This window comes from Gorilla gorilla, chromosome 11 (genome assembly GCF_029281585.2).
Source record: "Gorilla gorilla gorilla isolate KB3781 chromosome 11, NHGRI_mGorGor1-v2.1_pri, whole genome shotgun sequence".
Taxonomy (NCBI): Eukaryota; Metazoa; Chordata; class Mammalia; order Primates; family Hominidae; genus Gorilla; species Gorilla gorilla.
The window spans coordinates 108,591,758-108,713,653 of NC_073235.2; the positions used below are offsets into that span (position 1 = coordinate 108,591,758).

General features: G+C 41.5%; 2 protein-coding genes across 8 annotated transcripts; one reads left to right on the forward strand and one right to left on the reverse strand.

The window, feature by feature from the left end:
* Positions 1 to 20,655: 20,655 nt before the first annotated feature.
* INO80D (INO80 complex subunit D) lies at positions 20,656 to 113,099 on the reverse strand. 7 transcript variants are annotated; one of them, XM_055380396.2, is made up of 11 exons: positions 112,973 to 113,099; positions 90,183 to 90,276; positions 89,830 to 89,985; positions 83,211 to 83,956; positions 73,529 to 73,637; positions 55,086 to 55,310; positions 46,709 to 46,818; positions 44,648 to 44,781; positions 36,532 to 36,749; positions 34,223 to 34,380; positions 20,656 to 32,468 (listed from the first exon to the last, which is right to left on the reverse strand). In XM_055380396.2, the coding sequence occupies exons 4-11, from the start codon at positions 83,857 to 83,859 to the stop codon at positions 31,303 to 31,305; spliced, it is 2,769 nt and encodes a 922-aa protein (XP_055236371.1). In that variant the 5' UTR covers positions 83,860 to 83,956; positions 89,830 to 89,985; positions 90,183 to 90,276; positions 112,973 to 113,099; the 3' UTR covers positions 20,656 to 31,302. The 7 variants fall into 7 exon arrangements, with proteins under 7 accessions (XP_055236371.1, XP_018878223.1, XP_055236370.1 ...); XM_019022678.3 differs by having other exon boundaries at positions 89,830 to 90,076; positions 112,973 to 113,074; XM_055380395.2 differs by lacking the exon at positions 112,973 to 113,099 and adding an exon at positions 112,823 to 112,887 and having other exon boundaries at positions 89,830 to 90,076.
* On the forward strand, positions 67,448 to 67,783 carry LOC101134771 (large ribosomal subunit protein eL27-like). Its single transcript, XM_055380397.1, has one exon. It carries the CDS (start codon positions 67,448 to 67,450, stop codon positions 67,781 to 67,783), a length of 336 nt encoding a protein of 111 aa, XP_055236372.1.
* Positions 113,100 to 121,896: the final 8,797 nt, after the last annotated feature.

Genomic DNA, 121,896 nt, shown 5'->3' on the forward strand with positions numbered 1-121,896 from the left:
TCCCAGGAGTTCAAGTAAGTCTCCTGCCTCAGCCTCCCTAGCAGCCTGGACTAGAAGCACCCACCACCATGCCCAGCTAATTTGTGTATTTTTAGTAGAGACGGGGTTTCACCATGTTGGCCAGGCTGGTCTCAAACTCCTGACCTCAGGTGATCCGCCCACCTCAGCCTCCCAAAGTTCTGAGATTACAGGCGTGAGCCACTGCGCCTGGCCCTACAAATAATAACTTTAAAAAAATTAGTCAAATGTTGTGTCATGCACCTGTGGTCCCAGCTACTCCGCCTTTAGCCCAGGCAGTCAAGGCTGCAGTGAGCCACGATCACATCACTGCTCCCCAGGCTGGGCAGCAGAGTGAGACCCTATCTCAAAATAAAATAAAACAAGATAGCCTGGGCACAGTGACTCACACCTGTAATCCCAGCAGTTTGGGAGGCTGAGGTGGGCGGATCACCTGAGGCCAGGAGTTTGAGGCCAGCCTGGCTAACATGGTGAAACCCTGTCTCTACTAAAAATACAAAAAAATCAGCTGGGTGTGGTGGCACATGCCTGTAGGTCTAGCTGCTTGGGAGACTGAGGCAGGAGAATCACTTGAATTCATGAGAGGGAGGTTGCAGTGAGCCGAGATCATGCCACTACACTCCAGCCTGGGCAACAGAGTCACAGTCCGTCTCAAAAATAAAATAAAACAGCTTTTTTTTTTTTTTTTTTTTGTGACAGGGTCTCGCTCTGCCACCTAGGCTGGAGTGCAGTGGAACAATCCTGGTTCACCACAACCTCCACCTCCCGGGCTCAAGCAATCCTCCTGCCTCTGCTCCCTGAGTAGCTGGGACTGCTGGTGCATGCCACCACGCTTGGCTAATTTTTAAATATTTTGTAGAGACAAGGTCTCACTATATTGCCCAAGCTGGTCTCAAACTCCAAAGCTCAAGCAATCCTCCCACCTCGGCCTCCCGGAAGTGCTGGAATTACAGGTGTGAGCCACTGTGCCCCACCAAAATTGCTTATTTCTATGTTTTTCATTGAAAATTAAGGTTACTAAGAGTTAAAATTGTAATTAATATATGAAATTAAAACTACTAGATATAAAACGCACAATTCCTGCATACGGAATGTGTAAGAAGGCCAGGCACAGTGGCTCACACCTGTAATCCAAGCACTTTGGGAGACTGAGGTGGAAGAATTGCTTGAGCCCAGGAGTTTGAGACTGGACTGGGTAACACAGGGAAACCTTGTCTGTACTATATATATATATATATATTTTTTTTTTTTTTAAAGTAGCTGGGGTGGTAGCACACACCTGTAGTCCTAGCTACTCAGGAGGCTGAGTTGGGAGGAGCACCTTGAGCCCAGGAGTTCCAGACCAGCCTGGGCGAAGGAGCGAGATCACATCTCAAAAAAAAAAATTGAATGTGATTTTGGTTAAAGAAAAGTTTATAGCCAGGCGCGGTGGCTCACGCCTGTAATCCCAGCACTTTGGGAGGCCGAGGCGGGCAGATCACGAGATCAGGAGATCGAGACCATCCTGGCTAACACGGTGAAACCCCGTCTCTACTAAAAACACAAAAAATTAGCCGGGCGTGGTCTCAGGCGCCTGTAGTCCCAGCTACTCGGGAGGCTGAGGCAGGAGAATGGCATGAACCCGGGGGGCAGAGCCTGCAGTGAGCCGAGATCGCGCCACTGCACTCCAGCCTGGGTGACAGAGGGAAACTCCGTCTCAAAAAAAAAAAAAAAAAAGAAAAGAAAAGTTTATAAAGAAGACATAAAGATGTGGTTTCTGCAAAGGAAAAGTAATTTTGTCCAGTTTAGAGGTTATTTAAAGTTTGTTTCAAAATGAAGGTATAAAGGAATAAATTATACACAGCAACACATCTATTACAGTTTACTTCAAAGAGAGATACGGAATGTGGGAGGACATCTCATTAGCTGGAAAATTCTCTGGGAAAATATTTTCTTGCTCTGAAAGAATTTTGAAAAAGGGCATTTCAGTTGTGATTGAATCACATTGTAAGTCAAAAACAGTTAAACATCCACAATTTCATATGATTCAATCTGATCCAAGAGGACTGAGAAAAGTGTCATTACTTTTCTACTTGTTTATAATAAAAATTCTGTTATAAATTGTGCACTTAAAATGAGTGAATTTTATGGCATGTAAGCTATAGCTCAATAGTGCTATTAAACATTCTACTTGAGTCATTTATTCATTCCCGTTTTCAAAACACAAATTCCTAATTCAGAGGTGGGATATCTCAGTGAGGTTTCATGTGGCTAAATGACTTGTTTATTCATCCAGAGCAGAGCAGAAAACCAGACCACAAATGAAAAGCCCAGACCTTACTCTACTTGGCTCAGTCCCCTAGTTCACGAGACTTGGGTATAAAATGGCGCAATGTATTCCCAACAGCTGCAATTCTTCAAGACAGGAGGATAATCAAACTAAGTCCACATATTTTTTCAGAAAATGAACCAGAAACTAAAGTCCACTCTCTCAACCACTTCTTTCTCCAAGGTAAAGTTAAACATTAACTGGAGTGCACAAACAAGGACTTTGGCTTGTTCTCTGTACTTCCTTCTCTCCTGTGACACACCCTGTTTCTCCCCACCCCCATCTCCCAACCCAATGTGTTCAATGTTATCAAACACCAGTCTCTCTATGGAAGTTCAACTTGACCCAAACAGTCCATACTGGGAGACAGGAAAACAATAACAGTTTCAGCAGCAATATATTGACAGCCTTGTACGTGCTGCTTAGCATGCCACAGTACAGTAGCCATTCTAGAATGCATTCCTGGTAGCAGATGGATATGCTAAACCTACAAGAAGGCCTCTATGGTGGCAGAGGCAGAGGCACTTCTCAAACTTGCATTGCACCTGAAACCCTGGGCACCTGGGCATCTGGTTAAAATGCAGATTTTGATCCTTTAGGTCTGGGGTGGGCACTGACACCCTGCATTTCTAACAAGCTGTCAGGAAATGCTGCTGCTACTGCTGCTGCCGCTGCTGGTGGTACAGGGACCACACTTTAAAGTAGCAAGATATTAAGGCATCACTGTTCAACAGAAACATAAAGCAAGGCAAAAATGCAAGCCCCTGTACATAATTTTAACTATTCCGGTAGCTGCACTAAAAAGTTAAGAAACAGGTAAAATTAATTTTAATAATATATTATTTAACTTAGTAACTTAAAATGTTATTGCAATATGAAACCAATAGAAAATTTTATTTATGAGGTGTTTTACATTCTTTTTTTCATACTAAGTATTCGAAAGCTGGCAGGTATTTACCTTTAAGGAACCTCTTATTCCAGCTAACCAGGCTTCAAGGGCTCAGTAGTCCCACAAGGGCAGTGGCTATGTACAAGACAGCATGGCCCCTGGGGCTCCTCAGTGGTTCTGGACTCCCTAAGCAGCCATGCCGCGAAGCAGCCAACACTACGGGGAATTATTCTACTCTATTGGCTCCTATTGAGAGTCTTCTAAGAGGTCATAGAGACTCAGAAACGGAGTCTCAGAAACGGAGAAGAGAAACATCATGTCTTTTGAGGTCTACTTATCAAAAACAAGAAGGGCCATGGTTCCAGGAGGGGAAGGAGGGCTTTTGCAGTTCGGAGCCCTCCAACAGAGAATCTAGCAAGCACGTTGCGAAGTAAGGTGGCCAAGACTGGTGGGTGGGAGGCAGCCCAAAGGAGAAGCCCTAGAGCTCCTCAACTACTTCCCACGCCTGCCTCCTCACCGCCCTTCCTTGACTGGGTGCTGCTGAGATCCAGGTTCCGGACCCTCAGGCCACAGCCAAGCTCACCAATCCTGTGGCCTGAATTTAGTATCAAAAATGAAGTCGTGGAGCATGGTGGCTCACGCCTGTAATCACAGCACTTTGGGAGGCCGAGGCGGGCAGATCACCTGAGGTCCGGAGTTTGAGACCAGCCTGACCAACATGGAGAAACCCGGTGTCTACTAAAAATACAAAATTAGCAGGGCGTGGTGGCGCGTGCCTGTAATCCCAGCTACTCGGGAGGCTGAGACAGGTGAATCGCTGGAACCCGGGAGGTGGAGGTTGCAGTGAGCTGAGATTGTGCCATTGCACTCCAGCCTGGGCAACAAGGGTGAAACTCCGACTCGGGAAAAAAAAAAAAGAAGAAGTCAAAGAGGGAAAGAGAGAGGTGACAGCGTGCTGGCAGCCCTCGCACGCTCTCGGCGCCTCCTCGGCCTTGGCGCTCACTCTGGCCGTGCTTGAGGAGCCCTTCAGTCTGCCGCTGCACTGTGGGAGCCCCTTTCTGGGCTGGCCAAGGCCGGAGCCGGCTCCCTCAGCTTGCTGGGAGGTGTGGAGGGAGAGGCGCGGGCGGGAACCAGGGCTGCGTGCAGCGCTTGCAGGCCAGCGTGAGTTCTGGGTGGGCATGGGCTCGGCGAGCCCCACACTCGGAGCCGGCAGGCCCGCAAGCCCTGGGCAGTGAGGGGCTTAGCACCTGGGCCAGCAGCTGCTGTGCTCGATTTCTGGCTGGGCCTTAGCTGCCTCCCTGCAGGGCAGGGCTGGGGACCTGCAGCCCACCATGCCTGAGCCTCCCCCGACCTGCCGTGGGCTCCTGCACAGCCCAAGCCTAACGACGAGCACTGCTCCCTGCTCCACGGCGCCCAGTCCCATCCACCACCCAAGGGCTGAGGAGTGCTGGCGTATGGTGTGGGACTGGCAGGCAGCTTCACCTGTGGCCCCTGTGCCGGATCCACTGGGTGAAGCCAGCTGGGCTCCTGAGTCTGGCAGGGACTTGGAGAACCTTTATGTCTAGCTAAGGGATTGTGAATGCACCAATCGGCACTCTATCTAGTTAGTCTGGTGGGGACTTGGAGAATCTTTATGTCTAGCTAAAGGTTTGTAAATGCACCAATCAGCACTCTGTGTCTAGCTCAGGGTTTGTAAATACACCAATCGACACTCTGTATCTAGCTAACCTAGTGGGGACATGGAGAACTTTTGTGTCTCGCTCAGGGATTGTAAATGCACCAATCAGCACCCTGTCAAAATGGACCAATCAGCTCTCTGTAAAATGGACCAATTAGCAGGATGTGGGTGGGGCCAGATAAGAGAATAAAAGCAGGCTGCCCGAGCTAGCAGTGGCAACCCACTCAGTCCCGTTCCACGCGGTGGAAGCTTTGTTCTTTCGCTCTTTGCAATAAATGTTGCTACTGCTCACTCTGGGTCCACGCTGCCTTTATGAACTGTGACACTCACTGTGACGGTCTGCAGCTTCACACCTGAAGCCAGCTAGACCACGAACCCACCGGAGGAACGAACAACTCCAGGCACGTAGCCTTAAGAGCTGTAACACTCACCGCGAAGGTCTGCAGCTTCACTCCTGAGCCAGCGAGGCCATGAACCCACTAAAAGGAAGAAACTCCGAACACATCCAAACATCAGAAGGAGCAAACTCCGGACATGCCACCTTTAAGAACTGTAACACTCACCGTGAGGGTCTGTGGCTTCGTTCTTGAAGTCAGTGAGATCAAGAACCCACCAATTCTGGACACAAAAGGAAGAAAATAAAGGAGAAAATAAGAAGGAAAAAGGAAAGTAAGTAAATATAAAGAGAAAAAAGGAAAGAGTTCTAAGCTCTTAACCTCTATTTGCCTTCTTGCTTCTTTACTCTTGGTTCCCAGGTTATACACAAGAAGATGAATTCTGGAGTTTAATGTCCCTGCCTTAGCTTAGAGATAGGAGCAGGCTTGAAACCACAGTCTTTACTCAGGTAAAGCCAGCATGAGAGGATCACTTCTGACTTGCCCACAGGATTTGTTCATGGAAGTCATAGATCTATAGGACTTCACCCCGATGATATGGTTTGGCTGTGTCCCCACCCAAATCTCATCTTGAATTCCCATGTGTTGTGGGAGGAACCCAGTGGGAGGCAATTGAATCATGAGGGCAGGTCTTTCCCATGCTGTTCTCATGATAGTGAATAAGTCTGATGAGATCTGATGGTTTTATAAGAGGGAGTTTCCTTACACAAGCTCTTTCTTTTTTTGCCTGCTGCCATCCATGTAAGATGTGACTTGCCCCTCCTTGCCTTCTGCCATGATTGTGAGGCCTCCCCAGCCACATAGAACTGTGAGTCCATTAAACCTCTTTTTCTTCCTAGTCTTGGGTATGTCTTTATCAGCAGCGTGAAAACGGACTAATACACTTATCAAAGCAGGAATTCCTCTGAAACAAGGACAGCCAGACTTTCCTTGAAAATTTCCAGAAAGAATTCACTACCCGAATAAGACATCCTCCCCAATTTTTAAGAAATATTACAAAGTTATTGCTATGAAGTTGAAATTTACCTTCATCTAATGTTCAGCCACTAATCCATGTACTATTTTCCAGAACTTCATGAAATACATGTAATCCCTATTCTTTAAATACTTGAAGACAGTTGTCCTGGGTACCTGTCCTAGATCCCTTCCTGTCCAAATCTGCCAACACCTTTCTATCAATATGTATATATATGTTTCAAGTTGATATATATACACATATATGTATGTGTGTGTGTGTATATATATATATACACACTGTGTTATTGGTTTTAGTCTTAAAATGTGAAACATAATAATAGCATGTTTGTATGTAAATGGAAATGATCCTTTAGATAGGGAAACACAATAGAGGAGAGAAGGGAGAATTACTAGAGCAGCATGTCTTAGTCCATTTGGACTATTATAACAAATTCCATAACTGGGGGCTTAGAAACAAAAGAAGTTTATTTCTCACAACTCTGGAGGCTAAAAGTCCAAGATCAGGAAGCTGGAAAATCCAGCCTGGGAAGGGCCCACTTTCTGGTTCATAGTTGGGACCTTCTTGCCCTAGCCTTACCTGGTGGAAGGAGTACAGGAGCTCCCTTGCACTTCTTCCATAAGGGCACCTATCCTATCAGGAGGGCTCCACCCTCATGACCTAATCATCTCCCAAAGCCCCACCTCCTGATATCACCACCCTGGGGGTTAGGGGTTCAACATAGGAATTTGGGGAGGACATCGCCGTTCAGGCCATAGCAAGGTGTCTTTGATGAATGAAAGGGTGTGGGATCCATGTCCGAGTGGAAGGGCAGGCCCTTGCTAGGAGCACAGACCCATCATCCATGGAAACAAGAAGGCGGAGTGAACAGGAACAGATGTCTCTTCCAGTGTGTAGTGGGAGAATGTAGAACTTTTCTTTGATTTCTTAAATTTTCTGAGTGAAATAGGAAACAACGATATCTGCTAAAGGTGAGGACAAGGTATAAGTTGAGGTCCGAGAAAAGAGGAAAAAGTATGAATGTATCGTCTAGGAGAGGGAGAAGAGTGAAGGGACACTTTCACTTTGCCAGACAGCATTAAGGGTACACTCGAATTTAGTGACCATAAAATCATCTCTCAGACCATATCTCAGACCCTTTATAATTCTTTTTTTTTTTTTTTTTGAGACAGGTTCTTGCTCTGTTGCCCAGGCTGGAGTGCAGTGGTACTATCTCAGGTAACTGCAACCTCTGCCTCCCAAGCTCAAGCAATCCTCCCACCTCAGCCTCCTGAATAGCTGGGACTACAGGGTGCATGTCACCATGCCTACTAATTTTTGTACTTTTTGTAGAGATGAGGTTTCGCCATGTTGCCCTGGCTGGCCTCAAACTCAGGCTCAAGCAATCCTCCTGCCTCAGCCTCCCAAAGTGCTGAAATCACAGCCATGAGCCACTGTGTTCAGCCTATAATTCAATTTTTAAGGAATAACGTGAAATCAATAAATGGAAACACTGACTTGACTATACTAAAATCTAAGGACCCTGGACTTTTAGAACTAGAAGATACTGGGCCAGGCACGGTGGCTCACGCCTGTAATGCCAGCACTTTGGGAGGCCAATGCAGGTGGATCACCTGAGGTCAGGAGTTTGAGACCAGCCTGGCCAACATGGTGAAACCCCGTCTCTACTAAAAATACAAAAATTAGCCAAGTGTGGTGGCACACACCTGTAATCCCAGCTACTCAGGAGGCTGAGGCAGGAGAACCGCTTGAACCCAGGAGGTGGAGGTTGCAGTGAGCCAAGATCACATCATTGCACTCCAGCATGGGCGACAATGAAACTCCATCTCAAAAAAAAAAAAAAAAAAAAAAAAAAAAAAAAAAAACTACAAGATACTTTAAATACTATTATTCAACTTCTTTCTTTCACAGAGAAAGAAATGGAAGGCCGGAGAAGTTAAAACATTTGTTAAACAAGTCTGCGGCAGAACCCAGATCTTTATTGTGGGGAAGAAAAGTAATACTTGATATGTGACTCCCAAATGCAGAATGGCTGGAATTTCTAGATTTCATCTAAGTATAATATGTTCTTAATAGAGATATCCAATAATGGGATGGGCTACTTGAGAGGGAGTAAAGATAGAAGACTTAGCCAGGTGCAGTGGCTCATGCCTGTAATTCCAGCACTTTGGGAGGCCAAGGCAGGAGGATCACAAGGTCTGGAGTTCGAGACCAGCCTGGCTAATATGGTGAAACCCTGTCTCTACTAAAAATACAAAAATTAGCCGGGTGTGGTGGCACTGGGACTACAAGCCTGTAGTCCCAGCTACTCAGGAGGGTGAGGCAGGAGAATCGCTTGAACCCGGGTGGTGGAGGTTGCAGTGAGCCGAAATCACACCACTGCACTCTGGCCTGGGTGTCAGAGTGAGACTCCATCTAAAAAAAAAAAAAAAATTAGAAAACTTCACACGTGAAGGATGGTTCTTGCATTACGGGAGTTAGTCTGAATTAACCTTCCAGCTCTGATATTCCACACTTCAAATAGAGACAAACATGTTTAAGAATATTGTGCACTGTTTATTAATACCGAGGCAACGTTAGGACTACTTGAATAACTAAATCCCATTAGTTCCTTAAAAAGCCTCCCAGGGGGTGGGGATGTAAAAAAAAAAGAAAAAAAAAAGATTTTTTAAATAAAAAGCCTCCTACCCCTAAATTATTCAATTACAACTTTGGAAGCATCAGTACTGACTGAAGTTCCTTATTTCCCCTACTCACATGTGCTTATACAGCATAAAATGTCTATAAGACAAGCAGTCAGCGGAGTAGTTAGGAGAGCAGAGAAGCTAGGGTAATAAACAGAACAGATAATTAGTCCTTGAATAACTGATGAACTTAGGCTCCAAGGTCATTATTCCACAACATTCTTTTTTTTTTTTTTTTGAGACGGAGTCTCGCTCTGTTGCCCAGGCTGGAGTGCAGTGGCGCAATCTCAGCTCACTACGAGCTCCGCCTCCCTGGTTCACGCCATTCTCCTGCCTCAGCCTCCTGAGTAGCTGGGACTACAGGTGCCCGCCACCACGCCCGGCTAATTTTTCTGTATTTTTAATATAGACGGGGTTTCACCATGTTAGCCAGGATGGTCTCGATCTCCTGACCTCCTGATCCGCCCACCTCGGCCTCCCGAAGTGCTGGGATTACAGGCGTGAGCCACCGCGCCCGGCCCCAAACATTCTTAATGATACTAAAACTACTACAAACATTTTCCTGACGCCAACCAGTGACTGGGTTACAAGTTTGCTCCAGAGGAAACACTTTTCAGAAAGGATGAGTAAGTTGCTTCCAATAATGAGGAAGGGCCACAGCTGAGAAGATGCCTTTAAAATACAATCTGGAAAAGTACTCTCCAATCTAATTTGTTTCATAGCATGTTAGTACTTTTAAAATTTTTCTGCAGCATACTTGGAAAAAAATTGGAAGAGTGGCAGGGACAGATATAACATGTCCACTGATAACTGCCATGTGTCCAGCAAGGCTGGCAGATTTGTCCAGTAGAGAAACAACAAGCCTTATACCCTGTTGAACTTAGTTTATCGCTTAGGCATCAAACAACAACAACAACCCCAAAAACAAAAAACAAAGAGGCCAGTTCCTCATGTCCTTTGTCCCATAAGGCAACACTGAAACAAAAGTGGCCAGATGACAGCATGGATGATAGCACACTCTAGCTGAGAAGCCTGTGGCATGCTGCAACTAAGCAATTTTATAGCCTGCAGCTATTCCCTAAGGGTAAAGACAAGGCCTCCTCATACCTCAATCAGAATCCAAGAAGCAATGAGAGTGTCCCATGACGGCCTCCATGGAAGATGGGGAGGTGAGTGGGAAATGGCCTTAGGGCATCTCCTCATGTTCTGGGACAATCACAGGGCACTATTCCAAGACTTAGATCAGTTGTGGTTAAGCTTTGCCTATGTGGCCTGTGTGGAGACTTGCTCAGATGACGAGGACATCATGGTGGAGTCATTACCCTAGGCCATGGTGGAATTAAAGAGTCTCTTGGGAAAGATTATGAAAGAGAGGGAAGAGTGACATGCAGACGTCCGTAAAAATAGTCAAAAGGGCTCTGATTAGCAAGCTGAGTCCTTACAAGGGAAAGAGGTCACATGGGCAGTATTGGTTCATTAAGACGGGAATCTACCATGGGCAAAGGGCTAGTGAAAGCCCATTGGACACAGCATAACAGGACACTTTAGACCATTCCTAACACAGGGATCTGGAAATGCTACTTGACATTGTGAGAAACAAACTCACCTGTCCACACCCAAAGAATGGACTCAAGAGACCGGGAGAACCGTGAAAGTGAGACTTTTAATGATGGTCTTGTAAGATTGGGTGTCTGATGAGTGGGAACACCCAGCACAGTTTCAACAAGCAATTTGTCCCCTAGTGCGCAGGTCCCTTCCCCAGTTCCTCATAGGCTGAGGACGATGGGGTCACAATCTTCCCAGACATCGCCTATGATTGTTGGGTAGGGGATTTAGATGGTTTCTTTAGGGTTGTCTTGCTGCATTTTTTTTTTGCAGCCCACAATGCATTGCAATCCTAGTTAGCTCAGGGGCTCTTCAGGTATTTGACTTAGGACCTAAGTAGCTGGGCAGGCTGATAAGAATAGACAAAGCGAGCTATCTTGCAGACTAGTAAACTCTCATCTTAGACTAAACTTTGGTTCGGGTGAAGGCAACTAAGGGGGTTGGAGGGGGAGGGGGGAGGCCGACAAGCAGGTGTTGGCTATCCAAGCAGAGGCCTAGTATATCCTGTTTCTTCTGTAGTTTGCTGACCTAAGCTGATTCAAGGCACTTTGTCTTGGAAATAGACCACTGTATATATCATTTCCTTTAACAGCAAAAAAACCACATGGGCCGGGCACAGTGGCTAACGCCTATGATCCCAGCACTTTGGAAGGCCGAGGTGGGTGGATCACTTGAGGTCAGGAGTTCGAGACCAGCCTGGCCAACATGGCAAAACTCCGTCTCTACTAAAAATACAAAAAAATTAGCCGGGCCTGGCGATGCGTACCTGTAATCCCAGCTACTCAGGAGGCTGAGGCAGGAGAATCGCTTGAACCCGGGAGGCGGAGGTTGTAGTGAGCCGAGATCCTACCACTGCACTCCAGCCTGGGCAACACAGGGACGGACACTCTGTCTCAAAAAAAAAAAAAAAAGAAAAAGAAAGAAAGAAAAAAGAAACTACTAATCTGGCCTAATTCTCTTAGTTTACAGATGAGGAACCGAAGGTCCAGAAAGGTGAGATGATTTTCCAAGGTTACACTTCTACTTTGGAGAAACAGCTTGAGCTCAACCATTTCCTCATGGTCCAAGGCTGCTTCTAGTGGACTACTCACTTCTAAATTGCGACGCAAGTTTTCGCTTTTACCAAAACAAAACTGCACCAGTTAGAAATTGTTCCAAAGCAAAACTGAAACTTCTACTGAGAATGCTACTATTCTGAAGCTGAAATTATGCCTTTAAAAAAACACTTTTTTTTTTTTTACCAGACTAGTTCAATGGCATCAAGAATTGCTACAATCTTAGTAATTTATTTTTTAAAGCATTGTTTTATCCAGATACTTAAGAAGATGTGATTTTAATACTTCATTATTCCATTGCATTTTAAAGCAAGGTTTTAATTTAGTCTTACAACCAAAACACTTTCCAAAAAAAGCATCTCTAATTTGGTAATTTGTGTCAATAAGAAAATATGACTAATTAATATAAATCAGATTTACTGCCAACTTTTCAGGAATACATCTATTTTGTCAAGTAGCCTGTTAATTAAACAGGAGTATGATAAGAGAAACAAGTGATAATAATACAAGTAAATAGAGCTTCAAGCTTATCATTTTCAGAGGGAAATGTAGGTAATATCCACAAACAGAACATCACATTATACTTTTGATACCAAAATTCAAATACAATTTTGGCACTGCTATTCTATCTGTATATAAAAATTAAATAAAACAAAAAAGGCGCTAGATGCATGTTCTTAATGATTAATATTCTGTGCATACTTTTTTCTGCACACAATTTTTAGGGGAGACAGAACACAGATTAATGAAATGCTGACAATCTAACATATTCTGTGACAAATTGGAGTTATAGAAAAAAATTGCCAATTTTGAATACCAAGATATATTTGAAGGTTCCTTATTCTCCCTCACTCAAAAAAAAAATCAAATATATTATTTGGCGTCTTCTAGCATCATAATGGGCAACAATTTATCCAGGTTCTGCTATATGCATTGAACCATTATCTCCAGCAATAAGGATTTTTATTTTTATTATTTTTATTTTCTTTGAGACAAGGTCTTGCTCTGTCTCCCAGGCTGGAGTGCAGTGGTGTGATCTCGGCTCACTGCAGCCTCCGGAGGGTTATCTGTTAGGAAATGATTGCATGAGTTTGGTCAGCAAGTGAGGAAAACCTGCAACACTGGGAGAAATCAAGATGACCACGGATACTGGTGTGAGTTGGGAGTCTTCATATTTGTTCAAAGAATGAATAATTAAAAGAGCAAGTGAATAAAGGCAAAAGTTCACAGTGAGAGCTGGTCAGAAAGGAAAAGATGTTAACTTTGGATTTAGACAAGCTAAATTTAGAATGATGGCTGGATATCAAGGTGGGAGTCCTCAGGAAGCAGCAGGAGATGTGAGGCTAAAGTCTGAGAGTAATCAGAGCAGTAGGTACAGTTTTCAAGTTAATCTCCAGGGAGGTCAATGTTTAAGCCAGGGCATAGAGGGATCCTAAACTGGGAGCTCATGTACAGAGTAAGAACAAAAGAGAAGGCTGAGGAGTGATAATGAGGAATTGGAACTGACAAAGAGCCCAGAAAAAGCATAATATGGGAATAAAGTGGAGAAAAGAAACAATGCAATGTTATCAGTCTTGACTGGTTCAAGAGAGGGTAAAGAGAATGACATCAAAGGGCATGGATGGCCTCAGAAAGAATAGTTGCAGGAAAATAACAAGGTGAAAGCTAAACTGCAATGGGTTAAGGAGTGACAGTCAGTGGAAAGAGCAGGTATAATGTTGACCAGTACAAAGAAAGGACTGCAATTAAAGGAATAAGGGGAGGGAAGATTTTAGTCTTCAAGAATAGACATTGGTACTGAGAGTAATAAGCATTGTGGGACACTATATTTGGTCTCTATGTACTGTGGAGGTGACATATGGTCTAGCTTCTTAGATTTCTACTTTTTATTTATTTAGTGTTTTTTGAGATAGAGTCTCACTCCGTCATCCAGGCTGGAGTGCAGTGGCGCGATGTCGGCTCAGTACAGCTTCCGCCTCCTGGGTTCAAGCGATTCTCATGCCTCAGCCTCCAGAGTAGCTGGAATTACGGCACCCGCCACCACGCCCAGCTAATTTTTGTAATTTTAGTAGAGATGGGGTTTCACCGTGTTGGCCAGGCTGGTCTCAAACTCCTGACCTCAAGTGATCCACCTGCCTCAGCCTCCAGAAGTGCTGGGATTACAGGTGTGAGCCTCTGCGCCCATCCTCTACTTTTTAGTTTAGCAAAAGTATCTTGAATTTGATGGAGCTTATGTTGAAAAATAGTTTATATTTTTTATCATTTTTTGTTTATTTTTGAGACACAGTCTCACTCCGTCGCCCAGGCTGGAGTGCAGTGGCGCGATCTCGGCTCACCGCAACCTCTGCCTCCCAGGTTCAAGCGATTCTCTTGCCTCAGCCTCCCCAGTAGCTGGGTCTACAGTGGGACATGCACATCTTCTGATAAAGGACCAGAGTCTACTAATTCTTTATACTTATAGTCATATTTTCTTTTCTTTTAGACATGGGGTCTTGCTATGTTTCCCATGTTGGCCTCAAACTCCTGGGCTCAAAGGGTCCTTCTGCTTCTGCCTCTGAGTAGCTGCGAATACAGGTGTGCACCACTGCACCCAGCTCTATATTTTCTTTTCTTTCTTTTTTTCTTGAGACAGAATTGCCCAGGCTGGAGTGGAATGGCACAATCTCGGCTCACTCCAACCTCTGCCTCCTGGGTTCAAGCGATTCTCCTGCCTCTGCCTCCTAAGTAGCTGGGATTACAGGCATGCGCCACCACACCTGGCTAATTTTTTGGATGTAGTAGGGATGGGGTTTCACCATGTTGGTTAGAGTGGTCTCGAACTCCTGACCTGAGGTGATCCACCCACCTTGGCCTCCCAAAGTGCTGAGATTACAGGTGTAAGCCACTGCGCCTGGCCTATATTTTATTTTCTTAAGTAGTTTCTATCCCAAAGTATCTTCTTTAAGTCAGGATACCATGATATATTTTCTTCCATTAAATGATGCTTTGTAGTATGTAAGATAAAATGTAGGAAAATTTTTTGAAGTTCCAAAGCAAAGGCAAATTTATATTTTTCTTTTTTTTTCTTTCTTTTTTTTTTTTTTTGAGACGGAGTTTTGCTCTTGCCCAAGCTGGAGTGCAGTGGCACAATCTCGGCTCACTGCAACCTCCGCCTCCCGGGTTCAAGTGATTCTCCTGCCTCAGCCTCCTGAGTAGCTGGGATTACAGGTGTGCACCACCATGTCTGGCTAATTTTTGCATTTTTATTAGAGACAGGGTTTCACCATGTTAGCTAGGATGGTCTCGATCGCCTGATCTCGTGATCTGCCCACCTCAGCCTCCCAAAGAGCTGGGATTACAGGCATGAGCCACCATGCCCGGCCTTATATTTTCAACTAACAGGATTCCCATAACTGAATGCATCCTCGAATATTTGGAAACTTGGTTGGGTAAGAGTAACCACATATGCTGGTTACCTATATCCTCTTGTATTTAAAAAATCAGCAGCAGACATTCCTTATGATCAGAAATTTCTTCCCAAGCTCTCAGTCTATCTCCATCTTCCTCATTTGCAGCTAACCTCTGTTCTCTTGTTCATTTCCCCAGGACACTTCCTTCTGGAAATAGCCTATGTTGTTTATCTTCAGTCTTTCCCTCTAGTTATAAAAGAAGCCTAACTAAAATTTACTAAGTACTTAGTATATGCCAAGGACTATTCTAAGTGCTTTACGTAGGTTCTGTTCTGCAATCCTCTCAATGCAAAAATGCATTTCACAGATGAGGAAACTGAAGAAGAGAGAGGATAAATGACCTGCCTAAGATCACACAGCTTGGAGTCAAGATTAGAACCTAGGAAGTCTGGCTCCCAAAGCCACAGCCTTAACCAACTGCTATACTGCTTCTCACTAGACCCCCTCAGTCTCTTTGGAGTACTAACTTCATTCAGTAATATTTACTATGTGCTGACACTGGGAAGCAGGCTGTGCTAGGGACTGAGCTTTTTGGAATTAAGGAAGTAGATACGGGAGCATGCCTTCCAGAAGGGGACACAAACAAGTCATTACAATGAGCGTGAGGGGGAGGCAAGTGCACATGCTCAGGCCCTCACAACGCCAGGGTTGGGGAAGGGGCTGACTTTCCCCTTCAGAGAGTGTCGGGGAGGAGAGCTAGCCCGATAGCACTGGAATACCAGCTCCATAATTTGCTAGCTGGGAGACTCTGGAAACATGATTTAAGGTCTCTTTTTTGGGCCTGTAAATAAAATAAAATAAAATAAAATAAAATAAAATAATAAACAGATAACAGCTGTTCCCCCAAATATGTTCTTAGCTTTCTTCCTTGATCATTTACAGCTGGCTTCAACATTCAATTCTATGCCCACAGCCTCCCCATCTGTACCTCCGGCTTGGGCCTCTCTTCTGAGTGCTAGCGGAAGGGGAGCTGGCCATCTCCCCCTGGCCCCTGATCCCAGCTCAAACTATGTGTACTCAGAACCCACTGGCCCTCTCCAAACTGTAGAGTGTTCACAGCCATGCTGCCCACTTCCGTCACTGGCACCACCACTCTTCCAGAAACCCAGGGGTGAAACATCTTTGGCTCTCTCCTCTCCCCTGCCGCTCACATCTTATCACTCTGTTTCCAAGTTGTTTTGATCTCCCCTTTCCTTTCATTTTTACTTCCACAAGTAAGTGCGACTTCATTATCTAGCCTGACTACTGCAGTAGCCCCCTCCCAAATCATCTCACTGCAATCTTACCTCGATCATGAGGAAAGATTAGATTTCCTGAGTCCCCACTGATCATCACTCCCATTCCAGCCTTCCACATTCCTTATGCTCAGTCACCCATTAGCTTCTCTGCTCCTCACCCCTCTCCCTCACGTTAGACTCCAGACAAGCTGAACTGCTCAGTGTCCTTACACAAACTACGAGGTATCCCAACTGCTCATGCTGCTCGCTTCTCCTGGAACACCTTCTCCATTTCTGAATGTCCAAACACCGCCCATCTGTGGATGCTCTGTTCAGATCACTCTACTCAGGGAGGGGCACAGTGGCTCTCGCCTGTAATCCCAGCACTTCGGAGGCTGAGGTGGGTGGATCACTTGACATCAGGAGTTCAAAATCGCTCTCCTCTAGAAAATTTGCTCTATCCTTTGGTTGCAAATTATGTCTTCCTGACTTGAGCTTACACAGCATTTTATCATTCTACTAGGCAGTTGACAGTGTCTTTCTTGTTTGCACAGATGGTTATGCAACACTCTCCTACTAGGTGGCAAAATCCTTTGGGTGTAGAATCCAGTTGTGATTCATTCTCATGTGTCTCACTGTCCCTAACACAAACTGCCCAAAAATATAACTAAGTGTATAAAAATGAATGCAAGGTCAGAAAGACAGAAAACTGGAAAGATGGGAGAAACAGCAATAGCATACTACCATGAGGCTGACTGAAATTTCAGGGTGCTAAGTGATGAGCATCATCTTTCCATCACAGGGATTTGAAGTCGGAAAAATAACTGACAATAGTCACAACATGTTAAAGAGGACTTTTCCAAAAGACATTTCTGTGAAAGGAACAAAATAACATCACTGATATGGTCTGATGTGTCTCAAATTCATGTGCTGGAAATGTAATCCCCAGTGCAAGTGTTGAGAGGTGGGGCATTTTAGGAGATGTTTAGGTCATGAGGGCTGTGCCCTGATCAATGGATTAATGCCACTGTAGAAGAGTTTGATGAGGAAGTTTGTCCCTCTTTGCCCTTCTGCCCTCTACCAGGTGAGAACACAGTATTACCCCTCTATGGAGGACACAGTGTCTCAGGAGCAGCCCTCACCAGATGCTGGTGCCTTGATCTTGGTCTTCCCAGCCTCTGTAACTGTCAGAAATAAACTGTGGTTCTTTATAAATTACTCAGTCTCTGGTATTGTGATAGCAGCACAAAACAGGCTAAGAAAATCACCTTAACGTTTAGACCCACATATTGCTGGAAGGTACAAATTAATGCAAATAAGGTTTTTAAACAATACAGGGTTAAAAAAAAAAAGAGAAACAGGTTTCACTTTGTTGCCCAGGATGGTCTTGAACTCCTGTGCTTAAGCAATTCTCCTGCCTCAGCCTCCCAAATGTGCTAGGATTACAGGTGTGAGCCACCATGCCCAGCCAATACAGGCTTTTTAAAGAACTATTGTTAGGCCGGGCACAGTGGCTCACGCCTGTATTCCCAGCACTTTGGGAGGCCGTGGGCAGATCACCTGAGGTCATGAGTTTGCGACCAGCCTGGCCAACATGGCAAAACCCCATCTCTATGAAAAATACAAAAAAAATTAGCTGGGCATGGTGGCGCATGCCTGTAGTCCCAGCTACTCGGGAGACTAAGGTAGGAGAATTGCTTGAACCCAGGAGGCAGAGGTTACAGTGAGCCGAGATCATGCCAACTGCACTGCACTCTAGCCTGGGCGACAGAGCAAGACTCTGTCTCAAAAAAAAAAATTATCGTTACATCTTAACGAGGCAGAAGAAAGAACAAAGAGGTGGAGGTATACTAAAGGGGAATTAATAAAAATATATTATCTTCTAAACTCCAATTTTTGCTTCCACTCACAATCCACAGGATCTCAGCACTACCGCTTTAAAGATGTTGCCTCAACTCAAATATTACACTAACAGGCTTGTCTCCTAAGGCTACTATTTTTTTCTTAGTCAAGAACTTATCCAGCACAATCTCAAAAGTTTGTGCAGAGACTTAGAAAGGAAGCAACCTTAAGTAGAAAATAACAGAAGAGCTTAAAATCAGCTACCATATAACCGAAGAAACAGAACGATCCTTTTCAAGCATTATCCTCCATACCTTGTCAATCTCCAATGCAGAGAAATGGAAAAAGTTCTGTTATTGTGGCCATTTTACCAGTACTGTGGTCATCTGCTTCTAGCCTCAAAATGTTAAGTTCTTTTAGAGAAACAAAGGACAATTTTAGAATGTACCTTAAACATGCCTGGGTTAGAGACCAATGAAAACAAGTTCAACTGCTCCACAAAAATAAAAAAAAAAATTGGCTGGGCATGGTGGTTCATGCTTGTAATCCCAGAAATTTGGGAGCCCAAGGCAGGCAGATCACTTGAACCTAGTTGTTTGAGACCAGCCTGGGCAACATGGTAAAATTCTGCCTCTACAAAAAAAATACAAAAACTAGCTGGGGATGGTGGCACATACTTATGGTCCCAGCTACTTGGGAGGCTGAGATGGGAGGATCACCTGAGCCCGGGAGGTCGAGGCTGAAGTGAGCCAAGATGGCACCACTGCACTCACCTAGTGACAGAGCGAGATCCTGTCTCCAAAAAAAAATTTTTTTTAAGCGAAACTCTCTAAAGAACATGTGATCATAAGAATAGCTTGAGCCTGGGAGGTGGAGGTTGCAGTGAGCAGTGATCACACTATTGCACTCCATCCTGGGCTACAGAACGAGACTCTGTCTCAAAAAAAAAAAAAAAAGGTTACTAATTTTTGTATGTGAATTTTTGCCTCTATGTGTACAACAAAACCATTTACACTAGAGCTTCCCTCAGCAACAAAAGATAGCATTAGAAAGTTGAAAAACAATTCCAAGTAAATAGTTGTTAGTATCTGCATTAGGCTGTTCTTGCACTGCTATAAAGAAATACCTGAAGCTAGGGGTGGCAGCTTATGCCTATAATCCCAGCACTTTGGGAAGCAGAGGCAGGAGGATTGCTTGAGCCCAGGAGTTCAAGACCAACCTGGGCAACACAGGGAGACTCCGTCTCTACAAAAAAACAAACAAAATTAGTCAGGTATGGTGGCATGCGCCTGTAGTCCCAGCTACTCAGGAGGCTGAGATGGGAGGATTGCTTGAGCCCAAGAGATCAAGGCTGCAGTAAGCCAGGATGATGGCTACTGCACTCCAGCCTGGGCAAGAGAGTGAGACCAGAAGACGGAAGGTAAAGGGGGAGCAGGCACATCACATGGCAGGAGCAAGAGCAAAAGAGAGGGGTGGATGGTGGGGGTGGGGGGATGGTTGGGTGTGCCACACACTCTTAAACAGTCAGATCTCATGAGAACTCAACTATCGGTAGGACAGCACCAAGACATGAGCAATCTGCCCCCATGACCCAAACACTTCCCACCAGGTCTCACCTCCAACACTGTGGATTACATTTCAACTTGAGATTTGGGTGAAAATATTCAAACTATATCAATGCCTTAAAGAACAAAAGTGTCCCAGCACTTTGGGAGGCCAAGGTGGGAGGATTGCTTGAGCCCAAGAGTTCAAGACCAGTCTGGGCAACATGGTGAGACCCCCATCTCTACAAAAAAATAGAAAATTAAGGGCTGGGCATGGTGGCTTATGCCTATAATACCTACACTTTGGGAGGCTGAGGCAGGAGGATCACTTGACCCCAGGAGTTCAAGACCAGCCTGGGCAACATGGCAAGACCCTATCTCTAAAAAACAAATAATTAAAAAAAATATATATCCAGGTGGGGTGGCACATGCCTGCGGTCCCAGCTACTTAGGAGGCTGAGGTGGGAGGATTGCTCAAGCCACGGAGGTTGAGGCTGCAGTGAGCTGTGACTGCACCACTGCACTCCAGCCTGAGAAACAGAACAAGATGCTGTTTCCAAAAAAAAAAAAAAGTTTCTTCGAGTTTTGTATTGTTTTTTTAATTTTGGCTATAAAACATGAAGTTGTTCTTATATTTGTGAAACTATGAAAATGAAGACAGAAGAGGCTTCTGATTTAAAGAAATAGAAATTGGCTTGTAAGACTTCCATTATAGCATATAACAATTTCAAATGCAAATTCTAGTTGAACTTCAAGGCTGGTTACCATATCAAAAATCACTTTGGATAGAATTTGATTGATCCACAGCTATTACAAATATTAATTATTGTTAGTTCAACCATAAAAATCATGAATATAATATATCTGCCTAGAGTTATTGGTGAAACACAAGATATTAAAAAATACTGTATTCAAATAAAGGTAGAAAAATACTTACCCTGGATTAGCAGCTTCCATCAATATCCCAGTATAGAAAATTAAACTAAAAACAAGGCTACTTCACAGCAAGATTTATTAATACATCCAAAAGAAAGAAAGAAAAATGATTTTGTCACACTATATACAGATAATACATACAGTGTTTCATACACATATTACATCAGTTTTTACACAAGAAAAATATACATAAAAATGTAAACTTTTGTATACAAAAACCCTTAAACAAATTAAACAAGGACCAGATAACAAAAGGAGACCAATTCATTATTATTTCATCAAATTTTTAAAACAGTAATACAGTACATTCATTGAGATATATATGGAAAATGTGAGCCATCTCTTCTTGTTTAAAGGGAAATTACAAACCAAAAGTCAATCGCCTCCCAAGACGTGGTCCTCCCAGCAATGCCGCACCCAATGCCACAAGTATGCCTGTCCACCAGAACTGGGGGCTCTTACCAAAACCTGCCCATCTCCTCATCTTGCTCCTACAGTCTGTGCAGAAACAAGTGGCTCCTAACTTTTGTGCATATAATTAAACTCGCAGCCACTATGAACACAAATACAGAGGAGAGATTGTCAGTCTGTAAGTTCCCTTTAAGCGGCTTTTATATTTTTGTATTTATTTTTAATGCATGGCCTGTTAAACATACTTGGGTGCCAAGGTGAATGAGAACACTGAAAAAGAAGGGCTTTGAGAACCGCTAGTCCTTGCTACCGTGCAGTTTCTTTGTTAGAAGAGATTTTAAAACTGTCCAACCTGTCTCATTTGCTGGTTTCAAATAAGCTGCCTCACCTTTGATTTCCCACTGCAACTTGGTTTCAACTTTCACTTCAGTACTCTAGTTGTTAGTACCATACAATTGCCAAGAGGCTTTTTGTTAAAGGCTACTTCTGATATCAGGTTCCAGCTAAGCTACTCAGTAAAATGGCTCAAACCCCAGCCTCTCTATTTTAGTCTTCAGGAGTACTCTTCACTGTTTTTTGTAACATCTTACAATTTAGGATTGTCCATCTACCTTCCTCTCTCTGCAAGTTCTTGAGATGTAATCTGCTGCCAACTCTTCACAAAATAAAATAATATTTAATCGTTCTTCCTTAATAGTCTTGCATTCAGTGTGTCAAATTGATGTACTAATGAAAAATACCTAAACTGTGGGGAATAAGAATTAAATCTATTTCAAGCACATGCAACTTGGAACTCGCAAAAAAAAAAAAAAAAAGAAAGAAAGAAAGAAAGAAAAAAGAGTTTGGGAGGGCCCTTAACTAAAATGTGCTTAAGACAGCTTCATGAGAGAGCTGCCTTCTTTCAAATTTGAATTTTGAACAAGGCAAAATAACAATTAGGTGATATATTTCCCTGCAGCATGGGAGTAGTTAACTTCCCCCAGGCAAAATGATCTCAATAATCATTATTTATTAATGAAAGGAGGAGGCAAATTGGTGAATTAAGTTGATCTAGGAGATGGTGGCTGACATACACTAATGGAAATATTAGGATTGCTTTGTAAGTGAAATAAACAGTCTGGTCTGTGGAACATCTCCACTTCAGAGAGAGGAAAAATGCACAAAGCTCCTCAAGTGAATCTCCAGCTCTTTCTTACTCTCATGGGACAGATGGCATTTTTAAAATGACAGTCTCCCTTTCAGTTAAGAAAAACACAACAATAAAAGGAAAAGGAAGATAAATAAATAGTGTGTGGATGTCTTTAGATGAGACTTTAAATGTTCTTTAAATAACTTTTGATAATGTATTTTAAATCATTACATACAACTGCCACTGCAGTGACAATATTCCAGTAGGGGCAGCATTTTGCTAAATGTAAAAGATTGCCATTTAAAACTCATACATATACATGTGTATATACAGTTATATCAACACTATTTATATACATATATACCTAGAGAGCAATATTGCATTGCCTTTGAATATCTATATATCTACTCCCACAATATATACTAGAGACATACTGTGTGAGTACATACGAAAGCATATGTACACATGCTCTGACATGTATATATACACTTTTGTCTGTGTGTGCATAAGAGCTTTAAAGGCACAATATATAGGGATGCAAGTTTTCTAGAGAGCTGCAGCAAAGTTAATACAGAATGTCACAAACTGAGAAAAGTCAAAAGGAAATATAGCAGAATTCATCACACAGGAATTCATCAAAGCAGTTTCATCATGAGAAAAATGAGTTAGTTACAGAATTCAAGACGCTAACATGTGACCTTGTATGCTTTCCATTAAAATGTAAATGGTGAAGTTATGATTAAACTACAAAGCAAATAAAAATATGTAAATGACAAATTAATGACAGTAAGTGTGGAAATAAACCTAACACTAATATCAATCATAAAATCATAATTATGTTCTTTTGTAATTTAAGTAAAATGTCCCCAAATTATTGAGCTAAAACTTTCAAATTTGTTTTATTTGAAGGTTGGCTTTCTGTTTGTTTTTGAGACAAAGATGAATGCCCAAGTCTCAAAATTCCTATTGATAATATTACCAAAACTTGTATCTTCTGGGAAAATTTCAGAGATAAAGATCTTTAAAAGAAATAACAGAGTTGATGAAATATGCTTAAGCCAGATGCTTCTGGCTAGAAGAGACAGAATTAAGGGGGAAAAAAACCACAATGATGTGTGATTTTTTTTTTTTTTAAAGTGATGAGAGACTGACCAGTAGAAGGTGGTGAAGATGAAGAATAGTGGAACTGGCAAGTAAGAACTGTTCAGACAAGCATTCATTGTGTAATATCCATAAACAAGACTATAATCCAAAGGACTTCCATTTTAGTATGTTCTGATGATGTACTCTAGACTGTCTCCTCCTCTGGCTTACAGAATAATCCAGAACTTTCCATAGACATTAATCTTGCTTAACAAAGGCTGTTTACCTATTATACACACACATTTTTAAGGGAAATATATGTATATAGCTTTATCTATACACACACATATACATACGTGTATATATAGATTTATACAAATGTATAAATAAACATAATACTTTTCAATCTTTCCATTGACAAGGCAAGTTCACATTCAGCAAAGTGCCACCACATCCCATATACACATCTCTGTACAGATATACACATAAGGGTCTGTTTTCACCCTTCAACCGGGAGAATTTTTTCTAGCAAATCCCATTAACCAGCAACTGAAGGGAGAAATGGCACCAGTACAAACTCCCTTCTTTCATTTGCATGCATATGTACAAGAAATATGCAGATTTAAAAAAAAATCCCAAAACAAGAGTGAATGAAACCAGGAGATGCTGCAAAAATACAACTGTAGAAAAGAACAGCATATAGAGCTTTCCTAAATCTTCACTATATCTAAGATGAAGTAAATGATGCTCAAGAGACAACTACAAATTCAGGTATATTATCAGAAGTTGCTTTGACATATTTCAAAGTACATGATTTTTTAAGTATTAAAAATAAATGTCATTGGAACATTTAATACCAACTCTACTTTTGACTATTTCAGACCACCAGATACTCCAGTAATAAATGTATAGCAAAATAACAACTTAAAACTCAAAATAAAGGGATGTATTTTTTTTAATTCCATATGAATTAGGGGTAGCACAATTTTCCTATAGCTAAAATATGGGGATGGGAGCACTCTTAAGTTAATAAATAACAGCAGAACTGAGTAAAAGTTTTTTGAAAAATTTTGGAAATAAATGAAATCACCCCAGCTTTGAAATATGCACGGTGAAATGATCCCACCAACTCCTTAAACAAAGCAGCCCCTTCCAAAAATTCTTTATGAAAGGCCTATACTTTTTCTTAACTTCACCAAGAAAAGATGATCAACAATATTTTCTTACTCGAATATAAAGAAATCTATAATTAACATAAAAAAGGTTCAATAGATCTCTGGTCCCATCACCACAATAGATAAACACAGCTCATGTCTGGGGCTGTCTGTCTCCCTCTCTTATTTTTATGCTCGAAAGTGAGAGGCTGATCTTAGAACCTCCTGTTTCTCATGTCATTTTATGAACATAGCATAATATAAGTTAATCCAAAGGTTAACATAAAATGCACATGATATCAGAGCTAGCCTTTTAACATAAGATAACATAATGATTAATTTGGTGTATTTATACAACAGAGACAATGAGAAAGTAACTCCAATACCCTCAACTAAATAAATCATGTTTCTACAATACATTCGGTTACCTTTATCTATTTTTATATAAGCACACATTCATATCTCTCACACACGTGCCCCCAATGTATATTTTTGCATGTGTGTAAAAAATACAGACATATACATGCACACAAGTAATTTAGTTCTATTTTAAAGTCACAGTGGGAATTCCTTAGTGAGGAGGGATAAAAAGTTCCTGAATAAGACACTGAGAACATCTAGATTTATTATTTTCTCTATTTTACTTCCCAACTTACAGAATAAACTGTAAATTAAAGAATAACTCCATAGGAAATAAAAGAGGTCTTACAAACTTAGTTTACAAATTCCAGCTACAGTAGTTGGAGTTTTACTTGATCTATGTATTTCTATGTACCCTGTAACTAAGCTTCTAGCCATCTTAAGTGTAAACCACAGATCATTTACTAAAGAACATGATTCTCAACAGTTCTAGGAACAGTTATAAATGGTCTAAAGGTGTTCTACATTTTGAGGCCCCAGGATATCCTTTTATTTTATATATCTGCAAGGTAGCAAAGGATAGCTATACACCTTGACACGGCAGAGATCCAGTGTAAAAAGGTGCTTCACTAGTTTGTTTTGTCAAAAAAAAAAAAAAAAAAAAAAAAAGCTCATATATATTTAGCTATTAAACACATAGGCAACATAATTCATTACACTCAATACAGCTTTAGTATAAAACTTATAATTTATGAGGTGATGTTAATAGCATAAATTAATATACCTTTTCTCTTAAAATCTACAATAAGTATTCTGAAAGCTCATTGGGGAAGGAAATTTTTAAATAAAAGTTTTAAAGCTGTGCGTGATGGGAAAGGATTCTGTATTCTGAAGCTGAGATGAGAGCCTGGAGGAGAAAGGAAAAAGTCCTATGCAAGACACTGTGGGCTACAAAACCAAATGTTTCCTCTTTCTTCCGCTCTCTTCAATGATGAGTCACCTTTAGTTTCTTTTAAAACTATTTTCTTATTTTAAAAACTGCCCTAATTTCCACAAGGAATCCCTGAGACATACTCAATACTATACAGTGAAAAGAACTATCACTGTTGAGAGGAACAGATTCAACCCTTCCAAACAGATGAAGACAATGTCAACAAGTGTCAGACTTCCCATCATTTCAGCACTAATCCATTGGAGCCAACTGTACCTTAATGATGCAGGTTGGAGTCATTTTAGGGCAAATCAGTCTATTCCCCCAGGTAGAACCAATGGTGTGGCATTTAGCTGCACTGGAGCCTTCTGCACTGCGTGTTGAAAATTTTTCCAAGGGGAACTTTGGGTGCATATAGAGCTTACTTCAGTGGTCCCCAGCTTAAAAAACAAACAAACAAAAACAAACAAACGAAGAAAAAAGAAACAAGTGAAAGAAGAGGATTCTATGACTCTTCGGGCGGGATGGGTACAGATCATATGTGCGTGTGCATTCTTCAGGACTGTGGTGGGCAGACGCAAGAAGGCGAAAGAGAAGATGGAAAGCTGTGCTGCCCTATGGAGCTCACTGAGAGTTAGATTTTTCTCTTATACGAGTATTGATCTAAACTTTAGATCACTAAAAACTGCTGTTCAAAGTAGCCAAACATCCCTAGTATTGGGGAACACAGGGTAAAGAAGTCATACCCAATTTGCTTTCTCTCTCTCTGAAACGTCACATTTCCTCTTATTAGCTCTGTATCACAGTGCAGAGAAAAACTAACAAAAAAATAAGGGCTGAAGTGAAAACAGAATTTTTGCTATTTAGAAATAAGGCTCCCTAAGTTTGACCCACAACTGCAGCATTAATGACACTGTTTATTAGAAGAGACATAACTATTCATTTATGTTTTATGTTTTCTTTCCTAATTCGTCAGGGAAAAATGCTTAACAGATATCCAAACATGTCCTTCACTGGTATTTTATTACAAATTATTGGAAAGGTAGTATTTAAAATGTTACTTTAATCTACTAAACATGATTCTGGTTTCCTCCAGAATATAGGAAAATGTATAAAGATGTTAAGACATTATTAAACTGTTTTAACTTTTCTACAGAATGCCAGTGAAGATTCAGTTAATGTATTGGGCGGGGGGAAACATCTATGTTCTTTCATATATATATATATATAAAAAACTCTCCACTCTCAAGAAATATATTTTTTGTCAGGAAAAAAATCCTTGGAACAATGTAAATACTGGTAATAAAAGAGATACAAATGAGGACTGTTCAGTATGACGAAATTTTCTTTCAAGGAATCCTCTAAATTGCCTCATTAAACTGGAGAGTTCTGTTGACCATTTAGAAGACCATAATATTAGATTTCTATATGTACCAGATTAAAAACAGTATTTTAAAAGAAGTCTGAAAAGAAAGATGAAGAAACTGAAAACTAATTTTTAATGAATTTCAAACCTCTTAATAAGTTTAGTGTTCATATACTCATCTTTTTGCAATACCAATCCATAGCGACCTTCTGAACTAACCTGGAGAAGAGGAGATTGCCTTACACGTGCACTGCTGACCGATGATGCCCACTGACCATCACCAGCACCCCTAGGATGCCAAGGCACGGCAAAGACGGCGGGCAAGCATCAGCGGACTGACCACACGGCATTTACTAGATGTGCTCAAATTCTAATCCCACTTTATAAAAACAGAATGGTATAGGTCAACAGAAAGGTCAATTCTTTCATGTAAGAAGAAAACCGTATGGACAGGGCACCTCTGTGCATCCCAAACATGGTTTCCTTCCTAATCAAAGAGTTGTCTTTGCCATTGTGGACTGTGATCACAGATTGAGAACAAGCTCTGATAAGGAAGAGCTTTAGTGTCAGTCACAGAAAATGATGATTCTTAACTTTCAGGTGAGAGATTGGGCTTATTTAAAAATAAATCTTATAAATAATTATTTGGCAAAGATAAAGTATCAGCTTTCTTTAGCCTCAAGCCACTAAAGACAGTAACACCAATTTTAAGGAAAAAAAATAATAACCTCACTTTCCAACTTGCTCCCCATGCCTACTATTTGTTTCTGATTAAATTATAGTCTTCTCATAGAGGGGCACTAGACACACCACACTGCCTGCCAACATGAAATTGCTCAGGAAGTCATTTATAAAGCAGTTATATCACACATGGTAGGTCACCAGAGAAAATAATCCTTTGCTGTCTAAGCTATGTGACGATAATTAGAAAATTTTTCCATTGCATAGTCTGTCACTTGGTGGGTTAAGTATAATTGCTACTTACTATTGAGTTGTTTACTAGCTACATAACCTACCCAGATGTGCAAATTGCTAAGCCATTTTTACAGAAGAAAAAACAATGTCTTAAGTACTTTAATTAAAATAATATTAATAATTATGTAGAGAGAGTAAAGGAGAAAAAGCCCATCTTTTCTTCAGATACTACTGATCATAGCCAGTGAATATCACACATTAGAATGGAATTCAGATTCTCAGAGCACAGAATGTATCCATTAACTGCAGCAACTTTGTAAATTAAATCACAGTAACACAATCTAACTGGCCTTTATAAATAGTCCCAAAGAACTGCAGAAACAGAGTGAAACTTCTTTGCCACTATTTCTCCTGGGTTCAACACTAGAATAAAAGCTAGTTTCTACCTATTTAGGACCTTATATAAGATTTGTTTTTCATTCCAGTATTGCCTTGTGATAGCATAAGTGCTATTTTAAAAGATACTAATTTTCATATTTCTGGAGTAAAAGCCACTTCATTCCTTTCTATACATATTAATAGCAAAGTTACTACTAATAGACGAGAATGGCTCTATTAAGTAAAAGAAAAACACAGATCTCTCTGGGCTTATAGATGTTCTCCTCTCTTCCAAAAAGGGACTCATAAGAAACAGCAAGAGCAAAGCAAATTGCAAACTTTGATATCTGTTTTGAACTAGATAAAATAGAGGAAAAGTTTGTTGTTGATAATTCCTCAACCACTTTCCTCAGCTTTCATCATGGGCATCCAAACGAAAATGTATTTACTCAAAGTTTTTGGTGTGAAGCTGTAACTAGCAACATTCCTGATAATTTCATGCCTCCTTACTAGAAAGCAGAGAAGGGCTTTTAAATGCACATAAAACAGAAAATTGCAAACAATAAAATGTGCAACTTACTGCAAACTCAGCTTTGTATCATAACTGAAGAATTTCAAGCAGCTAACATGAGGGGACAAGTAGACAGAAAAAGTTCAAATCGACTACCCACGACTTTCCCTTCCTTGTCAAAGGGCTGATGAGGAAGTCAATGTACTGCTCTGCAACAACCTTTAAATACACAATGGAGACTAAACTGAACTGCTGGGAATGGACAGTTATCTAGTGATGCTTATGATGGTTGTGAAAATAGTTTAACAAACTAAATGACATTTTTGAGCAGAGGTAACTACTCGTGACCACTTCATTACAGTACATTAAAATAAAAAAGCTTACTAATATAGATTCACAGGTGAGAAATATTCAAATTATCTGTTCTCACCATTCAGAATAGAAATTTATGGTGATACCAAATATAATTTTGCTTTATGACATAAGTTATAATTTAGAAATTTTGCACTCTGCAAAAAAGGCAAAGCTATTAAAAATAAATCTTCCAATCAATTACCATGATTTTAAAAAAACTAAATATATTACAAACATATTTTTGGCCCACAAAAAGAAACATCAATAAATACAAAATAGGGCATATAATGATTTCATACAGTCATGTGACATTTCCCCTCCATAACCTCAGGCACGTGGTATCTGCATAATGCCTGCTGATCACCATCATTCCTTTAAAAAGCAGAGAAAGAAAAGCTTTCAAAAGAAGGGACTGGTTAGAACTAGCATGGCATAAAGAGATTACATACAGGAAGTAGGAAAATACATCCAATCACTACCTATTAGAAAGGAATTAAGATCAAATATTCCCTGACAAATGAATTATTGAACCACATCAATAGGTATGTTCTCTCTACTTAACTTTTAAAATATATATATATATATGTGAATTAGACTAGACTCAGGTATAAATAGCCAATGGTATCTCAAGGGACAGTGAAACTACTCAGCAAAAGCAGAGTAGAGATGCCTTTAAAATCTAGTTCCACCCTTCTCTAGGGGGAAAAAAAAGGTAGGCAAGAAACCTCACAAATTCATTTCATAGTCACGAACTTCCTAAACTACCCCATATGATTTTTAACCCCTAAAATCCTGGTATTTTAAAAACATTTCCCAAAACTATTTTCAAATTTACTTAAACCCAAGTACTTGAATTATTTTAAAAGGACCAAAGGGCGAATAAAATTTATATCTAATTTCCATATTCTGCTTTGAAAGAAACTTTAAAATGTGTATCCTTCAGATATTACACATCACTTCACAACTGGTACACTGATTCTACAAGTGTCTTAACATTTTACAAATCTTACCAAAGAATCACTACTGTAAACATGAAAAATTCAAAAGCAAAAGATGGATCAAGGAGTTCACAGATCCCATCTTTTCAAATCTATCTGACCTATCCTGCTTTTTCACATCAAAATATTTTCTTTAATTACATCTTGCAAATGTATTCCATGAGAGAGGGATTTAGAAACAAACAAATGTCTGAAAAGACAAAGTGACCATCAGGCCCCAGAACCCCGGCAGCCTGCAGTCATCCCAGGCAAGCTTTTCAGGACATCCCTACCTCACTGACGGGAATCCAAGCTTTCTATGTTCTGTTTCTTCTTGGGCTAACTTTTAGCAGAAAAAGGTTGTGCTACTCACACGACCAGCCCACCACCCTCCCTATTCAGGAAACTTGAGGAAAAGAAGGACCAACCTTATTAGGACTGTGAGATGTAGGACAGGAGAAAAGTAAGAGTTTTATACTCATTAAGTAGGGGGAAGGGGAGAACAAAAAAAAACCAAACTAATGGGACAGCTGCTTCCTGCACTGCACAAAAACACACGCGTGGGCACACACATACTCACAGGCAGTCAAAAGACACTTTTTTTTTTAGTTAAACATGATCACAATTACGAATGGAATCCTGGCCTCACTGTGGTGTTTAGCAGTTGGTGCTAGGTCAGAGTCTTGACCTGCCACACACCATTTGCTGTCTCTTATACAGGAACTCAATTAATAAGATCATTCTATCTAGAACCACCTATGTAAAAACCTGGCAATAGAATGGAAAGCATTGATCTGAATACTAAGAAATAGTAAAGGGCACTGGTATTCTGAGGTATCTTCCACTTCTAGGACTTGCTGCTAAAAATCAATCCTATCCAGTCACTGTGCTGAACCACTAAGGAAACCACTGGGGCGGAGTGGGCCTGCCAGGAGGGAATGAGCACCAGTGCTAAGGAGCACATGTGAACACTGTAGCGAGGTCCACTGCAGGGCCACTCATTGAACTGGGAAGGGGGGTGCCCCTCTGATCCCCATCTGTTATATCTTCTTTAGGAAAAGGGGAGAGGGGTGCAAAAGAGGAAACAAAGATAGAAAACACTGGGTTCCCCACCTGCCTGCAAACACACAGACACCCTCAGTTAGGGGAGGGAAAGGGAGAAGATGCATTATTGGTACTTGTAGCTGTGGCACCTGTTACTGTGAAGCCTGTAGGAGGGGCTATAGAGCTGTGGCTGGGCTGCAGGTCCTTAGGAATGCCACTGTGAGAACTCAGCTGGTGGCCAAAGGCTGCGCTGAACTGAGGGAGTTGCTGCTTGGGAGAGGTGGAGGCCATTAGTTCAGCAGAAGGCCCCATGCCACTGAAGCTGGTCTGTGGTAACCCCGGAAGCACACTGGAGCTGCTGGGGGTCACGGTGGCGAAGGCAGGCTGTGTGGTCTCTGAGTTCGAAGTGGTGGGTGGCGTGGATAGGGAAGTGGAAAGAAGATGTCCATCTGCGCCGAGAAGGTTGCTAAATGGAGAGGGGTCTCCAAGGTTGACAGGGAGATTGCCCCAGTGAGTTCTGGGGTTTACCACGCCTCCAAGTGGCACCTCAAGTTGGGTTGGGAGCAAGTGCTGCGCCATGATGGGCATCTCTGCTGAAAAGGTAGCTGCCATATTATCACCAGAGTACGATGTTGTGTGGGGAGAGGTGATATGGTCACTGTAGGGAGACGGCACATGCTCACTATCATAATGGCTTCCATGGGGTGAGGAGTGTGAGTGATCACTGCTGTATTGCTGTCGTGAGGTGATTAGGTCATCTGCCTTGCTCAGCAGCTGGGCAGGATGTGGCCTCTGGGAGGCATGGCTGCCGTCATGAAGTCCATGAAACTGTCCTGGGAAGGCTCTCTCCCCAAGTGCACTCTGGCTGATCAGAGTGGCAGAAGTAAGGCCAACGTTGGCTGGGGCAGAGAACTGCCCCTGGATCTGCCCTGCCAGGGGTGTAGGTGGGTTTGACAAGGTAGCAGAACGGAGCAGGTTCTCATCCAGCTCTAGACTAGAAAAATTATCATGTACTATACGCCCATTCAATAGCTCCCCTAGGTCTGTGTTCACCTCTCGGCTCAAGGATTGTATTCCTGAAGCTCCAGTACCTGTGGAGAACACCCCTATTCCTCTATCTGACAACTCCTGGACTGGCACACCATCTGACTGGGCAAGGACCCCAATGGTACTCAGGCACTCGAGAGAAGTTACAGCCTGCAAGGCCCGTTCAAGCTCCTCAGCCTCTTCGGTAGTTGGGAGGAGGTCTCCATTCTTCCCTGAGTCAACAAAAGCCATCGACAATCAGTAGAGCTTTTACCAGTTCTACGTCACAAAAATCATACATTTGAATTATTTTAAACAATATTCTATTTAAAAAGAGTCCCTCTTGAAAAGAAAAGTTTCCAAGATTTTGATTGGAGGGAAACAGTGAAATAATGGTCTGCAGGACAGGGTCTGAAACGTCAGCTATCTAGGAATTTGAATCACCATCTTCAGTTGATTTACTGAAAACCATCTCAAAAACCATCTTATCAAAGTACTAAATTCTTAGGAATTCTAAGGATTACAAATTTAAAACTCATGGTGACTATGTGATTATACGTGTTTTTAACCTAAAATTATATTATCATCATTAACATAGAAAACATATATCAACTTGGATTTGAGAGAAAAGGCTGTGTAGAACAGGTCCACCTTGCCTGTTCTACTCCTGACTCTCCCAGGTGGAGGGCAGCTGTGGAAGGTTAAAACACAGAAATTCATACATCTATTTTAGCACAACACTAAGCTCTCAGTTCATTTCACGGGTTATCTTTCAAAATGCTTTTGCTTTACTCTCTAATCCTTTCCCCTCATCCTTTTCCCATTTCTTACTAATTTTCATAAAATGGAAGCCCATGGACCTACTTTCATTTCATTTCTAATATTTAAAAAATCTATTGTTAGGAACTTGATTAATCACCATGGAAATATTCGATTTTTAATGGTGAAAGAAACATTCTAAAAGTATAAAATATTTCCCCTGAAAGCATGGGGGAATTGGCAGGATTAAGCAAACTTCGTTTTGGAAAAGTGCACTTCAGTTGAAGTACAGGGTGGGGTATAAAACTAGGGCAAGTTCTAAAAGACTTCAAAACTCATGTTCGGCTGGGCGCGGTGGCTCGTGCCTGTAATCCCAGCACGTTGGGAGGCCAAGGCAGGTGGATCACCTGAGGTCAAGAGTTCGAGACCAGCCTGACCAACATGGTGAAACCCCGCCTCTACTAAAAATAGAAAAATTAGCTGGGCATGGTGGCAGACACCTGTAATCCCAGCTACTCGGGAGGCTGAGGCAGGAGAATCGCTGGAACATGGGAGGCAGAGGTTGCAATGAGCCAAAATGGCTCCACTACATTCCAGTCTGAGCGACAGAGCGAGACTCCACCTCAAAAAAAAAAAAAAAAAAAGTCATGTTCCAGATGTCTTTGTTCAAAAATAAAGTAAAAGTATTCACTTTAAAGAAACAACGTTGGGCCAGGTGTGGTGGCTCATGCCTGTAATCCCAGCACTTTGGGAGGCCAAGGCGGGTGGATCACTTGGGGCCAGGAGTTCAAGACCAGCCTGGCCCACACTGCGAAACCCCACCTCTACTAGAAGTACAAAAATTAGCCGGGCATGGTGGCCCATGCCTAAAATCCCAGCTACTCGGGAGGCCAAGGCGAAAGAATCGCTTGAATGCGGAGGCAGAAGCTGCAGTGAGCCAAGATCGTGCCACTGCACTCCAGCCTGGGCGACAGAGTGAGACTCTGTCTCCAAAGAAAAAAGAAACAAGTTATAAACCTAGTCAGCAAATTATGAGATGGTTAAACAAACTGCACATTCCTTATCTTCTGAAAGGGTTAAAATAGCTGCAGTGGTATTATATTTCCTATCTACAGTGAAAGACATTACATGTGAGGAGGAATATGACAAACACATCTCAAAACACTATTTCTTTTCTTATAAACTCATTTTTAAAACCAGTTTCCTTGAGTCAAAATATTGACTATACCTTCAAAAAAATCAAAATCTTGTAAGTCATCAGGTAGCCGTGGCAGGACATCTGAAAAGTCCTCCTGGTTCAATTCCAAGTCATGTGGAATGTCAGTGATCTCATTGGCAATGTCATCCGGCAACTCATCAGCACTCAGCTCTGGCGTGGATGGGCTCCTGGGAAAGAGGACACTGTTGGTCCCATAACTCCCCCACTATCTTCACATCAATACCACCAAGCCAAGTTCATTCAACATGAAAAGAAGCTAACGTCAGGCAGGGCACAGTGGCTCAAACCTGAAATCCCAGCACTTTGGGAGGCCAAGGTGAGAGGATCACTTGAGGCCACGAGTTCGAGATCAGCCTGGTCAACATGGCAAAACCTTGTCTCTACTAAGAATACAAAAATTAGCTGGGCATGGTGGTGCACACCTGTAATCCCAGCTACTCAGAAGGCTAAGGCATGAGAATCACTTGAAACTAGGAGGCGGAGGTTGCAGTGAGCTGAGATCACACTACTGCACTCCAGCCTGGGCAACAGGTCGAGACTCTGTCTCAAAAAAAAAAAAAACCAAAATCAAAAAACAAGCTAATAATGTCTTTTAGGTTTTTTATTTAAAGGTCAGAAAGCCCCGGCAGGTCTTGAACCCAAGCACAGGGATTAGACAGATGGAAAGTAAGGAAGTAACCACCTGAGCTAAAGCCAATCCTAATGTCTTCTACGTTTTTTTTTTTAGACAGAGTTTCACTCTTGTTGCCCAAGTTGGAGTGCAATGGCGCGATCTCGGCTCACTGCAACCTCCACCTCCTGAGTTCAAGAGATTCTCCTTTCTCAGCCTTCAGAGTAGCTGGGATTACAAGTGCCCACCACTATGCCAAGCTAATTTTTGTTTGTTTTTAGTAGAGACGGGGTTTACCCATGCTGGCCAGGCTGGTCTTGAACTCCTGACCTCAGGTGATCCACCCACCTTGGCCTCCCAAAGTGTTGGGATTACAGGCATGAGCCACCATGCCTTGCTTTTTTTTTTTTTTTTTTTTTTTTTTTTGAGATGGAGTCTTGCTCTGTCGCCCAGGCTAGAGTGCAGTGGCATGATCTCGGCTCACTGCAACCTCTACCTCCTGTGTTCCAGCGATTCTTCTGCCTCAGCCTCCTGAGTAGTTGGGATTATTACAGGTGCCCGCCACCACACCCGGCTAATTTTTATATTTTTGGTAGAGATAGGGTTTCACCATCTTGGCCAGGGTGGTCTCGAACTCCTGACATCATGATCCACCCGCCTCGGCCTCCCAAAGTGCTGGGATTACAGGCATGAGCCACCGCACCTGGTCCTAGGTTTTTTATATTCAACAGAAACATGAGAAACCCTAACTTACAGTGTCTCCTCCCCAATTTTAAAAGAAGGAAATCTGAAAGTAGAGTCACTGCAAAAATACATGCCTCACCATATGCAGTCATATTTCTGCAACCTTCACCCATGTATTAAGAGGCAACAACAACTACTAGGTAATACTTTTACTTCAAATTTGTACAGTGAATCACAATTTGGTGTATCAAGTGTGTCTCCATGCTTTTTAGTAGAATTTCAAATCTGGTTGAAATAATAATTTTAGAAATGAAATTAACAACAGGTAAAATTGAAATGCTTAGCTAAAACAAAAGCTTCATTCTTCTGGTCAAAATGTTTAACCCTGCCAAAATAAATAATGCCTCATATTTCTGATAGAATACTTCTGTTGGAACATATATGGAATTTCTGCAAAAGTTTTAAAAGTTAAGAGGCTAGGTATAGTGGTTCATGCCTGTATTCCCAGCACTTTGGGAGGCCGAGGCAGGTGGATCACTTGAGGTCAAGAGTTCCAGACTAGCCTGGCCAACATGATGAAACCCCGTCTCTACTAAAAATACAAAAATCAGCTGGGCGTGATGGCACATGCCTGTAATCCCAGACTAGGGTGGCTGAGGCAGAAGAATCGCTTGAACCCTGGAGGCAGAGGTTGCAGGGAGCCGAGATTGCACCACTGCACTTAGCCTGGGCGACAGAGCAAGACTTGGTCTCAAGAAAAAAAAAATGTTTTTTAAGTTGAGAGTATACAATTAAAGTCAGTTTCAGCATCTGTTCTCTTTATTGTAAGCAAAAGCTTAATTTTAGATCAAATACAGCCAGATACAGGTAAAATTTGCACCAAAAACTATTTTAAAAATCTAGGCTGATATACTAAATGGTTTCTGTAGCCTAGTGACAACTTTACAATAACCACATGAAGCTAGATGTTCTGAGAAGAATCCCAAAATGTAAAGAAAAATTAGGTGCCTGTGGCACCACTGACCGGATCTGAGAGGCCTCCACTGGCAGTGAGACGCTGGCGGGCATGCTGAGGTTCCCTTGGGGGACTGCAGGTGGAATGGGTTTTTGGGGTCGACGAGGTCCACGCCTTCTCTTCTTCTTGTGTTTTTTGGTTAGTGCAGGAGGCTTGGTTTTTTTCCTGGGTTTCCTCTGCTGCTGGTGCTGAACTTTACGGGAGTTATCTCCTCTCAAGAAATTATCCTTTGGAATGAATAAATAGGCTTTTAAATTGAGATTATCTGGGATAAACCTGACAGCTATGTAAAAAATACTTACATCCCTTAATATTCTATATAATGCCTAAAACATACTGGATGCCCAAAACTATGTATAACAATAATGAAGACATCAAACTTCATCAATTCCAAGATCTACATTTTAATATCTCTGCAATTGGGAAGCATTTTAAATTGGTGGCATTTTACCATTGCGGTCAGCCTGCTGATGGTCATTATAGTTGACACTGTCTACACACACACACACACACACACACACACACACGGTTCCAGTTCTTTGTACTGGCATCGTTTCTGAATTAAGGTTTGTACACTGTTGGTACTACGTGTGGAGGAAAATTTTTTGTGAATGTAGAAAGGCACAAAGAGCAGCAGGGCATAAAATTAATATTAGTGGAGCACATATTCATTACTGAAGAACCGACCACAATTCTTTTTTTTTTTCCCTGTAAGGCAACAACCAAGTGAAAAAGGAAAATAACCACAAAGTAGATGAAGTTGTTCTATTGCTGAAGTACGCAGAAAATACCGCCTTTCACATGTCAAGCAGTACAGCCAAAACCAGGAACAGTATATAAAAATCTATGTCTAAATAAGTCTTTTAAAAGCTCTTTAATAAGTTGAAAACAAAAATTCTAAGTGATAAGAAAGTACCGCATCACTGGCAACATTTTTTTCTTTCTTATTGGCAAATAAAACAGTAGGATTTGCAATTGATGTCACCTTTAATTAATTCCCTAATAACTCTTGTAGCTAAATAAAGATTGTAGACCATAGTATTTTAAGACTAATAACTATCACTAGCATCAAAAAATTGAAAACAAGAAAGAATAAAATTAAAGCATAAATTCAGGAAATCTAAAACAGGTTTAATCCTACTCAAATGCTTGAATGTAAACAATTACAGATTAACTCACAAATACATAAATTTAAAACAAACCAAAAAAAAAGAGGCTACCTCTGGCCAGATGCAGTGGCTCACGCCTGTAATCCCAGCACTTTGGGAAGCCGAGGCGGGTGGATCACCTGAGGTCAGGAGTTTGAGACCAGCCTGGCCAACATGGCGAAACTCCATCTCTAATAAAAATACAAAAATTAGCCGGGCCTGGTGACACGTGCATGTAATCCTAGCTATTTGGGAGGCTGAGGCAATGGAATTGCTTGAACCCTGGAGGCAGAGGTTGCAGTGAGCTGAGATTATGCCATTGCACTTCAGCCTGGGCAACAAAAGCGAAACTCAGTCTCAAAAAAAAAAAAAAAAAAAAAAAAGGCTACTTCTCAGACTCTGTAGTTCTTTTTGTCTCAACACTTGAGGTCTACTTGTATTATGTCCACTATTTAACTCAACAAATGGTGAATGCGCAAGGGCCAGTACCCGAACATTGTGCTCAGCATCCATTCCAGGCTTTCCCTCCAGCACCAGTGCTGATCTCAGGAGGAAGTTAGGGAGCTCTCACCCAAGAGAAAATAAGTCCTATCTGTAAGGCTCCCAAGGATCACCTGGGTCAGATTCCTGCCTGATTCTCCTAGGCTTGTGTGCAGTGGCCTTGTGGCACTCTTGGTACTATGCCAGATACTTCACACAGAACAGCCTGTGACTGATACCTGCCTTGCTCACCTCCAGAGAGCTAGAGCCCCCACCCCCTGAGGCTTTCCTAATGCCAGCTGTTCTTTTACCTAGCTTCAGTGCACAGTGAAATACTATTCACTCCCAACTTTTGTCTGATTCTACCTCTATGTCAAGGCAATGCACTCACCATCTGTCATAGGATCTTACAAAGGTGGAATCCCATGTTCTGCCTGACAGCCGGGACTTCCTGCAGCTGGAGTCTCTTACCAATGGCTGTCACATCCTAGTTCTGAATCTTAACCCCTTCCATTGGTATGCCTAACCATTAATGTATTCAACAATTACTTACTGAGCATCTCTGTTCTAAGTGCTAGGGATACAGTGGTAACAAAAAAATGCTCCTGCCCTTGTGAGGTTTACATTCTAGTAGGAGAATACAGAAAATAAACAAACTAATGAATAACTGTTAGGCAGACAAATGTTAGGAAGAAAAATGAGGTAGAGTATGAGGATAAAACCTGACAGGGTAACAGGCAGGTGGAAGACTTGTGTGATGAGACAACACATGGTAACAAACCTGAAGGAAAGGAAGGAGTGAGCAATGCGGAAACTTGGGAAAAGGCCAAGTGTGGTGGCTCATGCCTATAATCCCAACACTTTGGGAGGCAGTGGCAGGAGGATGTGATGGGAAGCCATTAGCAGGTTTTGATTTTATGGAGCTAATATAATCAGATGTATAGTCTAAAGGGCCTGCTCTAAAGGCTACTTACTACAGAATTCCCTTTCTATGACATTCTGGAAAATGCAGAAGTATAGGGGCAGAAAATAGATCAGTGGGGATGGAGTAAAGGGATGACCACAAAGGGAGTAGTGTAAGAGAATCTGGGGAGCTGTTCTGTTACCTTGATTTAGGTGGTGGTTATACAACTGTATGCGTCTACAAAACTCCTAAGAGTGTACACTCAAAAGTGAATTCAATTCAAAGAAAGTAGAACATAGACACACCCAGCCTACTCTGGCTGCTATGTAAACAACATACCCCCTATGGCAGGGGGATATGGCAAGAAGGGAGATCAATTAGGAGACTATTACAATAATCCAGGCAAAGATAATGGTAGCCTCAACTAGAATGGTAGCAGTGAAATTTATAAAATGTGTTTGGATTCAGAATATAATATGAAAATAGAGGCTCGGCGCAGTGGCTCAGGCCTGTAAGATCCCAGCACTTTGGGAGGCCAAGGTGGGCAGATTACTTGAGGTCAGGAGCTCAAGACCAACCTGGCCAACATGGTAAAACCCCATGTCTACCAAAAAATACAAAAATTAACTGGGCATGGTGGCACACACCTGTAGTCCCAGCTACTTGGGAGGCTACTGTGGGAGAATTCCTTGAACCTGAGAGACAGAGGTTGCAGTGAGCCGAGATTGCACCACTGCACTCAAACCTGGGTGACAAAGAGAGACTTGTCTCAAAAAAAAAAAAAAAAAAAAAAACCAGAGCCTAGATTTGCACATACTTTTATACTTTTCATCTCCCAGTGTCAGTCTCTCACAGGAGCACTGATGGGGTGCAAGTGCTTCTTATAGTCTCTTATGTAATTTTTAACCTAAAACAAAAATAGCTCAAACTACTGCCAGATTCTGTCTTCAGAGAGAAAACCATTTTCAAAAATTTGTATTTTAAATACTTAAAAAAAATTTTGATTAGTATAATTGTGATTGTTATATAAAATATATATTATTTTATGACTAATTTACATTATACTAATTCAGTCTTAGGTTTGCCTCATTGAATTTGCCTAAGTAGGAAAGTTTAACTAGCTGAAAAGAATAAAACTGCATTCAATTTCTGTAAAAGCATTCACATAATAATGGTTATAGGAGGCCGGGCGCGGTGGCTTACGCCTGTAATCCCAGCACTTTGGGAGGCCAAGGCAGGCAGATCATGAGGTCAGGAGATTGAGACCTTCCTGGCTAACATGGTGAAACCTCATCTCTACTAAAAATACAAAAATTAGCCAGGTGTGGTGGCAGGCACCTATAGTCCCAGTTACTTGGGAGGCTGAGACAGAAGAATGGCGTGAACCCGGGAGGTGGAGCTTGCAGTGAGCCGAGATCTCACCACTGCACTCCAGCCTGGGTGATAAAGCAAGACTCCATCTCAAAAAAAAAAAAAAAAAATTGTTATAGGAACCAAAAATTCATTCATAATAAGTTCCTAAAGCAGACACTGAAGTACAGTTTTTTCTACTTAACAGTATCTTCCTCAGTATCTTAGAAGTATGCCGGAATGGTGGAACTTTAAAATGAAAATATGCGGCTGGGATCATGTATTTCGTGATTTGAAAGCTACAGGGCCCACATTACCATGGGTCTGTGAAATCATCAATGAAGGTCCACAAAAGTGGTTCAAAAAGCATATAGAAATTATTCCTTAGCTATGACAAAGCCTGAGTAAGCTAAAAAAAAAAAAAAAGCCTATATTCACTGGGCATGGTGGCTCATGCCTGTAATCCCAGCACTTTGGGAGGCCGAGCCGGGTGGATCACCTGAGGTCAGGAGTTCAAGACCAGCCTGGCCAACATGGAAAAACGCTTTCTCTACTAAAAAAAAAACAAAAATTAGGTGGCATGGTGGCATGCGCCTGTAATCCCAGCTACTCAGGAGGTTGAGGTGCAAGAATCACTTGAACCCAGGAGGCGGAGGTTGCAGTGAGCCAAGATTGCACCACTGCACTCCAGCCTGGGTGACAGAGTAAAACTCCATCTCAAAAAAAAAAAAAAAAAAAACCTATATTTTAAATGTTTTTATATTAAAGTGGGAAAATAATTATTCAACATTTGTAATATGTAATTGTAATATGTAGTTTAGTATACAAATTTTTCAAAACATTGTCTGTAAAAGAAACCTAAAAAATAAAACAAGTTCTTGGTGAAGAAGCCAGTTGATCTGGTTTGGTTCTGTGTCCCCACCCAAATTTCATCTTGTAGCTCCCATAATTCCCATGTGTTGTGGGAGGGAGACAGTGGGAGATGACTGAACTATGGGGGCAGGTCTTTCCCCTGTTGTTCTCATAATAGTGAATGGGTCTCACAGATCTGATGGCTTTAAAAATGGGAGTTGCCCTGCACGAGCTCTTTTTGCCTGCCACCATCCATGTCAGATGTGACTTGTCCCTCCTTGCCTTCTGCCGTGATTGTGAGGCCTCCCCAGCCATGTGGAACTGTGAATCCAATTAAACCTCTTTTTTTTTTTTTAAATTGCCCAGTCTCAGGTATGTCTTTATCAGCAGCACAAAAACAGACTAATATAGCAAATTGGTACCAGTAGAGTGGGGTGCTGCTGAAAAGATACCCAAAAATGTGGAACCAACTTTGGAGCTGGGTAACAGGCAGAGGCTGGAACAGTTTGGAGGGCTCAGAAGAAGACAGAAAAATGTGGGAAAGTTTGGAACTCACTGGAGACTTGTTGAATGGCTTTGACAAAACTGCTGATAGTGATATGGACAATGAAATCCAGGCTGAGGTGGTCTCAGAAGGAGATGAGGAACTTGTTGAGAACTGGAGCAAAGGTGACTCTTGTTATGTTTTAGCAAAGAGACTGGCAACATTTTGCCCCTGCCCTAAAGACTTATGGAACTTTGAACTTGAGAGAGATGATCTAGGGTGTCTGGCAGAAGAAATTTCTAAGCAGCAAAGCATTCAAGAGGTGACTTGGGTGCTATTAGAAGCATTCAGTTTTAAAAGGGAAATATAGCATAAAAGTTTGGAAAATTTGCAGCCTGACAATGCAGTAGAAAAGAAAATCCCACTTTCTGAGCAGAAATTCAATCCAGCTGCAGAAATTTGCATAATTAACAAGGAGCTGAATGTTAATCCCCAAGACAATGGGGAAAATGTCTCCAGGGCACATCAGATGTCTTCTCGGCAGCCCCTCCCATCATAGGCCTGGAGGCCTAGGAGGAAAAGATGGTTTCATGGGCCAAACCCAGGGCTCCCGTGCTCTGTGCAGCCTAGGGACTTGGTACCCTGCATTCCAACCACTCCAGCCATGGCTAAAAGGGAGCAAGGTAGAGCTCAGGCTGTTGTTTCAGAGGGTGGAAGCCCCAAGCCTTGGCAGCTTCTACATAGTGTTGAGCCTGCAAGTGCACAGAAGTCAAGAACTGAGGCTTGGGAACCTCCGCCTAGAATACAGAAGATGTATTCTAGAAACAGTCTGTCTGGGCATGGTGGCTCACGCCTGTAATCTCAGCACTATGGGAGGCTGAGGCGGGCAGATCACCTGAGGTCAGGAGTTTGAGACCACCCTGGCCAACATGGTGAAACCCTGTCTCTGCTAAAAATACACACAAATTAGCCAAGCGTGGTGGCACATGCCTGTAATCCCAGCTACTTGGGAGGCTGAGGCACAAGAATTGCTTAAACCTTGAAAGCAGAGGTTGCAGTGAGCCAAGATCAAACCACTGCACTGCAGCCTGGGTGACAGAGTGAGACTCTGTCTCCAAAAAAAAAAAATGTATAGAAATGCCTGGATGCCCAGGCAGAAGTTTGCTGTGGAGTGGGGCCCTCCAGGGGAACCTCTGCTAGAATAGTGCGGAAGGAAAATGTGGGTGGGAGCCTCCACACAGAGTCCCTACTGGGACACCACCTAGTGGAGCTGTGAGAAGAGGGCCACCATCCTCCAGACCCCAGAATGGTAGATCTACTGACAGCTTGCACCATGCACCTGGAAAAGCAGCAGATACTCAATGCCAGCCCATGAAAACAGCCAGGAGAGGGGCTATACCCTGCAAAGTCACAGGGGCAGACCTGCTCAAGATTATGGGAACCTATGTTTTGCATCAGCTTGACCTGGATGTGAGACATGAAGTCAAAGGAGATGATTTTGGAGCTTTTCGATTTGATTGTCCACTGGATTTCGGACTTGCATGGAGCCTGTAGCCCCTTTGTTTTGGCCAATTTCTCCCATTTGGAACAGCTGAATTTACCCATTGGCTGTACCCCCATTGTATCTAGGAAGTAACTAACTTGCTTTTGATTTTACAGGCTCATAGGCAGAAGAGACTTGTCTTGTCTCAGATGAGACTTTGGACTGTGGACTTTTGAGTTAATGCTGAAACTTTTGAGTTAATGCTGAAATGAGTTGAGACTTTGGAGGACTGTTGGGAAGGCATGATTACAATGTGAAGGTATTACAATGTGAAGATATGCTATTTGGGATGTGCCAGGGCAGAATGATATGGTTTGACTCTGTGTCCCCACCCAAATCTCATCTTGTAGCTCCCATAATTCCCACGTGTTGTGGGAGGGACCTGGTGGGAGACGACTGAATTATGGGGCAGGTCTTTCCTGTTGTCTTTCCTGTTGTTCTTGTAATAGTGAATGGGTCTCATGTGATCTGATGGTTTTATAAATGGGAGTTGCCCTACACAAACTCTATTTTTGCCTGCCTCCATCCATGTAAGATATGACTTACTCCTCCTTGCCTTCCACCATGATTTTGAGGCCTCCCCAGCCACATAGAACTGTGAGTCCAATTAAACCTCTTTCTTTTGTAAACTGCCCAGTCTCAGGTATGTCTTTCCCAGGAGTATGAAAACGGACTAATACACCAGTGAATCACACACATTGAGACTGAGGTCCAAAAAGGCTGAATCCTTAGCACCTAGTTATATACCAAGCTGGTGGCAAAGCCAGGATCACAGGTTCCAACTATTAAGTCCTGGTCTAATACCCATTCCCTCACCCTGAGAATCCCTGAAAACTATAACATGTTTATAGAGGGCAGGAAGTATCTCACTTTCCAGTACATAAGGTACCTAGGAAAGTATCTTGCAGTAACTGCTTGATGGATGAAAACAATAAAAAGGAACTTCCTTTAAATGATTATATAATTTAGATATTCCTCAAATTCAAATCTGTCTCTCCTCCAAATTATTCTGAATTAATTAGGATTTATGATAACTAGCATTAACTAAAGCAATAATTACGTTCAATAGATTTCTAGAAAGGCTGGGCCTTCGATTGAAGTTTCATCAACTATTCATGACATTTGTAGAATTGTATATAAGAAAGCAAAAACTTAGAGACATAGGAACAAAGAGAGTATTTAGAAATTCTGCTATGTATAAGATACATATCTTAAGGTAATAAAATGTATCTTAAGGGAATAAAAATCCTGTCTCAAAACTTGTTTCAGTGATTTATATACATACATAGTTTGTGCTAAGTTATAAAATACTTCCTACAGTGGATAGCTACAAAAAGTTTGAAAGCCTCTGTTGCAGAACTTACCATTTTTTTGGCATGTTCTTCACACAGAGGTGTCTGATGTGTAATGTCAAAAACTGGCACAGAGCACTGCTGTCCATCTGCAAACTTGGCTGTGCAACTTGAGAAGAGCTGCTGAGAGTGGTTCAAGAGGATATCTGGGTTTTTTTAAGTTAGGATTAAAATACACTGAAACTCTAATTTTTCAATTTCTATATAAAATTTGCTTGTTCCCTTACATTTCATAAGTACAAACTTTATTATCCATAATATAAATATTACCCATATCAGTACTAGCTCAACTACTGATATGGGAAAATAATAGAATTTATCAGATGACAACTCTGAAGGACTCTATTTTGCTAATGAGACCCTGGGACCAGTCTCCTCAATGACCATTCTGAACCAAATTGTGTTATTTGGAAAAGCAGGGCCATTTCCTTCTTAACGTGAACTCCACTTAAAGTTCCACTTCATGTTTTTTTTGTTTTGTTTTTTGTTTTGAGATGAAGTCACTCTGTTGCCCAGGCTGGAGTGCAATGGCACGATCTCAGCTCACTGCCACCTCGGCCTCCCGGGTTCAAGCAAGTGATTCTCCTGTCTCAGCCTCCCGAGTAGCTGGGATTACAGGCATCTGTCACCACATCCAGATAATTTATTGTATTTTTAGTAGAGACAGGGTTTCACCATATTGGCCAGGCTGGTCTCGAACTCCTGACCTCAAGTGATCCAGCCGCCTCAGCCTCCCAAAGCGTTGAGATTACAGGCGTAAGCCACTGCACCTGGCCAATGGTTTTCTTTTTTTAAACAGCTCTTAAAAGGAAAATTTTCTGCCTATGATACTTACTAAGAATAAAAATTTAAAGATATAGTTATTAAAAACTCATCTTTCCAAATTTGAATATTTTGCTTCACATTTCCAGCAACAAACTCAAACTCACAACTCATGAAAAATTACTTTTAAATCAAAACTTCACTATTGGCCAGGCATAGTGGCTCACACCTATACTCCCAGCACTGTGGAGGCTAAGGTGGGCTGATTTATTGAGCCTCAGAAGTTCAGGATCAGCCTGGGCAACAAAAAAGTACAAAAATTAGTCGGGCATGGTGGTGCATGCCTGTAGTCCCAGGTACTCAGGAGGCTGTGATGCAAAGATCACCTGAGCCCAGGGAGGTCGAGGCTGCAGTGAGCTGTGATCGTGCCACTGCACTTCAGCCTGGGTGACAGAGTGAGATCCTGCCTCTAAACAAACAAACATGAGCTTTACATCATCAATATTTTTAAGCACTCATACTTTTAGCTACTACATTTCCTTAACACTTACCTTACATCTATTAAGTGCCTTTGTGTTTTTCCTTTATGCTTTTTAGGTAAAACTATAAAGCCTTTATTACATAGAAAGTGCTGCTGAACAAGCTGTTCCAAGAACAGAAAGGAGGGCAACAATTAAATAGATGGTAAAGATAAGTAATTGCTGCTATTTTTACATGCTACCTGATTTTAAATACTCAATAAAAGTCACAGCAATAAGATTTCATCACCAACCTAAAGCTCTTTAACATAGGTTTTCTTCAAGTATACTTTAAAAGAGATCTTCTTTCCTAGGCAGTGATGTTTGTTACCTTTCATTCATTTCAAATCAGCACTGTACTCATTAAAAAGAGTAAACTAATCTTACAGGAAAAAGTTCTATAAAAGTGTAAAACTGTGTAACTGTCTTAGAAGACTAAAAACAGATTTTAAATAATGTGATTTGATTTTTTCCATTAATGAGTGTTATAGCTCCTTCTTACAAGCTACTAGGAACCACCTGAGGGACCAGAATTCTATTAACAAAATACAATTAAGTGACAGACACTGGAGGAACCTGCTATTTGCTATCAATTTTGCTTATTTTTTGTGATTTTTGAGTAAAACAAGAAAAATTATTCAGAGGACATCATGAAAATTATGTTCGATAAAATTATTTTAAACATTAAACAGTTATGGTTTCAAAAGTCATTCACTTGATTTAAAAATGAAATATACAGCCCCAAATTAGGTAGTACTTTTTCAATGCACATTCCATTTAGTTGAAAGGATACGTTGGAAACAATGTCTGGTGAATGGAAGGGCTTTGTTAGCGCACTGTTCACCCTTCACGGTTCCACTGCATGCTGCTGGTTCCACCTCCCTCAGCTTGGTCCGGCTTATGCTAAGGAAAGAAAAACACAAAATTAATTTTTTTTTAATGCTTTAAGAATCCAGGGTAATTTTTCAACATGATGTCACAACTCTGTAACACTCTCATTATAATATACATAACATCTACAGTCACTAAATAAAATGCAAATGTGATTTAAAGAAAGACGGTATTACAATTACCAATTGTGTTATTTCCCTAATCTTCTGACATTCAAAGCTGATAATTACATCACAATATGTTTCAAGTATGTCTGTTTTTTTTTTAAGTGATGTTTTATTTCCCTTTTCTTCACAAAGAGACAGTAGAGAAAAGTGATGAAGAACATGAGAGAAGAATCACATGGACCTGGTTTTGAATCTCAGCTCTCCCTCTTACTAGCTGTGTGACTATGGGCATATTGCTCAGCCTCATTTAAGCCCCAATTTTCTCACCTGTAAAGTAGAGACAATAAGGTACCTTGAGCTGGCAGGGTTGTTGGGAGCATAAAAGGATTAAGCACATCTAAACCACTTATATACAGTATATAGTATTACACAGTAAACAGTCAGTGGTTGTTAGTCATGACTATGATTATCACCACCATTAGGAATTGATTGCCTCATGCTACTAAACCCATAAATCTGCAAAAAAATCTTCATCTCATACATGGGGAAGAGGATACTGATACGCAGAAATGGCTGAGTGGCTTTTATCCTCCAAAGTGAACTCACTTTAGATCTATTTTTTAAACTTTCTATTATATGTGCAATCCATGTTTCATTATTTAAATTTTATCTCCACTTTGTACACTTAATGTTTAAATATTTTAACTTATTTAAAATCTTATGAATAAGCAATGCATTCACATGGATCCATAAAAAAATGAAAGAATGCTAGGCAGTGAAGAATCGACTTCTTGCCCTTGCCCCCTAATTTGCCAGCCCCCACTCCCTCTATAATATGTATTCATTTTATTAGTTTGCAGATCCTTCCAGTTTCTTTACACAAACATATAAAAACACAAATAAATAACATTTAAATTCTTAGAAGTGGGCCAGGTGCAGTGGTTCATGACTGTAATCCCAGCACTTTGGGAGGCAGAGGAGGGCTCCCAAAATCAAAAAGGATCACTTGAGCCCAGGAGATTGAGACCAGTCTGGGCAACATAGGGAGATCCCCATCTCTATTAAAAAAAAGAAAAAGAAAAAGAAAAAAGACAATTCTTACAAGTACAAAACCTATCCCATCTACGTGACTCTATAAAGCATCACAAACCATTAGGCCTTTACAAGTCTGAGTATGAGGGAAAAAATCTACTTAACGTACTGAGTTCAAGTCAGATATCACAAACAAAAAATCTTTTGAGTTGTTTGTTTCTAGTATCTTTCTCAGGGTTTCAATGGAATTATTGACACTAATTAGGTAAGGCCACACAGAATCTAAATTACATATGAATTTACACAAAATATAAATACTTCTACCATAGTTATTAATTTCATATAAACTGTAAACACTGTTTATATGTCCATGGTGTTGCCTTAAAACCTGCCTTAACTAAGATGTCTACAAGATTTGTCACGATTATAAGAATAGGGAAGTGGATCATCATAGAACTAAACAGTTTATTCCTAATAGTTTATCCATTGTTTCTTTAAAAAGTTGTTTACATTAAATTTAGCCCTATAAAAGGAATATATAATTTCAAATAAATAAACCTTTACTATTCTGGCAGCTAAGCTCAAATTCTCTTGGTCTAGATTTAAATAGAAAGGTCTCCATATTAAAGGGATACTTCTCTTTTTTTATTTTGAGACGGAGTTTTGCTTGTTGCCCAGGCTGGAGTGCAATGGTGCGATCTCGACTCACTGCAACCCTCACCTCCCAGGTTCAGGTGATTCCCCTGCCTCAGCCTCCCAAATAGATGGGATTACAGGCACCTGCCACCATGCCTTGTTAATTTTTTATATTTTTAGTAGAGACGCGGTTTCACCATGTTGACTGGGCTGGTCTTGAACTCCTGACCTCAGGTGATCCACCTGCCTCAGCCTCCCAAAGGGCTGGGATTACTGGTATGAGCCACCACACCCTGCCTGAACGGATAACTTTCATTAAACACTCTAATAAACCGCTCAGCTATCTTCAAAGACTAGTGTACAATACATTCCCTCATTTTCTTTATTCTAAACTTACAAAATAACTATTGGTTTCATTTTTTAAAATTGCCTTGTTTCAATAACCCCATGGACAAATTAAGGTAAAAATGGCCAGACACAGTGGCTCACCCAGTAATCCCAGCACTTTGGGAGGCTGAGGCGGGCGGATCACAAGGTCAGGAGTTCCAGACCAGCCTGGCCAACACAGTGAAACCCCGTCTCTACTAAAAATACAAAAAAAATTAGCTGGGTGTGGTGGCGGGCACCTGTAATCCCAGCTACTCGGGAGGCTGAGGTAGGAGAATCACTTGAACCCGGGAGGTGGAGGTTGCAGTGAGCCGAGATCACACCATTGCACTCCAGCTTGGGCAACAGAGCAGAACTCTGTCTCAAAAAAAAAAAAAAAAAAAAATTAATGTGAAAATGCTTGATGTAATGTTAGATATATTTTATTATCCAAATAAGCCCAACAAACAAAGGGAATTACCAAAACTTTTTCATGTTTTTCATATTTAAAAAATCTACTACAGGATTCCCTTTGACATGCCCTATTGCATCCCCCATAAATAATGATGTTTCCATACAAACATTAGTCACTGTATGATTGTGGGCTGCAAGATACTTAATTTGGGTTCACATATTTGAAGCTATTTCAATGGCTTATTCCACTTACTCATCAATAAATATGACAAAGTTATTTGATAGGAAAGACTAACATTATTTAGCTTGTATACAAACTATATTTTATTTTATTGAGAAGGAGTCTCCCTCTGTCGCCCAGGCTGGAGTGCAATGGTGCAATCTCAGCTCACTGCAAGTTCTGTCTCCCGGGTTCAAGCAATTCTCCCACAGCAGCCTCCCAAGTAGCTGAGACTACAGGCGCATGCCACCACACCCAGCCACCATGCCTGGCCAACGAACTGTATTTTAAAGGATCCAGGCCGGGCGCAGTGGCTCATGTTTGTAATCCCAGCACTTTGGGAGGCCAAGGCAGGCAGAGTACCTGAGGTCAGGAGATCGAGACCAGCTTGGCCAACATGGTGAAACCCTGTCTCTACAAAAAATACAAAACAATTAGCCAGACGTGGTGAAGGGTGCCTATAATCCCAGCTACTTGGGAGGTTGAGGCAGGAGAACCACTTGAATCCGGGAGGCGGAGCTTGCAGGGGGAGCCAAGACAGCGCCATTGCACTCCAGCCTGGGCAACAAGAGTGACACTCCATCTCAAAAAACTAAAAAATTAATAAAGGGTCCACATTAGAAGGCAGCCATTAAACTTTTAATTTCTAAAATACGTAATGTCAAACTTTTATGTATCTTTTTTTGAAACTAGGACTTTAATACCAAAAATATCAAATAGAGGGCAGCATGCAACTAAAAGTTGACTTTTGTGAACCTAGAATATAATGTAATATAAAAAGCTGCCGGCCGGGCGCAGTGGCTCATGCCTGTAATCCTACCACTTTGGGAGGCCTGGGGAGGCAGATCACGAGGTCAGGAGTTCATGACCAGCCTAGCCAACATAGTGAAACCCCGTCTCCACTAAAAATACAAAAAATTAGCCGGGCAGAGTGGCGCGTGCCTGTAGTCCCAGCTACTTGGGAGGCTGAGGGAGAAGAATTGCTTGAACCCAGGAGGTGGAGGTTGTGGTGAGCCAAGACTGTGTCACCACACTCCAGCCTGGGCAACAGAGTGAGACTCATCTTAAAAAAAAAAAAAAAAAAAAGTTGCCAATCACCAAAGAATGATTATGATACATTGTTACATGATTATCAGCGATGCACTGGGCCATAAACTTTTCATTAATCATGGGTGACACAACTGAATATCATCAAATCAATCTGAAAACTATAACAGGGTCCATCTTGCTGTTTGTTGTTGTGGCAGTTATCATTAATGTTTTTTAAATATCACTGATGTCAGTTAGGAAGATGTTCTGAAAACAACCAGTTAAGAATCGTAGATATATACAGTTTTCCACACAAATACCAAATTTTCCCAAACTCATTGTATAGTCTTTTACATCTTTGACAAGATCAGAATAATATATTGGACTCAGCATATACATTTACATACAAATTGGTTCATGCTGGACAATTCTACTAAAAGTATACACTTGAAAGCATTATATCATATAAATGTTAGTTATCATTATTTTATAACCTGTGTCAAACTGAGTAAATTCCTTCAACAAATAGAGAACAGACCTTCATTTATTCAATTCTGTTCACTCGTTCATCAATACTGGAGATTTAGGAACAAACTTTTTCCTGTTCTCATGGAAATTACTGTCTAGCATGAGAGACAGACTTAATATAGGTATAAAATTGTACAATGAAACAGAGTACAGAGCACAGTAGGCATACACAGTAGAGGGAACCTAACATAGTCCAGGGAATCAGGGAATACATCTCTAAGAACATAAGTCTCTGAGTAAGCTGAGACCTGAAGGATGTTCTAGAACAGATACTAGATCCAGAGGACTGAGAGGTGTAGGAGTCAGGCAAGATGATTTGGGTGTAAGGGAAGAGTAGGCTGCAGCCATTACATATGGTATATTAGATACTTCAAACAACTCTAACCTGTTCTACTTCTAGAAAACTCTTAAGGGCACAGTGCATCCATGTGAGATATGCAACTGAAAATTAGGTCACTTTATTATAACAAATGAAAAGCAAAATACACAACACTAAAATAAAATATCAAAAAACAGGTATATAAGTAATATGACCAACAGCTACAAAATAAAGGTTCTATTTTAACACTTTGTTTTATTTATTTATCTTTTTTTTTGTTTGAGATGGAGTCTCACTCTGTCGCCTAGTCTGGAATGCAGTGGCACAATCTCGGCTCACTGCAACCTCTGCCTCCTGGGTTCAAGCAATTCTCCTGCCTCAGCCTCCCGAGTAGCTGGGACTACAGGTGCCCACCACCGCACCCAGCTAATTTTTGTGTTTTTAGTAGAGACAAGGTTTCACTATGTTGGCCAGGCTGGTCTCGAGCTCCTGACCTCATGATCCGCCCACCTCGGCCTCCCAAATCATGCTGGGATTACAGGCATAAGCCATCGCACCCGGCCAACACTTTGTTTTAAAACCCTTTTTTCCCTCAAGTGACTTATGATCATTACATAAAAATGAGACTGTACAAACTAAGAATTTTTTCATTTTATCAATAATCCCACCACCTAGAGATATTCTGGTACATAAATTCCTAAATTTTTTCTCTATATACATACTAAAAGTTGTCATATGAAAACATAATAACTGGCCACGCATGGTAGCTCACGCCTGTAATCCCAGCACTTTGGGAGGCCGAGGTGGGTGGATCACCTGAGGTCAGGAATTCCAGACCAGGCTGGCCAACATGGCGAAACTCCATTTCTACTAAAAATACAAAAATTAGCCGGGCGTGGTGGCGGGCGCCTGTAGTCCAAGCTACTGAGGAGGCTGAGGCAGGAGAATTGCTTGAACCCGGGTGGCAGAGGTTGTAGTGAGCCGAGATCGCACCATTGCACTCCAGCCTAGACAAGAAGAGTGAAACTCCATCTCAAAAAAAAAATATATATATATATATACATATATATATATATATATATATATATATATATAAAAAATAACTAAAAAGTGTGAAATAGGCTGGTCCATATGCAGTGGTTTTACAAGTAATTTATCACAACCAGTTAGTTACAGATTTCTTTGCTCCTTCTCCACTCCCACTGCTTCACTTGACTAGCCTTAAAGGAAAAGAAATTTTTTAAATGTGTGAAATAATAAATAATAAACTCAATAAAGAAGCTGGCCTTCTATCAGGAGGCTGAGGCTGTAGTGACCCGTGATTACGCCACTGAATTCCAGCCTGGGCGACAGACTGAGACCTTGTCTAAACGACAACAAAAAGAATCAGAATTTAAACTCTATTTCCTTAAAGTAAGATCATGTTTTGAAATTTTTTTTTTTTGGAAGGCAGTCCCACTCTGTCGCCCAGGCTGGAGCACAATGGTGTGATCTCTGCTCACTGCAACCTCCTACTCCCAGGCTAAAGCCATCCTCCCACCTCAGCGTTCCTAGTAGCTAGGACTACAGGTGCACGCCACCACACCTGGCTAATTTTTGTATTTTTTAGTAGAGATGGGGTCTCATCACGTTGTCCAGGCTAATCTCGAATTCGTGACCTCAAGTGATCTACCCACCTCAGCCTACCAAAGTGCTGGGATTACAGGTGTGAGCCACTGCACCCAGCCATGTTTTGAAATTTTAAAATTCAATTTAGTGCTTTAAATGTGTATTTCAGTTAAAAGTAATAACCAGGCAGGGGCAGTGGCTCATGCCTGTGATCCCAGCACTTTGGGAGGCCGAGGTGGGCAGATCACCTGAGGTCAGGAGTTCAAGACCAGCCTGGCCAACATGGTGAAACCCCATCTTTACTAAAAATACAAAACTTGGCTTGGCATGATGGCGGGCGCCTGTAATCCCAGCTACTTGGGAGGCTGAGTCAGAAGAATTGCTTGAACCAGGGAGGCGGAGGTTGCCATGAGCCAAGATCATGCCACTTCACTCCAGCCTGGGTGACAGGGCTAGGCTCCGTCTCAAAAAAAAATTAAAAAAAAGAAAAATAGCCATAATTAAAATATATATAAAAAACAAAATTGTGTTAAATATGTATTTATATATACACAACAGATACTATATATATTTTATATATAACAGATATTTTATATTTATATATATAACAGAATTCCATAATCAGTTTAGAAAATATAACTTTGTATTTTTTAAACATTTTATAGGTATAAACAAAGGTATTACTGTACTAAGGTTTTCACCATTACCACCAAAATGGTAATATGCCAAATTTCTAAAATATCAGATAACTCTACATTTCTGATATACAGATTTTCATGAATGGAATATTATGTAAACATTATAAATCCTGTTTTCAAAAGAATCTTGAAGAACATAGGGAAATGGCTATGGTATACTTTTGAGGGAAAACTAGAAAACTCAAATTATTGTCATGAGAATGTCATTAATTAATAATTAAGAATTAATCTCATGAGAAAGTGGTCATAATTCAGTGATAAAAGGAAAAGAGCATTTATGGAAATAAATGAAAATAATACAGATAACATGATTTCGATTTTGCTTTTTAATATAAACACATGGCTCACTGGAAAATTTATACACGCGCGCACACACACACACACACACAGAGAAAGACTAGAAGGAAACAGAATCAAAATGTTAACACTGCTCATTCTCTCTCTCATGAATGGCAACAGGAAGATTTTTCCCTTCTCATTTGTGTATTTTTTAAATTTTCCACAATAAACAAGTATCTGCATTATAAACAGAAGGAATTTTTTTCTTAAAAAAAATTCAATGTAATAAAATACTTGCACAAATAATCTGTGAGGTAATGTAAATATTAATAGAAAACACACTGAAAAGGCCAGCTACAGTGGCTAACACCTCTAATCCCAACACTTTGGGAGGTAAAGGTGGGAGGATTGCTTCAGGCCAGGAGTTTGAGACCAGCTTGGGCAATACAGCGAGACCCTCACCTCTACAAAAAAAAATTTTTTTAATTAGCTGGGTATGGTTTCACATGCCTATAGTCCCAGCTACTCAGAAGGCTGAGGTGGGAGGGTCATTTGAGCCCAGGAGTTTGAGGCTGCAGTGATCTATGATCACACCACTGCACTCCAACCTAGGCGACAGAGCAAGACCCTGTCTCTAAAAACAAAAAAACAAAAACCAACACTGAAAAGAAACTAAAATAACACAAGTAAATAAACATAAAATACTACTTTTGTAGTTAAAAATCTATAAATGTTACTTTTAAATAACATGAAATTTCTAAGCATTCTATTTTTTTTAAAGCCAGGTAACATTCTCAAATCTTCAATGAATAAATTCTAATCAAACTTCAGCAAAATTTTAGTAATGGTTTAATTTTACTGTTAGCCCATGGCAGTATTATTTTGCCACCTGTAGCACTTTAACAAAGCAAGAAAACCAAAACATAATGCTTAAACGTTTGGGACTTAGTGGTCATCTCCCACTGTGCCTCAACTATCCTCTCACAAAATAAAGAAAGCAAACTGAGATGAGTCCCTTAAGAATAGGTTGCTGTGGCTCTAACCTGGTTCGACTGCATGCAGCTCTCCGCAGTTCTTGTATTAACTGACCAGTGCATTCTGGTTCTTTACTGGCCGCCTGCAGCAAAGCTTTCCTAAACGTATGCCGGCATTTCTTTTGACGAGATTCTGCCCGCTCCAGGCGGCAGAGGTGCTTATATTTCTGCTGAAAGTAAGTGCAAAGTTGGGTCACCCTGGAGCTCCTACTCTCCGCATCATCATCATCTGACCTGGAAAGTGCAGGGAGAGAAAGGAAAAACTGATTACACATTAGGCTCATTTTAGACAGGGTAAACGAGAATTAGGAAGTGTAGCTGAATGCACAGGTTTAAAACTTTTGTGGCATGTGAGCACATACTTCACACAATTAGAGTAAGAGAATTCCAATAGAGCTGAAATAAGTACAGTATTTCAACAGTAAGGACAGAGTTAATCCAGTGTTTTCAGAAACAGCCTTCTTAGCATGGCATCAGTAGACACTTAATATAACAGTGTCTTCTAAATTTTAAGTGACTAGAGACCCTTGAGGAAAAAAATTCATTTCTTTACCTTTACTTACTAAAAAGTCTGAGTAAATGACATGACAGTTATGAGGAAACACACAGCATAATTTCATAAAAGATAGGTCATACCAGAAATAGGGCAGCGAATTCTAACAGTTTATTATCTAAGAGCTGCCCTTTTAACCATTCTGGTTTTTAACCACCTTTTTCTTGCTAACCACCTAAAGAAATTTGGTTGTAGGGATCGCATTAATTCTACCATGTATTTTTGTTTTTGTTTTTTTTTTTGGAGACAGAGTCTCACTCTGTCGCCCAGGCTGGAGTGCAGTGATGCGATCTCGGCTCACTGCAAGCTCCGTCTCCTGGGTTCACGCCATTCTCCTGCCTCAGCCTCCTGAGTAGCTGGGACTACAGGTGTCTGCCACCACACCTTGCTAATTTTTTTGTATTTTTAATAGAGACGGGGTTTCACCATGTTAGCTAGGATGGTCTCGATCTCCTGACCTTGTCATCCACCTGTCTCAGCCTCCCAAAGTGCTGGGATTACAGGCATGAGCCACCGAGCCCGGCCTTCTACCATGTATTTTTTTTAACTATGGAAGTATCCTAAACAGCATTTGATAAGTCAGGGATTACATAAAGGATTTTCCATCACATGCTAATAATGTGATTAATTGGTGTCCTGGCTGAAATGCTATGTGGAAGTGATGCTGAAGGAACATCTAAGCTCAACAAGAAAGAGTGCCTTTTTAGCAATGGCTACCACCAGCAAGGTTTAAAAGGCCACTTTTTTATGGAACAAATGTGATCTTACTTTTTACCGTTAGGAATAATGCACACTGGACTTGAAAACTGACCTGTTATTTTAGCTTCTTTCTCTGCTATCATAAGTAAATACCACACATGTGACACCATGGACTATATATTCTCTTACTAATCTTCTACTATTCATTGCTGGGTTTCTCTTAAGTGATATTATTCTTCTTTCCTTCAGCATAGTCTATAACAGGCTACTCTATAAACTTCTACTTAGTACCTCTCCTAAGAAGCACATTCTCGTCAGTATAGTTTTTACTACAGATCTACAAATTGAAGGACTTTACTTCAATCTTTTCATTTATTCAACATTCAACATTTACTGTGTATCTATTATGCTCAGCACTACAGAAGAGAGACCAACATTTCAAAGAGTTTGCAATGCAATTTGGGCAAGATAAACACTTCCCAAAAGTTAAAACAATTCAAAAAAGAATAAAAACAGTAACAAAAACAGTGGGGCAATGATTCAAATATCTGACCACAAATCAGAAAAATCTGTGAGCACTTAAAAGTTTCAGACTCCTAGGAACTACCCCAAATCTACTGAACCAGAATCTCCGTATAGGGCCCAGGATTCTTCATTTTGAATTTTTCCCTGACCTCTGACAGCAGGTCTACACTTGGGAGTTCTCGTAGAGCTAGCAGGTCTACACTTGGGAGTTCTCGTAGAGCTAGCAAGTGTGATAAATACCTTTCACACAAGACAGAAAACAGTAAAGTACCACAACAGAGGTCAGGGTAAGGTGTTACTGAAGTTCACTGGAAAGACAGCTGGAAGGCCTGGGTACGATGGCTCACATCTGTAATCCCTGCAATTTTGGGAGGCCAAGGTGGGCAGATCACCTGAGGTCAAGAGTTTGACCAACAACGCGAAACTCTGTCTCTAGTAAAAATACAAAAAGTACTCAGGTGTAGTGGTGTATTCCTGTAATCCCAGTCACTCAGGAGACTGAGGCAGGAGAATCATTTGAACCTGGGAGGTGGAGGTTGCAGGACACTGAGACCACAGCAGTGCACTCCATCCTGGGTGACATAGCAAGACTTTGTCTCAAAAAAAAAAAAAAAAAAAAAAGACTGCTGGAAGTAAAGAAAGGCTTTGCAGAGGAGGTGACAGCAGAAATGAACCCTGAAGAAAGAGGACCTCACACAAATACAACACGTAAGCCAAGACACACAAGACACAGAGATAGACAGGATGGTGAACAGCAAGAATGTAAGTAGCTTGGTGTGGCTAAGGTAAGGGGTCTGTAAGGGAATAATGATAGGTAAGGTTAGCTTTCTAGACTTAAATGTCAAATTAAAGAGTTTAACCTTTATTCCACAGGTAAAGCAGAAGACTTGTAATTTTTTAAATTTTGCACTCCTAACTGCTAAGCTTTGTAATTGTTAAGAAAATACAGTAACAGAGGTGTGCCATGACAATGATTACAGTCAGCAGCAGATATAAAATAAACAGAAGAAGAGAGAGAAGAAGGCAGTTAAAAAATTACTGTAAATCTCCAGCAAAGAGATAACAAGGATCCATGCTAGGATGGAAGGAGCAGGACTGGAGAGCATGAGGCAATCTACATGTATAAAGACAAGTTTTGTCAGCTGGCAAGGACCAGAGAAGGGACAATAAGCAGGCAGCAGTTTCCACCAACAAAGAATGGGAAGGACAGTAACACCATGTATAAAACAAGGAACTAAAAATACAAAAAAATTAGCTGGTATAGTGGTGCATCCCTGTAGTCCCAGCTACTTGGGAGGCTGAGGCAGGAGAATCACTTGAACCCAGGAGGCAGAGGTTGCAGTGAGCCAAGATCACGCCACTGCACTCCAGCCTGGGTGACTAAGCAAGACTCCATCTCGAAAAAAAAGAAGAAAAAAAAGACATATAAGGGCCATTATCATAAGTGAACTAACTCACTTTGGTGACTCAATATGAAGGATTAGAAAGTCAATGACTCAATGACTTAGAATATGCATAACTAGGAAAATAGAAGTCTTATTCATAGAAAAAGGAAATGGAGAGGAAAGGCAGATCTTAAAGCGAAGGTAAAGCTTGGGTCGATAATCAGTTGCCAAAACTGTTATTTTAAAAAGATGCACCTGCGCCCCTGCCACCGCTATCACCACCTCAGTGTCCCCTAGCTCCAGTCCCACTCTTAGGACAGCACCGCCACTGCTGCATGGCCCTGCCTGCCTCCTGTGCTGCGCAGCACTTGCGGGTGCCCCAGATGGCACTTTACCCCTAGGACTGGCTTAAAATAGTGGAGTGATCATCATGGCCGATGAGAGGCAGGACTGGATTGCAGCTCCAACTCGGATAGACAGAGCAGAGTGCAGAGGCTTGCACAGTGAATTTTATCTCCAGAACAACTGCAAGAACAAACCAGGAATCCCGAGAGGACCTACAGACCCTCTGAAGGAAGTGGACTGCTCCTGCAGGATCCGGAGACACTCCAAATACCGTGAGTGCCCAAACTGCGGAAGTAGGAAAGGGAGATTCTCCGTTTCGAACACACACCACTGCTGGGGAAACTGAAGGTCTAGTTTGCAGGAGAAGCTTCCGACCTTACCTGGAGCTGAGTCAATTTAGAGAGCTGAGCAAAATAACAGGGGTAGAGAAAGCAGCAGGAAACGCTCTGGGAGCTCACTGGGTCCCCAAGCAGGTCATTCCTGCCTGGCATCACAGAGATCTTTCGGGAGGGCAGCCAGAGGCATGGGGAAAATGCCACAGGGAGAAGGAAATCTCCAGCTGAACTCTGTAACAATTTGAACCTGGCGAGAAGCCTCCTGGCCAGAATGTGGGGAAGGCCACAAATCGTCTGTGCAGACTCCACAGGTGGGGAAAGAACCAAAGCCCCTCTCTTTTGCAGCTGGGAGGCAGGTAGCCTGGGACAAGTTCTCAAGCCCTGCTCACCCACTGCCTGGAAACAGACTGGGGCTATTAGATGGGGCACGGTGGGAGTGAAACCAGCCCCTCAGATTGTGTGGGAGCTGGGTGAGGCCTATGATTGCCGGATTTCCCCCACTTCTCTGACAACCTGTGTGATTCAGCAGCGGCAGCCATAATCCTCCTAAATACACAACTCCATTGATCTGGGAGCCCTTGCCTAGACACATTGTCATTAGGTTATCCAAAGCTAAGACGAAGGAAAGAATCTTAAGAGCTGTGAGACAGAAGCACCAGATAACCTATAAAGAAAACCTATGAGATTAACAGCAGATTTCTCAAGAGAAACCCTACAGGCTAGAAGGGATTGGGGCCCTATCTTTAGCCTCCTTAAACAAAACAATTATCAGCCAAGAATTTTGTATCAAGCAAAACTAACCATCATATATGAAGGAAAGATACAGTCGTTTTTCAGACAAACAAATGCTGAGAGAATTCACCATGACCAAACCATCACTACAAGAACTGCTAAAAGGAGCTCTAAATCTTGAAACAAATCCTGGAAACACATCAAAACAGAATCTTTTTAAAGCATAAATTATACAGGACCTATAAAACAAAAATACAAGTTAGAAAGCGAAACAAAAAACAAAAGTACACAGGCAACAAAGAGCACAATGAAAGCAACGGTACCTCATATTTCAATACTAACATTGAATGTAAATGACCTAAATGATCCACTTAAAAGATACAGAACCACAGAATGGATAAGAACCCACCAACCAACTATCTGCTGCCTTCAGGAGACTCACCTAACATATAAGGACTCACATAAACTTAAAGGCACAGAAAAAGGCATTCCATGCAAACGGACACCAAAAGCAAGTAGGGGTAGCTATTCTTATATCAGACAAAACAAACTTTAAAGTAACAGCAGGTAAAACAGACAAAGAGGGATATTATATAATAGTAAAAGGCCTTGTCCAGCAACCACAGAATAAACAGTCTATTCAACAGTGCATGGAACTTTCTCCAAGATAGACCATATGCTAGACCACAAAATGAGCCTCAATAAATTTAGGAAAATTGAAATTATATCAAGTATCTCTCAGACTACAGTGGAATAAAACTGGGAATCAACTCCAAAACAAACCTTCAAAACCATCCAAATACATGGAAATTAAATAACCTGCCCCTGAAAGAGCTTTGGGTCAAAAACACAATCAAGATGGAAAATTAAAAATTCTTCAAATTGAATGACAATAATGACACAACCTATGAAAACCTCTTGGATACAGCAAAGGCAGTGCTAAGAGGAAAGTTCATAGCCCTAAACACCTACATCAAAAAGACTGAAAAAGCACAAACTGACATTCTAAGGTCACACCTCAAGGAAGTAGAGAAACAAGAACAAACTAAACCCAAACCCAGCAGAAGAAAGGAAATAATCAATATCAGAGTAGAACTAAATGAAATTGAAACAAACAAACAAAAAAATACAAAAGATAAATGAAACAAAAAGCTGGTTCTTTGAAAAGACAAATACAATTGATAGGCCATTAGCAAGATTAACCAAGAAAAGAAGAGAGAAAATCCAGATAACCTCAATAAGAAACAAAACAGGAGATGTTACAACTGATACTACTGAAATACAAAAGATCATTCAAGGCTACTATGAACACCTTTATGTACATAAACTGGAAAACCTAGAAGAGATGGATAAATGGATAAATTCCTGGAAAAATATAACCCTCCTAGCTTAAATCAAGAATTAGATACCCTGAACAGACCAACAACAAGCAGCATGATTGAAATGGTAATTTAAAAATTACCAACAAAAACCAGTCCAGGACCAGACTTATTCACAGCAGAATTCTACCAGACATTCAAAGAAGAATTGATACCAATCCTTTTGACACTATTCCACAAGATAGAGAAAGAAGGAATCCTCCCTACTTCATTCTATGAAGCCAGCATCACCCTAATACCAAAACCAGGACATAACCAAAAAAGAAAACCACAGACCGATATCCCTGATGAACATAGATGGTAAAACCCTTAACAAAATATTAGCTAACCGAATCCAACAACTTGTCAAAAAGATAATTCACCATGATCAAGTGGGTTTCATACCAGGAATGCAGAGATGGTTTAACATAAGCAAGTCAAGAAATGCAATATACCACATAAACAGAATCAAAAATAAAAATCACATGATCATCTCAATAGATGCAGAAAAAGCATTTGACAAAATCCAGCACCTCTTTATGATTAAAACTTTCAGCAAAATTGGCATACAAGGGACATACCTCAATGTAATAAAAGCCATCTATAACAAACCCACAGCCAACATAATACTGAATGGGGAAAAGTTGAAAGCATTCCCTCTGAGAACTGGAACAAGACAAGGATGCCCACTCTCACCACTCCTCTTCAACATAGTACTGGAAGTCCTAGCCAGAGCAATTAGATAAGAGAAAGAAATAAAGGGCATCCAAATCAGTAAAGAGGAAGTCAAACTGTCACTGTTTGCTGATGATCTGATCGTTTACCCTTGAAAACCATTAAGACTCCAGAAAGCTCCTAGAACTGATAAAAGAATTCAGCAAAGTGTCCGGATACAAGATTAATATACACAAATCAGTAGCTCTTTTATACACCAACAGCGACCAAGCGGAGAATCAAATCAAGAACTCAATCCCTTTTACAATAGCTGCAAAAGAAAAATAATAATAATAAAATACTTAGGAATATACCTAACAAAAGAGGCGAAAGACCTCTACAAGGAAAACTACAAAACACTGCTGAAAGAAATCATGGATGACACGAACAAATGGAAACACATCCCATGCTCATGGATGGGTAGAATCAATATTGTGAAAATGACCATACTGCCAAAAGTAATCTACAAGTTCAACATAATCCCCATCAAAATACCACCTCATTCTTCATAAAATTAGAAAAAACAATTCTAAAATTCATAAGGAACCAAAAAGCAGCCCACATAGCCAACACAAGACTAAGCAAAAAGAACAAATCTGGAGGCAACACACTACCTGATTTCAAACTATACTATAAGGCCACAGTCACCAAAAAAAGCATGGTATTGGTATAAAAATGGGCACATAGACCAACGGGACAGAATAGAGAACCCAGAAATAAACTCAAATACTTACATCCAACTAATCTTTGACAAAGCAAACAAAAACAAAGTGGAAAAAGAACACCCTTTCAACAAATGGTGCTGGGATAATTGGCTAGCCACATGTAGGAGAATGAAACTGGATCCTCTCACCTTATACAAAAATCAACTCAAGGTCAATTAAGGACTTAAATCTAACACCTGAAACTATAAAAATTCTAATATTGGAAAAACCCTTCTAGACATTGGCTTAGGCAAGGAGTTCATGACCAAGAACCCAAAAGCAAATGCAGTAAAAACAAAGATAAATAGCTGGGACGTAATTAAACTAAAGAGCTTTTGCACAGCAAAAGGAACAGTCAGCAGAGTAAACAGACAACCCACAGAGTGGGAGAAACTCTTCACAATCTATTCATCTGACAAAGGACTAATATCCAGAATCCACAACGAACCCAGACAAATCAGTAAGAAGAAAACAAACAATCCCAATAAAAAGTGGGCTATGGACATGAATAGACAATTCCCAAAAGAAGATAAACAAATGGGCAACAAACATATGAAAAAATGCTCAACATCACTAATTGCAAATTTGATTTGCAGGGAAATGCAAATCAAAACCACAATGCAATACCATCTTACTCCTGCAAGAATGGCCATAATCAAAAAATCAAAAATCAGTAGATGTTGGCATGGATGTGGTGATCAGGGAACACTTCTACACTGCGGGTGGGAATGTAAACTAGTACAGCCACTATGGAAAACAGTGTGGAGATTCCTTAAAGAACTAAAAGTAGAACTACCATTTGACCCAGCAATCCCACTACCGGGTACCCACCCAGAGGAAAAGAAGTCATTATGCAAAAAAGATACTTGCACACACATTTATAGTAGCACAATTCGCAACTGCAAAATCATGGAACCAACCCAAATGCCCATCAGTCAACGAGTGGATAAAGAAACTGTGGTATATGATGGAATACTACTCAGCCATAAAAAGGAATGAATTAATGGCATTTGCAGTGACCTGGATGAGATTGGAGACTATTATTCTAAGTGAAGTAACTCAGAAATGGAAAACCAAACATCCTATGTTTTCACTGATATGTGGGAGCTAAGCTATGAGGACCCAAAGGCATAAGCAAGATACACTGGACTTTGGGGACCTGGGGGGAAGGGTGGAAGGGGAGCAAGGGATAAAAGACTACAAATAGGGTGCAGTGAATACTGATCAGGTGATGGGTTCACCAAGATCTCACAAATCACCACTGAAGAGCTTACTCATGTAACCAAATACCACCTGTACCCCAATAACCTATGGAAAACTGAAAAAATTAAAAAGATGCTATTACTGCAGAATGGAAGGACTAAATCAGTGCTTCTCAAGTTAAGTGTGGAAAGACGCACTTGGATGCTGAGGCACGTTACATAATTATATGATTTTCTAAAGCTTATTCATAATTTCCATACTTATTTTATCACAGACCAGTAACAAGCAGTTTGCAGACTGACACAGGTCCACAGACCATCCCTTGCAAGGACATAATTTAGAACATCTTCAGGATGCTTCCCACTTCTAAGATCAATGACATTAATATTTCAAACCTGGTTGCTGATGAAGAGTAGAGAATTGAGAAGAGAAAGGCCAGTTTCCCTTCATTTAGCAGTGACAAAACCTGGCACCTAGTGCATTCTCAGTATGTGTTTGTTTCCTTCCTTCTTTCTTTCCATATCTGTGAAATGAGAGATACACCTGGCCTACCTCCCAAGGTTGTTTACAAAAAAGGAAAGAAACGATACCTGTGAAGTAACAATATAAATACAGATATTGTTATTACTAAAATGCTATTAATAACCCAAATACAGAGCAGCAAATTCTACACTTGATATTCTAAGCTTCCAGGCTTGTCCATAATCTCAAGGCATGCCATGAACTTCTCCAAGGGAAATTCATTTTAATTTACTTTATTAAGACAACCAAACAGCAAAATGGTAATACCTCTAATAAAAACAGGAGAATCAGAAAGAGGCATACATATTAAGAAAAATAATGAGTTTAGTTTTAGAAATGATGAATTTAAGGTGTTGACCAAATACGTGATGAGAAATATCCAACGAGCAGTTCAAACTCAAAAGAATCATTAGACATGAGTAAAAGATTTGGGAGTCATTCACAAAAAGATAACAAGTAAACCCAGTTAGAATGGCTATCATTAAAAAGACACTGTTGGTGGGAACGTAATTAGTACAGCCTCTATGGAAAACAGTATAAAGATTTCTCAAAGAAGTAAAAATAGAACTATAGAACTTCCATTCAACCCAGCAATCCCATTACCAGGTATCTACTTAAAGGAAAGTAAGTCAATGTATCAAAATGATACCGGCACTCATATGTTGATAACAGCACTATTCAGAATAACAAAGAATGGAATCAACCTAAGTGTCCATCAGTGGACAAATGGATAAAGAAAATGTGTTGTATGTATACATAATGGAATGCTATTTAGCCAAAATAAAAAAAGAATAAAATCATGTCTTTTGCAGCAACATGTATAGAATTAGGGGCTTATTATAAGTGAAACAAGCCAGGCACAGAAAGACAAGTATCACATGTTCTCACTCATAAGTGGGTACTAAAAAACATGTTCACATAGACGTAGAGAATGGAGTGATAGACGATGAAGACTCAGAAGGGTGAGGGGGTGGAAGAGCGGAGGATAATGAGAAATTGGTTAATAGGTACAATGTATGTCATTCATGTGATTGGTACCCTAAAAGCCCTGACTTGATCACTACACAATCTATGCATAACAAAACTGCATGTGTACCCCATAAATGTGTACAAATAATATGGAAATAAAATTACTAGTCATCTGTTTTATTCTATTTTGATCTGCGTATTAGAATATTTGTGGTATAAAGATGAATAAATTGTGTTCTTTGACCTTGAGGGTAAAAAGAGGTACCTGATAAAACTTTTAAAAGAAACACTTAACAGCATATGGTAGTTTAAATACTCTAACAGAACTTGTTGTCATTCTAAAGCAACAATATACTAGGTAAAATATATGAATGCATTGTTGGTCCCAATAGGAAGTAGAGGAGATCTCTTCCCCTAACTGCTCATCAAAAAGTAAATAAACAATAAATAGAAAAAACTTGGGCCAGGCACAGTGGCTCACGCCTGTAATCCTAACACTTTGGGAGACTCAGGTGGGAGGATAGCTTAAACCCAGGAGTTCGAAAGTGGCCTGGGCAAGATGGTGAAACCCATCTCTACAACAAAATGCAAAAATATAGCCAGGCGTGCTGGTACACGCCTGTAATCCCAGCTACTCGGGAGGCTGAGGTTGCAGGATGGCTTGAGCCTGGAAGGTCACTCCAGCCTGGGTGACAGAGTGAGACCCTGTCTCAGAAAACAAACAAACAAATGAACTCAAAACTGAAGCTAAAGTTAGAAGCAGAGAAAAAAAGAGAGGAGGTAGGCTGATTTCAGAGTACTTGCTGATATAAAGTATCATCCCAACAAGATAATGTAGCTAAATTTGAGTTTCCGGGGTAAGTCCGGAACCTATAAAACCAAAGATTACCATGCAAATGAGTAGGTAAGCCACTTTGTGTGACAAAAAGAAAAAACACATTAAATGATAGACTCATACTTACAAGGACCCCGAAGGTGGGACTTACGACATACAGAATATAAAAGTTGTGTAAGAAAGGTATAAAGGGGCTGGGCGCGGTACCTCACCCCAGTAATCCCAGCACTTTGGGAGGCCAAGGCGGGCAGATCACCTGAGGTCGGGAGTTCAAGACCATCCTGACCAACATGGAAAAACCCCGTCTCTACTAAAAATACGAAATTAGCCAGGCGTGGTGGCACATGCCTGTAATCCCATCTACTCGGGAGGCTGAGGCAAGAGAATCACTTGAACCCAGGAGGCAGACATTGCGGTGAGCCAAGATTGCGCCATTGTACTCCAGCCTGGGCAACAAAAGCGAAACTCCATCTCAAAAACAAAACAAAAAAGAAACATATAAACGATGTTCCTGCTATAGCTTAGGCTCTTGGTTCTGGGCTTAGTGGCATGGTCCCAGAATTTTATTTAATAAATAAACTCTTACAAATAAAAAATTATTTGCTGGGTGCAGTGGCTCACGCCTGTAATCGCAGCACTTTGGGAGGCTGAGGTGGGGGATCACCTGAGGTTGGGAGTTCAAGACCAGCCTGACCAACATGTAGAAAGCCCCTCTCTACTAAAAATACAAAATTAGCTGGGCGTGGTGGCGCATGCCTGTAATCCCAGCTACTCGGGAGGCTGAGGCAGAAGAATCACTTGAACCCAGGAGGTGGAGGTTGCAGTGAGCCGAGATTGCACCACTACACTCCAGCCTGGGCAACAGAGTGAGACTCTGTCTCCAAAAAAAAAAAAAAAGAAAGAAAGAAAGAAAAAATATTATAATGGAATGTTATTTTTAAAAACTGTACGCCAAAAACTTAGATAAAAAATGGACGAGTTCCTAGAGAGGCACAAGCTTCTGAATCTAACTCAAGAAAAAACATGAATAAACATACGACAAAGACTTCCCACAAAAAAAAGCCCAGGCCCAGGCGCGGTGACTCACACCTGTAATCTCAGCACTTTGGGAGGCCAAGGTAGGCAGATTACTTGAGGTCAGGAGTTGAAGACCAGCCTGGCCAACATGGTAAAACCTCATTTCTACTAAAAATACAAAAATTAGCCGGGCGTAGTGGTGCATGCCTGTAATCCCAGCTACTGAGGAAACTGACACAGGAGAATTGCTTGAACTCAGGAGGTTTAGTGAGCCTAAATCTCACCACTGCACTCCAGCCTGGGTGACAGAGTGCGACTCTGTCTCAAAAAAAAAAAAAAAAAAAAAAGCCCAAGACCAGATGGCTTCACTAGTGAATTATACTAAAACATTTAAAGAATAACTAACATGTTAGACATAAATGCAATAATAGCCTTCCTTCCTTTTTGTTGTAGCCCTCAGTGGTTGCTGTCAACAATGGGCAAGTGCATGAAACCTGGGAAAGTGGTGCTGGTCCTGGCCAGCAGTATTCTGGCTGAACACAAAGCTGTCATCGTAAAGAACATTAATGATGGCACCTCAGACTGCCCCTACATCCAAGCTCTCGTGGTTGGAATTGATCACTATCCCCGCAAAGTGACAGCTGCCATGGGCAAAAAGAAGATTACCAGGAGGTCAAAGATCGAGTCTTTTGTGAAGATTTATAACTACAATCATCTTACGCCTACAGCGCACTCTGTGGATATCCTCTTACACAAAACTGTCATCCACAAGGATGTCTTCAGAGATCCTGCTCTTAAACACAAGGCCTAATGGGAGGCCAAGGTCAAGCTCAAAGAGAGATACAAAACGGGCAAGAACAAGCAGTTCTTCCAGAAGCTACGGTTTTAGATGTTTTGTTTCCATCTTAAAAATTAAATAAATAAATGCAGTAATATAAATAATAACATTAAATTCAAATGGTCTAAACACTCCAAATAAAAAGCAGACGCTGTCAGAGTAGATAAATGAAATGAGCAGGAATGAAAGGACACTGCTATAGGTTCTTATGCGTGAAGTGGTTTAACACTTGAAGATAGACTGTGGTAATTAAAGATGTATGATATAAACCCTACAACAGCTACTACAAAAACAAAGCATATGAGTACAGCTAATAAGCTATGAAAAGAGATAAAATACAACCATAATAAAACAGGGAGAAAAGAACAAAGAATAGGTGAGACAAATACAAAAGACAGTAAATTTAAACCCAATAATATCAATAATCATATTAAATTTAAGTTGTCTAAATACTCCAAATAAAAAGCAGAGATTGTCAGAAGAGATAGAAAAGCAAGACCCAGTAATACATTGCCAGTAAGAAACTCACTTTAAATATAAAGATGCAAACAGGTTAGAAGCAAAAGGACTGAAAAAGATACCAAGCTTTCACTAATCAAAAGAACGATGGAGTGGCTATGTTAATGCCACGTAAGGAAAGATCTCAAAGCAAACACTGTTACTGGGATATAGAGGACCATTTTATAATAATAAAAGGCCACTTCATCAAAACAATCTTAAACAATTATGCATCTAATAACAGAAATACAAAGTGTGGGAAATAAACAATGACAGATCCAAAAGGAGAAATAATCAAATTTACAAAGAGATATTTCAAGATCCTTTTCTCAGTAATTGATATAACAAGTTGACAAACATCACCACAGATGTAGAAGACATGAACAACACTATTAACCAACTTGACCTAATTTACATTTATAGAATACTATATTCAAATGTGGTTTGTGATCACAGAATTAAACTAGAAATCAGTATCTGGGAAACCCCAAAACACTCAAAAACTAAGTATCATTTCTAAATAGACCATAGATCAAACAAGAAATCAAAAGAGATATTACAAAGTATTTTGGGGCTGGGCATGGTGGCTCATGTCTGTAATCATAGCATTTTGGGAGGCCAAGGCGGGAGGATCACTTGAGCCCAGGAGTTTGGGACCCCATCTTTACAAGAAAATAAAAAAATTAAAATTAGCCAGGTGTGGTAGCACACGCCTATGATCTCAGTCACTCAGGAGGCTGACATGGGTGGATCTCTTAAGCCAGGAGGTCAAGGCTGCAGTTGAGCCATAATCATGCCACTGCACTCCAGCCGGGATGACAGAGTGAAACCTTGTCTCAAAAAAAAGTATTTTTAACTGAATAAAAATGAAAATGTATTAAAATTTGTGGGACACAGCTACAACCAGTGTTTAGAGGGAAGTGTATAACATGAAGAGTCAATATTAGAAAACAATAAAGATCTCAGTCAACTGACTTAAGCTGTCATCTTAAAAACTACAAAAAGACAAGCAAATTGCATTCAAAACAAGCAGAAGGAAATAATGGGAATTAGAACACAAAGCAATGAAATTAAAAACAATAAAGAGAATCAAAGAAACCAAAAGCAATATTAAAAGGTGGCTCACGCCTGTAATCCCAGCACTTTGGGAGGCGGAGGCAGGTGGATCACCTGAGGTCAGGAGTTTGAGACCAGCCTGGCCAACATGGTGAAACCCTGTCTCTACTAAAAATAGAAAAATTAGCCAGGCGTGGTGGCTGGCACCTGTAATCCTGCTACTCGGGAGGCTGAGGCTGGAGAATCACTTGAACTCGGGGGGTGGAGGTTGCAGTGAGCCAAAATCGTGCCATTGCACTCCAGCTTGTATGACAGAGCGAGACTTAGTCTCAAAAAAAAAAAAAAAAGCCTTTAGGGCTGGGTACAGCAGCTCACGCCTGTAATCCCAATACTTCGGAAGGTCAACGCAGGAAGACTCCTTGAAGCAAGGAGTTTGAGACCAGCATTGGCAACATAGTAAGAGCCTATCTCTACAAAAATTTAAAATGGTGGCCTGCACCTGTTGTCCCAGCTACTCAGGAGGCTGAGGCAGGAGGATCACTTGAGCCCAGGAAGTCAAGGCTGCAGTGAGCTATGATCTCACCACTGCACTCCCGCCTGGGTGATAGGGTAAGACCCTGACTCAAAACAAACAAACAAACAAATTCCTTATGGCAATCCTGCATTAGCAAAAAATTCACAAAAAGATTCTTTAGGCACAAATTTGGTGGCCAGACAACTGTCAGTTTTCTTTTAAAAACTCAATGAACTTATTGAGGCATTTGGCATGGCAACACCCTCTTGAAGATATAATGAACAGCCTAGGTAGGGCCAATTTTCTTTTCTTTTGAGACAGACTCTCACTCTGTAGCCCAGGCTAGGGTGCAGTGGCACAATCTCGGCTCACTGCAACCTCTGCCTCCCGCGTTCAAGCAATTCTTCTGCCTCAGCCTCCTGAGTAGCTGGGATTACAGGTGTGCACCACCACACCCGATTAATTTTTGTGTTTTTAGTAGAGATGGCGTTTCACCATGTTGGTAAGGCTGGTCTCGAACTCCTGACCTCATGATCCACCCACTTCGGCCTCCCAAAGTGCTGGGATTACAGGCGTGAACTACCATGCTCAGCCAGGTAGGGCCAATTTTCATTTCTTTTCCTTTTTTTTTTTTGAGACGGAGTCTCGCTCTGTCATCCAGGCTGGAGTGCAGTGGCGCGATCTCGGCTCACTGCAAGCTCCGCCTCCCGGGTTCACGCCATTCTCCTGCCTCAGCCTCCCAAGTAGCTGGGACTACAGGCACCCGCCATCAGGCCCAGCTAATTTTTTCTATTTTTAGTAGAGACGGGGTTTCACCGTGTTAGCCAGGATGGTCTCAATCTCCTGACCTTGTGATCCGCCTGCCTCGGCCTCCCAAAGTGCTGGGATTACAGGCGTGAGCCACTGTGCCTGGCCGAGGTAGGGCCAATTTTCTACAGCTCTCCATTTTCTACTACACTGAAACACAGCAAGGTACAACAAATGACAGGTAGCTGCAACAAGAAATTGGAATAAAGATTGAAGTTTAAAATACAGGACAGGTCAGGCATGGTGGCTCATGCCTATAATCCTGACACTTTGGGAGGCTAAGGCAGGAAGATCCCTTGAGACCAGGAGTTCCAGACCAGCCTGGGTAAACATAACAGGACCCCATCTCTACAAAAAACTTAAAAATTAGCCAAATGTGGTGGTGCACACCTGTAGTTCCACCTACTCGGGAGGCTGTGGCAGGAGGATTGTTTAAGCCTGGGAGTTCAAGACAGCAGTGAGGTGTGATCATGCCACTGCACTCTACTGTGGGCAACAGCAAGACTCTCGTCTCAAAGAATTAATTAATTAATTAATTAAAATACAGGACACAGATTCCTCTTAGAGGGCAGAGTGGCAGATACAAATGTGGAGTTACAGGAATAGATGGGTGGGTAAACCAACATGTTTGCCCAACATTAAAAATATAGAGTGCTCCATGACTGGAGCATAATAAGAGCCCAAAAAGAAAGTGCTGAATAAGTAAATGAACAAATGAATGAAAAATGAATGACTGAGTGAAGGAAAAGAATGAAGGGGAAAAGATGAAAACAGCAGCTGGGCAAGAAGTAAGGATAAATACCTGTTTAAAAAAAAAAAAAAAAAGATGAAGGAGGAAAACAGAGTAAAGGAAAAGAACCAGGAGAGCAGAGTATCGTAGTAATCAAAGAGGAAGCAAGTTATGAAAGTGGCCAAGAAAGTAACATGCTACAGAGATAAAGAAAAATGAGGATGGCCACAAATCTGAAACAACAAAAGAAGTATTTTGATAACTCTGCAAGAATAGAAGGCAGAATAGAATATACATTGTTCCTAATCAATAGCATATACTCCCTATACTGATGTCAAGGTTACCTTAAGAATTAAATTAAGAATGATAACTACCATTTATTAATAATTTCCCATGTACCAGGTTTTGGCTGGATTTGTAAAATTAACCCAAAATATCACAAGTCAAATTAAGCTGATACGAATTACCATTAGGAAGTATGCCTGATGGTATCTATAACTAAAAAGCTTAAGCTCAATTGACTCTATTGTGCTGTATCTGAAAGAACCTGCTAATGGTAAGGTAAGGAAACAGTCTTGAATGACATATAAAATGGAACCTCAGTGTAAGAAAAAAAGGTATAACATTCTCCAATACTATCTAGGGGGTAAGTGAGGAAAAACTGGGTGGGAGATAAATCCAAAGAGTGGAATAGATACATTATGCTATTATAATTTAAGACAGTGACCACTAATAAAATCCAACTAACCCTACTTGCTCTAATTCCATGTCCAAATAAGCTCTGATGATAATTTGCTTCCTGTGTAGTTTTGTTTAGTGACCATTTGTACTATTTGATGATTGTATTTCTCATTATAAGCTGGCATTTTAGTGTACAGATTAGTCTCTAGTGAATCAGTTCCCTAAGCCTAATCACCTCTAGGTATACTAACAAATCACATTTTTAATCCTATAAATTCAAAAACCATCACAGATAGCTGATCTCCCTCTACATTGCTGAATATCTATTCAAACCACAACATTTTAAATAAATGGTTAGCTGAGTAAGTGAGTCATCTTTTGGCCCCACAGACAAGGATCTAACTTGGTATTGTCAAACTGTACCAAGTGAATCTGTAGAATGCTAAAAGGAGTCTCCTAAAAAAATTCGTTTTCTTACTATCATTGAAGAGGACGTGCATTCAACTTCTACAGATCTTAGACAAACACTTCTTTTCCGAAGACATAACATGGGGAAAAAAACTGAAGAGAGCTGTCAGTATACCCCAACAGCTTTCCAATAAGGAAGGTACAAAGAAAACCCCTCAGGAGATCTATCCTAAAAAAAAAAAAAAAAATTGTAGCACAGTAGAAATAAAGAATGGATCAATGTTGCAGAAGATAGAGGTGAAGTAAAAAAGCACTATTTCTACTACTGTGGAGATGTACAGCCAAGGAAGATACAGAGAGGCAAGATAGTGGGACTCCACGTAGCCCCCCAAGGGACCACGTGCAAGTTCCTCAACCTATATGGGCCTTGCTTTCCTCTTCTGTAAAATGAGGAAATTGGATCAATTAATCTCTAAGGTTCTTTTCAATTCTAGGTTCTATTATAATTAATTCCTTTAATGATGAATGGGAAAGGTACAGAAGCAAATTTACCAAGAAAATTTAAGAGTAGCTTTGCTCAAACAATATAGTACATTTACAAACAATATAGTACATTTACTCCCAAGTGGAATCTATTTTACCACCAATTTCTTGGAGTGAAGTCTTTTTTTACCTTTATTTTACAATAAAACTAGATCTAATAACATAAAAGTATCAGCATATATAGTGGGAAATATCAATCTGCTACAGTGGTCATTCAAGAAGGAAACTAGGGCCGGGCGTGGTAGCTCATGCCTGTAATCCTAGCACTTTGGGAGGCCTAGGCGGAAAGATCACTTGAAATCAGGAGTTCGAAACCAGCCTGGCCAACATGGTGAAACCCCATCTCTACTAAAAATACAAAAAAAATTAGTCAGGCTTGGTGGCAGTAAGCTGAGATCACACCACTGCACTCCAGCCTGGGTGACAGAGCGAGACTCCGTCTCAAAAAAAAAAAAGAATAAAAACAGAACAGAAGACTTACGCATGTCTTTGATATCTGAGGGTTTCCCGGATGGACCATGCAACCTGGTAGGGCGAGGCCTGCTCTGAGTCCTCTGGTTCCTCTCCGCTCTCTTCAGACCAGTCCAAACCTGGGGTAGACAAGAGATATTGCAAATTAGAAAAAATTTACTTTTATTCAAAATTTAAACTAAAAAGCTACACAAAATAACATAACCCAACATACCTATTACAAGTACTATCATGGTGTGAATAAATGTCTCCTGATGAATCTCATTTCTATTCTTACAAAGATAATCGGTTTGTTTTTGTTTTTGTTTGACGGAGTCTCACTCTGCCGCCCAGGCTGGAGTGCAGTGGCACGATCTTGGCTCACTGCAACCTCTGCCTCCCGGGTTCAGCGATTCTCCTCTCTTGGCCTCCCGAGTAGCCAGGACTACAGGCGCCAGCCACCACACCCAGCTAATTTTTGTATTTTTAGTAGAGACAGGGTTTCACCATATTGGCCAGGCTGCTCTTGAACGCCTGACCTCATGATCCACCCACCTCAGCCTCCCAAAGTGTTGGGATTACAGGCGTGAGCCACCGCGCCTGGCCACCCAATCGGGTTTTTAAAATGACATTACAACAAAAAGGCTAAGCTATATTCCACAGATGAACTTCTTTTGTCAGACACTTCACTAATGGGGTAGAAACAACACAAGTAAAGAGAGATTTCAGGTCACAAAAAGGTAGAATTTCTTTTCTTTTTTTTTGAGACAGGGTCTTGCTCTGTCACCTAGGCTGGAGCACAGCGTGGCATGATCTCGGCTCACTGCAACCTCTGCCTTCCAGGTTCAAGTGATTCTCATGCCTCAGCCTCCCAAGTAGCTGGTATTACAGGTGAGCACCACCACGCCCAGCTAATTTTTGTATTTTTAGTAGAGATGGGGTTTCGCCATGTTGGCCAGGCTGGTCTCAATCTCCTGACCTTAAGTGATCCACCCGCCTCGGCCTCCCAAAGTGCTGGGATTATAGGCGTGAGCCACCACGTCTGGCCAGAATTTAAGTATCAAAACTTAAAACACTAAAATGATGTCAGAAAAACATAAAATACAAACAAGAGAGTGAGAAAAGAAGCTCGATATATGTTAAGGCAAGAAAAAGGTCAATACCTGCTTCTGAATGGTTTTATGAAAACAACAAAAAGAAAAACATCAAAAAGTGCAGATAGAGTCACTCTACATTTCAACAAAGAAGGGCCCTACGATAAACTGTCAAAGGTAGAAACACTCCATCCCCCTCTCCCAAACCATTCCCTGGCTCTTACCTTCCATGGGAAGATGGAAGGGTGGGATGGTAATGTTCTACTACTAATGAGGTTTCGGATTTCTTTCAATTATTATTATTATTATTATTATTTTTTTTTTTTGAGACGGAGTCTCGCTCTGTCGCCCAGGCTGGAGTGCAGTGGCATGATCTCCGCTCACTGCAAGCTCCGCCTCCCGGGTTCACGCCATTCTCCTGCCTCAGCCTCCCGAGTAGCTGGGACTACAGGCGCCCGCCACCGCGCTCGGCTAATTTTTTTTTTGTATTTTTAGTAGAGACAGGGTTTCACCGTGCTAGCCAGGATGGTCTCGATCTCCTGACCTCGTGATCCACCCACCTTGGCCTCCCAAAGTGCTGAGATTACAGGCGTGAGCCACCGTACCCAGCCTCTTTCAATTATTTTAAACAAAAAATGTCAGACTTTGTGCTCCATTACGTAAAACAAGGTTAGAAGGAAAAGTGGATAAATACAGTATTTATTAATATTTTGTTAAAGGGTCTCGCTCCGTTGCCCAGGTTGGAGTGTAGTGGTGCAATCTCAGCTCACTACAGCCTTGACCTCCCGGGCTCAAGTGATCCTCCCACCTCAGCCTCCAGAGTAGCTGGCACTACAGACAGCACCACGATGCCCAGCTAATCTTTGTACTTTTTGCAGAGACCGGGTTTTGCCATGTTGACTAGGCTGGTCTCGAACTCCTGAGCTCAAATGATCTACCTGCCTTAGCCTCCCAAAGTGCTGCAATTACATGCATGAGCCACTGTGCCCAGCCAAATGCTATAATTTTTAGCTCCTGACATAAAAGTTTTACCCTTTTAAAAGTCTTGTATCTTGGCCAGGTGCACCGGCTCATGCTTGTAATCCCAGCTGTTTGGGACACTGAGCCAAGCGGATCACTTTAGGCAAGAAGTTAGAGACCAGCCTGGGTAACACACCAAGACCCCGACTCTACAACAAACTTAAAAATTAGCCAGGCTGAGTGGTGCATGCCTGCAGTCCCAACTATTCAGGAGACTGAGGCAGGAGGATTGACTGACCCTTGAGCCCAGGAGGTTGAGGCTGCAGTGAGCCATGATCATGTAACTGCATTTCAGCCTGGTGACAGAGCAAGGCCCTGTCTCTAAAAGTTAAGAAAAAAAGTTTTATATCTTGAAGAGGTCTTGATAAAGACCGATGTTGCACAGCCTAAAGTGTAACAGTATGTGGGACTATGTAAGTTTAATATATCCATACCTCTATGAAACTTACTAGACACCTTGATAACTAGTATTTTATTTATGTCTTCCTTCTTGAGAACCTCAAAAATCAAGAGTATCCTCATTAGACAGTTACATTAAAAAGGACTTCATGGATTGCTTCCATAGTTTAAATGAGTTTACATGTGCCAAATAGGGAAATTAAGAAAAGGTTAATTAAAATGCAAATTATGAATGCTTAAGATTAAATAACACATTGCCATTGGCATAAAGAAACTTCAAATCTAATTCCAAGATGACTATCTAAAATGTCAGGTCACCTTTAAAAATGAGTTACTTTCTCAACTGAAATAATTAATAATTTGTAGGGAGAAAAGGTAAAAAAGCAATTAAATGATCACAACATCAACTTCAGTGTGTTGAAAGGTAAGGTCCTTCAAAGTGACATTTAAGGCACCACTGAAAAACAGAACATGAGTTATCTTTTATTTGTTTCAATAGAATAATTTCTCCTAAGACACCTCTGAGGTGTCTTGACTTTCTCTGAGGAAGTCAAGATCTAAGTCATAAAAACTAAGACGGAAGTGTTTTTCCTGCTGTGAAACTAACTGTCCAATAAAGCAAACCTTTGATCTTGGCTTCATTATCACTAGTTTTAATGTAACTAGCTGATATAACTAGCCCAGACAGGACTATAAAGGCTAATAATAAGACTGAGTTTTTATTTAAATACTCTTTGCTGACATGAATACAGACTACACTCTGTCATAAGATTATAGAGTATATGCATTACTATTTCTGGTTTCCCCAAAGTAACTTTTGCTTTGAAATCTTAGGCCTCTAATATGTTTGCATTTTAAAAAATTTAAAAGGGCGTCCGGGCATGGTGGCTCACGCCTGTAATCCCAGCACTTTGGGAGGCCAAGGCGGGTGGATCACCTGAGGTCAGGAGTTCAAGACCAGCCTGGCCAACGTGGTGAAACCCCATCTCTACTAAAAATACAAAAAATGAGCCAGGCGTGGTGGTATGCACCTGTAATCCTAGCTACTCAGGAGGCTGAGGCAAGAGAATCACTTGAACCTGGGAGGCAGAGGTTGCAATGAGCTGAGATCACACCACGGCACTCCAGCCTGGGCAACACAGCGAGACTCTATCTCAAAAAAAGAAAAAAAAAAATTTAAAAGGCTGAAAACTTTTTCTGTGTGTTTTCATTCTGTTTAAAAATGATTAAAAAATTGCTGGGCACAGTGGCTCATGCCTGTAATCCCAGCACTTTGGGAAGCCGAGGCGGGCAGATCACAAGATCAGGAGTTCAAGACCAGCCTGGCCAATATACTGAAACCCCGTCTCTACTAAAAATGCAAAAAATTAGCTGGATGTGGTAGCATGCGCCTGTAGTCCCAGCTACTCAGGAGGCTGAGGCAGGAGAATCGCTTGAACCCGGGAGGCGGAGGTTGCAGTGAGCCGAGACCTCGCTACTGCACTGCAGCCTGGGTGACAGAGCAGGACTCCGTCTCAAAAGAAAAAAAAAAAAAAAAGATTAAAAAATCAGCCCCTAAGATGACATAATATTTCATCATTTCAAAAGCTAAAAAATTATCAGCATCCAGAAATAAATTCAATTATAAATAAAAATTTAGTAGATGATGCCGGTAAGTGTTGGAATTAGAGGCAAACATTTTTTAAAAATTGTTATATTTCGCCGGGCGCGGTGGCTCGCGCCTGTAATCCCAGCACTTTGGGAGGCCGAGGCGGCGGATCACGAGGTCAGGAGATCGAGACCATCTTGGCTAACACGGTGAAACCCCCGTCTCTACTAAAAACACAAAAAATTAGCTGGGCGTGGTCGCGGGCGCCTGTAGTCCCAACTATTTGGGAGGCTGAAGCAGGAGAATGGCGTGAACCCGGGAGGCGGAGCTTGCAGTGAGCCGAGATCGCGCCACTGCACTACAGCCCTGGTGACAGAGCGAAACTCCGTCTCAAAAAAAAAAAAAAAAAAAAATGTCTTAGATCTCTGCCTCAAAACTAATGTCTAAATGAGTTCCAGCTAGATAAAATGTAAATAATGAAATGATAAAAGGACTAAAAGAAAATATGGGTGAATATGTTCATATATTCTTGGGATGAAGAGAATCCAAATAAGGAAGCAAGCAAACCAAAACCCAGACTCAAAAGAAAGAAATCTTAAAGAAGAGAATACATAAAAATTTTAACTTTTAAATTCCTACAATGGATATTTCTTTTCTTTTCTTTTCTTTTCTTTTTTTTTTCAGAGACGGGGTCTCAGCTCTGTCGCAGTGGCATGATTATAGCTCACTGCTAGTCATAAGCTCTTGGACTTAAGGGATCCTTCCACCTCAGCCTCCCAAGTAGCAGAGATTACAAGTTTGCAACTGTGCCTGGCTATAACAGATACCCGGAAGCAAAAAACAAAGGAGAGGAGGGAGAGACTTTCCAACAAATATAATATACATATAAAAAGCTCTTACCAATCAATAGAAAATAAATATATGGATGGAAGAAGTGAAAGGCGAAATAAACAAAATGTCCAAAAATCATATGAACAAATACTCAACTATATTATTAATCCAAAATAGCAGTTCTGAAAGTATGGTCCACAGATTCCCCAGAAGTCCTTGAAATATTCTTGGAGTATATAGGTCAACCTATATTCTTTCTAAGAAGTTTTTTTTTTTTTAATTTAAATTTTAAAAAAGAGAATCTCACTATGTTTCCCAGGCTGGTCCCGAACTCCTGGGCTCACGTGATCCTCCTGTCTTGGCCTCCCAAAGTGCTAAGATTACTGGCATGAGCCACCTCGCCTGGCCTCAAAACTATTTTCAACAAAATAATATTAAAACATTATGTGCCTTTTTCACTGTGTTGACACACTGATGGTATAAAAGCAATGACGGGTAAAACTACAGGCTCCTTAATTACCATGAATCAAGGCAGTGGCATCAGACTTACTAGGAGTCATTGTATTCCTCACGCCATGCCTCGCAGTTGTAAAGGAGTTTTATTTGAGAATATTCTTGTTTGTTAAAGATTATTTATTTTTATTAAATCGATCCCTGAGCACATGTCTTTATACTATTCTGTGCGAGTAAATGTGAATCTGCTGCAAAGGAAGAAAGTATGACAGCTGTCCTGAGAAGAGGACTTACACAACTGTTTTTATTGCAACCTGACCAAACTGCTTTTTCTCATTCATCATCATTTTTTTGTTTTTGAGATGGAGTCTCACTCTGTAGCCCAGGCTGGAGTCCAGTGGTGCGATCTCGGCTCACTGCAACCTCCGCTTCCTGGGTCCCAGTTCAAGCAATTCTCCTGCCTCAGCCTCCCAAGTCGCTGGGATTACAGGCACGCTCCACCATGCCCAGCTAAGTTTTTGTATTTTTAGTAGAGACGGGGTTTCACCATGTTGGCCAAGCCGGACTTGAACTCCTGATCTCATGATCCACCCACCTCGGCCTCCCAAAGTGTTGGGATTACAGGTGTGAGCCACCACACCCAGCCTTCATCATCATTTTTATTTGAAAGAGAATCTGACAGGCCAGGCACGGTGACTTGTGCCTGTAATCCCAGCACTTTGGGAGGCCAAGACAGGAGGATCAGCCTGGGCAACATAGTGAGACCCCATCTCTATCAAAAAATCTGAAAAAAAAAATGAGCCAGTTGTGGTAGTGTGTGCCTATGGTCCCAGTGACTCGGGAAGCTGAGGTGGGAGGATCACTTGAGCCCAGCAGGTCAAGGCAGCAGTGAGCCATGATCATGCCACTGCACTCTAGCCTGGGCAACAGAGCAAGAACCTGTCTCAAAAAAAAAAAAAATTATATTTTAAATTTATCAGTTTTAGCTTCTAATACGGTATAAATAGATACAACCCATACACAAGAGCTTTATGGTTTCCTTATTAATTTTTAAGTGTAAAGGATCCTAAAACCAAATATTTGAGAAACACTAATCTAAGATATGTAAATTTAAGCAGATTTTCTATCTAATTTGCAAAGGCAATAATAACAATAATAATACTACCCAGGGCTGATAAAGATTTAGAGAAACTGTTATTTTCACACACTGCTTAAAGAAGATAAGCTGACAAAATAATTCTGAAGAAAAATTTGGCAACATATATCAAAACTTTTTTTTTTGTAAAAAGCTAAAGCTTGGAATCAGCAATTCCACTTTTAGTCTGAATTAACAATCTATTTGAAGAAAAAAAGATGTGGCAATAATTGTTTTACTGCAAGGCTATATACATCTACGACAGTTTATAAGGACATAAGCTGGATACAACTTAAATGGAAGACAGAATTCAGCCATGACAAATTACACTGCATATGAAAAATTACCAACTTGAAAATACATTAGTATGAAAAATTTTAAACCAGGTTACAAAACAGCATGTATAGTAAGAGCCCAATTTTATATATTGGAAAGAATATATCAAGGTATTAAAAAATGGGTATTAATATGGCTTGGAGTGTTTTAATTTATTATTTTTGTTTATAAATTTTTTAACTTTTGTATTTTAATCACGAAAAGTCACAGATGGTTTAACAACAGGTGAAACAATAAAAAGCTATAAGAAAAGCCACCACTCCCAACTCCTATAAAATATACCCTCTCCAATTCCATCCTCCCTAGGGTAGCTGATGTTAACAGTCTGGAAGTATATATCCTTTTATACTTTTACCTTTGCTCACATCAATCAGGCCAATAGTCATATACTTAATCAATAAATATACTGATATCCCCTGTTTATTTACTTTATTTTTACCAAAATGGGATAATAATTACCTCTTGATTTTTTTTTCCACTTTTTAATATACCATGGACACATCCGGGTCAAAAGATACAGATTTTTTTTTTTTTTTTTGAGATGGAGTTTCGCTCTTGTTGCCCAAGCTGGAGTACAATGGCACAGTCTCCGCTCACTGCAACCTCCACCTCCTGGGTTCAAGCAATTCTCCTGCCTCAGCATCCAAGTAGCTGGGATTACAGGCGCACACCACCATGCCTAGCTAATTTTTGTATTTTTAGTAGAGACAGGGTTTTGCCATATTGGCCAGGCTGGTCTCGAACTCCTGACCTCAGGTGATTCACCGGCCTCAGCCTCTCAAAGTGCTGGGATTACAGGCGTGAGCCACCACACCCGGCCTCATTCATTCTTTTTAATAGCTATATAATATTTTTTTTTTTTATACAATAGAGACGAGGTCTTACTGTGTCGCCCAAATTGGTCTTGAACTCCTGAGCTCAAGTGATCCTCCCACCTCGGCTTCCCAAAGTGCTAGGATTACAGGTATGAGCCACTGCACCCAGCCCGCTACATAATATTTCATAAAACTTATATGAACAATAATTTAGTCAAGGTTTCCTATCAGTAATTGTTTCTTTGCAGGTTTTTAATGCTGCAAACAATGTTTCAGTGAACATCCTTGCACATATATCCTTACATTTTGATTTTTTTAATCCACAGGATAGTGTCCCAAAAGTGAGTCCGCTGGCTACAAATATATTTTGTTTGTTTGTTTGAGACAGGGTCTCGCTCTGTCACCCAGGCTGGAGTGCAGTGGCACAATCTCGGCTCACTGCAGCCTCCACCTCCCAGGTTCAAGCAATTCTCCCACCTCAGCCTCTCAAATAGCTAGGACTTCAGGTGTGCGCCACCACACCTGGCTATTTTTTGCATTTTTAGTAGGGACAGGGTTTCACCATGTTGGCCAGGCTAGTCTTCAATTCCTGACCTCAGGTGATCTGCCCACCTCAGCCTCCCAAAGTGCTGGGATTACAGGCGTGAGCTACCATACCCGGCCTATTTTTGTTTTTTTAGAGACAGGATCTCACTATGTTGCCTAAGCTGGTCTCAAACCCCTGGCTTCAAGTGATCCTTCTGCATCAGCCTCTCAAAGTACTGAGATTACAGGCATAAGCCACTAAGCCCAGCCTATACATATATTTTAAATTAGTAGATATTGCTAAATTACTCACCAGCAATGTATGAGATACCATATCCTGACCCTGACCAACAATGGATATCATTTTTGACAATCTGGTAATTCACTGTTGCTTTAATTTGTATTTCCTGCCTGCTGAGAGGATTGAGGTATTCATTTGTTTATTGACTATTCATATCTCTTCACGTTCTATCTTTGCTCATATTTCTATTGCTGTCATATTATGCAAATAATTTTTCCTGAAGTGAAAATCATAGCTCATATTGCATTCGACAATAAATTTCAACTGAATTAAAGGTTTAAATGATCAAAACCAATCAAACTATTAATAGAAAACATAGAATATCTGTATAAACTTGGAATCGAGGAAGTTTTCTTAAGCAAAACAGGAAATTCAGAAAGAAAAATAGACATGTGACTACATTAAATTACAAGTTTTCCCTGTATTTTCTCACTCTTAAATCATTAACAGGTATTGCCTTGAGAATTTTTTAAACAGGAAAAAATGTTTTAAAACTGTCAGCAGATATCAACAATGCTATGATCATTCCTAGAATAAGACACGCCAAGAACTTCACTAGATGCACAGGTGTTAAACTCATAAAAGCATACAACCAAACACAACTGCCTTTTAATGCTGCTATCACTACAAATAAAAGCTGCGTGTGGAATTCTAAATTCCCAACTCCTATTTCTGTATCCTATTCACAGCAAGTGTTACACCCTCCAGTGTTGGCCCTCTGTATCCATGGGATCCACATCTGTGGATTCAGCCAATCGCTGATCAGAAATATTTGAGAAAAAAAGATTCCATTTGTACTGAACATATACAGACTTTTTTTCTTGTCATTATTCCCTAAACAATACAGTATAACAACTGTTTTCATAGCATTTACATTATATCAGGTATTATACGTAATCTAGAGATGATTTAAAGAATATGGGAGAATGTACATAGGTTATGTGCAAATACTATGCTGTTTTATATCAGGATCTTGAGTATCCTCAAATTTTAGTGCCTGAGGGAAGACCTGGAACCAATCCACCACACATGTAGAGGGACGACTGTGTTTATTTTAAGGTGGTCTACCTAAATACAGAATCTTTCACTGCACCACTCTGCCTCATTGTGATTCCACCCCCATCACATATGGGGTAATTATGAAAGGGAAGCTCCACACAACCGAACACATTTTGTCATATTATGTGTCTACGATACAATAAAATAGATAACTCACCTAAATGGGGAAACAGATCAGTGTCCAACTGATGTTTCTGGGTGCACAGTTTCACCAGTCTCTGCAGTCGGCTTATACATGAGAAGTGTGGAGAGAAGGCTGTGGCTTTCATGAGGATCCGGTCAGTCCTGGGTGGGTCCACAGTGGGAGCCCTACTGGATGGTAGGAGGGGCAGAGGCCTCTTGTGAGACAACTGCCGTGCTTGTGCTATAGTGTGTGTGGTGGGTGCCACTCCCTGCATTGGTAGGCTGGTGTTCTGAGGTTGAGGTGACTTGCAGACTGAACCCTGCGGTGGCGCTGGAGGTTTTAAAGAAGTGGATAAAGGTGACAGGTGGGAGTGCTGCTGCGGAGGCTGCTGCTGTGAAGGTGCAGGAGGGGGACTAAAGTGCTCTTGTCGAACTTTTAAAATCTCTGTCTCTCTCTGGCGCTGCCGATTCTGGGCCAACTTGCTCTGCAACTTCTTTCTCACAGTTGCCCCTTTCTTTAGGTCATCATCTTCCTCATTGAAAGCAAATGGGTCTTCCAATTCAGTTTCCAGGTAGTGGAGAGGGACCCTTGCCCCAGGTGGAGAGAGGGACATTCCATCCAGTCCGTTGGGCATCTTCAAGGCCAACGTGGGCACTGTCAGGCTAAAGGCCATGGTATCCATCTGGTGCCTGACCTTCACCTCATCTATAGGATCATTCTTTTTCTTCCTCTCTTTTTTCGGGATAAAGCCAAGTACCTGCAAGTGGCTGTTGCAGTACCTTTAAAATACACACATACATGGGAAAACAGTCATGATACATATTTTTTAAAAGCAGAACATAAAACTACATGAGAATCCTAAATATGTTAAAAATTGCGTCACTACAGTGACTCTTGGCAGCCAGCGACTTAACATGCAAACCTCTACTACTTTCAAGCAGTCCTCAAAGTCAGTGTAATTTTGATGAGGCAAATATGTGAATTGTACATGCACAGGGGTGGCCAGACAGAAGCAAGTCATTCAGTTACTGAGCGGCCCTGGATAACTGCTCAGCTACTGCTTCTCACATGGCTTTGTTATTCTCTATTCATAGCATACAAAGTAACTCATCAAGAGTCTAAAAGATCACTTAAAATTCTCTTATGAGAAAAAATATATATATTTTCTAATGCCATTAAAGTATTCGGAGATTCACAAAGCTCTTATGACATAAAACCCTCAAGAATGTCAAGTGTCTACTGTGCTTTAGACACATATACAGAGAGAGACAGAGAAAGAGAGAGAGAATGAAATAAGAAAGTAAAAGATGGTTCGTGGGGTTATAGGTGAAATGCCTTTTTCAATAGCCAGATGTAAGTACATGAATTATCTCCTGTAGTACCTACCTGCAGTAGGCGTTAAAATAATTCCCTTAATGCAGATGAGGAAACTAAGCTTTACAGAAATTGATTAACTTGCCTGAGACTCTTTCCAGCTGGAAAGAGTCAGAGCTAAGACCAACTAAAATCAAAGCTCATGAAGACTCTCATTAGTCTTCAACAATAAGCAAGTATACTGCTTGGGTGATGGTTGCACCAGGATCTCACAGATCACCACTAAAGAACTTGCTCATGTAACCAAATACCACCTGTACCTCAATAACTTTAAAATAAAATAATAAAAACTAATAATTTTAAAAATGCTTTATAGAATTCACCAGTGATGCCATCTGACATGGACTTTTCCTGTGGAAAGTTTAAAAAAAAAAAAAAGAGCAAAATTAAATTCAAAACTGCTATTTTGAATTCTCTGTCTGAAAGATCACATATCTCTGTTTTTCCAGAACTGGTCCTTGGTGCCTTATGTATTTCATTTGTTGATGTCATGTTTTCCTGGATGGTCTTGACGCTTGTGAATTTTCGTCTGTGTGGGCATTGAAAAGTTAGGTATTTATTGTTGTCTTCACACTCTTCATGCTATTTTAAAAACCTATAAAGGCCGGGCACGGTGGCTCACGCCTGTAATCCCAGCACTTTGGGAGGCTGAGGCGGCGGACCACAAGGTCAGGAGATCGAGACTATCCTGGCTAATCCGGTGAAACCCCGTCTCTATTAAAAATACAAAAAATTAGCCAGGCGTGGTGGCAGGAGCCTGTAGTCCCAGCTACTCGGGAGGATGAGGCAGGAGAATGGCGTGAACCTGGGAGGCAGAGCTTGCAGTGAGCCGAGATGGTGCCACTGCACTCCAGCCCAGGTGAGAGTGCCAGACTCTGTCTCAAAAAAAAAAAAAAAAAAAAACCTATAAAAGGGCCGGGCGCAGTGGCTCACGCCTGTAATCCCAGCACTTTGGGAGGCCAAGACAGGTGGATCACCTGAGGCCAGGAGTTCGAGACCAGCTTGGCCAACATGGTGAAACCCCATCTCTACTAAAAATACAAAAATCAGCCAGATATGATGGTAGATGCCTGTAATCCCAGCTACTCAGGAGGCTGAGATACAAGAATCGCTTGAACCCGGGGGCAGAGGTTGCAGTGAGCTGAGACTGCACCACTGCATTCCAGCCTGAGAGACAGAGCAAGACTCGTCTCAAAAAACAAACGAACAACAAAAAAAAACAGTACTCCATGCTTAAATAAATTTGGAAAATGCTGGCTTAAACCAAATTAAAGAATGATTTTGTTGTTTTTTGTTACTGATGTGCAACTACTCAAAGCACTTTGTGTAACATGCATTATGAAGTTCCAAGAGGAAACTGTACCCATCTGGCAGTGTTTCCCAAAGTTATTTGAAAATGAAACCCAGGGCCAAATGTGGTGGCTCATGTCTGTAATCCCAGCACTTCGGGAGGCTGAGGCAGGAGGATCCCTTGAGGCCAGGAGTTCAAGATCAGCCTGAGCAACATAGCAAGACCCTGTCTCTGTTTAAAAAAAAAAAAAAAAAAATCAAAGAAAACAGAACCAGCCGGGCAAAGTGGCTCATGCTTGTAATCCCAGCACTTTGGGAGGCCAAGGTGGGTGGATCACCTGAGGTCAGTAGTTTGAGACCAGCCTGGCCAATGTGGTGAAACCCTGTCTCTACTAAAAATACAAAAATTAGCCGGGTGTGGTGGTGTGCGCCTGTAATTGCAGCTACTTGGGAAGCTGAGGCAGCAAAATCCCTTGAACCCATGAGGTAGAGGCTGCAGTGAGCCGAGACTGTGCCACTGCACTCCAGCCTGAGCAACAGAGTGAGACTCAGCCTCAAAAAACAAAAAAAAACAAAAAAGAACAGAGAACCTATTTTTATTGTAGCATATAGGTGATAGCTCCAAAAAACATAGTTTGGGAAAAGACCACTGAGGTAAAAAATGTCAATCCTCAAATTCCCTGGGCTTCATCATATAAATGTTTTTCTAGTAATTGCTAAAAATACAGATTCACCAAATAATCAGAAAATCTCACGCACACACAGAATATGTGTGTGTGTGTTTTGTTGCTTCGTCTTAGAAATAAATCTATCAGAGGCACTCTTTAACGTAGGCCTCTTAAGAAAAAGCTTTCTTTGTCATGTGCAGTCACTGAAAAAGCGAAAAAGGTTTCTAGCCAGCAAAGAGAATCTACACTGTGTGTGTGTGTGTGTGTGTGTGTCTGTGTGTCTGTGCGCTTCCCTAGCAGGTTTGAGCTAGGTCCCATATATATCTTAAACAGAACAGATTCACAAAGCAATGGCCAGCAACGAAAGAGGCATCTGGGATAATTGCACTAACCAAAAAGTTTCCCAAGAACAAGAAAAAATTTTAATAAAGAATAAATTCGGCCTGGCATGGTGGCTCATGTCTATAATCCCAACACTTTGGGAGGCCAAGGCAGGGGGATTGCTTGAAGCCAGGAGTTCGAAACACGCCTGGGCAACCTAGTAAGGATCCATCTCCACAAAAAGTTTTCAGAACTCGGCCGGCCACGTGGCTTGTGCCTGTAGTCCTAGTTACTCGGGAGACTGAGGCAAGAGGATCATTTGAGGCCCAAAGTTCGACGCTATAGTGAGCTACGATCATGCCACTGCACTCCAGCCTGGGCAGCAGAATGAGACCCCATCTCAAAGAAAAAAAAGAAAAGAAAGACAAATTTATAACTTAGTACTTATGGCCGGGCGCAGTGGCGCATGCCTGTAATCCCAGCACTTTGGGAGGCAGAGGTAGGAGGATCACTTCGGGTCAGGAGTTTGAGACCAGCCTGGCCAACATGGTGAAACCCCATCTCTACTAAAAATACAAAAATTAGCCGAGCGTGGTAGTGTGCACCTGTAATCCCAGCTACTGGGGAGGCTGGTGCAGGAGAATTGCTTGAATCCAGGAGGCAGAGGTTGCAGTGAGCCAAGATCATGCCACTGTACTTCAGCCTAGGCAACAGTTGAGTGAGACTCCGTCAAAAAAAAAAAAAAAAAACCTTAGTACTTTTTTTTTTTTTTTTGAGACGGAGTTTCGCTCTTGTTGCCCAGGCTGGAGTGCAATGGCGCGATCTCCGCTTACTGCAACCTCCGCCTCCTGGGTTCAAGCAATTCTCCTGCCTCAGTCTCCCGAGCAGCTGGGATTACAGGCATGTGCCACCACACCCAGCTAATTTTGTATTTTTAGTAGAGACGGGGTTTCTCCATGTTGGTCAGGGCGGTCTCAAACTCCCAACCTCAGGTGATCCACCCACCTCGGCCTCCCAAAGTGCTGGGATTACAGGCGTCGAGCCACTGTGCCCGGCAACTTAGTACTTATTAAGCACAGCTTCTTGAGATAGAAACATGAAAGTCCTTTCCCTTATCTTGTTCTCAAAAGAGCAAACTATTTCAAAGACAAAGGTGAATACAGATGCTTCAGAGAATATTTTGAAGAGATTCATAAGGACTCTCACTTGAATTCTTGCCTTTTTTTTTAGATATGGGGTCTTGTTCAGTTGCCCAAGCTGGAGTATAGTGGCACAATTACTGTTCACTGCAGCCTCGGCCTCCTGGGCTAAATCAATCCTCCCACCTCAGCCTCCCAAGTAGCTGGGACTCTAGGCGTGTACCACCACACCTGGCTAATTTTTGTCTTTTTTGTAGAGATGGGGTTTTTCATGTTGCTCAGGCTGGTCTTAAACTCCTAGGCTCAAGCAATCCACCGCCTTAGCCTCCAAAAGTGCTGGGATTACAGGCGTGAGCCATCACACCCAGTCCTTGCTGCTATTAAGATAATTCTTGCTTTGGCTCAACTGAAAAAAAATCCAACACTGACAACTGTAACCATGATAAGCTAATTTTAAGACAAAATTTTAGAAATGTGTTTACGATGGGGCTTGATGTAAAAAAAAATTAATCCAAGCTCATCCATTCTTCAAGTTAAAAAAAGGCAGGGGTAAGAAATTATCATTTTCAGTCAGCTAAAAACTAACTAGACAGATATATTTAGCCTAATACATACATCCCTTTCTCACCTGAGATTAAAATTTTATTCCTTGCCTCACTAAGCAGCTGTTTCTAACTTTCAGGTATTGTAATTTGAAGCCTCAGTGCTCATTAGAAATTCTAAGAGAGTATTCCTAAATCCCCATTAAACTATTTGTACTCATTTTGGTGAGATCTCCACCAACACAAATTATTTATTTCATACTGCAAGTGTAAAAAGTATTCATGACATAAAATATCTGATTCCTTTCCAACCAATTTATGCAAGTGACATTTGCTAATGTATAGAAACATGGATGAAGGTTGTGTGTGTGTTTTAAGATAGAAGTGAAAGGTTCAAATTTTCTACCTAGAGATAACAAGTATCTTGAAACTTTTGGAAAACAAGCATGTATCTCTCCATGAAGCCCCACAGTGATCTATATAGTTTCTGGAGAATTGAAGAAAAAGAAGCACAGAGAAGAGATTATATATGAAAGATAGTGTGAATTTTCCTAACAATATGAAAGATGAATAACCAGTATAAGACTCCTTTAAAAACAATTCCACTCTTTTCTAAATTTAGCGAAGCATAAACTCATCATTCTAGTGGCAAAACCGACCCTTAATGTGAAAATAGTGTTTCCAAATTATGGCAAACATACTCTATTTGGAACACTTTTTAACCAAAAAAGGTAAGGTTATAAAACATGCCAAACACTGGTGAGAAGTCTGATAGGAAATAAATCTAACTGATTCAAGTAGTTTTTTAAAATTTTCTTTAGTAAGTATATATCCTTTACTAACTTCTAGGCATAGATTTTAAACTCCAAAATTGCTATCATTAATTATAACACCTAATTAGTTATTTAAATTTCTCTCATTTAGGCAAATGAGAAAACTAGGTAGAGAAGTCAGGAATTACTTTATAAGGCCATAAACCAAACAAATCTGTTTCAAGACTTCAAGCAGCCAACTTTGAGGGAAAAAAAATATTTTAAAAATTCTAGAAGTCCATGAAATCAATTAAAAAGAAGACACTCAAACATACTTTAAGTAATTCCCCAAATTTATTACTCTATTTTAAAAAATTGCCATATTTCATCTTTAAAAGTATTCCATAGATTACTTAGATTACCCCCAGAATTCAACATTTATATAGGTGGAGGAAGGGAGGGAGGGAGAAATGAAGGACAGAAGAAAAGAGAAGAAAAAACAAGAAAAGAAAAAATTCCAAGCCTGTTAATGAAATCAAGGATTGATTCTCATGATTAGCCCTTACCTACGATCCTCTGATTTGGGGATGGGGTTGGTGCAGCGTTGGCTGTTATACTTGGCCACATATTCACATTGCTTGAAGGGGGCAGTCTTGTCCTCCAGAACGTGTCTGATACAGAAGGCGTAGCCGTTGAGTCGCCTCTGCTTGCACAGTTTGGGGCTATATGAGCACAAGGGCTTATTGTCAACCTCAGAGAAGTGTATATGTTTCCCTTCATACATCACGTGACTCTATTCCTTGTGAACATCAGCTAAAAGGCCACCACAAAAAAAAGAAACCCAAATGATAAATCAGAGAGTATAAGGCAGATTTAAGTTGAGAATTTCACTGAGGGACTTCTGGCCCCACAGCCATACCTGATTTTAAATCTTCTGCACCATAGCAATGTTAAGAGAACCCCCAAGGATACCACAGTTTGGAATGCCGCAGAATCAAGATGAAGCAGATTGTCTACAAAAATATCAAAAGGCCTAGTTAACAAACAGAAATAAGCAAAGCTAGCTCACCCAGGAAGCAAAATACTATGATATCACCCTTACTAATGCAATGGATTCTTCACTGTAAATCAACATCCCAATAACAAGGTTAAATAAGAAAATAAGAGACATTATAAAACATTAAGTTGGCCGGGCGCCGTGGCTCACGCCTGTAATCCCAGCACCTTGGAGACGGGTGGATTACCTGAGGTCAGGAGTTTGAGACCAGCCTGGCCAACATGGCGAAACCCCGCCTCTATTAAAAATACAAAAATGAGCCAGGCATGGTGGCGGGCACCTGTAATCCCAGCCACTTGGGAGGCTGAGGCAGGAGAATCACTTGAACCCGGAAGACAGAGGTTGCAGTGAGCTGAGATCACACCCCTGGACTCCAGCCTGGGTGAGAGTGAGGATCTGTCTCAAAAACAAAACAAAAAAAAATTAAGTTACCTTATCCCCCCAAATTGAACTAAATAACATTTGCTCTGGTTAAGTTCTATAAATACCTCAAAGCAGCAAAACTCTTCCACCAGATGAATGTCACAGGTAGCAGGTCTCTTTTTCATTACTGATGTTTGCATGCTATACTCATTTTCAGAACCCACATCCCTTTACAATGCCAGCAGAATAAATGATAGACCTAAAACTTCTCTCAGAAATTCTACTTTTTTTGATACGATGGTAAAATATTTGGCAATTTATAAATTTTTCTATGAAATACAAAATAAATTTTGTATTTAAATTTCTGCCATTAAAAAATGTTCTTTCCCTTATAATATTTCCCCACACCTATCCCATCCAATCACAATAAACTTCTCAGGCCGAAAGACTAGTCACCTGACCACACTTACATCATTCATTTCAAAGTTCTGCACCACATGGTGCTTCCAGTCACACTAAATAGTAAAATAATCATGGCTTATGAGTCTTTTCAGAGTCAGTGAGAAAATGGAAGGAGGGAATTACACAATACTCACTACCAATCTACACGCAAAAGGCCCAGTGGTAGGATTTATATATTACAACACCATCTAGTCTATTATGAAACTGAATCTGTTTTGCCAAGTCAGGATCTTAGTGAGCTGATGGAGTCTCGCCCATCCTCTTCCACACTTCCAGCCATCAAGATGGCTGATGGAACAGCTCAGATATCAGCTACTGAAAAAGTCCAGAAATACTCTCTGTTTTACCAGTAAATGACAAGATACATAAATGCTGGAGGTGTCAGAAGACACGGTTGTTCAAGTCCAAAATCTGCCACTTGCTGTGTTACCTTGAACAAATCATTTAACCTATTTGAATGTCAGTTTTCTCATCTGTAAAACAGGGATAATAATAGTAGCTATGTTATCAGGATACTGGAAGGATCAAATGACACAAAGCATCCAACATACTAAGTATCATCCCTAGTATATGGTAAACACTAGAGAAACAAATTACTATTCACAAGTGTTCATTCTTGTAATACAAGACTACATTCCACCTGCCAGTAATGAAAATAGAGAATTTGTAGTCTTCTCAAGAAATACTTCACTTACTGTAGTAGGAAAAAAAAAAACAACTCAAAATATTAACTTAGTTAATAAAAATCATATTTTCTCTTCTGGAGGGAAAAAAATCACATTCATTACTAAGTAAATTAATCACACATTAATGTAAAAAATAAGAGCTTTCTCTTTTCACCTTATGAGAATGTAAGAAAAAAAAGTTGGACTAGAAATTTAAATGTAGGTGCTAAGAAACTGGATATCCACATGCAGAAGAATGAAACTAGACCCCCACCTTTCACCCCATACGAAAATCAACTTAAAATGGATCAAAGACCTAATTGTAAGACCTGAAACTATAAAACTATCAGAAGAAAACACAGGTGACACTGATGTGGGGAAAGGGTTTATGAGTTAAGATCTGAAAAGTACAGGGTGGGCACGGTGGCTCATGCCTGTAATCCCAGCACTTTCGGAGGCCGAGGCGGACGGATCATGAGGTCAGGAGCTCAAGACCAGCCTGACTAACAAGGTGAAACCCTGTCTCTACTAAAAAATACAAAAATCAGGTAGGCATGGTCATGCATGCCTGTAATCCCAGCTACTGGGGAGGCTGAGGCAGGAGAATCACTTGAACCTGGGGGGCAGAAGTTGCAGTGAGCCGAGATCACGCCACTGCACTCCAGTCTGGGCAACAGAGTGAGACTGTGCCTCAAAAAAAGAAAAGAAAGAAAGAAAAAAGATCTGAAAAGTACAGACAATAAGGTAAAAATAAACAAATGGGATTATATTAAACTAAAAAGCTTCTGCACAGCAAAGGAACAACCAACAGCACAAAAAGACAACCTACGGAATGGGAGAAAATATTTGCAAACTATTGAACCAACAAGGGATTAACATCCAGTATACATATAAGAAACAAACATCTCAAAAGAAAAAAATACAAACAATTCAATTTTTAAATGGGCAAATGATTTGAACAGACATTTCTCAAAAGAAGGCATACAAATGGCTAACAAATATTTGGAAAAAATGCTGAACATCACTAATCATCATGGAAATACAAATCAAAATTGGGGTAAGGTATCCTCTTACCCCACTTAGGATGGCTATTATCAAACAGACAAAAAATAACAAATGCTGGTGAGGAAGCAGCAAAAAGGGAACTCTTGTACGCTGTTTGGGAATGTGAACCAGTATAGCCACTATAAAGAACAGTATGGGCCGGGCGCAGTGGCTCACGCCTGTAATCCCAGCACTTTGGGAGGCCAGGGCAGGTGGATCACTTGAGGTCAGGAGTTCAGGACCAGCCTGGTCAACATGGCAAAATCCTGTTTCTACTAAAAATACAAAAATTAGCTGGGCTTGTTGGCATGCACCTGTAGTCTCAGCTACTCAGGGCTGAGGCAGGAGGATCGCCTGAACCCAGGAGGTCAAGGCTGCAGTGAGCTGAGATCGCACCACTGCACTCCAGCCTGTGACAGAGCGAGACAATGTCTCAAAAAAAAAAATAAATAAATAAAATAACAGTATGAAGGTTCCTCAAAGAGCTACAAATAGAACTACCCACTACTAGGCATTTTTCCAAAGAAAAGGAAATAATACATCAAAGAGATATCTGCACTCCCATGTTTATCAAAGCACTATTGATGATACCCAAGATATGGAATCAAACTAGGTGTCCCACAACAGATGAATGGATAAAGAAAATGTGGTATATATACACAATGGAATACTACTCAGCCATTAAAAAGAATGAAATTCTTGGGCACCAGGCGCGGTGGCTCACACCTGTAATCCTAGCACTTTGGGAGGCCAAGGTGGGCAGATTACCTGAGGTCAGGAGTTCAAGACCAACATGGCCAACATGGCAAAACCCTTCTCTACAAAAAATACAAAAATTAGTTCAGTGTGGTGGCGCACACCTGTAATCCCAGCTACTCGGGAGGCTGAGGCAGGAGAATCACTTGAAGCCAGGAGGCAGTGGTTGCAGTGAGCCGAGATCGCACTACTGCACTCCAGCCTGGGTGACAGAGCAAGACTCCATCACAAAAAAAAAAAAAAAAAAAAGAAATTATCTTATTCACAGCAATATGGATAGAACTAGAAGACATTATCTTAAGTGAAATAAATAAGGTATGGAAAATTAAACACACATGTTTTCACTCATGTAGTCACTTAAAAAAGTTGATCTCATAGAAGCTAAAAGTAGGCTGGGCGCAGTGGTTCATGCCTATAATCCCAGCACTTTGGGAGGCCAAGGCAGGTGGAACATTTGAGCTTAGGAATTCGAGACCAGCCTGGCCAACATGGTGAAATCCTGTCTCTACTAAAAATACAAAAAGTAGCCGGACATGGTGGTGGGGGCCTGTAATCCCAGCTACTTGGGAGGCTAAGGCAGGAGAATCGCTTCAACCCAGGAGGCGGAGGTTGCAGTGAGCCGAGATCGCACCACTGCACTCCAGCCGGGGCAACAGAGTGCAACCGTCTCCAAAAAAAAAAAAAAAAGAAGAAGTAAAAAGTAGAACAGAGGCTAGAGGCTACAAGACAAAGACTGGGAAAGGTAGGGGAAAGAAGAGAATATGGAGAGATTTGTTAAAGGATACAAAATTATGGCTAGATGGGAGGAATAAGCCCTAGTGTTCTATAGCACTGTAGGATGGCTATAGTTAACAATAATTATTATACAGTTTTGAATAGCTAGAAGGAGGATATTGAATGTTTCCAATACACAAAAAAATGATGCTTGAGATGATGGATGTTCTAATTACCCTGCTGATTACTATACATTATATGAATCAAAACATCACTATATACCCCACAAATATGTACAATTATTTTGTGTCCATTAAAATTTTTTAATTTGAAAATTATAAAACATAAACATTTGAATTTGGCTGCCCTGGATGTTTGGGACAGGTAATATTTCAAAGCAAATCCATGCCATTTTTCATTTTTCACCATCTTTGCTCTACTCACCCACAAGCCAAACACACACGTATCTTTCACAAATTAGTTCAAAGAAACCTATACAAACTTCAAAAAAAAAGAGAAATCTACATGTCTGTAGGTATGAGAGCATTTTACAAATCATAGAAAGAAATCTGAGGGCAGGGATGGAAGGATGTGAAGTTGCAGTGTGCCGAGATCGTGCCACTGCACTCCAGCCTGGGCAACAGAGGGAAACCCTGTTTCAAAAAAAAAAATGCAACTCAACTGTGCATTTGGTGATGAATTCAACCTTGTCTTACACAAATATCTGAACTATTGCTTTTTTGGTTTGAATTTATCAACTGAGTCTTTGCCCGTACTTCTGTTCCCAACTTTTGAGGCACTGTGTTGTGTTTTATTTTTATTTATTTTTTATTTTGAGGACAGGGTCTCACTTTGTTGCCAGGCTGGATTGCAGTGGCATGATCATAGCTCACTGCAACCTCAAACTTCTGGGCTCAAGAGATCTTCCTGCCTCAGCCTCCCAAGTAGCTAGGACTACAAGTATGTGCCACCATATCTGGCTAATTTTTTAAATTTTTTGTAGAGACTGGGTCTTGCTGTGCTGCCCAGGCTGGTCTCAAACTCCTGCATGCAAGAGATCCTCCCGCTTTGGCCTTCCAAAGTGCTGGGATTACAGGCATGAGCCACTGTGCCTGGCCACACTATGTTTTAGATCTCAGGTCAGCAAACTAAACTATTTCTTACAGGACAAATGTGGCCCACTGTCTGTTTTTGTAAATAAAGTTTTATTGGAACACAGCCATGCTCATTCATTTACATACTGTCCATGCCTACTTTTGTGCTATAATGGTAAAATTTAATAGCTGCAACAGATACTATATGGCCACAAAAATAAAACTATTTACTAACATGTTATTTGTTGATCCCTTTTAGATGCAACTCTTGTTGGGTTTGACTTTTTGCTCCAATCTGAATCATTTTACTTTTGAGCAATTTTTTTTTTTCTTTTCTTTTTTTTGAGACAGTGTCTCACTCTGTCACCTAGGTTGGAATGTAGTGGCACAATCACCACTCACTGCACCCTCAACCTCCAGGGCTCAAGCAATCCTCCCACCTCAGCCTCCTGAGTAGCTGGGACTAAAGGCACATACCACTACACAGGGCTAATTTTCTGTATTTTTTGTAGAGACAAGGTTTCACCATGTTGCCTAGGCTGGTCTTGAACTTCTGGTCTCAAGTGATCTCCCTGCCTGGGCCTCCCAAAGTGCTGGGATTATAGGCCTGAGTCACCCTGCCTGGTCCAAGTCATTTTCTTTTAATAAATGAGTTTATCCAATTTATAATTTTGTATTTACGACATATTTCATCTTAATTCTATTATATTTTGTATTGCCTTTAGCCTTTAATTTAATCTTTTCATTATACATTTCAAAATATTCAGTACAAAGGTTTGAACTGTGTAGCTCTACTTATACATGGATTTTTTTTCCTCCTCTGCTACCCTGACAGTAAGACCAACCCCTTCTCTTTTTCCTCCATCTACTCAATGTGAAGATTTTTATGATGATCTGCTTCCACTTAATACTAAATATATTTTCCTTATGGTTTTCTTAATAACATTTTCTTTTCTATAGCTTACTGTATTGTAAAAATATAATATATAATACATATACAAAATATGTGTTAATCTGTTTACGTTTTCAGCAAGGCTTCTAGTTAACAGTAGGCTAGTTAACTTTCTTGGGTAGTCAAAAGTTCTAATATGGCCAAGTGTGGTGGCTCATGCCTATAATCCTAGCACTCTGGGAGGCCAAGGCGAGTGGATCACCTGAGGTCAGGAGTTCGAGACCAGCCTGGCCAACATGGTGAAACCCCATCTCTACTAAAAATACAAAAATTAGCCGGGCGCGGTGGCACACGCCTGTAATCCCAGCTACTCTGGAGGCTGAGGAAAGAGAATCACTTGAACCAGGGAGGTGGAGGTTGCAGTGAGCCACTGCACTTCAGCCTGCACAAAGGGAGTGAGACTCCATCTCAAAAAAAAAGTTCTAATGCAGATTCTCAACATGTGGGGTTGGTACCTATACTTTCAAGTTGTTCAAGGGTCAACTGTAGTCTGTTTTCTTAGAAGAACTGTAGTCTATCTCCTTTAGATAACATTTCTTTACTCCACACTAAGAAAATTAGTATACTTATCAGCATTATTGCAATTGATCCCATGTTATAAACGAGAAAAATTTCCAGACTTGCAACTACCTACCCATCCCTAACTCTCAAGGCTTTTTTCTGTTGTTGTTCTTAGTTCTACATTTAAATTTATTCAATGCAAAATGATGCTTTTTTTTAACTTAGTCTTCCATTCACTTCTTGATTCAATAGTTTACAACACAGTCTCCTCTCCTTTCTTTCCCCCACAAGAGCTGATTTGTGGAAACTATAAGCCACGATTTTTCTATTTGAAAACATATGTTGGCCAGGTATGGTGGTGCACGCCTGTAATCCCAGCACTTTGGGAGGCTGAGGCGTGTAGGCTGCTTGAGCTCAGAAGTTCGAAGCCAGCCTGGGCAACAGAGCGAAACCCTATCTCTACAAAGAATACAAAAATTAGGCCAGGTGCAGTGGCTCACGCCTGTAATCCCAGCACTTTGGGAGGCTGAAGTGAGGTGGGCGGATCACTTGAGGTCAGGAGTTCGAGACTTGCCTGGCCAACATGTTGAAACACCATTTCTACTAAAAACAAAAAAACACAAAAATTAGCTGGGTGTGGTGGCACGTGCCTGTAGTCCTGGTTACTTGAGAGGCTGAGGTGAAGGGATTGCTTGAGCCTGAGAGGTCGAGGCTACAGTGTGCCAAAACTGCACCACACTGCACTCCAGCCTGGGCAACAGAATGAGACTCTGTCTCAAAAAAAGAAAAAAGCCAGGCGCGGTGGCTCATGCCTGTAATCCCAGCACTTTGGGAGGCCGAGGTGGGCGTATCATGAGGTCAGGAGATCGAGAACATCCTGACTAACACGGTGAAACCCTGTCTCTACTTAAAATACAAAAAATTAGCCGGGCGTGGTGGCATGTGCCTATAGTCCCAGCTACTCAGGAGGCTGAGGCAGGAGAATCGCTTGAACCCAGGAGGCGGAGGTTGCAGTTAGGCAAGATCACGCCACTGCACTCCAGGCAACAGAGCAAGACTCCGTTTCAAAAAAAAAAAAAAAGAAAGAAAAAAACAAGAAAAGAAAACATGTCAATTGGTGTTATACTTAAACAACAGCTTGTCTGGACATAAAATTCTTGGGTTGTGCTTTTTTTTTTTATCTACTGACTTTGTATATATTGTTTCATGTTGAAAAAGCCTGAAGCCAGTCTCTTGATTATATAGGGGACTTGATTTTTTTTTTTTTTTTTTTTTTGCATGTTGACCTAACGATAAAAGTCTATTTAAAGACTAGAAACTGTTCTAAAATTTTAAATCCTTTTCTTTTCTTTTTCACTCTTGTTGCCCAGGCTGGAGTGCAACGGCACGATCTCGGCTCACTGCAACCTCCACCTCCTGGGTTCAAGCGAATTCTCCTGTCTCAGCCTCCTGAGTAGCTGGGATTACAGGTGCATGCCACCATGCTCAGGTAATTTTAGTATTTTTAGTAGAGATGGGGTTTCATCATATTGGTCAGGCTGGTCTCGAACTTGTGACCTCAGGTGATCTGCCTGCCTCAGCCTCCCAAAGTGCTGGGATTACAGGCATGAGCCACCATGCCCGGCCTTTTTTTCTTTTCTTTTTTTTTTTTAAGAGATGAGGTTGCACTATAATGCCCAAGCTGGATTGAACTCCTGGGCTCAAGCGATCCTCCACCATAGCTGGGACTACAGGTGCATGTCACCACACCTGCCTTCAAATCTTCTTTTATTGTGGGAAACTCTTCCTTAATGTATTGACATTTCTTTCTGCTTGATTTATTCTCCGACAGCTTCAGGGGTATCAATTATTGGCATACTAGATTGACTGTATTCCCTATCTGTCACTCTCTCTCTAGTCTTTCTTCACTTTTATTTGTTCCATTTTGGGTTGCTCAAATTTCTCAAGCTTGCTTCCATTACCCCCAGCTATAGTTGATATTTGCTGCTTTGAATGTTTCTGCAATGTTACTTTTCTCTTATTTTGTACCCTGATTCCATCAGCTCACTCTTACAATACTTCTGTTGTCTTCTTTTATTTCTCGAGCTTTTATATCTCATCTTTAAACTCTAGTTTCAGAGGCGGTATGTCTCACCCCCACCTTCCACCATAGGAACTATTTTTTCACTTTCCCTTGAGGCTTGACTCCATGCTGGACTATGTTCCCTAACTCACAGGAGCCCACATGGCATAGATTTGGGGGTGGGGTGATAATTTAGGCTTTACTTCTCTTCACATGACCAAGATCAGAAGCTGAAAGGCTGCTTGCTGCCAGTTTCTCCTCCACTCTGAACTTCCTACAAAACTGGTAGGACTGCACAGTTTGTAACTCAGCCCCACCTCTCCTGCCACTCAGGGAGCCCAACATACATATATCCAACTTTGCCATCCATGCATGGGGATTACTGGTTTTGTCCTCGGGATGTGTTACTTTCTTGAGAGAAAGCTTCTTCCTTTGCTTTGCCTGGTTCTACAGAGGAAATCATCCTCTCTTGGCATCCTCTCTTGCCCTGGTTCAATGTTCACTGCACTTAATAGCACTAATTTATATATTTTGGGTTTTTTGGGAGGGTTTTGTTTGGTTTTTTTTTTTTGAGACAGAGTCTCACTCTGTCACCCAGGCTGGAGTGAAGTGGTACAATCTCAGCTCAGTGCAACCTCCGCCCCTTGGTTCAAGCCATTTTCCTGCCTCAGCCTCCTGAGTAGCTGGGATTATAGGCGCCCGCCACCACGCCCAGCCAATTTTTTTGTATTTTTAGTAGAGACGGGGTTTCACCATGTTGGCGAGGCTGGTCTCGAATTCCTGTCCTCAGGTGATCCATCCACTTCAGCCTCCCAAAGTGCTAGGATTACAGGCATGAGCCACCGCGCCTGCCGTAATTCATATATTTTGATTACAAGGTTACAGTAATTGTCAAAGTTGCAGTTTAGTTTCTGTTTCTAATTCTCCCTATTTTTAAAGTTGGTTTGGAGAAGGAAGAATAGAGATCTCAGTACTTGCTATCATTAACCACAAATATCTTTTTAAATTTTGAATAGTAAACTATTCCACAATATCAAAACCATAAAGCATACTTACTATAGAATTTTTTTATAACAAATGCATTACTTTTGTAATAATTTTATAAAAATCTAACTTTCTTCTTCTTCTTTTTTTTTTTTAAGAGAGTCTTGCTCTCTTGTCAAGGCTAGAGTGTACAGTGGCACAATCATAGCTAACTGCAGCCTTAAGCTCCTGGGCTCAATTGATCCTTTTACCTTAGCCTTCCAAGTAGCTGGGACTACAGGCATTAATCACTGTGCCCAACTAATTTTTTAATTTATTGTAGAGATGGAGTCTCACTACATTGCCCAGGCTGGTCTTGAACTCCTAGCCTCAAGTGATCCTCCTGCTTCACCTCCCAAAGTGCTGGGATTACAGGCATGAGCCACCACAACCAGCCTGAATTTCTTCTAATTGAGTATTACTGTAGTATCAAAATCACTGTTCTGTAAACTGGAAACAGATCAATATCTGGTCTTCTCTACATTAATAAACTTCTCCTTTTTAAATAAAGAAGAAGTTATGACAAACGCACTGAGGCAGTTCTCAGAAAAAATCCTACATATTTTTCACTCTTTACCCCTAGCCTTCCACAGCTGGCGTTTTTTACCCTGATTTTACTAAAGGTGAAGTTCACATCACTTTCACTCTTTGGCATTGTGTGCAAGATATAAATAAGAATGGAAATATACAATATATAAAGCCCACATAATCTTAATCAAATGTCTTTTAGACCCTGATATATAAATACTATCGCATTTTCTTTCTTCCTTTCTTTCCTTTCCCTCTTTTTTCTGAGACAGGGTCTTGCTCTGTTGCCAGGCTGGGGTGCAGTGGTATGATTACGCCTTACTGAAGCCTTGACCTCCCCAGCTCAAGTGATCCTTCCACCTCAACCTCCCAAGGAGCTGGGGCCACAAGCACATGCCACCACGCCCAGCTAATTTTTCATATTTTTAGTAGATATGGGGTTTCACCGTGTTGCCCAGGCTGGTCTCGAACCTCTAGGCTCAAGCCATCCACCAGCATCAGCCTCCCAAAGTGCTGGGATTACAGGCCTAAGCCACCATGCTCAGCCTATCACATTTCCTAATCCATGCAAACAAAAGGCTAAAACTAAGCACTATCTTTTTTTGTTTTTGTTTTTGTTTTTAGAAAAGGGGGGTGTCTCACTATGTTGCCCAGCTGGTCTCAAACTCCTAGTCTCAGCCTACCAAACTGCTGGGATTACAGGCATGAACCACCATGCCCAGCCAAGCTCTACTTTTTAATACATGATGAATATCACTTTAAAAAGAAAAAAAAACCTTAGCCAAACTAAATTTATTAACAGTTCTAGCAAGTATCATCTTCAGCTGTGGAGACAACTTGCTTAGCATATAAACAGACCTATGCTCCCTTAAAGGAGAGAATGCAGGTAATTAAGCACTTTAGAGCAGCAGCAGAATATACACTGTTATTACCAAAAAATGGAAATAACCATTACTGAGAATAGAAAATACTCAAGTCTCACAGAAAAAATATTTCAACAGCAAACATAACCATATACTAGAATTCAAGAGTAGGAAATAGCCGGGCACGGAGGGTCACGCCTGTAATCCCAGCACTTTGGGAGGCCAAGACAGGCGGATCACCTGAGGTCAGGAGTTCAAGACCAACCTGGCCAACATGTTGAAACCCCACCTCTACAAACACACAAAAATTAGCTGGGCATGATTGCGGGTGCCTGTAATCCTAGCTACTCAGGAGGCTGAGGCAGGAGAAATTGCTTGAACCGGGGAGGTGGAGGTTGCAGTGAGCTGAGATCACACCGTTATACTCCAACCTGTCTAAAAACAAAAACAAAAAACAGTAGGAAATATGATTAGGTTTAGGTTTTTAAAAAATCCTCATTGGGGCTGGGCATGGTGGCTCACGCCTGTAATCGCAGCACTCTGGGAGGCTGAGGTGGGAGGATCAACTGAGGTTAGGAGTTCAAGACCAGCCTGACCAACATGGAGAAACCCAGTCTCTACTAAAAATACAAAATTAGCCAGGTGTGGTGGCACATGCCTGTAATCCCAGCTACTCAGGAGGCTGAGGCAGGAGAATCGCTTAAACCCAGGAGGCGGAAGTTGCTGTGAGCCGAGATCGCTCCATTGCACTCCAGCCTGGATGACAAGAGCGAAACTCCATCTCAAAAAAAAAAAAAAAAAAAAATCCTCTTTGATATTATACACCAAGTTTAATAGGAAAATTGAACAATTCATTTCCATTGTTTCTTACTTCTTACAAATACAGAGGAATAAGACATTAGCAAGGAGAAAACTAAGGAAGATACACTTTTAACAAAAGCAGCCAGCAGCCCTTTCAGTCTTCCAATGATAACCACAAAACGATTTGACAAATATATGAATATTATTCTCTTTGGGACTACCACTTGATCACCTCCATGTGGAATCTCTATGTCACTGCTGTTCTTTTGATTCTCCTGTTTCAGAAACATGTTCATTTCACTGCCACACCATTTTTCTCTAATTGCCATCTGTAATTTTATATCCTACCACTTTTAAAGAGCCTAGATCTACAACATACCTTATAATTTTTTTTTTTTTTTTAAAGACAGAATCTCACTCTGTTGCCCAGGCTGGAGTGCAGTGGCACGATGTTGGCTCACTGCAACCTCTGCTGCCCATTTTCAAGTGATTCTCCTGCCTCAGCTTCCCAAGTGGCTGGATTTACAGGCAAGCACCACCATGCCCCGCTAATTTTTGTATTTTTAGTAGACACAAGGGTTTCACCATGTTGGCCAGGCTGGTCTCAAACTCCTGACGTCAAGTGATCCGCCCACCTCGGCCTCCCAAAGTGCTGGGATTACAGGAATGAGCCACCGTGCCCAGTTCATACCTTACAATTTTTTTAAAACTAGCGTGAGATGCCAGGTGCAGTGGCTCATGCCTGTAATCTCAGCACTTTGGGAGGCTGAGGCAGGCGGATCACTTGAGGTCAGGAGTTCGAGACCAGCCTGGCCAATATGGTGAAACCCAGTCTCTACAAAATACAAATATTAGCTGGGCTTGGTGGTGCACACCTGTAATCCCAGGTACTCTGGAGGCTGAGACAGGAAAACTGCTTGTACCCGGGAGGTAGAGGTTGCAGTAAGCCAAGATAGCACCACTGCACTCCAGCCTGGGCAACAGAGTGAGACTCCATCTCAAAAAAAAAAAAAAAACCTAGTGTGAGGCTGGGCACAGTGGCTCACACCGTAATACCAGAATGTTGGGAGGCCACGACAGAAGGATTACTTGAGCCCAGGAGTTCAACACCAGGCTGGGCAATGTAATGAAACCCTTGACAAAAAATAAAATAAATAAAGCTAACACGAGCCTACTAAATTATCAGAATGTTTGTTTTCCAATATACTTAATGCAAATGAAAAGAATATTTACTTATCCTAGAAAGAGTGGATACTGTTAAAATCATATTTAGAGTATCATAAAGTCTTAAAAACGTTTTTCCATGTTATGTCCTTTTTAAATGAGTTTTAATTCAACTTGATGAAGCATAAGAATGTAATAAGACACTAAACAGATGACTATATTGATTTTAAGAACCAAACATCTATATTACCAATGTAAAAAACAGTAAAATCAGACTGAGGAATGATGAAAATTTATCAACTGATGTGACTGGAAGAGAAAGAAGCAGTGAGAAAACTGCTTATCACTCGAAAATATAAACAACATTCATTATAATCAAGTTCGAACCAGAATATTTTAAAATAATGCTTATTGAATGTCTAGTATGTGCCATATACTATACTCAGACAGCATTGTACAAGTAAGTTTGCATTAGGAATTTCAATGAACTTTACACTAGTTCCTTCCCTGCTATATTAGAAAGGTAAGGATAGTTTATGCAGCAGAAGAGATCACTCACTGGCTCTGATAGGTATCAGAGAGGGGGCTCAAATCTGGTTTTGCTAATTACTAAGTATAAGACCTTGGGCAAGTTATTTAGGCTTCAGTCTTCTCATCTGTAAAGGGAAGATTGTAATTGTATGTACCTCATTGAGTTGCTTAGGATAATTAAATTAGGTATTTCATGAACTGTAACCCCAGCATATAGTAATCACTTAATATTAACTACCATTAGAAGCCGGGCCCGGTGGCTCACGCCTGTAATCCCAGCACTTTGGGAGTCCAAGGCGGGTGGATCACGAGGTCAGGAGATCGAGACCATCCTGGCTAACATGGTGAAACCCCATCTCTACTAAAAATACAAAAAAAAAATTAGCTGGGCATGGTGGTGGGCGCCTGTAGTCCCAGCTACTCAGGAGGCTGAGGGAGGAGAATGGTGTGAACCCGGGAGTCGGGCGCCTGTAGTCCCAGCTACTCGGGAGGCTGAGGCAGGAAAATGGTGTGAACCCGAAAGGTGGAGCTTGCAGTGAGCCGAGATCGCGCCACTGCACTCCAGCCTGGGCGACACAGCGAGACTCTGCCTCAAAAAAAAAAAAAAAAAAAACTACCATTAGAAGCAGTAAGTAGTGGTTTATTTGTATTATCATTTTGATCTAGAATCCGTACGACTAAAATACATTCTCCAGCTGTTAGTGGTTTTCTGAATAGTTTCCTATAATCATTAAAATCTAATATCCAAAATATTTCCTACATTCTATAGAGCACTTAAATACTAATGTTCTTGTGATGGAAAACACTAGCAGAATGAGCACTGTTTGACTGATCTGGGTACAGTATTTATTAGTTCCAGTTAATAATCCTTCACAACAAATGCTTTCTAAGTTCCAATCCACGTCACAGTCATTCTCTGTTGTTACAGAAACCCTGCATTACAGGACAAGAGGAAAGAAGAAAAACTAAGTTGTAGCTCTACTCCTCAAAGTTCTTTTGTTCTAAAAATCTGAAACTAATGGCCTCTTTGTTACTGAATTCCACATACACTTTTCCGCCTTCAGCTAACTGGACCTCTCTGCAGCATCTGACACTGCTGACCACTTTCTCTTTCTTGAAAATCTCTCCTTTCTGACCAGTCAGTGGGTTCTTTTCTCTTGACCCCCTTGCTTCCATGCCAATATACTCCAAGGTTCGTTTAATCTTACTTTACAGGGATGCAAGATGAAATGCCTACATGGGCTGGAAGAGTAGGCCAGGGGCATTCTTTGGCATACTTTGCTCAAATCATTTCCAGCAAGTTGTTGCAATGTTTACAAAAAAAAAAAAAAAAAAAAAAGGTAGACCCAGAACTTCCAGCTCTTCCATGTTATTAAAAGAAGATAGGGCCAAGCACAGTGGCTCAGGCCTGTAATCCCAGCGCTTTGGGAGACCGAGGAAGGTGAATCACCTGAGGTCAGGAGTTCAAGACCAGCCTGGCCAACATGGCAAAACCCTGTCTCTACTAAAAATACAAAAATTAGCCGCATGGTGGCACGCGCCTGTAGTCCCAGCTACTCAGGAGGCTGAGGCAGAAGAATCGCTTGAACCTGGGTGGTGGAGATTGCAGTGAGCTGAGATCGTGCCACTGCACTCCAGCCTGGCAACACAGCGAGACTCCATCTCAAAAAAATAAATAAAAGAAGATAAAAATCCAAATTTCCCCACGAAATACCTTAATTGTTTTCATGTCAGCAGCTCCTTTAAACTTTTGAACATATGAAGGCCGGGGGTGGTGACTCACACCTGTAATCCCAACACTATGGCAGGCTGAGGCAGAAGGATCACTTGAGCCCCTTTGTTCGAGCCCAGCCTGGGGCAACATAGTAAGACCCTGTCTCCATTTAAACAAAAAAAAAAAAAAAGAAAAAGAAAAAGACAGCCAGGCGCGGTGGCTCATGCCTGTAATCCCAGCACTTTGGGAGGCCAAGGCAGGTGGATCACGAGATCAGGAGTTCAAGACTAGCCTGGCCAAGATGGTGAAACCCCATCTCTACTAAAAACACAAAAATTACTGGGTGTGGTGGTGGGCGCCTGTAATCCCAGCTACTCGGGAGGCTGGGGCAGAGAATTGCTTGAACCTGGGAGGCAGAGACTGCAGTGAGCCAATCGCACCACTGCACTCTAGGCTGGGCAACAGAGTGAGACTTTGTCTCAAAAAAGAAAAGAAAAAGACATGTAACCCTAAGTTATTTTATAAATGTTTCCTCATGTATGAAAAGGTACTGATGAAAAATCAGAGACCATCACAAAAAGTGTGGGTCAAACAAAACATTTCTATAGGCTTTATCTTTTTTTTCTTTTTTTTTTTTCTGAGACAAGTTCTCCCTTTGCCACCCAGGCTGAAGTGCAGTGGTGTGATCAAGGTTCACTGCAACCTTGACCTCCTGAGTTCAAGCGATCCTCTCACCTCAGCCTCCTGAGTAGCTGGGACTACAAAAATGCACTACCACACCTGGCTAATTTTTGTATTTTTTTGTAGAGACAGGGTTTCACCACTTTGCCCAGGCTGGTCTCAAACTCCTGAGCTCAAGTGATCCACCCACCTTGGCCTCCCAGAGTGCTGGGACTACAGTTGTGAGCCATGGTACCAAGCCTACCCCAGGTTTCAAACCAAATGTATACAACTGCATATGTGGATTTTTCTGGAGAAGTGTCCAAGACTAAGAACCACTGACTAGCCCAAATTTGTCTACTTCTACCATTTCAGCAGCCATCTGTGAGGATGAGTCCCACATTTACATCCAGTCCACCTATGAGATCGCCTTACCTCCTTAACATGCCTCTGCCACTGCTACCTCCTCTCAATTGCCATTGCCACCACCTTAGTTCAAACCCTCTTCAAATCTCTTGTCAGGAGCTGCCTCACTGGTCTAATTACAGTCTTGTCCTCCTTTTTCCTACTCTGTACAACTCAAATCCTCTAAATCTCAAGTAATTTATGTGGCCAAAGACTTTCAGGGTCTGCTTGTCACGTAAAAGAAATCCAAACTCCTTAGCCTAACACAGAAACTCCTTAGGACCTGGCCAGACTGACCTTTCCCTCTCACTATTTATTCCCCTCCTCCTCCAACTCCTGAGCGGTAGCAGAACCACAATTTGCAACACAGGATACTCTTTTGTCCCTAAACTTTGATTCCTACTTACAGGTCACACCTTATGGAATGCCGAACTCCTCCCATTCGCTTAGGACAGAAACTTCCCCTGCAAAGCCCTCACTTTAAAACCTAGCCTGCCCTTTAGGCCAGAATAGAAGAATATTCCTCCAGGCTAAGCTATCACTTAACATTCACATTGGCATTGTAAATGTCAGCTTATTTTTCTTCTCCAATAGACTAAAAACTCCTCAAGGGCAGAGAACGTGTCTCTATTGCAAAGCTCAGAGCTACAACAGAGAAGCTAATCTGTTAAATGAATGAACCAGCAGCTGCTCCTACCAATCAAGTCAGGTAAACATGCCCAGGACTCTAAAGTGAGCCTATCAGTGCCACAAACTGCTCAGTGCCTTCAAAACCATGCAACACTACCGTCCACGGGGACTCACAAAAACACTTCAAAACCTGAAAGAGCGGAACCAGGAGTAAAGCAAACCCACCTTGTGCTCCTTTGCCCTCGGTGTACTTACTATACCTTTATATTGGCCAATTCCAAATTCAAACAGCAGAGACTATGCTATGAAGCTGCTGAAATGGAATATACTGCACAATTTTTTACTGGCAAAAATATATTTATTTGCCCCATTAAAGTAATTATAATATTCTCTCTGTACTCAAATACTTATTAGTATTATTAATATATACTGAGGCAAGAACTCATTAAAAATTCACATCAAGAATATTAAAAATCAGGCCGGGCGCGGTGGCTCACGCCTGTTATCCCAGCACTTTGGGAGGCCGAGGCGGGCGGATCACGAGGTCAGGAGACCGAGACCATCCTGGCTAACACGGTGAAACCCCGTCTCTACTAAAAATAGAAAAAATTAGCCGGGCGTGCGGGCGCCTGTAGTCCCAGCTACTCGGGAGGCTGAGGCAGGAGAATGGCGTGAACCCGGGAGGTGAAGCTTGCAGTGAGCTGAGATCGCCCCACTGCACTCCAGCCTGGGCGACAGAGTGAGACTCCGTCTCAAAAAAAAAAAAAAAAAAAGAATATTAAAAATCTTTAGAAAAAAATAGAAAAGTTATGCACCAGAAAAAGTTATGCACCAAGAAAATATAAAGGTTATGCTTCAGGAATCATTCTAAAGGCTTTATGTTCAATTCCTCATTTAGTCTTCACAGCAACCCTATGAAGTAGGTACTATTATTACCCCCTTTTACAGACAAAGAAAACTGAGACTTAATCAGATTAAGTAACTGTCATTATCCAAGGTCACACAGTCAGGATGCAAGGCCTATTTGCTCCAGAGCCCAAGCTTTTAACCAATACAAAACTACACAACTACCATTACATGGACAATCCTACCCTTACGTTTTTCCTCTCTGTTTCTGCTGTATGCATACACATAAAAAGTACACTAAAGTGTTAAACAGTGGTTATCCTTTGAGTGGGAAAAACAGGTCTACTCTCCAAATATAGCATAAGCCTACTATAGTATGTATAGTACAGTATTACTTTCAGTTATTTAAAAAAGGAAACAAGAGAAATAGTATTTAGATGTTACTACTAGAAAAGTAAGGTGAAGGCCAGGCCTGGTGGCTCACACCTATAATCCCAGCACTTGGAAAGACTGAGGCAGGCGGATCCCTTGCATCCAGGAGTTTGAGACCAGCCTGGGCAACATGGGGAAACCCTGTCTCTACAAAAAATACAAAAATTAGCCAGGCATGGTGGCACGCACCTGTAGTCCTGGCTGACTACAGGCACACCTGAGGTGGGAGGATCACTGGAGCCCAGGAGGTTGAGGCTGCAGTGAGCTGTAATCATGCCACTGTACTACAGGCTCGACAACAGAGTGAGACCCTGTCTCAAAAAAAAAAAAAAAAAAAAAAAGAAAGAAAGAAAAGTAAAGTGGGCTAGTGGAATTAACATTTAATTAATACTATTATGGGCCAAACACATGGCTATCTCATCTAACCCTTATATCAAAGAATTTTATTCCCATTTTAAGTTAAAGAAACCAAAGACTAAAGAACTTGCCCAGCGGAAGGACTGGGATCAGAACTCAAAGCCCAGTCTAAAGATGTCACTGCAGGAAGTCATGCTACAAATAAAATTTCACCAAAAACTCATCTTTTATTTTTTTTGAGATGGAGTTTTGCTCTGGTTGCCCAGGCTGGAATGCAATGCTGCAATCCTGGCTCACTGCAACCTCCGCCTCCCAGGTTCAAGTGATTCTCCTGCCTCAGCCTCCAGAGTAGCTGGGATTACAGGCATACACCACCACGCCTGGCTAATTTTGTATTTTTAGTAGAGACGGGGTTTCTCCATGTTGGTCAGGCTGGTCTCGAACTCCAGACCTCAGGTGATCCTCCCGCCTCAGCCTCCCAAAGTGCTGGGATTACAGACGTGAGCCACCACGCCCGGCCTAAAAACTCATCTTAAAAACAAATCACATTCTGTGAAAGGATGAGAACCAAGTAGTCTGTCACCTTACGTGCAAGGAGGGAAAAGAGGGAGGCTTAAGGTTTTAAATTGAGTATTTCCTCAGTATCTCAAACTAGCCAGGAGCATTGTCAAAAATCAGCCTCTACAGTCAGGACTTCTGGGACAAACTCTTGCTTGAAGAAGTGAGGAGACTCTACTGCTGTTTGTTTTGCCTAGCACAGAGCTGCGTGTATAAGTTAAACTGACTTAGCACTGGGGACAATTTGCTGCCTCCAACCCAGTCTCACCTATTCAACCATTGTTTTACCAGTTACCAGGTGTGGGGGAGGGGGAAAGAAAAGTGTCTGAGAATATTGCTCTAACTGTATTCAAATATAAATGACTTTTCATTAGCCATAACCATTGTACCAAACCTGGATAGTGAGAGCTGCTAACCCTCAGAGAACATCTCAGGTATGAATAAATAGTTTAGCATTTTTTTGAAATGTCATTAATTTTGGGTGCTCTCAGAAATGTTTAATTCCTTCTAAACTAAAATTTTTATTTCTCTAAAAATAGTAGCAACACGATTTGCTGAGAAAAAGTTGGAATGGGATATACAAATTTCCTCCTAAAAATCTTCCAAAGGAAAGAAAACTTGATTATTTCAGACTTGTAATTATACTAACCATTTACTTTTTAAACTAACACTTAATAGTAAAAAAGCATATTCCCTTAGTAGTTTAAAGTTAATTCAGTATTTGCCCTGAAAATCTTTTATTAATTTCAAATGGAATGTAACTTTTAAAAACATCAAACCTGTCATTCCTTCAGGAAATAAAGTAGCCCATTAGGCGATCAGGTTAGGAAATTAATACATGTTTGAGGTAGGGTGGGAAAAAGTACAAAACTTTTTTGGTATTTGTACACATACAGTTTTGGAAAGCTTAGGAATGTGAAGTCAACAATATACCTTTAAAATATCAAATTATAAGGCAATAACAAGTTTTTTCAAACCTTAAAATGTTCCAAGAAAAATGACTAAGAATGATTTTTTTCCATCCAGTATATGCTCTAAAAATAAGGACAAACTATAATAGAAGTAACGATTTTTGGTACACATGTTTAAAAAATGTCCATGTCAATAAGCAATTTCAATTAATCAAGAAACTTAAAACAACCATTAAATGTAATTTGGATTTTTGTATCAGATCCATACAATCTCAAATATCAAGATTTTCTTAAGCTCAATGCTAAATGACCGGATATCTATCATTGTGGAGAAACAGAGTTTGATCTTAGGCAGACCAAAGGAAAAGAAAGGCACACACCTAGAAGAATCACATGAATCTCACTTCGAAGCCTCACAGAAGTCAGCACTGAAAGTCGTGGGTGACCCATTGCCCTGCAAGTGGCAGCTTTTCACTAACAACAGTGCTGGGGGTACTGAGTGGGCAGAATGTGGGACATCTCCTGCCAGCAACTCCAGCCTGCTACCAAGCAGGACACCGCACATAAACACAACACTCTGCCCTAAGCTCACCAAAAAAAAAAAAAAAAAGGAAAAAACCAACAATTAAACGATGCAAAATAACCTCTCCAAACACGCCCACACTGGGGACTGGCAGTGGGGGGTGGCAGGGTCTATTAACATTTCAATGTCAACACTCAAGAACAACAAGGAGGTAAGCATAGCCACGGGAAACATCCTGTCCCTGAAAAGCAGAAAATCGAGATTTGGAAATTTATGTTTATCACTTTTTTTTTTAACGTTCAGAGCTCAGGGCACCAAAATATAGCTAAAATTGAATCCATTTAAACAGAAAACATACGTGTGTGTGTATGAATATATATGTTTATATATGCATATAAAATATACACATACACATATATACTTTTTTTTCGTTTAAATGTTATACATACACACACACACACACACACACACACACACACACCCCAAAACCAAAGTAGGTTTGCTAGGTTCCGAGGGCTCTTCCACAGACCCTTCTGAGTTGTAGCAATAACAAGTTTAGGTTTCCTTAAAATCTCCATTACTCTATTTCTAGGTCGAATACAAGAATGTCACATAAAACCAAACAGTGATTATCAGAATAAATGAACTACTGATCCTTAAACTGTAGACCTTGTTTCGGGAGCTGCCCTGCCCACTTCCTCTCCCTCCTCCCAATCCCGGAGGCTTCCAAGCCATCTGACAACCACGTCTCCCCCTTGGGATCTGTTCCGGTGTTGGTTTTACCGGACAGTGACCAAAAAGGAGGGGAAACTCCTACATCTGGGGACTGCTCCAGAAACCCTGCCTGATCCTGCCCCTCTCACTGACAGTCTCCTCGCTGCTCCCTACATCTTCCTCTCCGCCGGAGCTGTCCAGAAGGGGGATTTTGGACCCAAAGGAATCGGGATGAAAGGGGGTGGGTACTCAAGCTGAAAATAACACCCCCAGTTGGTGGGGTAAGGGCTAAAAAAGGCAATAGGGAAAGATTGTCCGGCAGAAACACCTCCTGAGTTTACCTCCTGCTTCCCACCCCAAAAACCCAGTCACTAACTAATAAAGCTAAGAAAAGCCCGTTGCAAACTTTTCCAAACCGGAAGAGAAGGCCCTCTCCCCAACCTGGGGGGCTCCAGGGGTAACGGGCTGGAGTTAGCAGCCCCGAACGGGCTCGCGGGGAGTTGGGTGGGGCGCGGGCGAGGGGTACAGGGGCGGAGTACCTTCTTCAATGGACAGGAACTGGCAAAGAGTTTCAAAATAGCCGAGTGCGCTCCCCCACGCCCTGGGGGGTCCCGGGCGCTAGGACCAGGGCTCCCCGGAGAGACAGCGGCCCCCAATTCGGGCCTAAAAGGAAACTTTCTGGGCCGCGGCTGCACCTGACTCCTCACCGCCCCTCCACCCGACCCCACGCCCGCCAGGCCGCCCGCCCCGCCCCGCCCCGGCCTGGCCGTCCGGAGCGCGGAGGAGGGGGATAAATAAATTCAACTCTTACCGGAATCTGGGGGGCGTCTGCGAGAGACCACGGGGAAGGGGAGCCAGGCGCCCATTCCCCACTCCCCACTCCTAGGCCCTGACGCCCCTGTCCCGGCAGCCCGGGCCTGCCGCCCCGCGGGAAAGCCTCCGGGCCGGCGCGGGATTCGGCCCAGCAGCGCCGCCGTCCCACCCGGAGGCCCCGGGGGACTCGAGGGGGCGCGCGGAGGCCCGGGGTGCGGGGGCAGGGCGCGGCTGCCGTGGGGCCTACCGGCCCGAGGCCTACCGGCGCCCCCTCCTCCCGCCGCACACCCCCACCTGGCCCGCGCAGGCCGCTCCGCTCGCCCCACTCCGGCTCCGGCTGGACCCCTGCCCGCCCGCCGTCGCCGCCCGCGGGCGCCCCGGAGGCCCTCAGGCCCCCGGGCGCCGGCCCCACTCACCCTTTCATTCTCCGCCCGGGGCCTGGCGTGGGCCGGCGAATCCCCGGCCTCACGTAAGCGCGCTCGCCGCCCGCCCAGCCTGCGCGGCCCAGCCCGCCGCCCTACGGGAGCCCGGGGATGTGGGCCGGGCCTGGGGCCGCCTCTGCTTACCTTTCAGCTGCTTTTTTTTTTCTCCTTCCCCCCTGTTCCCTCGGCTGGGCTGACAGATCAGAGTGAGAGGCGCTGGCAATGGACTAGGAAGCTCGGCTGCCGCTGCTACTGCTCCCCCCTGGGCTCCGGCGAGAGCCTTTCCCTGTCAAGCAAGAGGGGTGAGGATCATATTTTTATTTTGGAAACTAAAAAGTGCTCCCAGGGTCGGTGATTATTAAGGGGAAATCCCTGAATATACTCTCCAGCCAAGAAGGCAGGGCTGCCGGGGCTGTACAAGAAGAGGCAGCAGCCTCCTACAGCACCACTACAGGCACTGCGAGGACATAACACCAGAGAGCTGCTCCTCTGCCCTCCGAAACGACAACTTTCCTACCATCTTGGAGGCAGAGCAAAGGGGGGCCAGGGGGAAAAGTGCACCCGCTCCCGATAAAGTACAAATTTTTACTTCTCATCTCTGGAAAAAAGTCCACACCGGCCGTCTACACCCGCGCCTGGGGGAGAAAGCAGGGAAGAAACGGGGGGTGCATGAGAAACGTTTTCATTTGCTCCAGGGGGAAAAATGTTTCTGCATCTTCTGATGGAAAGAAATCTTTACAAGACACAGGTTTTCCGGTGATTATTGTTTTCTATTTTCTGTTTTTAATTTTTTTCATGTTAGTGACAGTGATATTTGAATATTTTTTTAAGCCAGTAATAATTTTTCTCCATTACAGGGCTAAGTTCTGTGGCTGGTGGTCAGTTTGTAAATTTATACTTAAAGAGACTTAATAGTAACTTCATTTATTTGTCTAGTTATGTTATTGTATATATAAATATTTATGTTTTCATATATTGCATATAAAATTTGTGTTACATGTTACTCTCAAAACTGAGATTGCTGTAAGACAATTGTAAAAAACATGTCTTTCGTCTGTTTCTCAAAGCAATGTAAATAAAACCTATGGACTGTCCAGAAAGGCATGATACAGTGTGTCATTTTCCACAGTGCAGATAAAGGCAGATATCACTGGGGATTTAAAAACGGCCCCTGTTTCTGGAAATTCTGTTATGCTGCCCATACAGAAAGGATACAGTAAAACTGGAAAGAGATTTTAAAGACAGCCTTAGATTTTTCTTGAGGTAAAATAGCTTATTAAGAATTATATCCGGGCATTTAATTTTTTTATTTATTTAGATTCTTTAAACTCTAGCTAGATCTTTGGTGCATTACACATGTTGCTATCTGCTTTTTGTGTCACAGAATTGAGAAATGTGGCTATTTTTGTTAGTTATGTTAGTTCAGAACTTCCAGTGTGCTGCCAGCCTGTATGATGGACTTTTTGTATATTGCAGTGGATGTCATGAATTTACTTTTTTAAATGAGCAAAGCTTACTAGATAAATGGGATCAGAGTTAAACAATGCTGTTAGCACAGAGGTGAGAGGGACAAAGGGTACCCATTTACATCGATTCCAATAGAATGCTTATTGGAGGATAATAAATTGCAGAGACATTTTTCTATTTTTGTGGAGAAAGAAAAATAATAGAAAAAGAACCGACTATCTTTGTATGTTCTACTGGGGATGATGATTTAAATCTTGTATTAAAAGTTATTTTTCTAACACATGTTGACTAACCTGGCAGGAATGAATTTGTTATATTAGTGCCCTGAATCAGTAGAATATTTAATTTCTTTGTAAAATTTATTACACAACATTTAGAAATAACTTCCAAATTTAGAAATTGTCCTGATTTAAAAGTGAGTTCATCACGGTGAAACCCCGTCTCTACTAAAAATACAAAAAATTAGCCGGGCGTGGTGGTGGGCGCCTGTAGTCCCAGCTACTCGGGAGGCTGAGGCAGGAGAATGGCGTGAACCCGGGAGGTGGAGCTTGCAGTGAGCCGAGATCGCGCCACTGCACTCCAGCCTGGGCGACAGAGCAAGACTCCGTCTCAAAAAAAAAAAAAAAAAAAAGTGAGTTCATGTAATGCATATATCGGATATTTATTAGTTTCTAGCTGAACCTTATCTTTATCATATAACTTTGAATATAGTACTTACCTAAATATTCTGGATTTTCTATTTTTTTTTTTTTTGAGACGGAGTCTTGCTCTTTCGCCCAGGCTGGAGTGCAGTGGCCCGATCTCAGCTCACTGCAAGCTCCGCCTCCTGGGTTCACGCCATTCTCCTGCCTCAGCCTCCCGAGTAGCTGGGACTACAGGCGCCCGCCACCACGCCCGGCTAATTTTTTCCATTTTTAGTAGAGACGGGGTTTCACCCTGTTAGCTAGGATGGTCTCGATATCCTGACCTCGTGATCCGCCCGCCTCGGCCTCCCAAAGTGCTGGGATTACAGATGTGAGCCACCGCGCCCGGCCTATTCTGGATTTTCTTCTGTGGTTTTTTTCCTCTTTGTTTGGTGGAAAAAGTTAAGTAAAATTAACTGATTCTCATCATCTTGGAAACCTCAATTGTGAAGCTATGTTCTATTTACAATATTTTTTTTAAACATTTAGACATCAAACACATTAGTTATCACAAGGAAAATCCCTTAACTAGAACTCTGGCGAAATTGAAAAACATGTTTTCTAACAACTTATTTTTCTTTATATATGACGTGACTTTATAGATATGTTTTGAATTTTTCAAGAAATTAAAATGTGTTTGGCCAGATTCCATGGCTTATGTCTGTAATCCCAGCACTTTGGAAGGCCTAGGTGAGAGTATTGCTTAAGCCCAGGAGTTTGAGACCAGCCTGGGCAACACAGCCAGACCCTTTCTCCAAAAACAAAAATTAAAATAAAATGTGCTTGTTCGCATTAAGCTGGCTGCACCCTTTTTTGCAATGCCCCTTGTGACCAAAGGAACTTGTCTGTCAGTGGATAGGGCTATGCTGCATCAGCTTAGCATTTCAGTGCTTTTCTCTTTATAAAGTTTGACTTCTGCTTAGCTATAGTCTATGATATTTATCCATCAATTGAGCAAAATATTCAAGACTTGAGGCCAGGCACGGTGGCTCACGCCTGTAATCCCAGCACTTTGGGAGGCAGAGGTGGGTGGATCAACTGAGGTCAGGAGTTTGAGACCAGCCTGGCCAACATGGTGAAACCCTGTCTCTACTAAAAATACAAAAATTAGCTGGGTGTGGTGGCAGATGCCTGTAATCCCAGCTACTCTGGAGGCTGAGGCGGGAGAATCACTTCAACTGGAAGGCGGAGGTTGCAGTGAGCTGAGATTGCACCATTGCACTCCAGCCTGGGCGACAAGAGTGAAACGCTGTCGCAAAAAAATTGCTATGTCTGATTCGTAGAATCTGCAAATGCTAACAAAACTACTGATATAATTTTTTTTTTTAATTTTTTTTTTGAGACAGAGTGTCACCAGGTTGGCCAGGCTGATCTTAAACTCCTGACCTCAGGTGATCCACCTGCGTCTGCCTCCCAGAGTGCTGAGATTACAGGTGTGAGCCACCACACCTGGGCTAAAACTACTGATCTAATTTGAGGAAGCTATTTTTTTCCCAATAAAATTTCCACTACTCAAATTTGGCTACATTATTGAGCACTTAATGCATCTTGATAACCTTATTGGATACTTTTATCTATGTTTTCTTATTTAATTCCTGTAAGAGCTCCAAAAAGTATTACATTTTTCTTTTCTTTTTTTAAAAAAATACAGATGGGATCATTGTCTTTCCTGTCAGGGATCATGTACCTTCTTGGCCCAGAAGCTTTCCAATAAGATTCTCAATTCTCCTGGTTTAGAGTGTCCAAGGTGCCTGTCACAATTCTGTGCACTATGCTTGAAGTGCTAGGTTCGTGCTCTATGCTCTTTGCCAAAAACAAACTGAGTAGCCAGCTATTGGAGCCCCCTTCATTCATGGGTGGCAACCAGTGGCTTATTTCACTTTCGTGAAGTCTAGCACCTAATCTATCGGTTGTTTTGAGGAATGCGAATAAATAACAAAAATAAACGCGTTATGATTAACAGAGACTTTGTTCCTGATCCTGAAAATGAGCAGTATATTGTATAAAGCACTAACTTACTCTATTATACCTTCATTTCACAAATAGCTGTTTGGCCGTTAGTTGAAGTAGGAAATGCTTACCTTAATTCTTTTTTTTTTTTTTTTTTTTTAGACAGAGTCTTGCTCTGCCCAGGCTGGAGTGCAGTGGCGCGATCTTGGCTCACTGCAACCTCCGCCTCCTGAGTTCAAGCTATTCTCCTGCCTCAGCCTTCCAAGTAACTGGGATTACAGGTGCCCACCACCACACCCGGCTAATGTTTGTATTTTTAGTAGAGACGGGGTTTCGCCATGTTGGCCAGGCTGGTCTCAAACTCCTGAGCTTGGCCTCCCAAAGTGTTGGGATTACAGGCGTGAGCCACTGCACTCGGGCAATATTTTTTAAAAATTATTTTTATTATTATTTTTTTTTACATAGAGATGGGGTCTTGCTATTTTGCCCAAGCTAGTCTGAAACTCCTGAGCTCAGGCTATCCTCCTCTCTCTGCCTGCCAAAAGTGCTGAGATTACAGGCGTGAACCACCTTCCCCGACAACCTTAATAATTTTAGTATCATTAGACTCTTTCATTGATCTACCTTTTGGTATTAATTATTTTAGTTTTCTTTCTTTCTTTTTTTTTTCTGAGACAGAGTCTCACTCTGTTGCCAGGCTGGAGTGCAGTGGTGTGATTGCAGCTCACTGCAACCTATGCGTTCTGGGTTCAAGCGATTTTCCTGCCTCACCCTCCTGAGTAGCTGGGACTACAGGCGTGCACTACCATGCCCAGCTAAAGTTATTAAGAAAATATCAGCCAGGTGCGGTGGCTCATGCCTGTAATCTCAATACTTTGGGAGGCCAAGGCAGGCAGATCACCTGAGGTTAGGAGTTCAAGACCAGCCTGGCCAACATGGTGAAACCCCACCTCTACTAAAAATACAAAAATTAGCCTTTCAGCTACTAGGGAGGCTGAGGCAGAAGAATCACTTAAACCCAGGAGGCGGAGGTTGCAGCGAGCTGAGATTGCGCCACTGCACTCCAGCCTAGGCAACAGACTGGAGTGCAAGACTCTGTCTCAAAAAAATAAATAAAATAAATAAAATAAAAAAACTCCCAAGGAGGTGAGGGAGTAGAAATAGGGTACGTACATAGCCTGAAAGTTTTCAAAGCCACACTATTATGATGGCCATAGACTCAAATTTTTTTCACTTTAAAGCCTTTCTGTTTTGCAAACATTTGTTGGTAATGTTTCTACCTAAAATAAAGATTTTGGTTTTATTGTGGTTACAAGAAAGTGTTTCTGAGATAAACACTGTATTTGGCAGACAGACATACACATCATAGCTTTAGATTGACTATGAAATTTCTTCAATAAAGATTCAAGGCTGGGCGTGGTGGCTCACACCTGTAATCCCAAAACTTTAGGAGGCTGAGGAGGGAGGATCACTTGAGCCCAGGAGTTGGAGGTCACAGTGATCTGTGATCGCACTACGGCACTCCAGCCTGGGCAACAGAGTGAGAGCCTGTCTCAAAAAAAAAAAAGGCCGGTATGGTGTCTCACACCTGTAATCCCAACACTTTTAAAGGCCGAGGCGGGTGAATCACGAGGTCAGGAGTTTGAGACCAGCCTGGCCAACATGGTGAAACCCTGTCTGTACTAAAAATACAAAAAATTAGCTGGGCATAGTGGCAGGGGCCTGTAATCCCAGCTACTCTGGAGGCTGAGGGAAGAGAATCGCTTGAACCTGGGACGCGGAGGTTGCAGTGAGCCGAGATCACGCCACTGCACTCTAGCCTGGGTGACAGAGCCAGACTCCGTCTCAAAAAAAAAAAAATATATATATATATACACACACACATATATATGTATATCACATATATATGTGTATATATAAAAAAATACTATATATATTTATATATTCAGCTGTAGTCAAAATAAACATGAGCATTGATCAGGTAATCTCCCTAATGCTAACATCTAGCCTGGGGCAGTTAGACCTCTGATTTCATACCAGAAACCAAGAAGTGGGTGTTTGGTTTTGTTTTGCTTTTTTTTTTTTTTTTTTGAGATGGAGTCTCACTCTGTCACCCAGGCTGGAGTGCAGTGGTGCGATCTCAGCTCACTGCAATCTCCACCTCCCAGGTTCAAGTGATTCTCCTGCCTCAGCCTCCCGAGTAGCTGGGATTACAGATGCCTGCCACCACACCCAGCTAATTTGTTGCATTTTTAGTAGATACGGGGTTTCACTGTGTTGGTCAGGCTGGTCTCAAACTCCTGACTTTGTGATTCGCCTGCCTCGGCCTCCCAAAATGCTGGGATTACAGGTGTGAGTCACCGCGCCTGGCCTGGTTTTGTTTTTAAATCCCCACAAAGGCCAAAAGATACCCTCCAGGAACCAGATGGTCAGTGTTGTGCTGCCTTCTCATCATACTAAAGGCAGAAAATGTGACATTCTAGACACTGTATACCATAGGCATTCTTGGGCTATTTTACTGACTCCTAATCTTGGAAAAAGGAAAACAACTCCCCAACTGAAGTCATGTTTTCAGTAATAATTAGTAAAAAGAAACACCCCAAAGCAGTATGAACAATTGGGTGGTGGAATCAGAAGTGATAGCCTTTTCCATATAATTTAAAAAACTGTCCCAAAAGTGGTGGTTAGCTAAAACATTGAAGTAAGGCGAGAAATCCATTGAGACCTCTTAATAATAGGCAGAGGTTAACACAAAGTTGACAGTGTTCATTTCTGCTGCATTCCTGGCTAAGCAAGCTTTTGTAGACCTGCTGGGAATTTAACCACTATTTCCATGGGAAAACAAATTCCAGGTTCAAAACAACTAATTTACAGTGATGTTCATGGGAACACAGCCCATTAATAAGTTTGGACTTCCTGTGCTATAACATCTTCGCCATGTAGTTGTTATAGATTGCCAGAGTTCGATGATAAGAATGGGAAAATACAGGGAAAATCCTCTCAAACAAAAAAGGAGTGACTATGAAGACAACCTAAATAGCTTGACTTAAACTCAGGTCAAGGGAAAGATTATCAAAGATATTAAATGGTAAAGCCAGTTCTAGTACACCAGGAAGGAAAAAAAGACCTCAATAACTGAAAATTGTACTATTTACTCCATATACATTGAAGTTTGTTGTTGTTGTTTTGAGACAAAGTCTTGCTCTTGTCACCCAGGCTGGAGTGCAATGGCACAATCTCAGCTCACTGCAACCTCCACCTCCAGGGTTCAAGTGATTCTCCTGCCACAGCCTCTTGAGTTGCTGAGATTACAGGCGCCTGCCACCACGCGCGGCTAATTTGAGGTTTGTTTATGCATACCTGGGTGCCATATGATAGTATTATAGGTATTTGCATTTTCTTCTATTCTTAAAGAAAAAACAGGTAAGATTCTACTAAAAATTACTAGATCTCATCGTTCTACTACGTTAATGCTCTTTTGGCACCACACAGCAAGTCATGGCCATTCTTGTTCTCATGCCTCTATTCTTGTTCTGATGCTCTCTGTTTTCAGCTCTGCCAATTAAATCCCACTCTGCTTTGATGACTTGCTCACAGTCTTGTCCCTGAAGCCTTCTGAGGCCAAGTTGAGTCTATACTGACCTTATTGTTAATTTAATACCTTGAGTTGTTTTCTAGCTTTTCTTAGTTTTTTTGGGTTTTTTTCTACATGTGCAACAGGAGCTGTAGTGATTAATAGCTTCGTCACTGGAGTCAAGGCCATCTGATTTGGAAACTTGGCTCTACCATTTTCCTGCTGTGTAACCCTGGGCAAGCTCCTAGTCTAGTCTGTTTTATGCTGCTATAACAGTATGCCACAGACTGAGAAATTTATAAAGAAGAGACATTTATTTCTTACACTTCTGGAGACAGGAAGTCCAAGAGCATGGCACTGACATCTGAAGAGGGTCTTTTTGTTGTGTTATTGCATGGCAGAAGGCAGAAGGTCAAGAGAGTACATGTATGAGGGGGGAAAGCGGGGAGGAAGGAAAGGAAGGTGGCAGAATTTATCCTTTTATCAGGAACCCACTCCCACAATAACTAACCTACTTCTGTGATAACAGCATGAATCCATTCAGTAGGGCAGAGCTCTTATGACCTGATCACCTCATAAAGGTCTCACCTCTCAACCTCTTTGCTTTGGGGATTAAGTTTCCAACATATAAACCTTGGGATACACATTCAGACCATAGCACTCCTTACCCTCTCAGTTTCCTCATTTTAAAACTAGAGATAATAATAGTACCTGCCTCACTGGGGTATTCTGAGGATTAAATGGCATAGTAGGTAAAGCACAAGGCTCCAGCACTTTCAGTGGAGATGGGGTTTCACCATGTAAGGATGGTCTCAATCTCCTGACCTCATGATCTGCCTGCCTCAGCCTCCCAAAGTGCTGGGATTACAGGTGTGAGCTGCCGCGCCCAGCCCCAGATATTCTTAAATACCCAGATAATTTATAGAATTTTAAGTTTAGCTGAGATTTTGGTGCCCTTCAGAATCAATCAAGGTCTTAAAATATAAAAGGGGGTTCAGAAATAGTACATAGAGAATACACCACAAGCCAGGCACAGTGGCTCATGTTTGCAATCCCAGCACTTTGGGAGGCCAAGGTGGGAGGATTACTTGAGGCCAGGAGTTCGAGACCAGCTTGGCCAACATAGTGAGACCATGTCTCTATAAAAAATTTTAAAAATTAGCCAGCTGGGAGGCCAAAGCAGGCAGATCACCTGAGGTCAGAAGTTCGAGACCAGCCTGGCCAACATGGTGAAACCCCGTCTCTACAAGATAGCCAGGTGTAGTGACGCACGCCTGTGATCCCAGCTGCTCAAGAGGCTGGGGCAGGAGAATCGCTTGAACCTGGGAGGCGGAGGTTGCTGTGGGCGTAGATCACACTACTGCACTCCAGCCTGGGCAATAGAGGAGACTCTA

Excerpts from the sequence above, each read along its gene's own strand:
- LOC101134771 (XM_055380397.1), top strand. The coding sequence starts at position 67,448 with ATGGGCAAGTGCATGAAACCTGGGAAAGTGGTGCTGGTCCTGGCCAGC.
- INO80D (XM_055380394.1), bottom strand. The coding sequence starts at position 112,459 with ATGGGCGCCTGGCTCCCCTTCCCCGTGGTCTCTCGCAGACGCCCCCCA. Across the intron at positions 55,311-73,528 it reads CTCAGATATCAAAGACATGC|GTCAGATGATGATGATGCGG; the intron begins GTAAGTCTTCTG and ends TGCACTTTCCAG. Across the intron at positions 32,469-34,222 it reads AGATTTTGATTTTTTTGAAG|GGAAGAATGGAGACCTCCTC; the intron begins GTATAGTCAATA and ends TTGTTGACTCAG.